This window comes from Phacochoerus africanus, chromosome 1 (genome assembly GCF_016906955.1).
Source record: "Phacochoerus africanus isolate WHEZ1 chromosome 1, ROS_Pafr_v1, whole genome shotgun sequence".
NCBI lineage: Eukaryota > Metazoa > Chordata > Mammalia > Artiodactyla > Suidae > Phacochoerus > Phacochoerus africanus.
This window is the reverse complement of record NC_062544.1, coordinates 31,478,940-31,623,118: the sequence shown is the minus strand read 5'-3', so window position 1 is coordinate 31,623,118 and position 144,179 is coordinate 31,478,940. Positions and strand designations below refer to the sequence as shown.

The 144,179-nt window shown below is 44.9% G+C and overlaps 1 protein-coding gene and 1 long non-coding RNA gene across 8 annotated transcripts; one reads left to right on the top strand and one right to left on the bottom strand.

The window, feature by feature from the left end:
• Positions 1-45,217: 45,217 nt before the first annotated feature.
• Positions 45,218-143,202, top strand: MAP1B (microtubule associated protein 1B). The gene is made up of 7 exons (XM_047793694.1): positions 45,218-45,634; positions 54,594-54,695; positions 118,354-118,436; positions 121,099-121,239; positions 127,306-133,825; positions 136,376-136,614; positions 138,686-143,202. The coding sequence occupies exons 1-7, from the start codon at positions 45,451-45,453 to the stop codon at positions 138,839-138,841; spliced, it is 7,425 nt and encodes a 2,474-aa protein (XP_047649650.1). The 5' UTR covers positions 45,218-45,450; the 3' UTR covers positions 138,842-143,202.
• Positions 121,231-136,380, bottom strand: LOC125134448 (uncharacterized). Of its 7 annotated transcripts, none has more exons than XR_007136671.1 (5): positions 135,674-136,380; positions 133,583-133,681; positions 127,150-127,219; positions 123,225-126,469; positions 121,231-123,009 (listed from the first exon to the last, which is right to left on the bottom strand). It is a non-coding gene; the product is annotated as an uncharacterized LOC125134448 (long non-coding RNA). The 7 variants fall into 7 exon arrangements; XR_007136658.1 differs by having other exon boundaries at positions 121,231-125,380; positions 125,533-126,469; XR_007136681.1 differs by having other exon boundaries at positions 121,231-125,616; positions 125,706-126,469.
• Positions 143,203-144,179: the final 977 nt, after the last annotated feature.

Here is a 144,179-nt window from a genome sequence, read left to right as displayed (position 1 = left end):
CTTTTGCCTACTCTTGTGTCCCAAGTACCTCGCACATAGCAAGCCCTCAACAGATACTTGTTGAATGACTGATCAATGGTAAAGCTCAGCTTGAACTTTCTTTCAATTATATAATCAATGGACAGTTAACATATACAAAAATTAACTCAAAATGGATCAAAAATCTAAACATAAGAGCTAAAACTATGAAACTGGGGAGTTCCCGTTGTGGCGCAGTGGAGATGAAACTGACTAGTATCCATGAGGATGCAGGTTCAATCCCAGGCCTAGCTCAGTGAGCTAAGGACCCAGTGCTGCTGTGAGCTGTGGTGTAGGTTGCAGACATGGCTCAGATTTGGCATTGCTGCGGCTGTGGTGTAGACTGGCAGCTACAGCTCTGATTCGACCCTTAGCCTGGGAACTTCCATATACTGAAGGTGTGACCCTAAAAAACAACAACAACAACAACAACAAAACCCCAACGAAACAACAAAAAAAACAAAACCCAAAAAACTATGAAGCTTTTAGGAGAAAACCTAAGTGTAAATCTTCATGACTTTGAATTTGGCAACAGAGTTGTACAATATGACATCAAAAGGACACACCACGTGGATGTTCTCCTGTGGTATAGCAAGTTAAGGATCCAGCTGTGGCATGGGTTTGATCCCTCATGGGGGACCTTCTTCACACTGCTGTTGCAAAAAAAAAAAAAAAAAGTACAAGTAACAGAAGAAAATGATAGATTGGACTTCATCAAAATTAAAAATGTTTGTGCTTCGAAGGACACTATCCAGAAAGTGAAGACAACCCACAGAATAGGGAACATATTTTCAAATTAATATCTAATAAGGGACTTACATATAGAATGTATAAAGAATATTGACAATATTTCAAAACGGGCAAAGGATCTGAACAGACCTTTGTCCCAAGAAGATAGGCAAATGGCCATGGAACACATAAAAAGATGTTCAACATCATTACCCGTGAGGGAAATGCAAATCAAAACCACAGGGAGATACTTCTTCACACCTACTAGGATGGTAGAATCAAAAAGTCAGATATAAATTGTTGGCAAAGATATGGAGAAATCAGAACTCTTTTTTTTTTCTTTTTTTTTCTTTTATCCTTTTTAGGGCCACATCCATCACATATGGAGCTTCCTAGGCTCCGGGTCAAATTAGAGCTACAGATGCCAGCCTAGGCCACAGCCACAGCAATGCAGGATCCAAGCGTCTGCAACCTACACCACAGCTCACGGCAAGGCCGGATCCTTAACCCACTGAGTGAGGCCAGGGATCGAACCCGAAACCTCATGGTTTCTAGTTGGATTTCTTTCCACAGCGCTGTGAGGGGAACGCCCAAGAAATCAGAAGCCTTATACACAGCTAGTGGCAGTGTAAAATGGGCAGCCACTTTGAAAACTAGTCTAACAGTTGCTCAAAAGGTTAAACATAGAGTTACTATTTGATCAGCAATTCCACTCCTGGATGTTTACCCAAGAGAAATGAAAACACGTGTCTACACAGAGAGTTGCATACAAATGTTCATAGTAGCAGTATCCATAATAGCCAAAAAGTGAAAATAATCCAACTGTGACTCTCCCCCACAAGGAGTTATCACACCAGTGGGGAAGACAAGTCTGTATGAAATAATAAGCAATGCCAAGTGGGCCAGAATCAGATGCTACTTGGAGAGGGAGACACATAGCCATGGAGGGAGGAAATCTTGAGAAGAGATATTTTTAAACTCCAAGTACAGAAATCACATCCTGTGACACTTGGTGATGGTACTGCTTATTTTCCAGTACCATTGTCTGATTTTTCACATGGTTTAGTGCCCAGCCAGATCAACTGTTTCATTTTTGTTTTTCCCCCAGCTGCAAGCACGGAGGCTGAAATCCAACTTGGGGTGATTGGGTTCTGTGATGAGGATGGAGCTGCACTCAAGATTAAGAGCTTCCTTTCTGAACTGACCTGTCTGTTTTAATCATGCCTGTGTCACTAAGGGCATCCTTTTTGCATCTGTAGCCTACCCTGCAGCCAGGGAGGGTCGGAGAGCATGCTAATGTTACTGTCTGGGGAAGTAACTGGAGAGTAGGAAGAGCCAGGAAGCTGGCCTTTCTTCAAGGTCACCCAGAGGGCAAGCACCTGGCTGATCAGGGATTAGCGTAGATGTTACTGCCCTGCTAAGCCCACGGGGCTAGTTTGTTTATCTATTTCTGAGCTAGGTTTATAGTCATTTAAGGGAGGAAAAAAATCGGCCTGAACCAGTCTTTATTTTAGGACTGAAATAAGTGTGTGTGTTGGGGGGTGAAGTGACGAGGGTACAGGTTACATGTCTAAGAGTTAAAAAACCATGCAAATGGTAAGGGTACCAAAAACGTGTTGTGATCCTCAACATTCCTAACCCCCTCTGACATCTCCATTCTGAGATGGGAAAGATTTCCTTAAGCCAGGCTCAATGTTCCTTTGGCAATGTGTTCTATTTAATATATCGTTTAATGTATTTGTTCATTTAGGCCATGACTCATTGCTTCTCTAAATTCTATTTTTAGCTATTGCTTCTCAGTTGGATTTTTCCACATATCAGATGTTCAGCTACGTGTCTGAAGGGACAGTGTCTGCCTTGGGGCTGAAAAACTGACCATAAAAGTTTACTATTTGTAAATTGTGAAAGGTTGTGGTCAAAATGTTTTTCATGTCCCCTAAACCTTAAGATTGAGGCACTACCCTACAGGGAGTCTAGGATGAAATGCAAATTGTTTTAAGTATATTATAAGGCACAATGCTGAGACATCCAGAGGACGATGGTGGCTACCTACCTACACGTTACTATCTAATGCTTGGACATCTGACCTCCCCCCCACACACCCACCCCAGAAAAGAATCTGGTACCGACAGGAACAGGGCAAGATCCATGAAATGTACTGCTATAGCAGAGGAGTGAGGTTGAGAGAAGCATGGCTTCGAAGGATGGAGGGTGGTTAGGAGAATAGATCCAGAGAAGGGCAGCCAGGCTCTGAGAAGACAGAGTAAGAACCTAAACAAAGAGAGAAAAATATTTTAGGACAACACAGATTATCATGGAGACCAACCAAGATGGTGGACCGTGTGGCTGCCAAGAAATGACCATTTGCTAACCTTCATTTTCCTCTGAGTTATAACTGGAATGCATATATTTATAGGTAAAAGTACAGAAAAGTTCTGGAATGATACAGACCAAACGGATGACAAATTCTAGAGAGGGAAAACTTAAATGAGAGCTGGAAGAAGTGGAATAATCATTCTCCAAATATCTCTATATTGTTAGGTTTTTTCTTTTCTTTCTTTTTTTTTCATTTTTGGCCACCTTGCGGCATATGGAGATCCCAGGCCAGGGACCAGATCCAGGCCACAGGTGCGACCTCCTCCACAGCTGCAGCAATGCCGGATCCTTGAACCCACTGTGCTGGGACTGGGGTTCAACCTGCATCCTGGCACTATAGAGATGCTGCCGATCCCTTAGCGCCATAGCAGGAACTCCTAGATTTCTTTTTAGTAATGAATATGTATTCACATATTTCTTCCATAACCAAAGAAAATAAATCAATAAAAGACAATAGGGAGAGAGTATAAGACTGTGTGTGCCCATTGTTAAAAAATAAAATTAGACTCGTGTAACAAGGAGAAGATAAAAACCATTTGTAATTCTTCCACCCAGAGATAACCTCACTAGAGGAGTATTTCTCACCCAAACCCGGAATGGTGCATTTGGAGTCCAAGCAGAAAGCCTCCACTGGTAGAGAAAAGAGGTGCCACACCAATAGGATTGGGGACAAGGGGCCACAACTGAGGGTCAAGCTGGAGTCTGAGAAGATAGAGCCATTGGAAGAAGCAAGCAGAATTTGGTCAGGCAGTACAGTTTGGGCCAGAGGTCAAAGATCAGGGGTTAGGGAGTTCCCATCTTTGACTCAGTGGAAACGAATCTGACTAGGATCCATGAGGATGCAGGTTCGATGCCTGGCCTTGCTCAGTGGGTTAAGGATCCAGCGTTGCTGTGAGCTGTGGTGTAGGTTGCAGACGCAGCTTGGATCTGGCATTGCTGTGGCTGTGGTGTAGGCCGGTGGCTTCAGCTCTGACCTGACCCCTAGCCTGGGAACCTTCATATGCCATGGGTGCAGCTGTAAAAAGACAAAAAACAAACAAACAAACAAATCAGGGGTTAGAGTAAACTGCACCAGAAAGAGGAACTTGGAGGTTTGGAGTCAGACATTCATCTTCAGTCCTGTTTCCATTCTGTGGCCCAAAATGAAAGTGTCATCAGCAAGAGTTAGAGCTGGATCTTGCCCAAATTGGCAACTGGAATGACACGCAGAGTTAACACTACCACACAAGCAGCTCACCATTGGTCTCTGGTAGACAGGGAGCTAGGAGGGAGTGTCTAAACAGAGGGGTCCGTGGCCTTATAGACCAGTTATAGATAAAGGCAGAGAAGCCCACAGTTGAAAGAAGGGGGACTTAGAAGGGTCTGGAGCAATGAGATTCTCTGGGTATTGGGGCAGCCCTTCATTGTGTGAACTGTCCATGCCCTACAGGGGCTTGGGCTACCCCTGGCCTTCTTTCACCGAAGATGCCATGGCCTGGAGATGACCAAATGCACCATGGCTTTTGCAAACAACTCTGTGGCTTTGGTACCCACCCTTGCTTGGAAAGCGCTGAGTCCGATGCCTGGCTAACAGAGCAGCAGGAAGCTGTGACATCCCAATTCTCCTGCTGCAGGGAAGCTGACCTGTGGCTTCAAAATGACTGTGTCAGGGCCACAGAGATGAGAGTAGACTGGAGGGGTTCCAAGTAACAAGAGAAGTGGGAGAAAAGCCCCAAACCATGAGGCATGGTGGGTAAAGGAGAAACATCCCCCCTCTAACCTCTGAGGGAGAGAGTTACGTGCCTTCTACCCTGAGCAGAGGCGGGAACCACTGAGACAGGCCCTGCTTTGTGCCACCAGTTATGAAACAACATCCACGTGGGTCCTCTGGCCTTCAGGACTTTAGCTTTGGATATTCATGCATTTTTTAAGGAGGATGAAGACAGCCAGTTGTTGGATCTGCTGTGAATATTTCAAGAAATGTGCTCTTAATCTCTCATAGCATTAAACACCTCTTGAGATAGAGCCTGTCACATCAATAAGACATGAAACGCCTCGAACTCAGCATCGCTCCATATTTAACCACTTGAAGGGAAAGAAAACTTTCATATTTATGGAGGATAAAGATAGTAATCAACCAATAAACCTTGGTTCTATTTTTAGGTGTTCATCTCCGGGCTTCTGGATATTGGACAACATTGCAGTGTCTGCAATGTTAAAACAAGAAGTCAGTCTCTCGTTTGAAGCGGAAAAATGCACTGTGTTTCTGGGTTTGCTCCTATCCATTTGCACAAGTTCATTGCTTGGCTGTGTGTTCACATGCAGTTTTCCCCCTTCATGCTGTCCCTACACAAAACTGCTCCAAGGACAAACATTCAGCTCAAAACACTTTTAAAAAACTGTGTGAGACAAAAACCGGTAAAGCTTAACACGACAGATTGCAAAGGCTGGTCCTTGAAAGAACCAGTAGGTCCTCCAGCCCTTGGAGGCTTCTAGTCGAATTGGAAGGGAGCCCCCACCTAGTTCCACCCCTTTGCAGAGAGACTGAGGCCAATCGGCAGGGATGTATGCGTAGCTCTTATTTTCTCCATCTTTTAGGATCTCCATCAGCTCTGGATGTAGCCCTGTGTCATCAGCTCAGGGACCAAAGGTAATAGCAGCAGCTAACATTTAATGAATGGTAATCCTGTGCTGGGCATTATACTAAATGCTTCAGAGGCATTAACTGATTTAATCATCACAACGCTTGGTGAAGTGAGCACTATGCATCTTACAGATGAGGAACCCAAGGCCCCAGTAGGGAAGTGGTAGAAAAACACACAGGGGTCTCAGGAATGCCCACCTTCCAGTAGTTTCTAGCTGTGAGCGAACAAAGGCAAGAGAACTTCCCCTTGGATTCCAGGGCAGGAGGAGGGGCCAGAGATAAATGTAGGGTCTGGATCAGGTTCTGAAGCCTCGGGCCCCCAGTGTGACCCAAGGCAGGCTGCACTGCAGTGCTTGTTATGGTTGTGGTTTAGGGGCATGTAAGCCATCCTGAGTGAGCAGCAAAGGACCTGCTCCCTTGGCCTGTGCCTCATTCCTTTGCCGTTCAGCATCTTCTCCCGGATGCTGGGCGCAGCTGGGGTTAGTGAGCTGGAACCCAAGCAGATCAATGCCACGTGTGCTCGAAGATGTTGTCAGCAGGGCACTAATGCTCACCACGGATACATCCGGATGTCAGCTGCAGTGTGGAGGTTAAATAGACTTTGTCTAATGTCAGGAGCTCCATCCTCCTGGAACACGGAACATTTTTCGGCCGCACTCACCCATAGCTTTAAAGAAGGTAAACTATGTGTTGTTTGAATATGTGTAATAATGCTTTCTATGCAGTGTTTTCGTACATAATAAAAATGCCATCTATTAGAGCTCCCTGGTAAGCCTAGCAGGTGAAGGATCTGGTGTAGTCACTGCCATGGCTCAGGTCACTGCTGTGGTGCGGGTTTGATGCCTGGCCTGGGCCAAAATAAAATGTAAAAAGTCCCGTTTATCAATATATACGTAAACATGTATGGATAACACTCACACACGTGCTGTTTTAAAAAGTGAATGCAATTTTCATTGTGCTGTAAGGTACCCCGATGCCAAACTCTTTTGCAAAGTGAAAAATGTGGTAATGTACTATTTGCTGACATGTTTTGCAACATCAGTTTTTGTGTTGTTTTTTGGTCGTCTTTTTTTTTTTTTTGGTTTTTTCTAGGGCCACACCTGTGGCATATGGAGGTTCCCAGGCTAGGGGTCTAATCAGAGCTGTAGCTGCCGGCCTACACCAGAGCCACAGCACCGCCAGATCCTTAACCTGCTGAGCAAGGCGGGGATCGAACTGTCAACCTCATGGTTCCTAGTCGGATTTGTTAACCACTGAGCCACAACGGGAACTCCAGTCATCTTTTTTCTTAAAGGAAGACCTGGCACTATTGCAATTAATGACTAAGCAAACTTAAATTCCCTTTCCAATGTTGCTGCCACCTCCCCATGCAGGAGGGCCCTTCCTGGTGGCAAGCAGAGGTAGAGGTCTGTGACTGTGACATGTATGTCAGCTTCCCTCCAAAAGCTCCTCCCTTCTCTAAATTGTGTGGAGAGGCATGGTTCTGTGCTCCAGCTTAAAATGTTCTCTAGCCCTTTAAGAGATGTGAAAAAACCAAGGAGACATGCTTAGTAAAATGGAGGAAGGAACTACTACATTTTGTCTCCTGCTACAATATTTCCAGGAATGATTCTCCTCAAAAATGGAGATATTTCACCAAATGTGGCTAACTGAGGCCAGCCATACAAAAATAATAGCTGTATAATAGGCCATGGATTCTGTCTCTGCTAAAGGACATTGCATTTGCAAGAAAATCCCTGCACAAATGCAAATGCACAGAGAGACATTTTGTCAGATGTCCAGCCACACAGATAAAATTGCCCCATGGGACATTTTTTTTTTCACCTACGTTCCTTGTAGGGAAAGAGAAATCATAAATTCCTATTCCTAAGAGCATGAAACATATGGCCAGAAAGAAAAGAAAATCCTTTCAAAGCCAACACATAATGATGGCTCCCCAACAATTTGGAAAGGTGGAATTACCTGGCTCCCCCCCTTTTAGCCAAAGTCCCTTCTAGCCAAAGTCCCCCATAAACTGGAAGAGGGGTTGTGCGGACACTGGCCCTTAGAAGGAACCCACACATCGGAACTGCTCACTGAGCTATTCAACAGAAAGTGCCGTGTAAAGCCCAAGAGCCGAGAAGCCCTGTGCGAGGCTGGGACGAGTGGGTGGAACTCAGGCCAGTGTGAGATATTTATTTATGCAGCTGTTATCTTCCTGGGGCACAGCAGACCAGAGTGGACTAGGCCCTGTTCGCCTTGTTTTATTGGCTTTCGGCTGCATTAATTTAGAACAGCTCATAAAATAAACTGCAGCACCCTTTAGGCCCCTGTCAACTGGGCATGCATATAAATATTTAGGGGCAATAACAGCGCAGACAGCGCAATAATATGCTTCTATGTGCATGTGAACGTGCTCGGTACACGGTGCCAAACTAATAATAAGACATAAGATATAATATAACTATATACTGATATAAGATATATTCTAGGTAATATGCTATAAATATAATGTATATGACATAAGAAAATGTAATAAGAAAGAAGAATAAAAAGTTACTATTCTCTATGATGCTGCTATTTACAAATGAAAAAGACAGTGACTGGCAAGAGATGATTGGGTTCGAGAATGTAAACTTGAGGTTGGACGGAATTCTGGAACAGACAGACTAGTCTTAGACAAAGAAAGACCTCCACCTGGATGATTCTGACTTAATCTGGATTGTCTGAGGTAATTCAGACAGTCTAGGGAACTCAAAACAAGGTAACCCTGTTGGAGCTGAACTGCCTGTCTTTGCAGTCCCAGCAGCCCGGAGCTCGGCGATATTTATTCCGCTCGTGTTTCTGTGCGCTGTGCTGTCTGCAGGACATCCGTCACAGCAGCCTGGGGAGAGGTGGAGGGCTCAAAACACAAAGATGTTGTGGAAGAGCTGCTTTACTTAAAATTGCTATCAAGAGGAGTTCCCGTCGTGGCGCAGTGGTTAACGAATCCGACTAGGAACCATGAGGTTGCGGGTTCAATCCCTGACCTTGCTCAGTGGGTTAACGATCCGGAGTTGCCGTGAGCTGTGGTGTAGGTTGCAGACGCGGCTCAGATCCCGCGTTGCTGTGGCTCTGGCGTAGGCCGGTGGCTACAGCTCCGATTCAACCAGCCCAAGAAAATGGCAAAAAGACAAAAAAAAAAAAATTGCTATCAAGATGTCTTAAGGACCATTAAAAAGTCCAGACAGGAATTCCCGTCGTGGCGCAGTGGAAACGAATCTAACTAGGAATCATGAGGTTGTGGGTTCGATCCCTGACCTCGCTCAGTGGGTTAAGGATCTGGCACTGCTGTGGGCTGTGGTGTAGGTCGCAGATGGGGCTTGGATCTGATGTTGCTGTGGCTCTGGTGTAGGCCAGCAGCTATAGCTCCGATTAGACCTCTAGGCAGGGAACCTCCATATGCCGCAGGTGTGGCCCTATAAAGACAATAGACAAAAAAAAAAAAAAAAAGTCCAGATAGGGAGTTCCCATTGTGGCGCAATGGGATTGGCAGCATCTCTGGAGTGCTGGGATACAGGTTCTCTTCCTAGCCCGGTACAGTGGGTTAAGGACGTAGGTTCCAAATGTGGCTCAGATCTGATCCCCAGCCCTGGAACTCCATATGCTTCGGGGCGGCCAAAAATGAAATTAAATTTAAAAATTAAAAGAAGTCCAGACAGAACCTTCCTCTTCCTGGTTCGAAGCCTGTCTCTGCGTGGACAAGGGCAAGAAGCCCATGCTCTCCCAAGGCATCGCATTGTGTCTTTACTTTTGTTAGGGGAAGAAACTGGTAGCCCATCAAACTGAGAGCAGCAGTCTCCTGCCTTCACATGCCTTTCAAGACATTATTTAACTTAAATCCATCTGTGTCCTCATTATACATGTTTTTGGTCCCTACATAGTTTCCAGGCGTGGAAGGTGACCAAAAAAAACCAAAAAATGCAATCAACATGTCACCTTTCCATGTGTGCCTCAAGGAAGGCAGCAGGTCATCTTCAAGTCACGTGGAAAGGCGATCTGTTGCTTACGTTTATGTATTTTCCCATAACTGTTTTTTAAATCAAGATGATTTATTCCTATTATTCTCATTGAGTGTAATAGATTCTTTAGCCCATCTCCACCTCCACATGACCTTGGATTTTATGTGTGATAACCATGTGGATTACCACCGCATTGGATACAAATCAAGTCTGGAATAACCTGGATGACAGCGTGGCAGCAGCTGCAGATAAACAGGGGAGCTCTGGTCGTTAGCTGGGGGGGTGACGGGGCTCGCACAGGAGTTACAGCCGGCGTGTGGGAATAGTATTCCCAGGAACCCGTGGGACAGGATGGGAGCAGCACAGCCATTCTCGTACCGACTTTTCCATTTGGTTTCCAGGCCAGCACTTGAGCAAACAAAATGTGATCCCATCTGGGATCTAACTGGGCTGCTCCCAAGACAAGGGGCCTAGAGACTTTACACTCTGCTTTTCCCCAACGTCTGCACCCTAATAATAGCTCCCCAGTTTTTGTTTTGTTTTGCTTTTGGGGGGCCACACCCTCTTCATATGGAGGTTCCCAGGCTAGGGGTCGAATCTGAGCTACATCTGCTGGCTTAAGGCCACAGCCACAGCAATGCCAGATCCGAGCCACATCTGCAACCTACACCACAGTTCGTGGCAACGCCAGATACTTAACCCACTGGGCAAGGCCAGAGATTGAACCTGCAACCTCATGGTTCCTAGTCAGGTTCTTTTCCATTGCACCACAAGGGAACTCCAATAACTCGGAGTTTTTGAGCATTGTCCCCATGCCATGCAATGTCCATGTGTTTTACAGGCATCGATGATCTTATTTCAGCTTCACAAATGCCCTGTGATGTGGCTTATTTTTATCTCTGTTTCCAAGTGAGGAGTCTGAGGTAGAGAGATGCTCAAAAAGTGGCTGGGATATAAATGGAGGCTCGATGCTTGTGTTAAGCAGAATATTGGAGCTTTTCTTTCTTTCTTTTTCAGCTTTCTTTTTGCTTCCCCAAAGCCTTTGCCTTGCTTGTCAACCCTCTCAACTTGAACTTTGGGGAGCTGGTGGTTAAATTCTCACTGAAAGAGATGACAAGCAGCTAATCCCCGTGAACTTCAGTTTCTGGGTTTATGTCAACATCTGGGGGTCAGATGTCTTCTTAGTCAGCAGCTGATGCTGGGATGTTGGGAAGAGGGAGCAGGGCTTTTTTGTTTACTGCCCAACAAAAACATTGTGTTTGAGCTCCTGAGCAGTGCTGAGATGCGCTGAAATTAGGGGACATTTAGAAGAGCCTGAGGCCTGAGGGGACCCCTTCAAAGAACTATACCTCTGAGGAGTTTTTAGATATGAGCCAAAAAATCCATTTCTGCTCACAGGCATAGACTTCTGAGCGCACCCTTTAGTTGCGGCTTCTAAGTTCCTATTTTTATCACCGTCCAGTTATTGATGAACTGAAATGTTTTTATTTTCCATTGACACAGTCATCTTCTGCTATTTATTTTAGGGAGATAAGATGTCATAAGAACAAAACGTCACCGCCACATCCACGAAATAGAATACAATTCGAAAGCTCTTTTTCATTTTTTTTAATTTTTTTATTAAAGTGTGGTTGATTGACAGTGTTGTGTCATTTCTTCTGTACAGCAGAGTGACCCAGGCATACATATATACATCCGCTTTCTTATGTTCTCTTCCGTCATGATCTGTCCCAGGAGACTGGATACAGTTCCCTGGGCTGTACAGTAGAACCTTATTGTAAAGCTCTCTGATTTACAAAACCACCAGCTCCCCAAAGTTCAAGTTGAGAGGGTTGACAAGCAAGGCAAGGGCTTTGGGGGAGCAAAAAGAAAGCAAAAAGGTCAAGGAGACCTTCTTCTTAACTAATACAGAGAGGTGCTATTTTGATTGTTCTCGGTGGGACTTTTCAATATCAAAGTTCTCAGATTAAAGAAAGAGTTCGTGGTTTGTGTCTGCTGGGTAGAGATTGACATTTTGAAACTATTCTGCTCTGGATCAGGGCTATGTGAGTTGCAGCAGTTGTGTGTCCTCCTGCCCTGTCTCCTCCAGAGGACAAAGACTTCTGCCCAGAAGGGCTGACCGGCCACACACACAGGTTCAGGCCCTGTTCACCCCTCTGCCCCTGCTGGAGGAAGTCACAGAGCAACTTCCTGAAGGCTGTTGGTCCCCCTGCCATCCCTGGGGTAGTGGAACTCTGCCAATCATGACAGCAATTCAGAAAAAGGGTTTGGGGGAGTTCCCGTTGTGGCTCAGCAGGTCAAGAACCCAGCTAATATCCATAAGGATGCAGGTTCAATCCCTGACCTTGCTCAGTGGGTTAAGGATCTGGAGTTTCCGTGAGCTGCAGTATAGGTTACAGATGTGGCTTGGATCCCATGTTCACGTTGCTGTAGCTGCGGTGTAAGCCAGCAGCTCCGATTTGACCCCTAGCCTGGGAACGTCCATATGCAGCAGGTGCGGCCCTAAAAAGAAAAAAAAAAAAAAAAGGTGATGCGGGTATTAACTAGGCTTCTCTTGCTGGTACCTTAGAGCAGCTGCCTGAGAATCCTGCCCTCACCATCGTCCCCTCTCCCGGGAAAACTGAATGAATGAGGCAAAGGTCCTCTTCAAGGGTCAAGATACCACCTGCCCCAATTTCTCTTCCTGATAATTTTGCTGTCAGGGAGAAACCTCTCAAAGATCATATCTGCAAGGAGAAATCAAGGTGGAACACTGTCCTATGGTCTGTTTTTCTAAGTAAAGGCACAGAAAACATAGGGAAGCATCTAACTTTGAAGACCAGAGACAAGATTTGAATTTTTGCATAAGAAATGTACATTCCATAGGTGATGCTTAGTTATACTTTCATGTTGAATTTAATCTTTGAATATGTAATATTCACCTGGGTCAAAATTCAAAAATGTCTACAGCAAAACGTTGTTCTCTGTGCCTTAGCCATTGGGTTTGCTCCTCTTGTGTATTTTTCCAGAAATATTCTTTGTGTATACAGTCATCCCACAGTATCCTTGGGGATTGGTTCTGGAACCCCCAAGAATACTAAAATCCATGGATGCTCACGTATTTATACAAAATGGCATAGTGTTTGCATGTAACCTACACACGTCATCCTGTACACTTTAAATTGTCTCTAGGCTGTTTAAATACCTAATATAGTGTAAATGCTATATAAATAGTTGCCTGTGCGAGGCAGATTCAAGCTTTGGTTTTTGGAAATTTCTGAAATTTTTTTCAAGTGTTTTCAATCTGTTGTTCACTGATTCTACAGAAGCAGGAAGCCACAATACAGAGGACCAAATGTACAAGGAAAATATGTAAATACATAGTTACTCCCCTCCCCCCAATAATAGCCTATTATATTCAGCACATTGGGTTTTTTCATTTCACAGTGTATTTTAGAGATCTTTCAATATCAGTACATAAAGAGCCTTCTCTTGTTTGTGGCCACATAGTATTCCACTAAGTGAATGTACCATTTTTTTTATACTGTCCCTTAATGTTGGCCAAATAATTTCTTATGATGTGGCCATTAAAATCTGGACTAGTCACTGAGAGCATTGACAATCTGCCTACTTGCAGTTATTTTAGAATGAGATAACTTCTCATCATACAGCCGTTTGAAGACAGTCCTTTTGAATAGTGTCAGCTGAGGATTCCTGAGAACTTGGACTCCTGAATCCTCCACAGCACTCCATAAGGCGCTGGGTGGTTGCTAAGAAGGACTCACTCACTTTTACTACATTGAAAAAAAATGAATGTGAACTATTAATAAGTAATATTTGATAATAACTTAGATAAGGGTCCATGTGTGCTTAAACGAGAATTATCCTAACATTTGCTTTTAAAGCACTATAGACACTGTATTAAAATAGAAAACACTTGACATCTGCTCTGTTCTGCCATTGCACTTAACTGGGGTAACACTCCCCATGCCTTATGGCGTGCATTTCAAATGCAGCAGAAAAGGATTAATTGACTTCTAATTTGGAGCTTTAAATATTCAAACTGAAGCTATCGTGATTAACTTTAAGCAACATTTGAACTATATTTAATTATAGTCTTCAAGTCCCTGTTCCCCATTTTTGGAGCTACATTATTTATGTCCCTGCCACAATCATGTCTGTTTTTGATGGATCTCAGGACCACGCTCCATCAGCCATATTGCGAGAACAAAGGCTCTCGGAACATGTGCTGGAGGGAAAAAAGACAATGTGACTGTGGGAACTGACAGCAGGTGGGATCACTTATCTTCCCGAAAGTCAGTATGGAAGCCTGAAATAAATTACCAGGATGAAACGTTGGGTTGGGTCCTAAGTGAGAACAGGGTGAGTGGTGGTCCTCCCAGGATTCACTCTTAGGAGCCCGAGAAGTAACTGAATTGTGCAAAGGCCCGTAGGAGACTCAGCTAAGAGCCCACAGGGCCTGGCTGCCAGGGTTCCTTTATGGATGAGAGCTGAGGCCAGGCACCCGACTTCCTCTCATTGGAGTTCCCGCGTTAGGCACCCCCTTAGTACCCAGTGCGTGCCTACCGAACCAAGCTCTCCTCAGAGTCCTCACCGTGGGCCTGAGTCCGTAAAGGAGTTCATGGATATTTACCCTGTATTGTCAAGTGGGGAACCAAACCAACCAGCTAACCAACCAGAGCACGAAGAGGGGGATTTACTGACAAGCTAATGAAGCTTCAACATCAGGACCCCCTCATGTACACGGTCCCTTCCAAGGCCCTGTACTTATGTTTGTATCTGTCATTTTGACATGTTTTCTTAAAAAAAGACCTCAAATTTTATAAGCTTCAGATCCACAAAGTCTGTATCCTCTCTAGGTAAAAAATAGCATGTAAACATGATTCCATTTTCAAAATGAAAATTTCTTATTTCCATTCCTTTTTTTTTTTTTTGGCTGCAGTATGCAGTGGCTTGATGTGGGATTTTAGTTCACAGACTAGGGATGAACCTGGGTCGCCATGGTGAAAGCACCAAATTCTAACCACTGGACACCAGGGAATTCCCTCAGTTCCATCCTTAATGGAAAATTCTATTCAAAAGCAGATTAATGAATATATATGCAACACACACACAAACCTACCCACAGGTTAGAGGGGGTATATATCAAAAATGTTCAAAACACTTTGCTCTGGAAGTGACTATTTATTTGCTATTTTCTATTTTATTAGAATGATCAAGTGAATTAGTGCCAAGTTACAGCTTACATTTTCCCCCATGTAAAGAAGCATTCCTTTGAATTCACTAACCTTTCTCTAAAACTTTACGTCCAGTCAATCAATATCATATTTCTCTTTATCCAGAACTAGCAATGAAATTGCCTTTTCAAGTTCTTTGTAATCATAATTAACTTGGGCAAGTGAAATGAAAGCATATGAGTGAAATGGACTCCCTCTGGGTTAAAATCATCACAATTATGGAAGGATGCATGTCGCTATTTGGCAGGTTTTTGCAGGAAGTTGATAAAAGCGTCAAGAGCTTCTATTTTCCAGAGTTCCCGGCACAGTGGTTAACGAATCCGACTAGGAACCATGAGGTTGCAGGTTCAATCCCTGGCCTTGCTCAGTGGGTTGAGGATCTTGCGTTGCCGTGAGTTGTGGTATGGGTTGCAGATGGGGCTCGGATCTGGTGTTGCTGTGGCCCTGGTGTAGGCCGGTGGTTGCAGCTCTGACTAGACCCCTAGCCTGGGAACCTCCATATGCCACAGGAACGGCCCTAGAAAAAAAAACAAAAAAAAAGAGCTTCTATTTTCCTCCCCCCTTGGTTCTGACCCTAAGCCCCTCACCCACACAGTCACATCTGTCTGCAACGTCAAATATCTTGAGCCATGCCAGCTCACCTCTCTCACCATCACCTGGTAAAGAACTTGAAATCTGAAGCTCCAGGGTTACAGAGGGGACAGCTGGCTTTCAGGTCTTTGTGCGCAAACTGCAGAACAGCAGAGGCCACGCCCCCTGAGTTCCAGCCTCCATTAGAATGTCTGAGAATTAGAATCTTAAAATAACTTTGTCGTCAAAAACTGGTGACAAGTCATGTCAGGCTTTGCTCTTTTTCTCTCTCCTATACCCTTACTCTCAGCCCCATCTTTAGAGTTTTTCACCTGTCCCCACCTCCTGGGCAACGGAGAGCCAGCAAACGGAAGAGGGGAGGAGGCAGTGACATTAACATTGCGCTGGGGTCTCTACTGTTGTCCTGCCGTACACTCGGTGACCCTTAAAGAAGACACAGGGGAAAAGGCCACACTGTGAGTTGGGGCTGTGATCTTGGCGGGTTTGACTAGGAGAGAAAAAGAGGCAGAGCCGAGCATTAGGAGCTGACCTGGGGACCACAGCATATGTCTATAGAATTTCAATAATTTAATTTGCTCACTCATTCGGTTTTTCAGGGGTTCAACAAACCTGCTATGTTCTTACTATGTGCCAGGAACTGGTTTATCTATTGCAGATACAGACAAAGGGGGATGAAACCGATAATAACATTGCACTGGGATATTTACAATACAGTGAGATCATTTCCTGGTCTCATTTATAGTGTCCTCGTAACTTTTCTTAAAATAGGCAGACACAGAAACATATACTCCAAAATACAGCTAGCAGTCTTCTACCTTTCTTCTTTTCATTATTCAAGTATATTTTATTTACAATGTTGTGCCAATTTCTGCTGTACAGCAAGGTGATCCAGTCATACTGAGGTAGACATCCTTATTCTCACATCATCCCCCATCATGTTCTAAACCAAGAGATTGGACCCAGTTCTCTGGGCGGTACAGTAGGACCTCATTGCCCATCCATTCTCAATGGAATGGTTTGAATCGACTTACTCCAAACCCCCAGTCCATCCCCCTCCCTCCCCCACCCCCCTTGGCAACCACAAGTCTATTCTCTGTGAGTCTGTTTCTTTTGTGTATATAGATTCGCTTGTGCCATATTTTAGATTCCACATATAAGTGATATACGGTATTTGCCTTTCTCCTTTTGACTTACTTCACTTAGTATGAGAATCTCTAGTTCCATCCATGTTGCTGCAAATGGCATTATTTTCTTTTTTTTTTTTATAGCTGAGTAGTATTTCATTGTGTATATGTACCACATCCTCTTAATCCATTCTTCTGTTGATGGACCTTTAGTTGTTTCCAGGTCTTGGCTATTGTGAATGGTGTTGCTATGAACATAAGGGTGCATGTATCTTTTTGAATTGTAGTTTTGTCTGGATGTATGCCCAGAAGTGGGATTGCTGGGTCATATGGTAGTTCTATATTTCGTTTTCTGAGGAACCTGCCTACTGTTTTCCTTAGTGGTTGTACCAATTTACATTCCCACCAACAGTGTAGGAGAGTTTCCTTTTCTCCATACTGTCTCCAGCATTTATTATTTGTAGACTTACTAATCATGGCCATTCTGACTGGTTTGAAGTGATACCTCACTGCAGTTTTGATTCACATTTCTCTAACAGTTAATGATATTGAACTTTTTTTCATGTGCCTGCTGGCCATCCATATGTCTTCTTTGGTGAAATGTCTGTTTAGGTCTTCCGTCCATTTTTTCAAATGGGTTGTTTTTTGAGGGGTTGAGTTGAATGAGTTGTTTGTATATTTTGAAGATTAAGTCCTTGTTGATTGCATTATTTGCAACTATTTTCTCCCATTCCGTAAGTTGTCCTTTTGTTATTTTATGTTTTCCTTTGCCATGCAAAAGCTTGTTAGTTTGATTAGGTCCATTTGTTTATTTTTGTTTTTATTTCTATTGCTTTGGGAGACTGACCTAAGAAAACATTTGTATGGTTTATGTCAGAGAATGTTTTGCCTATGTTCTCTTCTAGGACTTTTATGGTGTCCTGACTTATGTTGAAGGCTTTAAGTTGTTTTGAATTTATTTTTGTGCATGGTGTGAGGGTGTGTTCTAGTTTCATTGATTTACATGTAGCTGTCTAATTTTCCCAGTACTACTTGCTGAATCTTCTATCTTTCAAATAAAATTCAATTACAATTAAACTCTATGCCTCAAAAACATTAATGTGGCTGGAAACCCCATAAATTTAAACTCAATTTAGTGCCCCATAGAGGTACCAGCCCCCAGTGGAAGATGAGAGAAGGCATAGCACTAGTCCAAGAAATGAGGGGTTTTCTGGGAAAGAAAACTCTTAGAGCAGTGATAGGCACAGAGTAAAGCAATACATGTCAGCTATCGTCATTGTCTTTGGCCTCGACATTATTTTATGCAAGAGAGACAGAAAATGCAAAGGTTTGGAGGGAGGAGAGACACATGGCAAGTTCAAAGAGTTTAAAGGAACTTGGATCAGCATAAGCATGGTGAGATATTGGGCTGGAGAGACAAAAGTAGGGCACAGGCTACGGGGAGCCACTGATGGGTTCTTAGTGTCCTCTACCTTCCCCCCAAATTAGTCTCTCATTATGATTCCCCTAGACTTCTGCCCAAATGAAATATTACTTGACATCTGTGCTTCCTCTTTACCTATTTTGCCATATCCTGGTCATAGCTATCACAGCCTCCCATCATCCCGAAAACATGGCTCTCCTACTTAAAAACCTTCCGTGGCTGCCCATTTTCCATGGAATCCAGCCACTTGTCTCAAAGTGGCCCATAAGCATCGCTGGGCCAGGGCTGCTGCTAACCTATCCAGGGTTCTCTTTCACTTTCCCCTGCAAGACCTCTGTATCCAGCCCATGCAGTCTCTTGCTTCCAAATGCCCCTGTGCCTTCAACACCCTCCCTTCTCAATCTTTTGAAATCTATGTGCCTTTTAAAGCTCTTCTCAATGCTGCCTCCTCTGTGAAGTCTTGTCTTAGACTCCCAATAGGTTGTGTCTTCTTCTGTCTCTGAACACCTACTTTGTATTTCTTCTGAGGTCTTTCATTACCCTGTGCGCCAGTCAGTTTCTTGGCACAAGATCATAAGCTCTCTGAAGTTCTTCCTTTTATGAAGAACCTTTTGGGAGGCGTGTTCTGTGGAATACATATTAGCAAACACAATGGGAATGGATGGAACCAGGCATCCCCACCCCTCTGGTCAGCTTTGCTCTCTGAGGGAGGGAGCCTGTGGGTCCTCCAGAGGGTCAGGCAGAAGATGAGTGGCCAGAGCAGACTGGAGGCTACAGCCACACTCCAGCCCCCCAAGCTGGTCAGTGAGCCCAAGGAAAGGGCCAGTCCAAGATGTTTTCCAGTCATTGAGGTAGGTTGGAAATAAGATAAGTGAAAAAAGATTTGTGGAAAGCAAATCAAATTATTGCCTCTCATTTCCTTTTTTTCTTCCTTCCTTCCACTAAAAAGTATCACTGCCAGGTGGTTAAAAGCACTTGGCCCAAGGCCTCACTGCTTACCTAGATGCTCCAGTTTGTCTTCCTTCCCTACTCAATTACTGTTATCAACTTTCCAATTTTTGTAAACTCAGCACACTGAATAGTGAGGATAATAAAACCAGTGAACTCCTGGAGTTCCTGTCGTGGCGCAGTGGTTAACGACTCTGACTAGGAACCATGAGGTTGCAGGTTCGATCCTTGGCCTTGCTCAGTGGGTTGAGGATCCGGCGTTGCCGTGAGCTGTGGTGTAGGTTGCAGAAGCGGCTTGGATCCTGAGTTGCTGTGGCTGTGGTGTAGGCTGGCGGCTACAGCTCCAATTAGACCCCTAGCCTGGGAACCTCCATATGCCGTGGGTGCAGCCCTAGAAAAGGCAAAAAGACAAAAAAACAAAACAAGCAAACAAAAAGCAGTGAACTCCTTTGCCACGTACACAGACTATTTCTATAAAAATATCAAATGTATTATTAGCTCAGATTTAATCATCTTTTCTCATGTCTTATAAATTTATCCTAATGACCCATCAGCTTTCCAGTGGGGGCTTTACTTATTCGGTGTTAGATTTTTTATTTCTCTGGACTTCATTAGAGTCTGTATATTTATAGCTTCTAACATTTCTGCATTGAGTAATTTCCCCAGTGAATATGTATCTGGAATTCCACAAATCAGACAAGCATGAAGCCCCTAGCAGAAGCATTGACTATCTCCGGCCATCCCAGACCACTGCATCTAAAAAAGCTTCCTGTCAACTCTTAATTCCCAGGGTTGTCAGAAGATTCAATAAGGCAACTATTCAAGTATAGGAGTTTTTTTGTTTTTGTCTTTTTTTTTTTTTTTTTTTTTTTGCTATTTCTTGGGCCGCTCCCGCGGCATATGGAGGTTCCCAGGCTAGGGGTCTAATCGGAGCTGTAGCCACCGGCCTACGCCAGAGCCACAGCAATGTGGGATCCAAGCTGCGTCTGCAACCTACACCACAGCTCACGGCAACGCCGGATCGTTAACCCACTGAGCAAGGGCAGGGACCGAACCCGCAACCTCATGGTTCCTAGTCGGATTCGTTAACCACTGCGCCACGGCGGGAACTCCTGATTCTTTTTAATAGAAAAATCAGTCTTTAAAATTGCCACATATTCATTCTGCCAACACTTATTGAGAGCCTCCTATGGGCCAGACTGTCTGTCATCTCCACAGATACCAACTCAATCAGCCAGACAGTGAAGCTTATACACTAACAGGGCCAACAGGTTTTTATATAGTGTTTTAGATTGTTTTCAGGAACATAGAGAAATTAGCAATAGGTAAGGTTATTTTGGTTTTTTTTTTTAATGGAAGTATCGTTGATTTACAATGTTGTGTTAGTTTCAGGTGTACAGCAAAGGAATTTCATTATACATGCATATATACCTGGGGTTTTTTCAGATTCTTTCCTCTTATAGGTTGTTACAAAACATTGAGTATATTTTGCTATGCTTTTCAGTAGGTCCTTGTTGGTTATCTATTTTATATATAGTTGTGTTTATCTGTTAATCCCAAATGCCTAATTTATCCCCCCCCGACCTAGGTAAGTTTATTTTAGATAGAATAAATAGGCTCAAACAGAGGACATTTTCTAAAAATTGAGTTTGATTTAAAATGCAAATAAACCCTTGAGGCATAAGATACGTTTTGCTTTTCTTTGGGGTTCAAACTGTCCCTGAGAAATAGAAAATCCTTTGGACTGGATCCCTGTGCTATTTAATAGCTTGCCAAGAAAGTAAAAGCAAACACTGAAGGTCAGAAACGGGGTATACGCAAACAAGTTAATAGAGAAATTATATCCATGTATTGTATATGAATGTAATAAACTATTTTTTAGTTGCTTTAGCATGTGAATTTTTTATCTAGTGCCCTCCCTTTGTTCTAATAACACATCCAGGATACCACATTATATTATTTATTTGGCATGTCCCCATAGGCTGCTATTGGCTGTTAACAGTTTCTTAGACTTTTCGTTTGTTTGTTTTTTATGACCTTGACAGTGTTGAGGAGCATTGGTCAAATAAGTTTTAGAATGCTCTTCTAGTAGGAAAAAAAAAAGAAAGAAAGAAATGGGGATATAAAAAAATGCAGCATGCATAAGTCAGGGTTATCTCCAGGAAAAAAATCAGCAATGACCATGTGTGCTGGGTTTAATGAAAGAGCCCAACATAGAACCCATAAGAAATCTAAGATGGCATGAAATTTATCAAACAGGTCAGGCTTTACTGAACTGTGACCAACACAGAAACCTGGAGATGTGTACTTTGCTTACTCTTGCTGCAGCTAACTGGGATACACAGTCTAGACATAACTTCTAGACTGAGTGATGGGAAACCCTAAAGCTACACTTATACCTCCAAGATGACCCCATCATCAAGGTGTAGAAGAGACTCAAGTCCCTTCAGGCACTGTACTCAGCCCAGTGAAAATGAGATGAGAAATAAGCCCTACAGTCTAAGGCTTGCGCAAGGTGCTGAGGTGATAACAAGAGATGCTCTCAGCATCCCCTGTAACTACAGTTGGTCCCTGCTGAGTACCTACTCCGTGTCTGACACTGTGTTGAGAACGTTTTTGTTTTTATAATGTCATTCAATACTCATTTGAAATAAGTACTGTTAGTCACCCCCATTTTATTTATTTATTTATTTATTTTTGTCTTTTTGCCTTTTCTTGGGCCTCTCCTGCGGCACATGGAGGTTCCCAGGCTAGGGGTCTAATCAGAGCTGTAGCCACCGGTCTATGCCAGAGCCACAGCAACGCAGGATCCAAGCCCCATCTGCGACCTACACCACAGCTCACGGCAACGCTGGATCCTTAACCCACTGAGCAAGGCCAGGGATCAAACCCGCATCCTCATGGTTCCTAGTCGGATTCATCAACCACTGAGCCACGACGAGAACTCTAATCACCCCACTTTTTAAGAAAAGGCACAGAAAGGTTAATCAACTTGTCCATGACTGTTTCAGTTGCAGAATCCAAGACCAAGAATGAACTCAGAGCTTCTGTTTGTCATCTCTGACCTACAGAGTGTTGGTTGTTCCCTTCCAATGACTACATCTTCCGCCTTGGGCACAAAAGAGACTTCTTGCAACATTTACCCTGCTGTTCACTCTCTACCGATATGAACTTTTCTGTGATTAGGTTGTCAGTGTGGTTGAAAGACGATGTGAAATAAAATGAATCAACTCTCCCTCCCAAAGGGGAGCTAGAGCTGGGTAAGTGTGGGGTCAGGGTGAGTGTTACCAGAAGCCAGATAAAATAAGGATAAAAGCATGGGCAGAGGCAGAAGCTCTCAGAAAAGGGGTGATCAGGAATCAACAATGCAGCAATGTTTGATGGGCACGACCAGTTGACGCAACTCCCAGTGTACCAGGGCCAAAGGGAGATTCAGACGGGAGAGTGACACAGGCTGACTTCAGCATCACAGGCTCACAGGGAATGTTGAGAACGGAAGTCATTCCAGAAAGTGTGCTCTGGGCTCAAAGTCAGGAAGAAAGGGGTACAAAGGGACTTCAGGGATTTCCCCCTGGATACAAAAGTTGCAGAAGGAGAGAGGACTGAGCATGACCAGTGCCCATGAAGTGCAATAGCCAGGATGGAGATGGGCAGCCCAGCCTTCCTGAGGCAACCGAACCTGACAGCCTCTCTATGGGCCTGGCACCTCTGCCAGTTCCATTGCCTGATTCAGCAAGAGCAGAGACCCTACACATAACTAGTGTCACCGGGAGGAGCTAGGATTGAGGTAAAAGGGCAGAAAATTCTGTCTTCTTTCAAGAAGACAACTCAGAATTGCCTGCAGTAGCCAGATCACCCCCAAAGCCCAAGCTCGGGAGTCCCAGAGTGTTTGCACAGTGAGTGCAGGGCAGTGAAGTGGAGGGAAATGAACACAAGGAACTGAAATGCCCATTTTGAGTTTTTTAAAAAAAGGTTTTGTAATTTACTCAGTGTCTATAGAAAAACCTCTCCCTGGAGTTCCCATTGTGGCTCCGCGGGTTCAGGACGTTTTCTCTATGCAGATGCAGGTTCAATTCCTGGCCTCATTCAGTGGGTTAAGGATCTGGCATTGCCGCAAGCTGCTGCATTGGTTGCAGACATGGCTCAGATCCCACATGGCTGTGGCTGTGGCTCAGATTCAACCCCTAGCCTGGGAACTTCCATATGCCGCAGGTACAGTGCCTCCCTTCAAAAAAGAGATAAAAGAAAAAAAGAAAGAAAAACACCTTCCTGAGAAAGCTTGAGAAAGCAGAGAGGAGCACCGAGGGAGGTGGCAATGCAAAAGGTGGTTCCTCCAGCTTCCTTAAGCTCATTCTCCTTGTCATGTACAACCCCAGGACAGCCCCACCTGGGGAAGCCAGACGGGCTGCGGGGGCTGCCAGGTGTCCTGCTTGAACCCGATGTTAACGCCACATGCATGGGTCATTGACTGAAGAGCTGGAAGTCACCTGGCCTGGGATTAGAAATAACCAGATGTACAGTGATCTTTCCTCTTGGTTGGGGTTCCAGTTGCTGAGAAGGCCAGATTAACACCAAAGGAGCCGGTTCAAGGTGAGAGACCAGACACCCAGGCCTCCCCTCAGCCCTCCCCTGGGTCAGCAGGCATGGAAACCACTGTCCTGGGATCTTTTCTGTTCTAGATTCCCCAAGGGGCAGCTGGGCTGACACGTAACATGTGCTTACACATCTGTTCCGTAAGCCTCACAAACTTGGCATAAGTTCTATGCATGTAGTAAGAGTTCAATAAAAATTAAGATGCAATGACTATTAAAAATTGAGCTTTTGGCCTTGAACCTGTAGACACTCCTATGCTTTCTTGATTTGGGTTTCAGAACCCTGGATGCCTCATATTTGTACACTGAGAGTTTGCATCTGTTTCTGCTTCACAGGGGGCCAGGCAGGATGGTGCCCCTAGACTTTATCTTGGTCCAGGAAAAACTGCCTCTTTATTACTCTTTCACAGTAAAAAAAAAATCTTTTTGTTGAGTCAACCTGGAATGCTGAGGCTCAACTAACAGGTGCTATGTTAAATTACATTAAAGTCAAGGTTTGAGCATTTCATACCAGCTAATGGCCTCCCACCTCTTGGAAATGTGATTGGCTTTTAGGTTAAGGTGAACCTAGGAGGAATCTATCCATGTTAGACATATCCTGGTTTTTCCAGTGTTTACCATACATTTCCACTCCCATGCTGTTTGATTTTTAGTGAATGGCTGTATTTTCCTATGCCCAGTGGAAGTGCATTGATGCCAATGGGCTATCTGGCAGAGAAGCCAGCAGCTTTAGAGTAGTATGTGATTTTCTCAAAGAAGAGGAGCCCAGGTTCAAGCCCACTATACAGTGGGTTTCCACCATGAAGCATATTGCTTAGGAAGGGAAGGCCATGTTTGAGCTTTAGGTCTCATATTTAGGAGACTCCTCTGATATAATAGACACATTCCCCCCCAAAAAATAATTTCACAGTTTGATGACCTGGTAAATCCCAGTATTTGAGGCCGGAAAATGGGCAGGAAAGCCTTTGAGAACCCATATTTCAGCTGATTTTAAGAATTGGTTCCCGCCTTCAAGAGCATCAGCACTTGGTGAATTCCACACTCAGAGACCCTTGATTGGCTTTAGACAGTCCTGCTCTCCCAGGTGCAGCCTTGCCGGGAGGAGAGGAGAAGATGGGTGGGTTCTTATCCAGCTGATTGCTTGCAATTGGTTGCCTAAAAGTTATAGGCCACGTCTCCAGAGCTTTGGAAATACAATGGCAAGCAAGATTTAAAATTTTAATGCCATGTTCCTATCATCATCAATGTCGGAAGAAGAATGTAATTCACCAGGATAGGTCTAGAACCCTTCCTCTGTGGACCCCGGCATTGGCTGATGCTGTGTGTGCTACTCTCCCAGCTCCTCCACTTCTAGGTTGCGTCAGGTTCCCTGCAGACTGCACAGCAAAGAGCTCCACAACCCTCTCCACCGTCCCACAGACCTCAAAGCCCAAGGAAAATGGAAATCGATGCCCTCACGAGTGATAGGGTATCCCTCCCAGGAGAAAAGCAAAGACTAGGGCCCAGCTGCCTTTTATTCTTTGTTGGACTGGCTAATTCCAGCCTTAACTCCTAACTTTTCTCCACATTCAGACCTAAAACCTGGGCAATTCCCATTTCTTGCAAAATACCCTGGGGTTACCACTGCAAAGGATGATGCATGACAGGAAAGTTTCTTTCCCTATTTCTGGACATGATAAGTAGATGTGAGAAGTGATGTCATCACTGACCATGAAAATGCAGTTAAATAAATTTATTTTATCTAAACAGTGTGTTGCTGTTTGCTGTCCATACATTTAGAACTCACAGTGTTCTGCAAGCACATTCTTGAGGCTTGTTAGATCTTAGAACAACAATCACCTCTTTGAAAAAAAAATTTTTTTTATGCTTTTTTAGGGCTGCACCTGCGGCACGTGGAATTTCCCAGCCAATGGGTTAAATCGGAGCTATAGCTGCTAGCCTACCCCATAGTCACAGCAACACTGGATCTGAGCTGCATCTGCGACCTACATCACAGCTCACAGCAACACTGGATCCTTAACCCACTGAGCAAGGCCAGGGATCGAACCCATATCTTCATGGATACTAGTTGGATTCATTTCCACTGTGCCACAACAGAAAGTGCTACAAATATTTTTAAAAACAGAATTAAATTTGGTAAAGTCACAGGATACAAAAATAGTACACAGAAATTGATTGCATTTCTATATAATAACAATGAAAGATGGGAAGGAGAAATTAGGGAAACAATCCCATTTACCATTGCATCAAAAACAATATAATACCTTAGGAATAAACCTACCTAAAGAGACAAAAGACCTGTACTCTGAAAACTATAAGACACTGAGGAAAGAAAGCAAAGAAGACACAAATAGATGGAAAAATATACCATGCTCTTAGGTTGGAAGAATCAATATAGTTAAAATGACAATACTACCTAAGGCAATCTACAGATTCAGTGCAATCCCTATCAAATTACCAATGACATTCTTTACAGAACTAGAATAAAATATTTTAAAATTTGTATGGAAACAAAAGACCTCAAATATTGAAAAGAAATAATGGAACTGAAGGAATCAGACTCCCTGAATTCAGACTCTACTACAAAGCTACAGTTATCAAGACAGTATGGTACTGGCACAAAAAGAGAAATATAGATCAATGGAACAGGATAGAAAGCCCAGAAATAAACCCAAACACCTGTAGTCAATTAATCTATGACAAAGGAGGCAAGAACATACAGTGAAGGAAATAGAGTCTCTTCAATAAGTGGTGCTGGGAAAACTGACAGCTGCATGTAAAAGAATGAAATTAGAACACTAACACCAGACACAAAAATAAACTCAAAATGGATTAAAAGCCTAAACATAAGGCCAGACACTATAAAATTCCTAGAGGAAAACATAGGCAGAACACTCTTTGACATAAATTATAGCAACGTCTTGTTTGATCCACCACCTAGAATCAAGACACAAATAAACCAATGGGACCTAATTAAACTCAAAAGCTTCTGCATAGCAAAGGAAACCATTAAAAAAACAAAAAGACAACCCATGGAATGGGAGAAGATTTTTGCAAATGACTCAGCTGACAAAGGTTTAATCTCCAAAATATACAAACAACTCATACAACAACAAAAAACAACCCAATTGAAAAATGGGCAGAAGATCTAAATAGACATTTCACCAAAGAAGATATCCAGATGGCCAGAAGGCATGTGAAAAAATGTTCCATATCACTAATTACTAGAGAAATTCAAATCAAAACTACCATGAGGTACCACCTCATACCAGTTAGAGTGGCCATCATTAACAAGTCAACAAATAACAAATGCTGGAGAGGATGTGGAGAAGAGGGAACCCTCATACACTGTTGGTGGGAATGTAAATTGGTACAACTACTATGGAAAACAGTATGGAAATAGCTCAGAAAACTAAATATAGAACTACCATATGACCCAGCAATCCCACTCTTGGGCATATATCCAGAGAAAAACTTGATTGAAAAAGATACACGCACCTGTATGTTCATCGAAGCTCTGTTCACAAAAGCCACGACATGGAAACAACCTAATTGTCCATCGATGGATGAATGGATTAGGAAAATGAGGTACATATATATAATGGAATACTACTCAGCCATAAAAAGAACAAATAATGTCTTTTGCAGCAACATGGATGGAACTAGAGACTCTCCTACTGAGTGAAGTAAGTCAGAAAAGAGCAAGACACTATATGATATCACTTATCTGTCGAGTCTAAAATATGGCACAGGGAGTTCCCTTCGTGGTGCAGTGGTTAACGAATCCGACTAGGAACCATGAGGTTGCAGGTTTGATCCCTGCCCTTGCTCAGTGGGTTAATGATCCAGCGTTGCCGTGAGCTGTGGTGTAGGTCGCAGACGCAGCTCGGATCCTGCATTGCTGTGGCTCTGGTATGGGCTGGCAGCTACAGCTCCTATTGGACCCCTAGCCTGGGAACCTCCATATGCTGCGGGAGTGGCCCAAGAAATGGCAAAAAGACAAAAAATAAATAAATAAATAAGGCACAAATGATCTTTCTATAAAACAGAAAAGCTCATGGACATGTAGGACAAACTTGTGCTTGCCAGGGGAGACGGGGAGAGAGTGGGATGGATTGGGAATCTGGGGTTAGGAGATGGAAACTCTTGCATTTGGAGTGGATGGGCAATGAGATCCTCCTGAATAGCACAGGGAACTATATATCTAATCACTTGTCATGGAACATGATGGAAGATAATGTGAGAAAAAGAATGTCAATATATATATGACTGGGTCACTTTGCTGTACAACAGAAATTGATAGAACATTGTAAATCAATCATAATAAAAAATTTAAAAATGAACAAATAAATAAATAGTATTTATGTGTTTGCCAATCTACAAAATGCTAATGTAAATGACAGTTCATATTTGCTTACTTTTTAGTTTTCACTAGAAATTAAGCTTTTTCAGTGTTCAGAATTCTAATAATTGAAACTGCTAAAATTAATAGAAAAACATCTTCATAGGCAATGAAGACACAGTGTAAAGAATGGAGTTGCATTTTGTTAAGGGAAAATAAAGTCATTTTTTTCCTTAAATGTGATTATTTCTAAATGGGAAAGAAAATAAGAGACAAGCTACTATGGATATTGAAAGAAAGTTTGTGAAGGTTGTGAAAAAATCTTTTGAAAGAAATTCTATGTGTGATTAGGACTGGCTAAGATTTGAATAAACTGGAGTAAATGTATTTTACTATTCAAGTTAAGGAGGTGCAAAACTAGAACTTTATTTTCTCTCTTTAAGAGGACACATTTTTTTTCTCAAAATATTGATCCTCTTTTGATAACAGATCACAGATCACACAAGTTTATTACCTGTAAGTAATTTGTTGTAACTTTCTGTATCTTGCCTTTGGAATCTTTTTTCCAGAAAAATTTGGCTAACAACTTTCCCAGTTCTTTTTTTTTTTTCAATTAAAATATAGTTGATTTACAATGTTCCTTCAATTTCTGCTGTACAGCTAAGTGACTTAGCCACACATAGATTTTTATTATGATTTTGGTTAGGTGAATAAGTATTGTTTTACTGTGACCCGTGATCCTACTTGACCACATGTTTTTTGTTTTTTGTTTTTTGTTTTTTTTTTTGTTTTTTTTTTTGTATTTCCTCTTTGATTCCTTCAGTGATATATTGGTTGTTTAAAAGCATATTTTTAAACTTCAAAAAATTTTAAAAGTAAAAACAGAATTAACACAAAGCATTGATATCAGTTTTGAAAGTGGTATTTTAAAATGATTTTAAAGTGCTGTTAATTTGTAACCACCTTACAAAACAATAGGACCAGATATAAAGTAATACAGTGCAAGCTGAGTTCACAAGTTTGAAAGTAAATGTTTAAAGATGAAGGAATAATATTCAAATTCTACTTAAGTAGAATCATCTGATACTCCTATTGTAGCTCCTCTTCTCCTAGTAATTTGAATTTGTTTTCATTATGGCAATTTGAAGGGGTCTCAAAATAAGATCTACCTTCATCTCTGTAATAATAGACATATGGTTTTATTTACCTTAAATTATAAATCAGTGTACTGTGGATACTTTTATTCAATCCCACTTATAGCAAAACTTCATCTCTACAAAACTCCACTATCCTGAAATCTCAGGGAGATGGGGGTTTGGCTCAAGACGAGGAAAAATAAAAATCAAAAGAGGCCTCTGGTTAACCAGACAAACTCTTGGAAAATCTATGTACTAAAAGTTCACACACTTGATGCAAGTGGCAACTCAGAATCTGTTTTGGCTTAGTCGACTTATTCCTCTAAACTTGCAAATTAAAAGCCACATCAAAAATGAGGGAGTAAGAACTATTTCTTCAAGGTTATTACATAATTGTCATCAGTCGGTGGTGACTGTCATTTCATCACCCATAAAGGAGGCGAGAGAACAAAGAACGGAGAACCAGCAAGTAAAATCCCATCTACAAAGTAGATATTTGGTAGTTTATTTCAGGGACAGTATCCCCAAAGCCATCACTGTGTTTCAGCTCATGTTTGCAATGATAAACCTGAGTCATCAAGGACAGATAAGTTAGGTCCAGAACACTCTGTGTACAAGGGGAGAGAAATGTTTAGCCAAAAAGATAATTAAGCTGTTTTGAGTTATTCATTCATTCAGCAAATTTTTACATAAATATTTATTTAAGTGTCAAGCACTGTGCCAGGGAGGTCTTGGGGACCCAGAGATACTGAAATAGCAGTTCTTGCTCTCAGGAAACTCACATTCCAAGTCTGAAGCAGCCAAGTGTGGTCAGGGAACACCAAGGGGTCCATAAGATCCTTCCAGTCTATGTTCAAGGTCAAAGCTATTTTATTAATAATACATACTAAGATGGCATTTGCTTTTTTTCCCACTGTTTTGGCATTAGCACTTATAGGGAGAAAGTAATGCTGGGTAAAACTGCTGGTTCCTTCACACGAATCAAGGGAGTGGCACCAAACATACTCGTCATCATTTTATTATTCACTTTCATGCACAGACAAAAACAAAAACTATGACTTTCACTGCAGAAAGTCCTTGACAGCAGGAAAAATGATTAATTTTTATTCACCCTAAAATACCTTACCTTATTTCAACCTAAAGTATACATTTTTAAAAATTTGGTGTCGGAGTTCCCGTCGTGGCACAGTGGTTAACGAATCCGACTAGGAACCATGAGATTGCGGGTTCGATCCCTGCCCTTGCTCAGTGGGTTAATGATCCGGCCTTGCCGTGAGCTGTGGTGTAGGTCGCAGACGCAGCTCGGATCCTGCGTTGCTGTGGCTCTGGCTCTGATGTGTGGATGGAGGTGGGGAAGAGTGCCCAGCTGGTGGGCCAGTGGACAAGTGGAGAGGGACAAGGACGAGGAGGGCTTGACAGTGACATTCCGCCCCTGGAGAGAGGAGCCTCTACCATGTAGGGCATTATATGGCCTTACCATTCACCCTCCTTTTGACTAGCAAGAGACACAAGGCATGGCCAGACACCACAAGGACTGCAGGTCCCGTGGGCCCTCACTTAGTCTCGTCCTTCCAGCAGCTCGATTAGACCCCTAGCCTGGGAACCAAGAAATGGCAAAAAGACAAAAATAAATAAATAAATAAAATAAAAATTTGGTGTAATGACATGCAAAGTATGCATGAATCACCTCTGCTTTATGATGGTTGTCTACAGGAACAACACTTGTGTGTTTGCTTGAGTTGCAAGCTGAACACCTTTTTGTGGGGGCGGGGGGGGGGCACTTGCAGCATACAGAGGTTCCCATGCTAGGGGTCAAATCGTAGCTGTGGAAGCCAGCCTATGCCAGAGCCACAGCAATGCAGGATCCAAGCTGCGTCTGAGGCCTACACCACAGCTCACGGCAACACCGGATCCTTAACCCACTGAGCAAGGCCAGGGATCGAACCCGCAACTTTATGGTTCCTAGTCGGATTCGTTTCCACTGCACCATGTCGGGAACTCCTGAATACCTTTTTAATGGAGCACAATTTTCACTTGAAAGAATAATTGACATACAAACCGTGTTCCAGCTTGGGTATTTGGCAGATGTTTTGTCAAAAATAAGAAAAGTGAGCCTGTCACTTCAAGAAAAACAACCTATGGTATTTGTCTGAGCTTTCAAATGAAACTTTGAGTTTTGGAAAACTAGAACTTGCAGCTTCCTGATAATGAAAGACTTCTCTGATGAGAATGTCATTAACAATTTTTAATATTATATTATAGAGTGAAATCATCAAATTAGGATGATGAGTAAAATCCAGTGAACAAATCTTTCCCCAATTACCAAAATGTAATGTTACAAAATCATGTATCGATAAAAAAAAACATTTGTTCAAAGTGAAAAATAGACCAAATGGGCTGTATTTTTTTTCTGACGTTGCCTTCTTTGTTATTGCTGTTGTTGTTAATTTTATTGGAGTATAGTTGACGTATAATGTTGGATTCATTTCAGATATACAGCAAAGTGAATCAGTTATACATACACATTTATCCATTCTTTTTTTCCCATAGAGGTTATTACAAACTAGTGAGTAGCTTTTCCTGGGCTATAGAGGATGTTCTTATTAATCATCTATTTTATAAAGTAGTGTGTATACGTTATTCCCACCTCCCAATTCCTCCCTCCCTTCAACAGTTTCCCCTATGGTAATCATAAGATCGGTTTTGAAATCTGTGAGTTTGTTTCTGTTTTATAAATAAGTTTTTGTATCATTTTTATTAGATTCCACATACAGGTGACAACATATAATACTTGTCTTGTCCAAGTTATTTCACACAGAATCTCTAGATCCACCCATGTTGCTGCAAATGGTATTATTTCATTCCTTTTTATGGTTAATATTCCATTGTATATATGTACCACACCTTCTTTATTCATTCCTCTGTTGATGGACATTTAGGTTGTTTCCATGTCTTGGCTATTGTAAATAGTGCTGTAATGAACACTGAGGTGCATGTATCTTTTTGAATTATGGTTTTCTCCAGATAGATGCCCAGGAGTGGGATTGATTGGATCATATGGTAGTTCTATATTTAGTTTTTTAAGGAACCTCCATACTGTTCTCCATAGTGGTTGCACCACCAAATGGACTTGAATGTAAGAAAATACAGGAGTTCCCGTCATGGCTCAGTGGTTAATGAATCCGACTAGGAACCACGAGGTTGTGGGTTCGATCCCTGGCCTCACTCAGTGGGTTAAGGATCCGGCATTGCCGTGAGCTGTGGTGTGGGTTGCAGACGCAGCTCAGATCTGGAGTTGCTGTGGCTGTGGTGTAGGCTGGTGGTTACAGCTCTGATTAGACCCCTAGCCGGAAAATCTTCATATACCACAGGTGCAGCCCTAGAAAAAGACCAAAAAAAAACAAAAAAACAAGAAAATACAGAACATTTACTGATTTGCTTTCAGGTTATACATTGAAAAGAAACTTCAAGAATCTACCATTTGTAAAGTTTTAGCATATTATCGAAGAAGAACATCCATAATTACCTGTAAAGTTTATTAAAATATCCCTCCCTTTTCTAACTATTTATATGAAACTGGATTTTCCTCATATAAGTCAATCCAAAACAATTTATTTGCAACACAGGGAATGCAAAGGCAGGTAAGAGAGTCCATTGCAAAAACATAAAGCAGGGAGTTCCCGTCGTGGCGCAGTGGTTAACGAATCCGACTAGGAACCATGAGGTTGCGGGTTCGATCCCTGCCCTTGCTCAGTGGGTTAAGGATCTGGCGTTGCCGTGAACTGTGGTGTAGGCCGCAGACGCGGCTCGGATCCCGCATTGCTGTGGCTCTGGTGTAGGCTGGTGGCTACAGCTCTGATTGGACCCCTAGCCTGGGAACCTCCATATGCCGCGGGAGTGGCCCAAAGAAATAGCAAAAAGACAAAAAAAAAAAAAAAAACATAAAGCAATGCCATTTTTCTCTGAAATTTTTGTTTTGAAAAGTAGAATTATTTCCATAAAAATATGTATTCTGAGATGTTAACATGTAATAAGTTTATTATTATTTTTAAATATCCCTCTTTAAATTTCTAATACTGCATATCAATAGTGCTTATCCACATTTACAAAAGCTCTTCTGGGTCCCTAATAATTTTTTTCTTTTTTTGGCTGCACCAGCACCCCAGATCTGGGGCAGAGATCAAACTCAAACTCATGCCACAGCAGTGACAATGCCAGATCTTTAACCTTGGCTGCACCTTAAGAGAACTTCTTTAAAAATTTTTAAGAGTACAAAAGATCCCAAGCCTAAAAACTTTGAGAACAACTTCTTCTAGGAAGAAGACAGACCTATAAGTCACTAATTCTAACCCATTACTATAAAGACTTTGATAAGATGATGCACAGGATAACATGGGAGGATAGGGGATCTAGCCCCACCTTGGGGAGTCAGGGGAGTCTTCCTGGAGGAAGCTATCTCTATGCTAGGAATTAATGGATGAGAAGTTAGCATAATAAGAGGGCTAAGATGTTCAAGATAGGAGGCGCTTATGCAAAGGTGCAGAGGAGAGAGAGTATGGCTCATTCATGAAATAAAAGTTATTTGGTATAGCCAGAGAATAGTTTGGGAGAACCAGGATTGTTCTGATTTATTATCATTTCAATAAAGTGAGCATATATGTGCAGTGAAGTGTTGCAAATGGACTCTCTCAAGTATACAGAATACTAATAAAGGAAGGAAAGCTGGAAATGGTATCTTGTGTGTGTAAATACTTACAGAAGTCTTAAAAGAACCCACTTTAGTAAGTTGGCACAAATATTTAATTAGAAGTTGTAATCTACTTTCCATGATATCTCTAAACTTAAGCCAAAGTTTAGACTACCTTTGAGACATTTTTTTTTCATGTTTAAAAGAATGAGCTATTTCAAAATTCTATTTTGAATTTGAACTATTACATGTCTAAGTTTAAATCCTTATATTCTTGGAGTTCCTGCCATGGCTCAGTGGTTAACGAACCCGACTAGCATCCGTGAGGATGCCAGTTTATCCCTGGCCTCACGCAGTAGGTTAAGGATCTGGCATTGCCGTGAGCTGTGGTGTAGGTCCCAGACAAGGCTTGGATCCCGCGTTGCTGTGGCTGTGGTGTAGGCCGGTGGCTACAGCTCCTATTGGACCCCTAGTCTGGGAACCTCCGTATGCTGCGGGTGTGGCCCTAAAAGACAAAAAGACAAAAAAAAATTCGTATATTCTTTGTAAATATTTCACCCAGATCAGCAACAGTTATGAGTTTGGGTCATATCCAACAGTGATTTCCTCTAAAAGTACCGTGTTGATTTCTCCACATCTTGGCTTCTTTTGTTGTATTTGCCATATGGTCATGGTTTCCTGTCTTTACATTCTATTCTCTTTTAATAATGTCTTCCCACTGCACCAAAGAAAACCTTTCAATCAGATGCACTGGAAAAGTGAGGTGTTGGCAGAGACCAAGGCAGGCATGTGTCCTAAAGACCAGGGCAAGTAACCAACAACTCTATGGGGTCTGTCCATACTCAAAGCCCCCGGTCTATCCCATGGGTATTCATGAGCTGGAACAGAGCTTCTGAGAGTGATTTTTCTTTTTGGTAGGAGTTCAGAAGAAGCAGAAAGAAATAGTTCTGGCTCAGAGGTTAGGTTCAATATAACTGGTATCTTGGAACAGAGAGCCACCCACAATCTCGTCACTGCAGTCTTCGGGTGGCAGGTTGCTGTTATGTGTTATAGAATTGGGATTCACTCTCAGGAAAGTGCAGTGGCTGAGACTCTATTGCTACACTTCACAAACCTTATCCGAAGGGCTCTATTTAAGTTTGAAATATCTATAGGACACTCCAGGGAATATTTTGCCAGGAATCATTTCTGTCAATTTATATTTGTAAGTCTGCACACACATTGCTTTATCAGTATATCTTCTGCATTATGTTGCATGTTGTTTTGTTTATCTGTCTATGTCTTTTGTGGCTCCTGAGAACTCTGAAAGGACAAAATAATACAACCATGGGTCTTTTGTAGTGTGACATTGTTTACAATATATTATACTTTAAGGTATTATCAAAAAAGCAGAGTTCCCTTGTGGTGTGGTGGGTTAAGGATCCAGCATTGTCACTGCAGTGGCTCAGGTTGCTGCTGTGGCTTGGGTTTAATCCCTGACTCAGGAACTTCCACATGCCATGGGCATAGCCAAAAAAAGCAGCAAAAATATGTCAAATCAGTAAAACTAAGTAATTTAAAGCTCAGATCAACTCTGGAACTAAGGATACCACCTATATCTCCCAAAATATAAAAAAAAATACACTAGACTTTAGGAGTTCCCGTTGTGGCACAGTGAAAATGAATCCAATTAGTAACCATGAGGTTTTGGGTTCAATCCTGGGCCTTGCTCAATGGGTTAAGGATCTGGCGTTGCCGTGAGCCATGGCGTAGGTTACAGACATGGCTCAGATCCTGCACTGCTGTGGCTGTGGCGTAGGCTAGCTGCTGTAGCTCCAATTTGACCGGTAGCCTGGGAACCTCCATAGACCTCAGGTACGACCCTAAAAAAGGCACACACACACACACAAATACATTAGACATTTACACATACTGTATCCCCAGCAACTAGGACTGTACCTGATACCCAGTGTGTATATGGTAATTGCTGAATCAGTAAATGAATGGATGACTGAACTCTAAGATATAGAAATGATAGATGTGCATAGTTTACAAATGAAGAAACTGAGATACAATGACTTAAAGTAGCTTGTTAGTAAAAGGTGGGATTGCGCTTGGGGGTCGGGCAGCCTGACTACAAACTCACTTGATGAAACTCTATGCCCCACTTGAACAGAATGTTAGTGAAGTTTGGGGAGCTCTTTGTATTCAGGTAATGTGACACTGTTCCATCAGATGTGATGATTGAATATTTAAGAATTATTTTTTTTTAGGATGTCACATTCACAAATATTGGTCTACCTTCCTCACTGTCAGTAATCACTTATTGGGTTCATCTCACTGGCGACCATGAAGGGAGTGGTGGATTAAAATCTCAGGGGACACCGCATGTGGCTTAAAGATGAGCACAATGGCCTCCAGGTAAAAATGACCTAAGTAGCCCCCTCTTGCATACGTTGCTGCTGTGTGCTCCTCTCTCATGCTGCTGTCATGATTAAGGTAAGATGCTTTTCTGGATCAAATCAGAACCTCCTTATACAACCACCCTTTGGTTTGGTTCGTTTTTTTGGTAATCCTGATGAGGAATGTATTTTGAAGTTCCACGTGCTTAAAAGGCAGTCGATTTTTATATTTGCCACAGGAGGGCACACACTTTAAAAGGCTGAGGAATGACAGTACAGTCATGTTGCCTCCAGGTTATAATACTACCTGTTAGTGACGGTCCTAATGACCTCCCTGCGCCAGGTCCATAGTCTGAAACATAGAAGCATGGGAATTGAGAGGGACAATGTTTCTGAAGCCTTCTATAAACTGTGGAGGTGGAAGACAGAATGCTGGGAGTTCCCTTTGTGGCTCAGTGGTTAATGAACCCGACGAGGATCCATGAGGATGTGGGTTCGATCCCTGTCCTCGCTCAGTGGATTAAGGATCCTGCATTGCTGTGAGCTGAGGTGTAGGTCGCAGACGTGGCACGGATCTGGCATTGCTATGGCTGCGGGATAGGCCAGCAGCTGTGGCTCTGATTTGACCCCTAGCCTGGGAACTTCTATGTGCTGCACCCATGGCCCTAAAAAGCGAAAAACAAAAAAACTGTGAAGGTGGGACCAGGGCCCGGCTACAGGGGGGCTATTCTGAGTCTGGGCAGCATCCCATGCCCCTTTAGTTCTGGTGGCTTATCCACACTCTTCACTGCCAGTTGAATATTTCTTCTGTCATGTCTGCTAGTGGCCAGTTTCTTACTCCCTGGTGTGAATGGAAAAATGGTGGTTCAAGGGCATTCAAGATGCCATCTCATTCCCCACTGAATCTGTGCCACTTCACAGTCCTTTTAGTGTATTTTGTCCAGTGAGTCTTCCTTTCTTATCCTCTAAAGAGTATTTTAAAAGCCATTCCTGGAGTTCCAGCTGCGGCCCAGTGGTAATGAACCCGACTAGAATCCATGATGACACAGGTTCAATCCCTGGCCTTGCTCAGTGGATTAAAGATCCAGTGTCACCGTGAGCTGCATGTAAGTCACAGATGCGGTGTGAATCTCGTGTTTCTATGGCTGTGGTATAGACCGGCAGCTGCAGCTCCAATTTGACTCCTATCTGGGGAACTTCCATATGCCATGGGTGCAGCCCGAAAAAGAAAAAGAAAAAAAAAACCAGCCATTTTCCCCTTTCTGAGGTTTTCCATATCTCTTAAGTCCTCTGGAAAGTAAGCTCTATGAGGGTAAGGACCAAGCTTTTCTCGTCATCACATCTTCAGGAACTCCAACAGTATCTGATGCATGGTAGATGCTTATTAAAGACATACCAACTGAATGAACACATGAGCGACCTGATAAAGGACTGTCTCTTTGGGCGCTGATATCACAACTGGGAAAACTTCATTTGCCTCTGGTTGTCTGTGTATGATTTCCCTTTCTTCCTATCACTTTTAAAAACTTTTCACATATACACACAGAAGGAATCCGTCTTAGAAGTAACTCATCCACATGCAACCATGGAATTCTAAACAGAACCATGCTCCTTTCAGAAATGGCAAAACTGGAATACCATCTAATGGGAAATTGGATACTTGCTGACCATGGGATTTGAGAGAAATGGCCCTTGGTTTTCTAAAGGGCAATTGTGATCGTATCGCTATTTTAAATCCCAGTGGTTTTTAGATGTTCTTGCCCAGCTCCAACCTATTTAGAGAGTGAATACCATGTACCCTGACTGTGCTCTTTGGGAAGCACCAAGATGAGAGATGCTGAGTCAGGCAGCTTTAGAAGCAGTCCCAGTCCTTCGTTCCCAGCCCCATTCTCCCCAAAACCCAGCCCATCATATGGGGTGGGACTGAGGCAGAGCCACCCAGAAGGCCAGGCTACATGGGAGCATCCCAGAAGGCATGACACAACGAATTGTGTGTCCCAAAGTGACTGAGCCACCTGTGTTAACAAATTACCACAAATTTAGTGGCTTAGATACATCATCTTACAGTTCTAGGGGTCGGAAGTCCTAAAATCAAGGTGTCAGCAGAGGTTCATTCCTTCTGGAGGTTCAAGAGCAGAATCCACTTCCCTTCCTTTTCCAGCTTCTAGAGGCCACTGACGTTCCTTGGCTTGTGGTCCTGTTCTCTCAGATCTTTGAGCTCAGCAGGGTACCTTCAAATCTCAGGCTCTGTCTGTCTCTGTCCCTCTCACACTTTCACTGCATCACATCTCTCTTCCACCCTCAAGTCTCCTGCTCTAACTCTTGTCCCTCTTGTTTCCCTCTTATAAAGACCTTTGCGATTATACTGGGCCCACTCAGATAATTTAGGACAATCTTCCTATCTCAAAATTCTAAAGTTAATCACATCTGCAGAGTCAGTTTTGCCAGCCTGTGGAGCAACAGCTTCACACATTCCAGGGATGCAGACATGAAGGTTTGGGGGGCACCACTCTGCCTAAGACCCCACCCCACCTGCTTTCTTCCCAACAGCCTCAGAAAGTGCCCTTCACGTCCTCCCCTCCCGCAAGGCAGAGCTCCCCTCCCCCAAAGCAGAGCACACTCAGGTGGCTGGAGGTCTCCTGTCACTTCCTCCTTTCCCTGGTCCTCCCATTTGAATGCCACCTACTTCTCCCTCCAGGTTCCTTAGGGCAACCCTGACGCTCTCAGGGCGTTCCTTTCTGCTGCCTTCTACCATATCTGTGCCAGGCATGTGTTACTCTCCTGACCATCCTGAGCCAGGAGCCAGCCCTCCTAGATAGCAGGTGCTCAGCCCTGGCCGCAAGTGCTCGGCAGAGGACACATGAGCCACTTCTTCCTGGGCCAAGGAGCATCCAGATGCCCCCCCCGCCCCACAGTTCAGGGACAGAGCCCCTCAACCCCTCCCCAAAGCATCTCTGCCAGCCCAGCGAGAGCTGGCTTCCCTGACCAGGAGCTGGTTGATTCTACAATCAAACCTGTTTAGCCCATATCATCCCTGGGGAGGGGGGCGTGGCCTGTGGCCCAGGAAGGGAGTTTGCAATTACGTCTGCCTCTTCCCACCTTGCGCAAGCCAGCTTGTTATTGCTTTGCTGTTTGCTGTGACTGTGGCGGTTTGTCTGCAGTGCCAGCTGAGGAGTTTGGTCTCCAAGCAGCCCTGGCTATTTCCACTATAATTCCCTTCCCCTCAGGATGCCATCCTCTACATGTGTTGGTATGACTCACTTGGCACTTGTACTTGGTAAGAGCCTGAGCTTGATGAAAAGGCACTGGCCGAGAATTTCTGTCTCATTTTCCACCACTCCCTAGGTAGGCCTTGCCTCAGCACTGGCAGAATCTCACCTCCCCAGCCATCAGGAAATGCAGAAGTAAGAGCTGTTTAATTGCCAGGCACCAGGTGAAGCTTGGGACTGGGGCTGAAGTGGATTAAAGGGCAGGGTGGGTAAGAGAATAAAACCAGAAAATCAGAGTTTCTGCTCCGCACATTCAAACCAATTGGGGAAAAAATATAGGTGATCAAGTCCTTACAAAAATCTGCAAAATCTTCTCTCAGCAAAAGTGCTGTGGAGCTGAAGAAAAATGAGTGGATCCATATCTCCCAGTCTTCATCTGGATAAATCCAAAACGTTAAGAATAAAGCCTTAAAAGTACACACACACACACACACACACACACACACACACACACAAAACCCAAAACCTCTGGGAGAAATTTTCTTATATAATCTCAGAATGGCAAAGGCCTTTTTAACATAGGACTGACTCATAAACCATAAATGAAAAAATTAATTTGCATAAAAAATATTCCCCGTGGCAAAATCTATAATAGAGTCAAAAAACACATGCCAAACTGAGAAAAGATATTTGTAAATTATATTACAGAAAAAAGCAGTTTCCTAATATATAAAAATACATACAAATCAATAAGAAAACACTAATTATCTCGTAGAAAAATGGCAAAAGATATAAGCAGACAGCTCATAAAAGATGAAATGTAAATGATCCTTAAACATGAAAAGATAGTCCATCTCACTTATGATAAAATTTTTAAATCAATTCATAAAAGCTGAGAACAAAATGTAACAAAGGAACCTAATTATGTGTTTAGTGGCATAATATAGAAAAAGGAATTAATTAACTTTAAAACTGCATCCCTGTGAAATATGGCTAATGACAAAGAAAATTGCAAGAGAAAAAAATTCCTAAATTGCTTTCAATAGTCCTATTGATATCAGTAGCATTTTTGTTGTTATCTGAGAGTATTGAGTATGGGTTATAAAATAAAACCCCCCAAATGTCCATTTTGGTGTTTCTGGCAACTGGGAATTTTGGTTCTTTAGTATGGTACATTCTAAGAACAAAAATAATTGCAAAATATTCAACTGCTTTTAGTATTCATTGTTGGCAAAAGTATTGTATTTTGACCTGAGACTACCATGAGTTTAATTTGTATATATTTTCAGACAAAGAAAATAAGAAATTATCTGCTTTTCTAATTCTATCACCCTTGGTGTCATTGAGAACCGTAATTCTTGGCATAAAACAAGGGAAATACGGATGTAAAATTGAAGATGAAGCACAATCTCCCTCGCTGCAGATGTGTGGGTTCAATCCCCAGCCTGGCACAATGGGTTGAAGGATCTGGCATGGCTGCAGCTGTGGTGGATATCACAGTTGTGGCTCAGGCACATCCCTGGCCTGGGAACTTCCACATGCCATGGGTGTGGCCATTGCAAAAATAAAAAACCACCAAAACTCTGTAGTCCGATTCTGAGTGGGTAATATCAGTATGAATTTGTAATATTTCATCCTGAAAAAAATTTTATTTTATACTCCTGTCCCCTATCTAGAAACAATGACTGAGATAGTAGCAACAAGTTATTTCTAGTATTTAGATTATGGTCTCTAAACACCATTTCCCTCTTAAGGAATTAGCATTCCTCAGAGAAATGGCTAATTCCAGGTCTGAGGCCAGGTATATACAAGGTAAGCTGGGAATATATTATCATATCACAGCCCAAAGATGAAAAAATCAAAATATCAATTGAATAATGACTTCAAGTTATATCCTTAATGATACAAAGAATTATTAATCACCTTTGGAGAATGTTACAGAATTCATTATTTTCAAAACTGATAAATAAAGAGAAAGACTCATGTGTTTTCTTCTTCTCTTCCTGCATAAAGTGTACCGAGGCTACCAAGTGAGGGGGTGATACTTCTCCTAACAGAAGTCTTCCAGCTGTCAAATGAAGAAAGAATAATTAAATTAGAACATTATTATTTTCCAACCTTTAATAAAATAAAGGATCTAGGTACTGATCATCAATGGCTGCCAAAAGCTCAAGACAAAGTCAACCAGTCTTTATGTGCTTCCCGATGGAAGAACACATAATTGCAAGAAAAATAATTGCAAAAAAAAAAAATCAAACCTGAATCTCATTAGGCTCTTATACCTCACTATCAATATACAGATAATTCAGGAGATGGAAGAACAAAAACAGGACTGCAATCAGCAAAATTCAGGTTGTGAAATTTTGCAGAACAAATGTTCCTACTATTCAATAAGAAGTTTTCAAGGCAAAAAGAGTAAGAACACATAGATTAAGAGATTTAAGACTTATCTAGCAATTGAAATATATGGATCTCATTCGGATTTTGATTTAAACAAACAAACATAATTTGATTAGGGATAATGAATACATGGGAGCTTTCTTATACTATTCTACTTTTATATATGTTTGAATTTTTCCATAGTAAAATGTTAAGTAATCATGATAGCAGAAGCAACCCCTAGGATGCTATTTTAAGCATTTTATATATTTAAACTATCCCCCTATCTGTGAGGTGGGCACAGATCTCTAATATGCAAATGAAGAAACCAAGGCATAGAGTGGTTAAGCATCTTGTCCAAGGTCACACAGTTAATAAACTATGGTGCTGAGACTCAAAAGCAGGCAGTCTGACTCCACAACCCAGTTTCTAACCTGTACATTGCTGCCACTCATGATGACGCTATCTTGGACCAGGGTGGGAATACTGGAAAGAAGTGGATGCACTGAAGAGATACTTAGAATATAAGACTGACCCAGACTCCATGCTAAGTTGTACACTGGAACAAGAGTCAGAAAAGAGTCCAAGATGCCTGCGAAGTTTCTGGCTTGATCACAGGATAGATGGTGATATTGTTCACTGAAACAGGAAAAGTGAAAGAGGATTGAATTTGGAAGGCAAAGATGATCTGAGTTTGGAGCATGCTGAGCCCGAGGTGCTTTTGGGACATCCAGGTTATGTCAAGTGGCATCAGGTAACACAGGCACTCTTATATGTCAGTTTTCCCCTTCCTCCTTAGGACTATACTTTTTTTTTCTTGAGATGGGGGTGGGAGCAACTACTTTTCTAGTTTGTCGCTTCACGTTTGATTCTTGTTTCAGAAGTATTGGTCATTGTGCCCAATTTGATGTCACCTACACATTTTGTAAGGATATTTTTACTCCATCATCCAAGAAACTGGGACAATACAGGTCTATTCATCAACCATATCCCAGTCACAGTATTAGGTATTTTGTGTTACATCATTTACTCTCTCCTATAAAGTTACACAGTTATATATTCTTCTGCTCAGGACACAGATGAAGGAACTGAAGAAAGAATGTCACTTGCCCAAAGCTACAAAGCTGTACAGTAGCATTTAGCATCTCTAGTCTGTGTTTTTCCACTATGTCCCTTTTCCAAAGTGTGGATGATGACTTAGGTGCTTCATGGCCATGGCTTTTAATTGCACTGATTCACACCACACAGTAAGAAAGCTCTCCTGTTGTTATTTTCATCCAACCTTCTGTTAAGACAATGGAGAACAACCCATTTGCTAGTTTGTCTTCAGTACCTCTCTAACGCTTGCTAATCTGTGTCTTCTATTTAGGCTACATCTCAGGCTACACCTTTGCTCAGAGTCTTGAGCAGATGACAGCAGTGTATGGCAGGAATTTTATCACAATATCTTTTTTTTTTTTTGAAAGACATTTTAAAATTAAATTAAATTAATTTTTTTGCTTCTTAGGGCCACATCCACGGCATGTGGAGGTTCCCAGGTTAGGGGTCTAATCTGAGCTACAGCTGCTGGCCCACACTGCAGCCACAGCAACTCAGGATTCGAGCCGCATCTGTGACCTACACCACAGCTCACAGCCACGCTGGATTCTTAACCCACTGAGTGAGGCCAGGGATCGAACCTGCAATGTCATGGTTCCTAGTCAGATTCATTTCCGCTGTGCCATGATGGGAACTCCATTATCACAGTATCTTATTTTCATTATGTTTATTTTTAAGGATATCTTCTATTCATAGTAATATTATGTTTCCATCTATACAGCAAGAAAGAATTTCATTTAAAATAAATTTAAGTAAAAGAAATACAGCTAATGAAGACTATTATGTAAACAAAAGTAATGGTGGTTCAGAGAAATGGAAGACACTCACTAGCTGACATCGATTCCAATGGCTGGGACTGGAAAACCTAGCTCCTCACCACATCTCTGCACCCCCCTGGACGGGCTTTGGTGCTGGCCTCAACCTCTCTAACCACAATCAGATGCTGTCTCGTGACCAAGATATGCTATTATCATCTCACTTGAAAACTTTTTGTCACTGGTCACTGGCGAATGCAGCTCACCAATAGCTTGCCACTGACCCTAAGGGCTGTGGGCGAGGTGGTATCTTTAGTCTCCATTGATCAGACTGGCATAGAGGATGCAGCCAGAACCATGTCAGGGTTTCAGGAAGGAACAATCCATGGGATTGAACATTACCAATAAGTCAGGATGGTTAGCAGCTAAGGCAGTGGGCTGTTTTGGAAATCTTAGCATATGCAGGTTTTTTGGTTGTTGTTTTTTTAAACTAATACACATTCTAGTATTAAAACTCTATTGACTACTCTAGTTTCCATCCATTCCTCTTTCCTAAGCCTCTTATCCCCCAGTCTTTCATGATGGCACCATGTTTGCACATTTTGTTCCTTCTTCACCACCACCACCACCCCCCTCCTAGGATAGAAGCTATATTCAGTATACTCATTATGTTTGAGAAATCATTGTAGATGGGCTGCCTTTAAACATTTTTTATGAGTTCTTCTAAACACAAAGGCAATAAAAATTCCCAATGCTACATGTTTTTTAAAAGACATCATTGTCACATAAAATAATTTTGTTTGTGTGTTCCCCAAGGAACTGAAAAGTACATTATAGTCACTATAATCCTGCTGGGTAGAGACAGCATTTTATCTTTATTCTTTGTTATGCCCGATACTATCTGTTTGGCATATTATTAAGAAAAGAAATCTGTATCTGGAATAATGCGTCTGCATTTCTTCTCATTTCCCACAAGCACCACAAAGCCAGTACTTTTTCATCAGTGGATCTTGCAGAGGAAGGTCCAAAGCCTGAACCACGGTAAGCTTAGGTTGTGCATTTTTGATGTAGTCTTTAAGTGGAGGTGGTAAATACTGGTAAATATGTCTTCCTAAAAACACAACATCAAAGAAAAGATAGGTTCCATCTTCCTGGGTAGGGTACCCTCAGCCCCACGACTGCAGTGCTATCATAGCTCTTGAGAACCTAGGTTCATCGGAGATGGGACACAAGGCAAAGGCCTGACTTGGGCATCCTCGGACAGGGTAAACATCCCCACTCTGAAAATAGAAATCCATCCCATTCTCCTGCATAAGCGGGGTAACGGTTTGAAGCCGGCAGTGGGTGTGTTGGAGGGGTAGGTTGGGAGTGTTTTCCCCCTTAGAGCCCCCCCAGCCCCTTGACTCGTGGCTCTGCTCGGACCATTGTCCGCACACCTCGTCCCTCCAGCTTCCGGGCCGCGGGCGAGATGATTTGCTGCAGATGACATCAGCCTTGGGCCAACGGCTGGGAGAGCGGAGGCAGCCACCCCGTGAGGATGTGCCGGGTGGTCCTTTCCTCCTCCTCTTCCTCCTCCTCCCCAGCTCCCTGCCTAGTCTCCATATAAAAGAGCCGCCGCCTCCCCGCCCTCTCTCACTCCCCGCTCCTCTCCGCCGCACGCTCCAGGAGAGGGCGGAGGGGGAGGCGGCGCGCAGCGCCAGGAGGAGGGGAGACGCAGGGGGCGGAGCAGAGACAGCACCTTCGGAGATAATCCTTTCTCCTGCCGCAGAGGAGAGGAGCGGCCCGAGCCGGTTACTTCGCCGAGGCGTAGCCGGCCGGCAGGATGGCGACCGTGGTGGTGGAAGCCGCCGAGCCTGAGCCGTCCGGCAGCATCGCCAACCCGGCGGCGACCACCTCGCCCAGCCTGTCGCATCGCTTCCTCGACAGCAAGTTCTACCTGCTGGTGGTCGTCGGCGAGATCGTGACCGAAGAGCACCTGCGACGCGCCATCGGCAACATTGAGCTCGGTAAGAGGCCCTGCACCCCCAGGGGACGCGCTCGGGGAGACGCGCAAAGGCTACCCCACCTAGGGCGCAACGGCCACTTTCCTTCTCTGGCACGTCCCGCACCCCCGCTTCTTCCCGCACTCGGTCCAGACTCTTTCTGGGCTCATTTGGGAGAATAATGCGAATTTCTTGATTTGAGACCCAGTGGCAGAGTCTTTCCTAACCTTGAGGGATCTGTCATCAGGCTGGGTCTGCAGATCCCAGCTGGCTACAGCCTCTCCCGCTAAATGAAATGCAGGTGTCAGAGGGGGCAGAGGCCACAATAAAGCCGCAACCGCAGGAAACCAAAGGTGGTGGTGGTGGGGGGGGTACTGATGCAACCACTCCTTTCAGCACCCCACCCCCACCCCCGCAACACGCTGGGATTGCCCCTTGCCGGCAGACCTGAGGCTGAAGTGCCATGCGCCAGGGGCCGCGTGGGAATCATTCTCACCACAGCCACCTCAGCCCTGGAGAAATGCTTTTTCTGGCTTAAGACCTCCCCATCTTTTCTTTCCTTGGAATGACGAGGCTAGTCCCAGGGCCACGCCCGCCCCCCCCCCCCCCCGCCCGCCCTGGGACGCGGAGATTTAGCACCGCCGGTGCCTCGCTCCCAGACGGCGTCCGCCTCGCTACCGGCCGTAGGGCCTTGGTTGCAGCTTTCGGAAAGGACAATGGGGCCCCCGAATTGCGGGGTGGGACTGCTGCTTTTAAAAGTCTCAGCTTGAGGCGTGATGGCTTGGGAGGTACAGGCGGGAGGGTGGGGGCTGGCGGGTTGAGCCGGGCGTCTCTCCCGGTGCGCGCACTGCGAGCGCGCTCTGCAGAGGCCGAATAGCGGTTCGCCAGAAACCCTGGGCGGGGCCGTGAGGGTCGGGCGGGCGCAGCCTCGGGCGCGCGGACCGACCCGCTCCGCAGCCCCACCCGGCCTGCCGCAGTGCCTCCGCCCTCCGCACCTGCCCCCCGCACTGCGGCGCCCCCATTGGGCGCGGCCGGCCGGGGCTCGGGGGTACGCGTCCCCTCCTCTCCCTCAGCCCGGCTTTGTTGCACTCGAAGTCCCCGACTGGGCAACTCTGCCCACTGCCTTTGCCTTTACCCCCAGCTCCCCAGACCGCCCCTCGCCCTGACCGAGGTCGCCTGCTCCCGCCTTAGCCCCAGCCCGCGCTCTATTCTCTCGGGGTGGTTGGTGCTGAAGCGGTTCTGCCCCGAGACACCGGCTGGTGGGCGTGGTGCAGTCCGCACTGCGGTCTCTACGGCAGCCCGAGGCGGACAAAGGGCGTTCACGCAGCACTCCTTCTCCGCTCCTGTCCACCCCCACCCCCCGCATAAAGGACGAGAGAAAAACCTTGTTTTAAATGGAAAAAACAAAACAAAACAAAAAAACGCTGGTTATTTGCCTCTGCACTGGGAAATGGTCTACTGTCCCCAGAACAAAAGGCTGCAGGGTGGGGACTGGAGTTGCAGACCTGGTTCTTTTGTTTAACTTTAAAGCACTGATTTTCCCTTTCAGCTAAAAAAAGAAAGAAAAAGAAAAAAAAAAGAAAAAGAAAAAAGAAAAAAATAATGTGAGCAGAAAGCAGTCGTGTTATTTTATTCGAAAAGAATTCAACAATAAGATATGTCAATAGTGAAATGCCTCACTTGAGCATCTCAATAACCCTTCATTTTCAAACAATAGCCCTTTAATCTGATCTGGACTAATTTAGCTTATTTGCATATTTTCTCCTTGGAAAATATCACCGGTTCTGACTTTGGGTGTGGCTCCTGTATGAATCCATGACTTTGGACTTTTTAAAAATGTTATTTGTCAGCCTGTTTGCTGGGCACTAATCAGGAGGTCTCTTTCTGTCTATAAAATGTTCATAACCACCTGATGTGATGAGGCGAGAGGGACCATCATCCCCATTTTGGAGATGGGGGCCTGCTCAAGGTCACACCACTCATAAGTGACAGAAGTGTCAGCACTGCAGCATCCGTGGTTTTCTGGCCCTGTCATAATGTTAGTGCAGGACAGACTAACGTCAGAGGGAGATCAAACAGCAGTTTTCATATCTTGCTTTTATACAAAGGCAATAGTCATCCACTTGTGGGCAGAGTCCCATACAGGGAGGTGGTTCAGTAATCACCTTCCATGTAATTTTCTTCCTGCTTTGTTACTCTGCTGATCATCCTCTTAGCGCCCCATTTCTCAGGGGGTTTATTCAAGCTGCTTCTGTTTGAGCATAAACTAGATGCATCTGAGTACTGCTGTGAAGCTCTGTCTACTCTTCTTTGCACTATTAGCACTTAGTGATAAAGTTCAGATTTATCTTCCTGACATTTTTTTAAAAAAACATTTCATTGATATGAAGAGAGGAAAAGACCACATCATAAACGAGGAGCTTGGTGGATTTTCAGTAAACGATGTACTTGTGTGATCTGGATCAAGAAACAGATGTGAATGGAATCCCAGTAGTCCCCTCCTGTTTCCTTTTCAGTCCGCATGGCTTCCTGATTTTTAGGTCCCCAATTTAGTCAGGTTTTCACAGGGAATTCTGAAAGGGCGGTATTGATCCCATTAAGAATCAACCAAGTGAGTGAGCAGAGCCATTTGCTTTCGCACAGTAACAGATGCTGCTTTTCCTCTGGAGAACACTCTCTTGGGTCCTGGGGTCTTGGATGCAGCTCCAGCTGCAGGGCCTCCCAGTGCTAAGGGAAAATACTGCTCCCCTAGCTTTTTCGACAGTCTAAGATGACTTAGCAGCAAGACAGTTTGGCTGTTTCCTGGATCCTGACACGGGCTGCTGCCTCAGCTTTCAGGTCCCAGCTGGGCCTCCTCCAGAGGTCACTCCGATACCACGGCTGTAGTTGCTGGTGCCTGTGGACCCTGTTGTGTGAAGCAAGATGGAGATGCCCCAGGGGGTTCAGCTCTGATTGTGCCCTGCAGGCTGGGAAAGCAGTTCATCATCTGTTCCTCTGGTTTTCTCTTTCGCCTCCCGTCTTAACCAAGGCTCTGTGGGTTTGCAGACCCCGGTGACTTGGATTTTTGCCATTTGATGACTTAAAGCTCTTTGGGAAGCCTAGAAAATAAATCTTTAGGAAGATGGTGGTGATGCAGTAAATCCGCAGGCCTGAAACAGCCCAGCATGGATGCTTAGTAAATGCTTCTTGAAGCCAAGTGTTATGGAACCAAACTCGGGGTCTGCTCACCCATGCGCTGTAAAGCCAATCTACTGACACCAGGTTGTGGTGAAGGAAAGTGCAGCTTTGTTGTAAGGCACCAGGACAAGGAGAAGGGGTGGCTCCTGCTCACATCCCCCCAGCTCCCAAAAGGGTTCTAGCAAAGCATTTTTAAAGGCCAGATGAGGGAGGACGCCTCAGGATGTGTGATCAGCTCAGTGCAATTCTCTGATTGATGGATGATGAATTAACAAGGCAGTGTCATATGGGTTAACATTATCTATGCCTTGTCACCAGATAGTCTGGGGCCAGGTGCTAATGATCGTCCATCCATAGGGAGGTTAATTTCCTCCATTTGGTGGTGGTTTTAGCATCTGAAAAACAACTCAGGAAATACACATCAGATACTAATAGCTAGGGGGCTAAAGCAGGCGATATGGGGAGGGGGTCTGTCCTGGGAAGGCCCCATAGGGTTCTGGTCAGTTACACAAGGAAGTGAGAGCATGACTTGTTCCTTCAGCTGGATTCAAAATGCATAATACAGGGTTTGGTCATTTCTTCTCAAGTTTGAAACAATAGTCTTTCCTCGGACTTATTCAGTTAGTTATGCAGGACTTCATGCCAAGGCATTGTCACTCTACCAACTACCACTCCTTGGCACCTCCCTTGTCCCCTTGCTAATTAGTCCCCAATGTGGATTTAATAGTCATTCCCCATTTTCAGGCAAGTCTCCACCTCCCCTGTTTATTTTAGGACATAGACCACATAGGTCCATGCCCTGCAAAACTAATTCTAGAGCCTTGCGAAGAGTTTTCATTGCTTCATGGTATTTTTTTTTTTTTTTTTAAGGAACTAAAACATGTAGGGAATACTAAATGTCAGTTTGGTGTTTGCAATTACTGTTAAAGAATGTAACTTTCCTCTAGTTAACATTGGGAATCAGCAGGATTTGTTCATAAAAAAGCTGGATGTATGTAACATCTACTGCCCTGGATTTTTTAGATGTAAGTTTAGCTAATTGTTGCTTTCTGATGTCATTTTATTGAATGCTTTCAGTCTCAGATGGTTAAGAGAATTAAGAACCTGGCAAAGATTTGGGCTTCAGTGTCCATTTTATCCCAGTAGGAAAACAACAACACAGTGAGAATTAAAAGAAATGTTGGGGAATCTTATGTATTATATTCTTCTGTATTCTTCACAATCAAAAGGCAGATGGATTTCTGCTTACACAGCTTTTAATTGGCATTATCTACTAAGGATACTATAATCCATGCTGAAATACAAGCCAGTCTCCAAATTTAAGGTCATTAAATTGATGAGTCACTGTTAATCTTCTCTAAAGGCTTACTTTTGAAATAAGTTCTAACTTTTAGGCTAATAAATAAATTACTATAAATCACTTCTTTAATGTGAGATGCTATCAAGACCTAAATTATTCATCAGTGCTTTGAAACGATGAATTCTATGTAAGACACTGTCTGCATTACACATAACATATAAATTATAAACATAAATTTGTTGGCTTAAAACATAAGGAATGAAAAAGCGAATCGAAGGGAAAAAAATAGGAAAACTTTTCTCTAAGAAAGAGAACCTTATTGAATTTAGCATGTCTTCTTTATGATTCTAATCTGACTTCAGATCACTTTTTAGTATAGTTTTGCAAAAAGAATCTTTATGGCTATAGGTTAATAATTTTGAGACTTGGGCAAAAAATATTCAGAAGCCTGTTTCTTAGAGGCAGCCACTCATGGAAGAAGCTCGTGGAAAAAAATCAATTTGTCAGAGGCCTGAACCAGTCTACCATTTTAACACACAATGCATAGTCATTTTGTTCTGCTTTCTTCAGTCTGTTGTTTCTTTTGGGATATAAATTTTAGCCTTTAAATGGGAGGGATTTTTTTAGATTTTTGCTTTTATTAAATAATCCTGCAAAATGCTTGTTGCGTAAGATGAGTAAGCTTGGTGAGATCGCACCTGTATAAAGTAAAGGGATCTGGCCCTTCCTCACTGTTCATCCTGAGTTGTCTGTGATGACCCCCCTCTTCACACACACCACACACACACACACACACACACACACACGGAGAGAGAACACAACACACCTTTCTCTCTCTCTCTCTCTTTTTTTTTTTTTTGCTTTTTAGGGCTGAACCCCAGGCATGTGGAGAGTCCCAGGCTAGGGGTCAAATCAGAGCTACAGCTGCCGGCCTCCGCCAGAGCCACAGCAACAGAGAATCTGAGCCACGTCTGCGACCTACACCACAGCTCACGGCAATGCCAGATTTTTAACCCACTGAGCCAGGCCAGGGATTGAACCCCCAACTTTGTGGTTACTAGTCTGATTTGTTTCCCCTGGGCCACAAGGGCAGTTCCTTCTCCTTTTTTTAATCTGTAAATGTTATGTGCACTTTGGCCCTGGCTTTGTGCCCTGCTTTCCCTAGAATCGGAGAAGGGAGAAGGACAGATACTTTGTAACCTCTGGTCATCAGGCTGTAGACAGTGATGGTACCCACTCTTAGTCCTGGAAGAGAGCCTCAGATTGGGTCTCCAGATGCTTAGCCTTAGGCCATCCACCCAGGAGTGGCCAGTGCTCTCTGACCCCTGGTCTAAAAAACGGAGCTTGATCTCTTCCAACCCGTGGAGTTGTTCTGCCCCCACCTGGGTTAGCCAGTAAGGGTGTGGACTTGATAAGTGCTGGAGAAGCAAAGCCCCAGAGGAAAGCGTGACCTGGAGCCCCCTGAGGGCACTGCCAGCAAAAGGGCCAGGAATTTCTGTGGCTTTTTCTCCTCCCCACCCGAGACCAGGACATCCTGCTTCTGAAAGCCTCCTCAGAACCGCTTTACCAGCACCCCACCATCCCTTCCAGTCCCCAGCTCAGCGAGGGGGAATGTGAGAAGGGTCAAAGAAGGAATTTTTTTGTCCTCTGAGCTTTAGAGGGCCTGCTGCTGGCTTCCTCTTAGGCCCAAAACGGAGATACATAAACCAACTCAATGCAGCCTGACCAGTTCACTTCATTGAGAAGTGCTGTTTCCTTTCACTAACATTATCCAGTAGAAGGTACCAAGTAATTACCCAGTATTTTCTCTCTAAAATTGGGATAGATATTGGCTTGGTTCCAGAGTTTTCCTTTCCAACGAAAATAACCAGTAAATCCATTGTAACCTTTATTTTATAAGTGGTAGCAGTGATTATGCATTGTTAAGACGTAATTTGGCTGGAAATTGCTCCCTTGAAAAGGGAACCCTAAATTTTTCTTTTCTTTGGAGGTATCAAATGGGAAATATGATTTTTATCAGCAGTTCGCTAATGTAACTTAAAACTTACGAAATGGGTTTTCTACTGTTTCATGCATTTTCCATCACTAAATTACAAATCAGAGAACCAGGAGTTTGACATAAAAGGCAAATGTTTAATTGCATGTGTCATGACAAGTTAATTGAAGCCAAGGGAAGATTGGCAAACAACAATCTAAGAACAAGTCTGCCTGTTACCCTAGATGAAGTCATTCAAATCATGTAGCAGTTTGGACATAACTGATAACAAAGGCAGAAAAATTGTACACATTTAATTTCAATACACATGTCTCATTATTAACTTATTGACCCAGTTTGACAAGTGGGAAGACAAAGTGGAGCTCAGACCTGGAGCACAGAGAATCCAGTCAGCAATTTCCAATTAAGCAGCTCAGGCAGGAGCTCAATGATTTTCCACACTAGACGAGTATATAGTGTACATACATGGAAGTAAAATATTCTAATGAATTCAGACCTCTCGACCTGTCAAGCTTTCCATGAAACAAAAAGAACCATTTATCATTTCTGCATGAAAAGGATCCACAAAATCCCAACATGCCTTTCTTGTTAAAATTTAAATACTCCATTAGCACAAATGCAAACTGAGGCTATTAATGTTTCCAGGGAGACCCATAAAATTCTCCCTTATAATTTAGCCTCTCTTTCAGATTGTTAACTCCTTCACACCTGAATTCTTTCCATGGATTGTATGAGAAAGTTAGTGAGTGTGCCTCTGTTAGAAAATATTTGTCATAGTTGAAAGGGTGTTTAGTATATAATCTGAAGATAGTTTAGTTGTGTAGTCAACCAGTTTCCAGAATCTTTCTTATTTGTGTGTGTGTATCTACCTTGGTTCTTTGCAAGACAGGAAAACTGAACAAGACAACATGAATGGAAGTAAATGCAGATAGGCTTTAAGGATTTCAGAAGCGTGGTTAAATAACACACGGCCATTTATATTCCCAAGTCTGTATGCAGGACTGATGACCAGCAGAAATGATTAAGTGACCAAGTGTTTATTTAGCAACAGTTCACCTTAGACATTCTCAAGTCCCTGCCCTTCGTAGGTATGCAATAAATAATTGCTGTTGCAGAGGTTTGTTTCTGGCAATTGAGCATGCTCCATGCAGAGGTTCAATCAAGGATTCTACCTACATCGTGGCCCCTACAATGAGGCGTCTCTCTGGGAAGGTATAAGAACACATAAAAAACAAACATGACATCCAGAGTTCTGTGGTTCCCCAGTTTTGCCTAGTTTGCACCCCTGGTCTCTTGTCCTCTGGCCTCCCCTCTAGCCGTCCCCTTTGGAAGGGTGGGAGAGGGGCGGAAGGAAGAGACTAGGAAGTTAGGGCGTCAACACTCCTTAGCCTCGGGTTCCCCTCACCCCAGCTTCCAGCCTTGTGATTGGAAGCCTGAGCTTTTGGGAGAAGAGACAGTTCATGTAGAAGTTTATAAAGTATTAAACTCTGTAGAAGTTTACACAGTATTGAAAAGTTGCCACATTTCTTTGCCTTTGGATAAGAAAATTCAGGACAACTAACAATGGTGAATGAAAGAGCTGTCTGCCAGGCTAGTCAGGTAAAAATAAGTGAAAGGACAGACAGGCCATGTTTTTAAGATTGACATCTAGCCTTTTGTGCAAAGATCACACAATTTTTTTTTTTTTTTTAAGGGCTGTGCTTGCAGCACATGGAGGTTCCCAGGCTAGGGGTCGAATGGAGCTACAGCTGCCGGCCTACACCACAGCCGCAGCAACAAGGGATCCGTGCTGCGTCTGTGACCTACACCACAGCTCATGGCAACGCCAGATCCTAAACCCACTGAGCCAGGCCAGGTATCAAACGCGCAACGTCATGGTTCCTAGTCGGATTTGTTTCCGCTGCGCCACGACAGGAACTCCAGATTACACAAATTTTGATTGATATCCAGGGGTTGAGAAATCAAGATCAGAAATGGGAGGGGTAAACAAAAGTAACCAGGTATGCACACAAAATGCACATACTCACTGCAAAAACATCCTTTAAAAGGAGAGACCTGGTCCTGAATGCCAGCCCCGCATCTCTGCTTCCCCACCTTCATGCTATGTTTTCTCCCACCTACAAGTGGACCGTGGAAAAGCTAGCGATTGTCTGGTAGCCTCCTAACCTTCATGGAACTCACCACCTTCTTGTCCTTTCTACTCCCTCCCTGGAGTAAAGCCTGTCATTTTCCTAATAACTGTTTTCCTTTGCTCTTCCGAGAGGGCTGCATTTACATTTTATGAGGGTCAGGAGTTCAGTCCACACTGCTAGTTATCCTTCCCTGTGGCCTGGGGGACAGCCTCCCCAGCCCTCCCAGTTTGTGGGCATCCACTGCTGGTCACCAAGCTCTTCAGAAAAGGAGATTCCACATCCTTCCTGAAAGCCTGAGGAATGCTGCAGTGATATCTTCCAAACCACTTTGAAATGACTCACCCGAGGTCTGTTGTCTGTCTTCCTTTGCTTCCTTAGGAATCCGATCATGGGACACAAACCTGATTGAATGCAACCTGGATCAAGAACTGAAACTTTTTGTATCCAGACACTCTGCCAGATTCTCCCCTGAAGTTCCAGGTGAGGCCTTTGGTTCACTATTTGTCAATCTAGAATTCAAAAGGAGGAGAAACAGGCCATGGGAAAGCGTTGCCTGGGGCATCTAAGAGACTTCCTCGTCTTGCTCAAGGAGTCTTTGTGTTATGATCAGTTAGGTTAGCGAGAAGCCACATTTTAAGAAAGTCAACTAAGTTGTCATTATGTGGGTTTCTGTTTTGAAGAGTCTTAGATGTTTTTAAGTTCGGGGGTAAATTTAAATTACTATTTTTTTTAATATTTATCTCACTATATACTCTGAACTTAAGGGATTGCAAATTATTTAAATGTTAATTTTACTCAAACGAAGCTCTGAATACAAATTGGATGCCCCCAGAATCCCATAACTCCTCTTTCCTCCCAAGAAAGTGAAATATGTGCATTTCTGCATTTTCGCTCTCAATGAAATACACGTCATCATTTCATCATTGCATCACCACCCACTTTTCTTAGTGTGGGGAAAAGAGTCTGAAATTCCAAACTGCTATTGAAATAGCCTTTCTTTCAGAGATGAACAAGAATACTACAGAGTAATTAAAGGTAAGGACACACAAATTTGTCATCTGCTAACTAGCCACTTTCACTAGAATGTGTTCAGCCTGTGCCTCTAGGCTTAGGGGTGTAGACAGACTCTCCCTCATGTGAGCTCAGTGGCCCATAGGTCTTCCACTCAGTCACGTTTGAGGATTCAGAGCAGAGTTACTGGCTCATAAAGACTCTAAACCTGGGATGTATTTCTCCAAAGCTCTATTATTGATCGATCCATGGTAAAGCTGTCAAGAGAGAAAATGTTTTGCATTTTCTCTCTTGACTATCATGTAAGCTTTATGTAAAATCGAGAATACTCTTTTCTACCTACAAGATGTTGTTGTATGATTGCAAGTTTTTTGGCATTGTTATAAGATCAGAAATGGAATTCAGCCCTTTTGACTGATTACATCCTATTCTTTGAGCTTTGTGCATACTAAGACTTGAAACCACTTATAGAATGTCCTGCCCTCATGCATCACGCTTGGCTGTGGCGATAGATCTGTGAGATGGGGACCATTCTTCCCTTTCAGTTTGATATTCCAGTAAAATCCCATACGTTTCAGTTATGAAATACATTGTAGCTTTCAAGCATGAAATTGAGTAAATGTGTTAAGGAAAACTTAGCAAGAACTGGTTCGTTAAAAGTTAAACTTATGGCAAAACCATATGAAAATCAGCTCTTATGTAACTTGGCATTGAGACAAAAAGAGAGTGATCCGGAGACTGTCAGACAGCGTGTGATCTGCTGAAATAAAGGTATAGTATATGGTTGTTTCTCTTGTTGTTGTGTTGTATTTTTATGTCTTGTACATTTCTATAACTTTTAAAATCTGTTCATAAAAAGACAAATACGTACCCTTTATTCCTTTCTCTGGGGGTTGCTATGGCATTCTTACTATGATTGTTAAAAATTTTTTTTTTGGTAAACAAATTCTGTGATTTCCATTGTGTTCACACACTGGATTGACTTTATAGAATGACAGCTGTGCAAAATGAAAGGCTGCAAGATTGCTGAAAGTGAACCATTTTTGCATGAAAGACCTGGCATTACTCTTGGGGACCAGAAAGATCAGGTTCCCCCCAACCTCTCCTTTAGCCTAATATACCCCATTCTTCCTCCTTTTCCTGCTGTCACCTAGAGTTAGGATTGGTTTCCTACCTAGTTATAGCAGTGCTATGCTAGGCTCTGTGTCCAGAGACTGGCCTCTGCACACACAGCACCCTCCCATTCTTGTCAACTCCAGGAAGATATATGAGCCTCCCTCCCCAGCCTAAGAGGTTCTCCCCTCTGAGAACCAAGCATCTAGAAGGTAGCCATGGGCAGGAGGCCTCTGTATGGGGAGTGTTCAGGGTGGGGTGGGGGTTTCTAACCAAGACCACAACAGTCGATAAAGTACACATCAGATTCAGTTCAGGTAAGTAGTGTGTTTTAGAGAGAGATGTCACGGTAGAGGACAAAGAGGCAGAATTGGGATGAGCGGAGATCATAGGACGATCACTGGATTGGACCCAAGGAAGCCTTTAGCTTTTCCTGAACAAACCATAGGGTTTTAGGGAGCAATATGAGATCTGTTTCCAAGTGCATCCAAGTCTGGTGGTCTCTTCTCTACTCATTGATACTCTGTAGACGCTATGTACCTCAGGCCCCTCAATAGAGTCAGCTGAACCTCTGCATGTAGAGTTTCAAGAGTCTAAGTTAACTTAGAGGCAAGGAACAAGAGGAAGGTTGAATTGTCTAAAAAACAAAACTGTTCCTTCAGCCAATTGAAGAATACCTAAATAGCACCTACAGTGTGCCAGGCACTAGGGGGTGTGGGATGGTGAACACACAGTGATGAACAAAAAAGCGCAGTCTGTACTTTGCTTCCTCTTATCCTGTGAGACGAGCAGGCATTCAACAGTCACATATAGCCCAGCAGAAACTTCTAGCCCCCTGCGTCTCATCCAAACAGTTTTTGTTTTGTGTAGGCCAGCAGAGTTATAGTAATATAGTCATTGTCCTCTCTGACACAAGTATAATAGCATCAGAATCTGCAGAGATTGCTTCTAGGACCCCTGCGGATGCTAAATGCCATGAATGCTCAAGGCCCTTATATGAAACGGCGTGACATTTGCACATGCGCATCCTCTCATACACTTTAAATCATCTCTAAATTACTTGTAATACCTAATGCAATGTATCATATGTAAAAGTTATGTAAGTAGTTGCCAGCATGTGGCAGATTCACGTTTTGCTTTTTGGAACTCTCTGGAATTAAAACAATATGTATTTTCAATCCTTGGTTGGTTGAGTCTGCAGATGTGGAACACACAGATGTGGAAGGCCGACTGTAGATTAGGAACTAGGGTTGCTCTTACACCTGTTTTACATTCCTGTTATACCTGTGTTGCTCTTTTTAAGAATCGGAGATGCCTTATAAAAGACTGGTGATGGCCTCTAATGCAGCTAATAGATCGTGCAGGCAGCACCACCTGATTTGTTCCCTTGTACTAGCTTGTGTCTTATACTAGCTTTTCAATAGGGTTTTGAGATTCATTGGTCTATTCTGCAAGATTGCAGAAGGGGGTCGTCTAAGACCCCTCAGAATGGTGTCGTCATCGTGAACAAGTGGGCTTTGAGCAGGAAGCTGGAATATGTTCCTTTTTCTGCAAAAGGTGGGGGTCGTATACTATGATTAATGAAGGGGTGGGTTCTCTAGTCCCGCAGAATGTGAGCTCTGGGATTGCCAAGGCCTGTCCGACTCTGGCATACTCTAATCCTTGAAATGGTCAGTTATCTAGGGCCATCTTACTATCTCAAACCTGTTGCAGCCTTGACTGCCTAAAGACCCTTTAGCAGACATCTGCTATGTACCCAGGGCAGGTCTCTGCTAATAGGCCCTGATGTAACACCACTCCTCGCCACAGCTAAGCTGGGCTCAAGCAGACAAGTGCTCTTGAGAGAAAAGGGTAGGTTCTCTTTCATGGATACTCCCCAGTCTTTTACTCAAGTAGAAGTTAAATAGCTGAGTTTCAAAATAAAGCAATAGTCTTGCGGTTCCTTATATGGACAAATTCAACTACTATTTTAACATTTTTTGTTTCTATATTACAGGATTTTTTTTTGAACCTTAATCATATTGGATGAAAATTTTTAAATAAATCTTACCACGAGAGTAGAGCTAGGTTTCCCATGCCAGATGGAATATGTTTCACTCGCCATTCCTGTTTACTTCCTTCTCTAACTTAACTTCAGGTAACAATAGAGAGGATGGTGTCCTAGGGGTTATAGAAAGTGTCCCATGATTGTCTGTGTTTGACACACATCATTTCAAAGCAACAAACAAATACAAACCATTCCCTGGACGAGGGACACCAGAATATTAATTTGTCTTCTTTCTTTCATCATTTTGCTACTTCTGCATATTAAAATAATTAAACATTTTTGTTAACCCAGATCCTCACCAGCAACATAGCATAAAGCAGATTCTGGACCCCAGCTCTAAACATTATTTGCTGTAGGATCTCAGACAAGTTACTTAACCATTCTGTGTCTCAGTTTTTATTGCTTGTAAAATAGAGATGACCCTTTCACCCTCTATTTTTCATGAGGATCAAATGAATTAATTTGTGTGAAGATCTTGGAACAGTGCTTGTCACATGGTAAAACAATAAATGTAAGCTAGTGTAACATTGTCTCCCTTGTTGAATATTTATCTGACTTGTATGTTTGGTGATGATTATTATCTAGGAGAAATAGTGGCTTTAGATATTGGCTGGCTTCCTTTTTGTATAGATTAACAATTTTATACTAAAGGTGTTTCTCAGAGATAAAAATTGCCTTCAGCATTATCTGAAGGCACATAGTTGCCCATAGTGTCAGGGCAGCAATATGCTAGGACTTTCCATGACTGAGTTTAGCAAGGTCCTTTGGGAGAGTTCCTGTTGTGGCTCAGTGGGTTACCAACCCGACTAGTATCCATGAGGATGTGGGTTAAGGGTCCTGCATTGCCATGTGAGCTGTGGTGTAGGTTGCAGATGTGGCTCGGATCCTGCATTACTGTGGCTTCAGCATATGCTGGCAGTTACAGCTCCAATTAGACCCCTAGCCTGGGAACTTCCATATGCCGCAAGTGGGACCATAAAAAGCAAAAAAAAAAAAAAGGATCCTTTGGCTGTGAGACCAAAATGGAGGTGATGCATTAGGTGCTGGCATAGCAGGACCTTAGGGCAGGGTTGAAGACCATTAGCAAAATGGTCCTGATGCTGCCTAGGTAAGGAAGGATGCTGATGTGAGCAAGGGTGCTGGCCTGCTCTCTCACCTGTAATCAATCCATGGATGTGGGAAACATCTTCTCTCCCTTCTGCCACTGGGTTCGCTCTTCTGTTCTCTCCAAACAAGTGACTATAGACTTTACCAGTTTTAAGAAGTTGAGATTTCCCATGGTTTATTTTCTTGGTCAGCTGAATGAATAGTGAGACCCTGGCATATTGACATTTTGCCACTGGTTTTGTAACTCCTAGATGGCATTCCCAAAGAGCTTCCTACAGTGTGATTGATTTTGTAATGTGAATATGGGTGGTTCCCCTGAAGAGTCCACGCCTTTCCTCTAGAAGGTAAAGAAACCACAGATTTGAGCTGAGTGACTGCTAAAAATATCCTGCCTCCAGATTGGTTTTTGATGGGGAATTAAAACCACACCCTTTGAATTTAAGTCATGCGAATCCTCTCCTCCCTTTGACATTAATGAGGCAAGGATTTACAACATTTGCCCGTAGAATCATAGGAAAATACTCAAATGCTCTTAGAAAAGGTCTAAGAATGTTTGTAGTCACCTTCTTTCTCTGTCTAGACTTGTATGTTTAGTCTGTCTTTGTACAGAATTATAGCTTAATTGTATGAGCCTAGAATGCATCAGCCACTCTACGACAGGGAGAAATGAATGTGTTTTCAGCCCTGCTCCCAACCTTTAAACAATAAAACACACACATATACCTTCGCTCAGTTGGAGAGGCTGACTTAACCCTCTGGGACCCTGTGGTTTCCGAGGGAAAGCAAACACTTTCTCCTCCTGTTTGCTCTCTCGTGCGGGCATACACATGGGTATAGGCACCTGCCCGCATGCCTGTTGGGCTCAGCTTTTCTCATTGCATCATCCTTCGAAGTTATGGCAGGAATCCTGGCCTTGGAAGAAAAGGGCAAATAAAGACCCTTATTTTTTTTTTGCTGTAACCAGACCTCTGTTGAACATCCATTGAGGTCAATGCCGCCAGCCTGAGAAGGGGACTCCCATTTTAATGCAAATTGCCCTCCTTTCTCCTCTCGCCCCCTGCCCTCAGCCTTCCCCGCCCCTCCTGCTCCTTGCTCCCCGTCCCAGTGCCCCCATTCACAAACTGCCTGCCCCCACCCCCATTTCTTGGAAACGGTTGGAGGCCCAGTGTTTCCGAGAAGAAGAAGGTCCATACTTTTGTAGTGTGTGCAATACAAGGCGTTCATTCCTGTGAAGGTCACTATTTGCTCAGCGTTGAAAGGTAGTGATTCTTTACATCCGTAGATCCTCCCCGCTCATGTGATTTTTTTTTCCCCCCTATCTGGTGCAGATGCGGCCAGAGGAATAAAATGGTGGTTCATTGCCATGTGCAGGCACCCACGTTCCCCAGGGTTGTTAATAATGGCTCATTCAGACAACCCTAGAAATACCTATTCATCTCACTTTTTTTTTTTTTTTTAGAGCCAAAAAGGATGTTTTACCCTGCTGGCCCTAATGGCTCTCAAGCGGTTCTTAATGGGCACTGTGGAACCACCCAAAGTAGGCAAGCATAGGCAAGAAAGAAGGTAGCAGAAGATTGGTTGCCCGGGCCCAGTAGCCATTCTGGGGATTGTCAATAGCCCCGCCATTAAATCCAGCTAAGCGCATCCCAGAACAGCTGCTAAAACCGCCCTCTGAGGACAACATCTTAACGCTGCATGTCCATGCTTTTGTCTTTATTTCCAGAGACCAAAGAGGGCCCATGGTTTTTGCTAGATTTGTTGTGGTGGTGGGTGTTTGTTGTTTTTAAAGCACACCAACCACAATCAGCGAGTCCAGTCTATTTTTTTACTTCCTGCTTTTGGGTTTTCTCTGTAGCCTATTTTTTTTTTTTTGTTCAGCATCTATGGAATCATTCTGGGAATAATGGCGGAAGATGAGGAATAAGGCTATAAACGAGTAGACTTCTCTTTAAAACAGGTCATATTTTTGAGTGTTTATTAAGTAAGCAAGGAATTGTTAAGGAATTCATGGAAGAATTAGGGATCCCCACTGCTTATAATTTAGTTGGGGAAATAAGTCATTTGCAGCTTTAAGAACCACTAACAAAAGAGTGTTTCCTTAATTTAAAAACTGTATGTGTGTCAGAGAGACAGAAACACACAAGGATGGGGGGAGGTTGATTTAAATTCTTGAAGAAGGCAGGGGTGAGAATAGAGGTCTTAACAAGTATTCTGTTTTGATTGTTCAACCATAGATTTAGTCACAGTGACAAAGGTTACCCAGGTACCAGCACCCCCACCCTAGCCACAACCCAGGACTAATTAAACGCTACCCAGGCAACGATCAAGTATCTCCAAACATCATACTCCAGGGCTTACGCCTTTTGTTTTCTTGGCTGCAGTCTAAGGGTAATTTCTATTGCATGTGAAGTCAGATTTCCTTGGTCCTAGAGAAATGTGAGAAAGAAGTGCCCCTGGGGAATCGCACTTAAAAATGAACCGCAGGGACTGGAGAAATTAACATAAACCCAAGACGAAAATAATGTTTTCATCCAGTGTTCCAACCCCTTTGAAAGATGGGCCTATGGTCAGGAATGGTGAGGTGAACGTTTACAGAAAATGCAACATGAGAGCCTACGTATGATTTAAAAATAAAATTATCTGATGAAAAGTGAGCACTGCAGCCTGGGAAAGGTGGCGTTCTGTGGGATGTGTCTCCTTTTGTGCAGTTAGAGCATCGCTCATTTTTAAAGACACAGACTGAATTGCCTCTAAAAAATGCCTTGTGGAGTTAATTGCCTGAAGGGTGGAGATAAAATAGGAGCATCCTGAGGGCTGCCTTGATTTGGAAAGTCCCCTAAACCTGCCCTGGGCTGGCCCTTTCTTCCTTAGACTGCTTTTCATTGGATGAGGCACAGTGGAGCATTTTGGACCACATTCCTAGATCCCCTGTTTGCATCTGATATGGAGAGTCTGGGGAAGGGACAGCTGCTCCCCTGAGGGGGCCCTGCATTTTGGTGGCCCTTGCCCCTAGGATGCTGCTCCATGTAGATGATTTTTTGTTTCTTGACATGTCAGTCCGTGGAGATGCCACAAGGTATGAATCAAATGTATCGAGATAGCTTGAGAGCAACAAAACTAAAGGTAGAATAAATTGTGCCTCTCAGGCTGACGACACTCTTTAGTTCCTCAGCCATTTCGAGCGGTGTTCTGCCTTCAAAATTCTCCTCTGGAAGTTTAGACCCATGTGAGGGACCAGGGAAACAGGCAGGAAAACTGCTTGATGAATTGCCTCCCCTTTTAATGCTTCTGTGCATGAAGAGAGGGAGAGGGAGGGGTACCTTATCATATTTAATCCATTGGAAGGGAGATCATCTTTCCACCTTATATGGTGTATCTTTTTAGAAGGTGCCCTATGCAACTGCACGTGAGTTCCATCCCTGGCTTGGGAATGCTGCAGGGCGGCCAGAAGAAAAAAAGCACAATAGAAGGTGCCCTCGTATCAGCCAGTCTGTCATTAAATATTTTTGTGGTCGTTCCTGTAGCAAGATGTGGGTTCTAGTCCCCAGCTCTGCAGGCTTGGTAAGAACATGTGTAAGTTAAGCCTGTCCCTGGGAGTTGTTTCAATGGAGTATGGAAATAAGGTAACTAACAGAACAAATCAGTATCTAATGATGCGTCAAATGAGAAATGGGAACTTTTTTAGGAGAATGCTTCTGTAAATTCTTTTTGTCAAGCTCTTTTCAAAAATATACATGCAGGAGTTCTCTGGTGGCGCAGCAGGTTAAAGATCTGGTATTGTCGCTGCTGAGGTGTGAGTTCAGTCCCTGGCCTGGAAATTTCCATATACTGTGGTCACAGCCCCAAAAATGTACCTTAAAAAATACATATACATGCATTAAAATCTACACTAAAATCATATTCTCTATACAAATTGAGGCACAAATACAACGGAACCAAGGCTCTGGGTTCTCTTTGTGGTCAAGAAATTTGGAATGCACACTGAATTCATTATTCTCTAGTTTGAAGCTGCACTTTAAATCAAGCCCTTTAATTGAATTATGAAAGATCGAATTGATATTTTGCACCCCCCCCCAAGAAAAGCCTGTGCGAGCAAAACTGCAGAACTGATGTCAAGGCTTGATTTCAAGATTGTCTTCATCTTTGAGGGCTGGAAAACTCTCCATTGGCAGACTCTGAAGACACTTGGGAGAGATTGTGAAAGTGAGCAGTCTTATGGCAATAAATCTGAGGTAGTTGGTTCACTGCCCCAGGCTAGAGTGGACACTGTGGAAAGCGCTGATGCAGCTGTTCCTGTATGGGGAGCCTGGAAGTGGGGTCTGCTGTGAGCTGCTTCCCAGGACTCGCCCCACCTCAACCCGCTCCCCTCCCTCCAGAGAGTCCTCAGAGCCTGACTTAGTCAGCAGCTCTGGGCCACACCTGAAATTACTGTCACCCACAGAGCCCCCTAAAAAGGTGGCTGTGAGGCCCTTCCTTTTCTTGCAAAACAGGGGCTAGACGTGGGTATCTGAAGCTTGGTCCTGCCAGCCTATACTTTCTTTTTTTTTTTTTGCCATTTCTTGGATCGCTGTCATGGTACATGGAGGTTCGCAGGCTAGGGGTCGAATCAGAGCTGTAGCCATCGGCCTACCCACAGCAACGCCAGATTGGAGCCGCGCCTGTGACCTACACCACAGCTCATGGCAACCCCGGATCCTTAACCCACTGAGTGAGGCCTGGGATCAAACCCGAAACCTCATGGTTCTTAGTTGGATTCGTTAACCACTGAGTCACAACGGGAACTCCTATACTTCTGTAAAACATTAATAGACAGTCAGCAGGAAAGAATTCCATGGTGAAATAAGTCTGGGCACTGAGGCATACTAGATCTTACTTTTTGAGAAGCCATAAAGTATGTACCTGCATGTAAGTGAACTTATTATTTGATTTTGTATAATCATAAATATTCTTCACCTCTTTGGCCTGTCACTTCCACCACCACTCTCCCCCAGGGATCTAGATTTCTCTAGAACGCAGTTTGGGAAAGGATGGACTAAATGATCTCTGAATCCCTTCCCGAGATTCATGAATTTTTACAAAATGGCCTCATCTCCGAAATGCAGATGGAAACTTGTTCTATTCGCTGTTTAGCTTAAAATGGTTTTTCAAACAGGTTTGCAAATGTCAGTGAAAGAATTTAGTTTAGAAAATCTGCCTGTCCCATCTGCTAGGATTATTAATTTTCGGGGAAGATGCACAGCTTTGTGACACTCAGGCTGATTTTCCAATTTGGGAATTCTTGGCCCTTGGCTTTTCCCATCTGTCTTTACCTTGCAGACAGACCAAACAAGACAAAACTTAATTGTGTTTGCACAATGCCAAACACCTGCATGGAAAATATTTCAAAAGTCAAATTCATGAGTGTTTTGTCCACATAATGCCGGATAGGAAATAGCTGCATTTTTCCCCATTAAAATTAGAATTTCCATATTAATGTTTGGTGCTGCCTTGAGCCTCAGATTAGTTACGTATTCACAGATCTTTGGAAGGAGGCTGAAGATTGAACCTCCGGAGTTCTGGGGATCATCTGCAGTTTGAGTGTGTTAAACATGCCAGGGACCTCGTTTGTTCTGGATAATTGAGAATGGCCTGCATTTTAACAAGCATGATCAGCTGTGCGTATCTTGTCATGTGAACCCATCAATTAGCACAACTCAATTTAACAAGTCGGTACACGCAGATATGAACACCCTTGGGGAAGCAGTGCTGAAATCAAATTATCACTGACAGTTTACAGCTTGCATGCAGGTAATCATGACCAGAAAGCCATGATTGTCCAGAAGGAAAAGTGATTTTTATGGTAATACATCACGTGATTGACTCTTGGTCTCTAATACCTTTGAGGTAACAATTTCAGTTTGTCCTAGCCTTCCTTTGATCCTGTTTGCAAAAATCATTAAATTCATTCCCTCTGATCTATGTGAAACATTATTTTTGCAGCAAACCTTACAGAGTGTTCTAAAGCCCAAATGAAATAATCTTTGTACACAAAACATTGTTGAAAATATCTCTATGGATGAGAAGAATGGTGATCTGGTTAATCAAATATTCTAGGTAAGAGAGAGTTGCCAATATTTAAACTATTCATAGAAAACATGCACTTAGAAAGCTGTTTCTCTTTTTTCCTCCCAGTTAGAGTCATATTTTCAAAGGGAGTTTTTAATTGAACTTTGGGGGCAAATATGAGTGTTTTATTGCAGCACAGGCCAAGACAGATGCTTTCACACAAGAGAACGCACCTCGCTTGCCACCTACTTGAAACCCAAAGTCAGAACAATGTCAGGGAGTCTTCCTTGGATGATTCAGGAGGAAAGTTCCCTGGGCTTCAGGCCCTCGTTACCATCACTGGTGGCAACTGCACTAGCTACATGGGGGTGTGCTGTTAGAAGTGAGTTCTTATTACTGAAATATTAGTGAGCAAACCAGTCATGATTGTATTTCATAGAGAACAGTGACTATCCCTGGCTGTCTTACTGCTTTGGAAAAAGAATCACTAGTTCTAAATACTGCAAAGGAATTCAGAACTGCTGTAGAGGAAGAAGGGAGGTGTGGAGAAAGAGAAGATGGCCGTCTTCTAGGAAGCTTAAAAATATGTGAGTTTTCAGGACTTTCTGTTGTGGCTCAGTGGTAGTGAACCCAACTAGTATCCATGAGGATATGGGTTCGATCCCTGGACTCACTCAGTGGGTTAAGGATCCGGTGTTGCTGTGAGCTGTGGTGTAGGTCTCAGACATGGCTTGGATCAGGCAATGCTATGGCTGTGGCTAGGCCAGCAGCTGCAGCTCTGATTCGACCTCTAGCCTGGGAATTTCCATATGCCACAGGTGTGGCCCTACAAAGCAAAAAAAAAAAAAAAAAAAATGTGTTTGCAAGATATGCTTTAGCCTGTTACATTTTCGTTGTCCTGTTATATACACAACCAGTACACCGCACTCCTAAGTCCTACCTATTTTTCTTCTTGGCTTCCTATGTCTCTGGCATATGCAAAAATGATTTTTTAAAAATAGATGACTATCTCCCTCCTAATGGGCTAGTAAATACAAAAATTCAACCAAGTGGTAAAGGAAATGAGAAGTGAGATTATTATTAAAGGCTCATCGCCTGTGCTTTAAGGTTGGCCAGAATAGTTTTAGATCTTAGGAATGGATAGGTTGTATGGCTGAAATTGTGTCAGCATTTACCTGCACATATGTAATTGTATATGTGTGTGAATGACTTTACTTTTACATTGTTTCAAAAATATCTTTTCCTTTTAAAGAAGCGTTAGGACAGCCAAGTAAATATCTGTTGGGAAAAAGCCATTTCTGTTTCTCTTTTCTTCTTCCCCCTTTTCCTAATAAGTCCTTCTCCACTCTCCAATCAGAGCCTTCTTTTCTACAAATAATGTTGGTTCGGGTTATTTTAAAACATCTGACAAGATTGTTGTCTGCTTTTTAAAGAAGCGTTACATTATGTATTCATTATGCATATGATTATACTGTGTCTTATTTTCATTCTATTGTTTTATACATAGATCAGAGACTCTTCGGAGCCTTTGGAATAACATGCCAGCATACAAATATAAATGAAATAATTTGGCAAATTGACTCACTCTGGGGCGTCTAGAAATATGATTCCATCATCAGTTAGAAATGCCGGTTGTTGGACTCTCTTAGCAAATGGATTTTCTATGCTTGGTAAGCAGACTCCTCAAAAATATGAAACTAGTTGCTAAAAAAACAAACAAATAAACAAGCTCCAACTTACAACTTAAAAAAAAGGAAAAGAAAAAAACCGAACCAACAAGACAAAAAAACCTCTTTTGAATGAGAAAAATGGAGACCAAAGACCTTGAATCAAGTAATCACAGGGCTAGAGTTTTAGTCTTTCAGAATTCTTAACTTTTCAGAAGTGGCTTTTCCCCAATTGCAATTGAATGATAAGAGAAAAGGAATACAATTATGTTATAACCTTAGAACTAAGGAGGTCATAGGCTAATGTCCCTTGATAAAGAACCATAGAGCAGTGCCTGGCACATAATACCGGCTTAGGATGTAATGACAGTGAAGAAGAGGTGTCGTGGCTTTGAGAAACTACAATTAGCTCTTAGATTTGAAAACTGAGCTGCATAAGAACTCTGAAAATTTGCAGTGATTATTTATATTGCAAACAATTTCTTTATTACAGACTTCCTTTAAATATTGAGGTGTGGTAAAATGTTTATTTACAAACTATCAATTACTTCAGATCTGGTAACCCAGGCGCTCTGCTTAAGAGCCGGTGCCTTAACAACAACAACAAAAGCCAGTGCCTTGAGAAGTGATAGGCAGAGCGCTTGGAGGGTGGAGGTGAGGAGTTGAAAATGTATTCCAATCCCAGTTTTATTGCTAAATAGATTGTGCTGTTGTGCGCAAATTACTTAGCATTTAGAAACTTCAGCTTCAGTATCTCTAAGATTCCTTTAATGTTCAGTACTCCATGATATAATACCAACCCAGAGTGAAAAAAAGTCATGTATTTTAAAAACATGGTTTGCATGCAAAGATGATGTGCATAGCTAACGTCTAAAGCCAAGATGAGCTGGTTGTATTAAAGTTCTTTGGAATTCTTGGGAGCAATAACTGGCGTGGCTGAATAGTGAGTGAAAACATATACTCTCAAATCTATTCACTTCAGAAATGCATGTTGCTTGTCTTATGGGGTCTGGTACTGTGTCAAATACTGAGGTCAATAGTAGTAAGTGAAATAAACAAATCCACAGGCCCTACATGGTCTCCCGTGGAGCTCTCAGTCAAGGTAAGGAGGCAGATATTAATCAAGTAGTCATATAAATATGTATCGCAATCCGTACTAAGTACCAGGGAAGAGAAAATGCTACTGTATAAGGACATAGAAGAGGAAATTGACCTATAAGGGGAAAGTGAGAGAACTATAGAGTGAGATTTGTGACAAATCCTTTTTATTTTATATGAAAATGTTGGACACTGTATTTCTGTTTTTCTTTTAATGCAGCATTGGCAGTTCAGCCTAGTTTTACAAGTTCGAGTCCATTGATATTTCTGGACTTTCAAGGGATCAATGTGAGGTTATAATAGTACGTTTCTTAGGAAATAGTAACAATTAAATAGACATGAATTTAAAATATTTCTGTATGGAGTTCCTGTCGTGGCACAGCGGAAATGAATCCAACCAGGAACCATGAGATTGTGGGTTTGATCCCTGGCTGCGCTCAGTGGGTTAAGGATCTGGTGTTGCCGTGAGCTCCGGTGTAGGTCACAGACACAGCTCGGATCCTGAGTTGTTGTGGCCGTGGCGTAGGCTGGCAGCTGCAGTTCCAATTTCACCCCTACCCTGGGAACCTCCATATGCCGTGGGTGCGGCCCTAAAGAAAAAAACAAATATTAAAAAAAAATTAAAATATTTCTATGAAGATATCACATCCTTGTAAGGATTCAATTATTTTGCTCTCAGTTAAGAGTGAAAATAAAAGGGAACTATCTGAATAGTCATTGGTCTTTTAAAGGCGTTGATTTCATTACAGATTTGCTGGGCTGCAAAAACCCCAGTGAGAGGGAAGTGAAGCAACCAAAATTTTTCTGAATCAGAATTTGAAGGCTTGAATTGCAACATGATTAGGGCTCCTGAGTCCTTCTGGGACATCCTCCTTATACATGGTGCTTAGAGGTTCGCTCAGGTCCTACTTCCCAGCATCTTCCCTGTGCTTTCTTTAAGGGATGCTCACCTGGTAATTGCAGAGCTCAGGTTGGGCGTCTCTTACTGATGAGGTTTTTGGGGCTTTTTTCTCAGATCAGTTATAAGCAGCTTTCTTACATCACATCTTTGATCATTTGTCATTTACCTTCTAGTTTAAATGTCCTCTTCTCCTCTTCCATACCAGTTGATACCTCTGGGTTCTGTTCGACGATGTATCTAAAAATCTCAACTTGTGCATGTAAAAATGCTTTTTCTTTAATCTGGAGGATATGACTATAGCAAATAACTCATGTGTTATTTGAAACCGGTGTCCCTTATTGGAAAAAAATAAAACTGGACTTTACCATGAAGTCTGTATAGAACAGGCTTTCTTGTTCTCTGTGGGAATTTATATGAAGGTGTTAATTGCAGGCAGGTTGATTTTCTCAGTCATCTGTTCACTTCTAATCTTGGCTACTCTTCTGATGCTATCTGAAGTTAAAATATATTGTAAAGAAATGTCGAGATAGAAGTACTTTTCATTTTTTTCCTGAAATGCTTTTGAATCCTTTGCTCTGCAGATTTTGGTCTTTTTTCAGGTGTAAAGTACTTTTCCATATATCCTTGTTCTTGTCTCTGTTCCTATTATTCGAATATCAGCCCTAAGAATATGTATACTTCTGGGGAGTTCCCATCCTGGCTCAGCAGAAACGAATGTGACTAGTATCCATGTGGATGTGAGTTTGATCACTGGTCTCGCCCATTGGGTTAAGGATCCAGTGTTGCCATGAGCTGTGGTGCAGGATGCAGCTTGGATCTGGCGTTGCTGTGGCTGTGGTATAGGCTGGCAGCTGTAGCTCTGATTCGACCTCTAGCCTGCGAACTTTCACATGCCTTGGGTGTGGCTCTAAAACCAAAAAAAAAAAAAAAAAGCACACTTTCTGCTGTGGCACAGTGGGTTAAGAAAGAATCCAACTGCAGTGGCTCAGGTTGGAAGCACGGGTTCTTCCGTGCTTGGTGCAGTGGGTAAAAGCATCCAGTGTTGCTGCAGCTATGGTGCAGCTGTGATGTAGGTTGCAGCTGCAGCTTGGATAAAATCCCTGGCCCTGGAACTTCCATATGCCTCTGGTGTAGCCATGAAAAAAAAAAAAAAAAAAGAATATGTCTAATTCTTATAATAGAACTTGCTTTCATACTTGTCCTCGGTCTCATCATTTTCTCTTTGATCTTTTTTCCATGTGTTCTAGAACACCTCACATTTGCCTTGTACATCACGGTCAGTATGCTGCAGGGTTTGTTCTGCCCTTTATCGCCAATTTAAATTCTGCTCTTGCCTTTTTCTTTCCCGAATTCTCTTGTTCATCCCACTGGCTTCTTTTTCAGTCTCTACCCATAATTCAGCCCCCTTTATTTTTATTGTTTTCTGTCATCTCCCAGAGACCATGTCTGCCGTCTCTTGTACTGAGTGTCATTTTCTACAGTTTTATTTTGTTCCCTCTAGAAAGTCATAAGTAGAGATAGCGTTTTCCACTAAGCCTCAAGGCAATGCTCATTATTTCTTGTGCTGCAGAGTCTTTTCAGAGGTTCCATTTTTTTTCTATTTGTTTTTTCCTTCTTCTACAGAGAGAAAGGTCTGTCCAGGCACAGCATTAGCTAACAGAGGGTTGTAGAGCCTCATCAGCGATCCTCACTGCCCACATGGGTGCTGACAGTTTGACCCTTTCATAACTAGAGCCTGGAAGTCAAGTTCAGGTGTACAATCCCACCCTGCGTCCATGGTCCAGCAGGCATTCATGTGCTGGGGGATGCAGTCCTGGGAGGCAATGGTGAGTCTTCCCTGTCAGAGCTTCTGCTCTGATGGAGAAGTGATGGGACCTGCAGTTCTGCTTTGTACAAATAAGGTGGAAGATAGACCAGGCGCCAGCAGGGCTCCCCGCTGGGTTCTTTTTCTCTCTCTGCTTCTGCTTGCAGGTGCTTTTCCTGAGAAACCATTCAGCTTAGGTTGTAATGCAGTAATGCAGGATGGCAGGTCCCCCCCCCCCCCCGCCCGGTCTCTGCTGGGTTCTGAAGGTGAGGAGCTGGAGGAGGGGTAGGGATGGATGCACACAGAGGTGTCAGTGGCCCTTCAGTGAAGGACCAAGACCTCTTTTTCTGGTCGTTGCATCCTAGACATAGGGGCAGACATTGAAAGAGTGCATCAAAACCGTTCCAACCTTCTTGAGTCCAGAAAAATAGCGAAGGGCAGGGCTCAGGAACTGGTGTGTCCAAGTTCAGATAGAGACACCACATTATGCTCAACTTCTTGTGCCCTGATTTCCTCATCTTTAAGCCTACCTTCTAGAGGGTTTATGTTCTTCATCTATAAATCTATGTTAGTATAGAGGATACGTGAAAATCCCCTGACCTTAGGGGAAGTAAAGCATTGAAAGGGTGGCTGAAACATTCTAATGCTCTGTAAGCATCAGCTATTGTTCATGTACATCCTGTCTTTCCGGGATGGAGCATATGTTCCAGAGTGTCCAAAAAATGTGTATTTCAGTTCCCTTTGGTACAGTTTTTCCACCCTCTGATGAGGCCCTCTACCTTTCAGCACATGGGCATCTCTTTAAATCGTCATGGTCAGTTTTTCTGATGTTATGTATTTTCTTGAATGTTTCAAAAATTCATAAATTTGGAAAAGGATATATTAGGCACTTCTGTTCTGATGCCACCATAACCCACCAGCCTGACTAATTTCAACTCAAAGTGATAATGAAATGATATAATCGTCATTGGTGAAAACCTGTAATTCTGATGGAATGTTCTGCCATTGTGGCATCATGGACATCCATCAAAATCATATTTTTAAGAGAGAATTAAGGAGTTCCCATCATGACTCAGTGGAAACAAATCTGACTAGTATCCATGAGGATGCGAGTTCGATCCCTGGCCTCGCCCAGTGGGTTAAGGTTCTGGTGTTGCCGTGAGCTGTGGTGTAGATCGCAGATGGGGCTCGGATCTGGCATTGCTGTGGCTGTGATGTAGGCTGGCAGCTACAGCTCTGTTTCAATCCCTAGCCTGGGAACCTCCATATGCTGCAGGTGTAGCCCTAAAAAGACAAAAAAAAAAAAAAAGAGAGAGATAGAATTATATATGTCATTTGTACAAAACAAATTCTCTGGTAAACTTGATTGGGTTTGTGCTAAATAGTATACCATTCTTTTACTAAATGAAGTGCAAATATTTTGTACTATAAACCAATAGTTTACCAAATATGTTCTCTTCTTAAAAAGAGATTTTTAGATAAAAGTGCTTTAAGAAAAAAAGAAAATCATTGTTAATGATTAATGCTTTTAACCTGCTCTTCAAGGAAATTAATTAGAAATGGTAGCAGGAAAAGCTGATTCATCTTGATGTAATGTTCAAATGACCTGTATCATTTGCCCTTCTATAAAATCTATAGAATTATTCAAGCATAATTTGTTCAGGCTCATGGTTTCTTTATAACATTATCCATTGTCTGTACTTGAATTTCCCTGGGGCTGAATATTTGTATCTCTCTTTATCTAGTCAGAGCTTTACACATTTCAAAAGTTTTTATAAATCCCTCTCTTCTTTATGATGTTGTGGAAAAATCCCTTCCCACAACTTCTTGTTTCTGCCAAATGCAGCGCCATATTCATTCTTTTTGCCACTCTCTGAAAACCTTGTGAATTACAACCTTCTTTGTTACCTTTCATTTCTGCCTGTTGGTGAGTGAGGGTTCTATGTGTGTACATGTCTTTTGTGACACTGCAGTTTGACTTGGTTGAATGAGAACAATGCAGTTTTATTTAAATGGTCACTTGGGGACATGAAGTTTGCATCAGAAATTCAAGCCTGAGTCCATGGCCAAGGTAGTGCTTTGATTTCTGCTCCTTTTAGGATTGTCCCAGCAAGACTCCCCCGCTGCTTTTGTGGGTCGCATTGTATTCCCAGAGGGAAGGGCTTGCCTGCAGCTCGAAGCCACCTCCCTCACTCTGCATATTAAGCCTGTAATTAGAGCAGACATTACATTTGTCCCCAGCTTCTGCAGATGATGTCATTGCCCGTCAAACAGGGGATTAGCACGAAGAGAGAAATTGTACTGACGTTTTCATTTTCATGAAGAAGCATTTGGTTTTGCTTCATTTTGTTAACAGGAACTGTTGTCTTCATAGGAGATATTTTTAAAAAGAAAAAAAAAAAAAAAAAGGAAACAAAACAAAACCAAACAAAAAAACCAAGAAAAACTTGAGGACGGAGAAAGCAGATAGGGGCTGACGGCCTGAATGGAAGCGTGCTCGGAGGCCCAACTCTATCAATTAGTGAAAGAGCCCGGGACACAAAGCATGCCTGGGAAATCTGCTCCTTTTCTTACAAAAGCAGAATATCATTCTTCTCAAAGCCCACAATGGCCAGAGCTTGGCTGCAAAAAAATGTTCCTGAAAAAAGGGAAAGCAAAGACTGGCCACGGCCGAAAGGATGCGCAGGCAGCTGGTCCCATACGTAGACCTCTGAAATGTTTCCCTTTTTCACAATGGCACTGATCGAGTATGTCTTAAAGTCTCATTCCTTCCATCTTAGGGGAAAACTTAGTTCCCTTCCTGTAAGGGGGAAAAAAAATCAATCAGGGAGAGAGAGGCCTGCTGTCAAGGATGCTTTCGTCCCAGAGCTGAGCCCATGGAAGCACATAATTTAAATCAGTCACTTCCAGAGCCTCCAACAAAAATAAACGTAGGGAGAAAATCAGGATCCGACTTGGGAAGGAGAGGCCTGTCCTTTGGAGCAGTCTACCAACAACTCTGTGTCCGGAAGGCTGGGTTCCAGTGCCAGCTCCTGGCTTTTACTTACCTGTGTGACCTTGGGCATCTGAATTGCTCTGAGCCTCAGTTTGTTCATCTGTACGGTGGGGTTAACTAGCAGCAGTGCCTTGGCCTCGTAGGGGGAGGTCCCTGGTACCTCCGGGCTGTTTGTCATCTCCCAAAATGACTTCCTGTTGGAACATAGTTCTGAGTGACCATATCATTCCCGTGAGCAAAGGAGGCTGCCTCCTCTTTTCCTCTGTTTCACCCAGTTCTCGCAGTGTCTTTGCAGACACAGACCTAGGTCCTGGCCAGTCTAGACTCCCTCCCAGGAGGGTGGGCGTGGGAGCTGTGAGACTGAAGAGAGATGGAGGGTCCCTGGATTCAATAGGCTCTGGAATTCCAGTCCTTTTGAATTTTGCCAAAGTGTTGGAAGAATTTTGCAATGTTCCCACAGATTTTTCTTGGGACGTTTTCAAACCCTTATAATGTTGCTCAGTTCTCTATATTTGGACACCAGAATTTTCTTAGCATCTAGTTTCTTTGGAACAGAGTCTTCCTGTGAGGGAGGCTGAATCCAGCCCAAATCAGGCCCTCTTGCCGAGTGATAATTTTCCATCTACGTTGCCCTGAGGCCTTTCCATTTTCATTTTGTCTTGCTTTGAAAGGCAGCTGGTAAGCTCTTTCTCTTTTCTCTTCTGACTTCTCAGGTTCAGTGACCTAGCTGATTGTTGCTTGTAGAAATAAGATTCAGGAGTCCATCGTGGCACAGAGAAAACAAATCTGACTAGGAACCATGACTTTGCAGGTTCATTCCCTGGCCTCGCTCAGTGGGTTAAGTATCTGGTGTGGCCATGAGCTGTGGTGTAGGTTGCAGATGTGGCTTGGATCTGGCGTGGCTGTGGCTGTGACTGTGGCCTGTAGCTGTAGCTCTCCCGGTGGAACCCTAGCCCGGGAGCCTCTGTGTGCTGTGGGTGTGGCCCTAAAAAGCAAAAAAAAAAAAAAAAAGATTCACAACCACACATGATTTTGAGGTGTAGCTCAGCTGCATGGCTTGATTTGACCCAAGTCCTCAGTTGCAATTCTGCAAGGTCAGTGTGTTTGGTTGTCCGGTTGGACTGAAACCGGGATGTGCCATGCTCTGCATGAGTGTTCCAGAAAGGACCAGACCCTCCGAATCACCTGTCCTGCTGCCCTTGTGTAGAATGAGGAGAAGGAAGGACTTATCTGCAGTATAAAGCGCTGGTCACTGCACTTGACACACCGGGGTACATGTGCCCTCTCCAGGTTTCCTCTGAGTTTCTCTCCCGAATTTATGGAGCTTTGCCACTGTGTCCTCTGCTGCACCTCCAGCACTCCTTGGGTTATCTGAAATACACAATGGGTCTCTTACCACCAGTTATCTGATTGTAAATGGAGTTCATAGGAGACCTGTTACAAATAGGAAATTGGTAATTGCTTTTGGAAGCTGAAAGTACTCCCTGAAGATGGAGCGATGACCTTGTCCTGGTGGCTGGTGGGGCCAGTGGGTCATCTTCCCATTGCCTCGTTGGGTCCTCTCCAAGCTCTCAGCTTGGCGCTGTCATCTTAGGCTTGTCCTCATCTGTGGGTTTGGTTCTCTAGGCTAATTTCATACCCGGTTTCCACCCCCTCCCCAGCGCCCGCCTCCCCAGACCTCACAGCTGAGATAGATGGTAGGAAAAGGAAAATATTCTCATCTGCCCTGAATCAGCCCTGGCCTCATGGTCTGTTCGCTCTACTTAATTACTGGCCACCCACTCCCCTCCTTTCCAATTAGAGTATGTTCTTGAGTTGTTTGGCATCCTCCCCTGATGAGAAACTGCAGACGTTTCAATTTTGTCCACTGCGTCAAAGTCAGCCTACAAGGAAAATCTTGTCTAGAGTTTACTACTAAGGTGAGTGAATAATAGGCGAATTGTTTTTTGTAAAAACAGTATAAAATCAATTTTATTAAAAATGTATGAACACAGTTTCGAGTATTTTACAAGCCGTCATTACATGTTGTAGAGATACTCAGATTTCTGCATCTTCTTCCACCCAAAGGACCGAGCACCTGCCTGTTACTGAAGGCTGTGTTTATGGAATAACCACGTCGGTGGGGCTTTTCCAGGGGTAGGTGTTTTTGTTCACATCAGCACTCTCAAGGGCTGAGTGATGGTAACTCACAGGTCCACAAAGTCAGGTCAGTTCATTCATTAGGATGCTTTTTACAAAGCACCTTTTCCATTTGTCTTCCTAGGGATGTCAGGCTTTGATGACAGCTCCTGTAGCTTGGCTCTTAACTTCCATGGATATGAGTAAAAAATCAATGACTTGTTGGCCCCGTTGCCATAGTAGTTGATCGTCCTGGCAGCCTGTTTCTGGAGAACCTGGGAGTGGACTATATTTTACATCAGTCTGCTTGGGACATACAGGGGTACTGTAACTGTGGCTTCAGGAAAGCCACACACTAAACCGTATCTTCCAGTTGAATTATGTGAAAACCTTCTGATTTTTAACTGGTAAGACCCATCATTATCCCAAACTAAGTGGCAGCATCTTTCCTTAATTTGCCTGCCCAAATCAAACCTATATTGATTTTAAATGATCTGTAACTAGACCATATCATTGTGTCAAAGAAAACTCTTGTTTGAAGGTATTTCTTTCTCAAAATGTTTTATCTCCCTTGGCCGCACTCACATCATGTGGAAGTTCCTGGGCCAGGGATTGAACCCAAGCCACCACTACAGCCTGTGTCACAGGTGCGGCAATACCAGATCCTTGACCCACTGTGCCACAAAGGAACTTCCTAAAAATGCTTTTGGAAAAAAAAAATAATAAAAAAATAAAGTCACCTCTCTCCATTCATCTGATTGTCAAGTTTCAGTTTTTAATGATCATGGTTCCTTAATGCTATAATGGAAAAAATAAAAATCATTATATACAAAACAAAAATATGGCGCATATACCTCTGTCTAAAATTGGCACCAGAGACGGCTTTGCGATGATTCAGAACTAAACTTTGCTTTCTCTTAATAATATCTTATATGAGTCACAGCTCTTTTTTGTCCATTTAAGTGAGGTAACCTTAAAAATATTTAAATGTGAACCAAGATTATTAGTCATAGGATCCCTGTGTCTGAAATGTCATAAATAGCTCCAGTCAACTATTTGTCTTTCGTTTCTAACACTTTGATATAACCAGCATGGAAAAAGTATTAACTCTGCATCCTGTCTTGGAAACGTGAAGAAGTGCCCTCTGTTTTGTTTTGTTTTTTACCAGCAGGTGGCATGAGTTATTGCCATGCTGGTGACAGTGTAAAAGAACCAAAGAATCTTGTTATTTTAAATTGTTTTATAATTAAAAGTGATTCCCAAGGTATTTGCTCCAAACATAAGTCAAAAGTTTCGTATCTGTATTATATAAAGAGCTTTTACAAATGAATAAGAAAACCTTACCATTTCCATAGAGAAAGGGGTAGATATGAACATTCATTTTACACGTATGTACACAGACCCACACAGAGCAGGGGGTGGGGGATCAGGAAAAAAGTGAGAGTTACAAAATAGTCAATACCATAAAATAATAATACAAAAAACAAAAACCTCTCTATAGTTAGGAAATTCAAATGACTGCAATGAAGTACAAATTTTTACGTAGGAATTATAAGCTTTAGACTAGATAGGCAGCCTTATATTCTGCTCCTTGGTTATAAATGACCTTCCTAGAATGGAATTTCTTAATATATATCGGGAGTCTTAAAGATGATCACACCCTTTACTCAGTAATTCCCTACAGGGAATTTTATTCTATGGAAATCAGCAGAGATAGGCACACACATACAGAAAAAGCTGTATAAAAAGACGTGTACTGCCACGTTATTTATATTTGTGAAAAACTGGAGGAAAAAAAAAACCCCAAACCTCTCAATAATAATGAGAATGAATTATGAATTGATAATGAATAATGATTCATCAATAGGGTGCAACATTTGGCCCATATATATATAAAGCATATATTTAAAGAATCTTTACTGATATGTAATGTTAAGTGAAAAAGGGCAGGATATATGAAAGTATTTTCCAGTTTGATAACCATTTTGTACTGAAAGAATTTCTTGTATATTCATTGACAAAACACATCCACGTTTTAATATGGGTTATCACTGAGTAATAGGTCGCCAAGTTGCTTTAATTTGCTTCTTGATCTTTTTCTGTGTATTTTACATTTTACTCAGTGAGCACGTGCTCTTTTACAGTCAGGGAGCACTCTAAGTAAGTATTTTCAGAAATGGTAAGCCTGGCATTGGAGACATGAATCCCTATTGCTTTTGTGATTCTCATGGAAATGAGATTCAATAGGAAGTTATATGTCTGGGGAACATAGAGCTCATTTGAGCCAGAGGTTGGAAGGCTCTTATGAACGCTAACCTCAGAAACCTCAAACTAGTGTGTAGTAGAATAATGACATGGCACAAAAAGCCACAGATGTCAGTTCGAGTTAAGCAGGTTAGAGGAAATACACAACACAGCCAATAGAGGAAAAACTCACTCATCTCTTATCTCCAGCTCTGGGGACCTCTCAGGTCAGTCTGTGTCTCCATATTTAGTCTGTATCAAGGCTCATTGCCCTGGGGCTGAGGACTGGAGGCCTGGGTCCTCCTGGCTGCTCTGCTAATACATTTTATACTTGACCTTGGGCAAGTCACGGGGCTTACTGAACTCTGGCTTTTCTCTCAGTGTTTGATGTTTGTTCTTTTTGCAGTTCAGCACTCTGATTCATTTTTGAACCCCATAAGGTGAGGGGTGACTCTCTTGTGGTGTCTGCCCAATGCTGAGGCGGATCAAGGCCCCTTGGGCGTCATACCCTTGGATCCAATCCATCTGACATAATCCTGGTCCTGTCATTTTTGAATATTAAGTGGTGGTGACATAAATCCTTGAGAAGGACTGCAGTTGAGGGGAAGAAAGGCGTTTCATTCTACCTCAGAGATCACAGAATGAAAGTAGAGATACGTCACAGAATTATGAACAAAACTTGGTATACTTTAATTTTATATTTTTTTCCTATATAAAAATACAAGTTTGAGGAGTTCCTGTTGTGGCTCAGCAGTAACAAACCCAACTAGTATCTATGAGGATACAGGTTCGATCCCTGGCCTTGCTCAGTGGGTTAAGGATCCCGCGTTGCTATGGCTGTGGTGTAGGCCAGCAGCTGTATCTCCGAATGGACCCTTAGCCTGGTGACCTCCATATGCTGTGGGTGCGGCCCTGAGAAGCTAAATAAATAAATAAAATACAAGTTTGCAGTTATTAGCAACTTTTCATCCCATCAGTGGTAGAGGTAGTTTTAGAATTTAAGACTTTAGGGGCATCAGATCTGCCTCCTGTAGTAAGTATACTGGTACATAAAGAGGGCCCAGTTCAGGAGATTTTTATTGTTTAATCCAGATGAACTTATATTCAGAGAGCTGTTATGTAGGAATATTTTATAGACTTCTTTTACTTTAATGACAGTATGAAAGATACCTGGTGACCCATGCATACATATAAAATTGAGGCATAATTCTTCCAAGACAGGACCTGTCCATCCTATCTGCAGTGCATTAGGATATTTTCTATCTTACTCTGTTAAAAAACAGTGGGAGTGTTTTTGTGGCACAGCGGGTTAAGGATCTGACATTGTCACTGAAGCAGCTTTGGTTGCTGCTGTGGCGCAGGTTCCATCTCTGGCCCAGGAACTTCCACATGCTGTGGACATGGCTAAAAAAACGAAAAGAAAAATACTGGTTGCGAATTCCTAAGGTGATCTCTTGCCACCCTAAAGCATTGCAAACTTCATTTCGAAGAACACTGGCACAGAGCTTTTTTTGAAGAGTACCTAGAATGGAGAGAAAAACTATTAAATATCCTTGAGAACTATTATTAAATATCCCTTACAGATGTCTTGGCAGAGACATAGGAAAGGAAAAGAGATCCTTTCTGTATTAAGCTCCTTGTGATAGAAACAAGGACACAAATAACAGGAAAAACATGTTAACGAGGAGGTTTGCACATATCCAGTAATTTCAGGTGAGGAGGATGCATTTGAAAAGAGGTAAAACTATGCAAGTGGATGAAATCACCCTTTACTTTAGACAACTTGGAAAAAGAAAAGGGCCAAGATCTGAGTGGGCCGGGTTTTGTTTCGAGTGTGCATCTGGTTCCTTTTGCTTTTCTGTCCCAATCCCAGTCTCAGTGTGTGGGTCCTTGTGGTTGAAAGGATGACCACACAGGGAGGTCCCCCTGTGGTGCCATGGGTTAACGACCCGGCGTTGTCTCTGGTGGTGTGGGTTCTATCCCTGGGCCGGCGCCTGGTTAAGGATCTGGTGTTGCCCCAGCTGTGGCGTAGGTCGAAGCTGCAACTCAGAGTCAATAGATTTCTGTTCTAGGAACTTCGGTATTCTGTAGGCGTGGCCGAAAAAAGACAAAAGGGAGGCCCGTATAGTAAACCAGCTCTAGGCAGCAACTCCTGGGGGTGGGGGGAGTGCACTGTCTAATCTGCCCACCTTCTGGACCACTCAGCTGTTGCGGACGCCCACAACATCATGTGCTTCTTCTGGCGTCTCCTGGCGCATCACCTAGGCCAGTGCAGGGAGGGGCGCCCTGCACCCGAGGCTCCACTCCCACCCTGTGTCTCCCCGGTGTGTTCCTGCACTTCGCCTTTCTCCTGCCCTCTAGCTTTTTCCCTTGTCTCCTCCCATCTTTTGTCTCTTCCCCTCTTTTCTGCCTTTGATTTGCTAGGGACCATGACACACCTCAGAGCATGGCCAGCAAGCTGAACACTTGTCACCCAGTGCTCCAGAATTTAAGGGGTTGGAGGTCCTTGAACAGGTCTTGATAGCCACGTCTTTAATCTTTTTTGGCAGGTTTTTCATAGTCTCCGATGCCCAGTTAGAAATAGATGAAAAGACCTGAATTGAGAGCCTTTGTGTGAGCCGTTTACCGGCAGGTCAGCCCTGTCTGCAGGCCACAGAGGTCTCTTAAAATCATTAATGCATCAAGCAGGGACTGGTAGCCAGAGCGACCTTTCCCATTCGTGGCCAGCCCGGAGCTTAGAAAACTTCAGTTCTTTTCCTAAGAGAGCCACCCTCTCAGGCCCATATTGCATGACTCAGAAAGCTTGAAAGTGCCGTAGAATGACTTTCTCCATTGAGCCCAAGAAACATTGTGTAGAATCAGTCTGTCTGAAACTCCTTATATGGAGAGGTTTTGAGACTATTTTATGTTTGGTTTGTAAGAGGATCACGGCTTTAAAAAAGAAAGAGAGAAAAGAAAGGAAAGCCTAAGGCAAGGCAATGATATCATATTACCAAGAGGCTTGGTTAAAAAAGAAAAAGAAAAAAATACCCTTTCCAATCCTTTCCACCCTAATACTGGATTACTGTGGAGGCAACAGCAAATCCATCATTTGCACTGGATCTGGCCGACCTGCCCCTGCATCTTGAAGGCTTTGGACCAAGGAAGCCCTCCCTGATGAGACACTGTCTGCCCCTGTTTCCCAGCGCTGGCAGCTGCCGAGAGGCTGCGAGGCTGTAAAGTCCTGCCACGTGTTTCTGCAAATGGGCGGTTTTTATTATTTCTGGAACGCAGCCCCCAGCCCTAAATCTTAAAATGCTGACAGGGCAAAAGCAAAGGAGACGTGTGGGACCTTAACCAGCAAACAATTCGCTGACCTTCTCCACCTTGGCTCCGCGCCCAGAGGAGTGAGTGACAGCAGTGGGGGTCCAGCCTAGGGGCTGGGCCACCTTCCCGGTGTCTACTGTGGACCCCCAGCCCTCCTACCTCCCATAAACTGACTGGGGGCCTAGGGCCAATCGGAGCTCCTAAAGCCTAGAAGAGGAGTGATTGATTAAGAGCCCTGTGTGGGGTGGGGGTCAGGGCACTGCTTATGATGCAGTTGAGAGATTGTGATGCCCAGGCTTGCCGGCTTGTGGGCGGGGGCCTGCTCCCTGTGGGTGGGGCCTGCTCCCTGTGGGTGGGGCCTGCTCCCTGTGGGTGGGGCCTGCTCCCTGTGGGTGGGGCCTACCCACCTGTGGGTGGGGCCTGCCTTTTCTCATTCTCCTGCTTTCTTTAGCCAAGGAGGCTTCAGGGAAACCTCTCACTGTCCTTTAACACAGGGATAACCTAGAACCTCTGATGGGCGGCCAGAGTAACTAAACATCCTCTAAGCCAGGGTATTTATTTTCTGGGTTTTGTGCGAAATCAGTGGTGAAAAGTTTGTCTAGATGTCCATATATTTGAGTTTTAACAAAGCATTTTTCTGTTCTTTTTAAGGTGTGTGTGTGCGCTCACGCACAATATAGTTTGACCAGGATTCTCAGACAAGAAAAGGTGAACTCTCAGTCCCAGAATTTAGTAACAGAAGAATACAGCGCCTTGTTGAGATGCTGTATATGAAGAGAAGGTTCAGTGCAATCCAAGGGGCAAACAAATACGTTTCCTTTTTAGGGCTCCACGGCAAGGCAGTGCTGGGAGGCCTTGTTTGCACACCCTGCACAGAGTCTAGGGGGAACGCTCTTTGGCATCTTCCTTCTCTTTTGTTCTTTTGCATCTGTAGTAGGTTCGAAATCCAGCAACTAAGCCTATTAGGCCTCGTATCTAGGGGAGGAAAAAAAGAGAGAAGAAGCTTGATCCTGTGCGATCAACTTTGAGCCATTTCCCTTGCATAAAGTTCTTGGGCGTTTAGGGCTTTGACTTTGTGGGATTTATTTTGGAGCTCTTTTCTTTTCTTTTCCACTGAATTCTAGCCTGCGTGTCTTAGAGTGGAGACTGCTGGATAGAGACCTTCTGGACACAGGACACGTGATGCTTGAATCTTGCAGACTGTTTTGGGGGGTGCCAGGGGAGAAATGAGCCAAGGAACGCCCCTGAGAGATAGTCTAGGCCCCAACTAGGAATGGTCGAGAAGCGGCTGTGTTGGAGGGGCCCTGGAATGCAGTCCTTCTTATGGCTGAAACACAGAGCCCTCTTTTCTCTTGACCACCTGAGTCGCCGGAGACTGTTGGCACTTGTGCGTGGTTTCAGAGGAGGCCCCATCGCTGCCTGTCTCTAGACTGCCTGTGAATTACCCTCCCTGTCAGTGCTGATCACGTTCTGTACAGCTGTGGGGGACGCTGTCTGGGACAGACTCCCTCCTAAGCTCCGTTTATTAATATTTTTTGAGAGCCACCTTTGTGCAGATTTTACCCCTTGGACTGTTGAAGGCGAGGGCCTTGGCCTCTAAAGAAAATGATAGCAAGCCCAGTGGAAAATGGTCATCTACACAGCATGAGATGATGGAAAGATCTTCCTGGGAATTTGGGAGCCCTTGCCACCGACCTTTTCATTTCTCTTCCGAAAGAAAATACTGAACCTCAGAGGAACACAAAGAAAGAGAATGATGTTAAACACAGAATGATTTTATTCTTTGGCAGCAGCCCACGTACTTAAAAGAAAAAAATCCTATTTCCATTGTTGTGCACCTGTCATTGCTCTGAATGAGCTCTTTTTCTCTCTTGACGGATGGTGGTCTTAAAAGCTTGCTGTCTTTCATTAGCAAAGTGAAATGGGGTGCCAGTGCGAATGCTTTGTCATTCTGATGGAGTAGAATGCGTGAATCGGTATAATTATTCAGTGTTTGCATAATCAGCAAGATTTTGAAGGGGAATGTTGCCCAACTCAGAAGTGGCCTCATTTCACCTACAGTATTCCATTCAGATGCCAAGCATCTCCCTCAAGAAGCCGTGAAGTGTTGGTGGATGATTCCTTAAGGTAGGAGGCAGTGATGGTGGGACAGGGAGTTGGCCTTAATCACTGGCTAATTTTGATAAAACCCAGTGGGCCCTTAGCGGGTCTTGCTCTGTTTCTCAGGTGTATTCATCCCTACTGTTTTAGACATTTGCCATTTGTTGGTTATGCATGAGTATGATGTATTGTTCTGCATAGGTCCAGTAAGGGGTGACCAGCCACACCTATTAAATTCCATTTGCGAGTGAAGTTAGACACAGAAATGTGGGCAGTTTGCTGGTAATTCTGACAGAAAAGCAGAAGATGATTAAAGAGCTAGGCTACATCAGGGACTCATTAGGAGCGATTTGGAAAAAAGCCGTGGACATTAAATATACACTTTTATTTTTTAAGTCAATTGTAGCAATAATCTGTGTGTGTGTAAAAGACAGATACTAGAAGAATACATTTTTGGGGCCGCACCTTTGCATGTGGAAGTTCCTGGGCCAGGGATGGAACCCCTGCCCCTGCAGTAACCAGAGCCACTGCAGTGACAACGTCAGATCCATAACCCACTGAGCCACAAGGGGAACTCCTGTACGCTCTTTTTTTGAAGGAGAAAGTCTCATTTACAAGGAAGGAACTTGTTCGGCTGAGCTGTTTGAGAAACTCTTGTAGTACTAGTTGGTAAGAAGGAGACTGGATTTTTCATTAACTCATTTAAATCAATGTATTTCAGCCCTGCATGACACCAGAACCAAAAATATGAACAGTGCCCCAGGGCTGGATCTCACAGTCACCCAGCTCATCTAATTTAGACTAGATTGCTTTTTTCATTAAATCTGAAAATAATTTCAGGCAGGCCACCTTTCTAAGGGATTTCTGCGATGAATCATCCTCTAAGGAAGAATCTTTGCCTTTTTCAGACAGAGCTAGTGGCTTTGAGTCTGCGTATGTTCCCCTTTTCTCTATGAAGCCAGTCTGCCTTGCTCCTCATTCCTTTTTTTTTTTTTTTTAGGGCGGTGGCATATGGAGGTTCCCAGGCCAGGAGTCAAATTGGAGCTGTAGCCGCCAGCCTACGCCACGGCAACACGGGATCCGAGCCGCGTCTGCAACCTACACCACAGCTCACGGCAACGCCAGATCCTTAACCCACTGAGCGAGGCCAGGGATCAAACCAGCATTCTCCTGGATCTTAACCACTAAGCCAAGAAGGGAACTCCCTCTTTTTTTTTTAAATTGAAGTATAGTTGATTTACAATATAGTGAGAGTTTCAGGTGTACATCAAAGTGATTTGATTATATGTGTGTATATATATATATATATATATATATATATTCTTTTTCAGTCTTTTCCATTATAGGTTATTATGAGGTAGCAAATATAGTTCCCAGTATTATACAGTAAGTCCTTGTTGCTTATTTTTTATGTGGTAGTGTGTCTCTGTTAATCCATGCTCCTAATTTATCCCTCCCTAGTCCTCGTTCTTGATGAGAGTTAGTAATAATAATAGCTCACATTTGCTGAATGCTCGCCTTGTCCCAAGGACTGTTCCAAGCACTTTACCTGTATTAACTGTGGTACTCCCACAACCTCCCAAGGGGGAGGCACTGTTATTATCCCCATTTAACCATGAGGAAATGGAGGCACAGAGTTGTTAAGTAGCCTGCTCAAGGTCGCTCAGCCTGTGAGGAAGGGAACCGGGGCTCAGACTCTGGCCGTCTGGCACCAGGGCCCACTCCCTGCTCAATGTGAAACCCTTCAAATACCCGTGGAAGGTGCTCTCTAGGTAGGGAAGCTCCGTAGCCCAGGCAGATGCTCTGATCTGTGGTATACCTTGTAGATGAGGCTCGGATCTGACGTGGCTGTGGCTGTGGCGTAGGCCAGCAGTTGCAGCTCCAATTTGACCCCTAGCCTGGAGACTTTCATATGCCTCGGGTCTGGCCCTGAAAAAGCAAAAAAAAAGAAAAGGGAAGCGGGGAGATGCCTGGGAGGGAAAAGCAGGCTCTGTCCCTGGAAGCCCATAGTCCAGGGTGAAGCCCACAGAGGACACCCTGCTGGGTGATGAAGGGGCCAGTGTTCCCGTGTCCTCCCAGGACCGCCATCCTCTCCTGCCACTGCAGATCAGCCGTGGTGTGGGGGTGGCCAGCTGGGAGGGGAGGACTTGGGAGAGATGTCCAGGGAGAAAACCGGTGACTAGCAGCTAGACGGGGATTGGTGGCTGTTGCTGGGAGACCCTGCTGGCTGTGGAGTGGACCAGGGAGGATCCAGTTTGCCTGTCTGCACAGACAGTCTTATAGATGAGAAACAAAGCTTTCTCACAGGACCCACGGGAAAAGTTAACATGTGCTGGAAAAGGAGTCTCTGCGAAGTGGAGTTCAGCACAGTGGTTTCCAAAACGTCTCTTGGGTACAGAGGAGGGAAAATCACCCAAGTTAGGGAAACGGCACAGTTCCCTAAATATAGCAACAATTTCTTATAAGAACATGACCTGGTTGATAGCAAATGATCTGTATTAATTATAAATAAATTTTGTGGTAGTTAGGAGAGGTGTGACAATTTTAAAATAGGAACCAGGAGTTCCTGTTGTGGCGCAGTGGCAGTAAATCCAAAGAGTATTCATGAGTAGGTGGGTTCCATCCCTGGCCACACTAAGTGGGTCTGGTATCCGGTGTTGTCATGAGCTGTGGTGTAAGTTGCAGACTCGGCTCGCATCCTGCATTGCTGTGATTGTGCTGCAGGCCAGCAGCTGTAGCTCCAATGCAACCCCTAGCCTGGGAAATTCCTATGCAATCCCTAGCCAGGGTGAGGCCCTAAAAAAGCAAGTCAAATAAAATAAAACGAAATAAAATAGGAACTAGTTCGTAAAATACATAATTCCTAAAATACTTCTTTTGCAGTGCTTCCCTGGAACCAAAGAACATACCCAGCTTAGTTAAGCCACTTGTGAAGCTCTACTCTGTGGAATCTTTCATTTCACCCTGAGGCTGCATGGGGCCCCTTAAAGCCCTCTCTCCTTCCAGTCCCCTGGGGAATCAGAGGACACCCTCTCAGCCCCTCTGATCATAGAGACCAGTGGGGACGTGCAAAAGAAGGGCACACACCTAGGGAGGTCTTGTTAGTAGCCCTCTAAGGAATTGGCTACCCATCCTTAATGCTATCCTGCTAGTTTTGAATAGTCTTCTTTTCAAATTCACTGCATAAAGGCCAGAATAGTTAAACTCCCATCAGAATGACTTGGCAAGGGGATGCCTGTCCTGAATCTACAGATGCCTGAAGCATCTCATCCCAGGGCTGATGCCTCGGAGCCTCCAAGGGTGGGGTCCAGGAATCTGCATTGTGAATGAGCTCACCAGCTGATGCCAGTGCTCAGCAGACTCTGGGAACCCCGGGTGCAGGACGTGGGGTTCACTCAGCGCACACATAGGAGACGTTGAGATAGAAAAGGCAACAGGAGAGAAGAGGGGGTGTTTATAGCATTTGGGGAAAGGCTCCTGGTCCGCCGTACTCATTAAAATAAGCCCGGGCATGAGTTTGGACTGTGTTCCAAAGGAGCATCTCATGTACAAAGCTGCAGCCCGGGTGGTGCCGCGATCGGACGGTCAGGAGATGACAGTGTGTCTGTCTTGTCCTTTGTCCGGTGGTCTCCAAACTGGCGCATTTACAGTGTCCAGGCTGGTCTCAAGTTTTGTTTCCACCTGGCTGAGAACTACTGCTCAAGCTTCAGGACCCGGCCTTCCCTGACCCCCAGATGACCTCCCGCTCTCCTAACACACATCCTCACAGCACTCCGAGTCCTGCGATTGTGTGTGTGATAACCTGTCCAACATCTTAACTTGAATCAGGGCCGAGACTGGGTTGGATTTTCCACTCTATCTACCAGCATCCAGACGATGCCTGGCACATAGTAGATGCTCATGAAATATGTTTTGAATGAATATGCTGGTGTTTAAATTCCACCACCATATCCTATTCTTTCTAGACTTCAGAAAGCAGTATCGTCTTAAGCGTCTCAAGACCCATGAGGTCCTAAGCATCACTGTTCCTTCACATTAACAAGGAAGAAATTTCCTATTTCTAACCAAATGACTCATCCCCTCTTGGGAAAATGTACCAGAAGGCATGCTGAGACTTAGGACAGGTGGCAAGCAAAATCATTTTCTCTTTTTTCAAAATAGACATTTATTTCACTGTGTCCTTTCAACATAAATCTGATGAACGCTACTTGAATTTGGCAAGAAGTGTTTGCTAATTAGTTGCCTTCGTTGAAAAGATTGTTAGCTCATTAGTAAGATTCTGGTCCAGCTTCTGAAGATTGAAGAACTTGGATTTTCCCAAATATATTGTTGAAAGTCTCCCAGGATGCCTTCTGGACAGAATTTGTCTGCTCAGTGGGGATACCTCTGTTCTCTTCTGTCACTTCTTCTGAACTTTTCTTCAGAGCAATGGAGATAACCGGGTTGGAACAGAAAATGGGGGGCGGGGGAATGGGGGTTCCCCACTGTGGCACAACAGGATTGGTGGCATCTCTGCAGCACCAGGACGCAAGTTTGATTCCCTGCCTGGCACAGTGGGTTAAAAGATCTGGCAATGCTGCAGCTGCGATATAGGTTGAAACTGCAGCTCGGATCTGATCCCCGGCCCGGCTCGGGGGAACTCATTATGCCTGGGGGGAGGCCAAAAAAAAAAAAAAGAAAAGAAAAAGGAAATGGAGTTGGGGTAGGGGCAGGAGGTGGGGAGCAAAAGGGAGGTTTTCTCTTCCAGCTCCACATGTGCCCCGAAGCCAGAAGGGAGGAAGTGGGACAAATGCAATTCAAAAATAAGACTTTAAATTCATTCCGCACCGCCACCTTTTCTGTGTATGTTTGTGTTTTTTCCCTGAATATCGATGTAGCCAGTTGAGTGCACCATAGAGAAGGAAACTTTGGCAGGATTAAGTTTATTTTAGGGTGTGTGTGTGTGTGTGTGGATAGATCATGTGGGGTCCCATTTTCCCCAGTAGGAGCTGGGCCTAAGTCATTTCTGCATCTTTTACATACAAAGGTCTTCATCCATTTCTTAAAATTAGGCTGATATTTGTTCCCACTTAGATTTTTTACAAAAATGAGTATGTGGAGTTCCCGTTATGGCGCAGCAGAAATGAATCCAGCTAGGAATCATGAGGTTGCAGGTTTAATCCCTGGCCTCGCTTAGTGGGTTAAGGATCCTGCGATGCTGTGAGCAGTGGTGCAAGTCTCAGACGCGGCTCAGATCTGGCGTTGTTGAGGCTGTGGTGTAGGCTGGCAACTGTAGCTCAAATTTGACCTGGGAATCTCCATATGCCGCAGGTGCGGCCCTAAAAAGCAAAAAAAAAAAACAAAAACAAAAACAAAAAAACACCCAAAAATGAGTATGTTGACTTAATGTGCAAACCAAGCAGTCTGCTCATTTAAAACACCATCATAGTTTTTAGGTCTTGATGTCTACTGCTTTTACTTTATTCCCTAATTACTGGTTCAGTATCTATTTCAGATTGTTTTCTCATATTACTCTGAGCACTTAATTTACATGCTCTTTCCTCATGGCCTGAGATTTTCTCTGGTGGTCACTGGCATTTTATTCTAGGCATCATTAACTGGCCGCAAAGCCAAAACGGACCCAAACATTCTAGAACAACCCGTTCTGCTTAATTTACAAGTGAGGACTAACTTAAACCCAGAGAGAACTGAATACAAGACTGATTTCTTTCTTCAAGCCACCATCCCTGTTGTATTCACCCACAACTTTGATGCACCCTGATGGGGCACCCAGTGGGTATCTGGTTCGGTGAGCTGTATAGCTTCTGCCCCGTGGAGCTGGTGCTTGCAAAGCTTTGGGTTCATGTCAGGAAGTCTCTTATGAAGGACCATTAAGTGAAGAAAGCAGGACCACAAAACTGCGTTTCCAATATGCCCTCAACTATATAAAAAATGTTCATGTAGAAATGAAATATAATGAAAGGTGAACAATAAGGATTGTGTCTGGGGAAGGTGAGCATAGGTGAAAGCCTAGCTGCTGCTTTATTTGGCGCATCCAGAGTGTCTGCACTGGTCATGCGTTTGCTTTGCGATTTGTTTAAGGTTTAGAAAACCCACCTCTGTGAGACTGAGAGGGTCGTGCTTTTGCTGCTGGTGTAGGCAGGCTCCCAACCCTGCAGTGCGGGGCTGGCCTGACCCAAGGGTCCTGGTTCTGACCCTCCTTGGTTGTCACAACTCCTCCCCTTGTTTCTCAGGTAGGCAATAACCACTGTGTCTGGACGGAGCGTGTTTTTCATCACATTTGACATTTCTTTTATTTCTTTTTTTCTTTTTTAAATTTTTATAATGATTTTTATTTTTTAATTTTTTTTGGTAATTTTATTTTTTGACATTTCATTTATTTTTGAATAATTTTAGATTTCCAGAAAAATCGTAGATGTACAGAATTTTGAATAATTTGGGATTTATGCAAAGATAGTACAGAAAGTTCCTCTAGACCCCTCATGCGCTTCTTCGAATGTTAACAGGTTCTGTAACCGTGGCTCCTTTCCCAAAACTAAGGAATTAACATGGGTAGAATGCTATTCAAGAAACCACAGATTTCCATTTTTTCCACTAATGTCCTTTTACTATTCTAGGAGTCAGTGCAGAATTCCACAGTGAGTTTGGAGGGTGGTTGTTTTTATTTTTTATTTTTCAAGTTAAAAAAAAGTGGGAGTGGGGATTGTGCTTGAGGTATGTGCAAATTCCTGGGCCAGGGACTGAACCTCAGCCACAGCGATGACAATGCTGGATTGTTCTACCAGGGAACTCTTAAGGGTAGTTCTTTTTATTTTTTTATTTATTTTTGGTCTTATTTTTTAGGGCCACGCCCGCAGCATATGGAGGTTCCCAGGCTAGGGGTCCAATTGGAGCTGTAGCCCCCTGGTCTATGCCAGATCCGAGCCTTGTCCGCAACCTACACCATAGCTCACGGCAACACCGGATCCTTAACCCACTGAACGAGGCCGGGGATCGAACCTGTGTCCTCATGGATTTGAGTCAGATTCGTTTCTGCTGAGCCTTGACGAGAACTCCGGAGAGTTTTTTTTTTAAAGGTACAGATTAGAACAGCATTCTGGCAGGTGTGTACATAGATTATCCCATCTGGTGTAGATTTTCCTATCTGCTTTATATACATAAAAGCCAGATTTTTTTTTTCCCCCTAGGGATGGAAAGCCATCAGCAGTCAGCCTTTCACTTCTCAAAGTGAGAGCTTGTTTTTTCTATAAAACCCAGGGATCCAATCCTAGTCTCCCCCCTTCCCACCCTGAGTCTTACGTTGACCACTGGCAGGTCCGTGAGGGGAAAAGAGCAGCACACAAGACAGCTTTTGGAAACTCCTATGTTATTTTGTGCTAGCACTTCTTGTAAATAAATTAGGTTCTTTCAAAAAAATATAGCTTTTGTTGAAAAATACCATTTCACGTGAGAGTGGTGAAAAGCCAGGCCTCTGAAACCTGTGTGGCCCCGGGCGTCACTGTAATGGAAAGTAGCAACATGGTTCCACCAGAAGAGCCACAAGGAAAACCAGGTTGTCTGAAGTCTGAGAAGAAAGCCCATCCAGGATCCCAGGAGTGAGTTTAAGAAAAAAAAAAAGTCAGTCAGGAAATTGCACGGTGGCTGTGTCTCGCGTCTGGCTCTCTGAATTCTGACCAGACAGTGTAGACCAGCATTTGCTCAGTTACCTTGGATTTGCCGAGTCTTTTTGCACAGATTTGTCTTCTTCCCGAGCCATGGACACACGCGAGGCCACAGGTCCTCTTTGCTCTGTTACTTGGCCACAGGCTGCGCTGCTCACCGTGTCCCGGGAGGGAGGGGCAGGCAGTGGGGGTGCCAGACCCGCACCCGCATCCCGCTGGAAGCTGTTTCACAAATACGCAGGAACCACACTTGACTTGACACGCATCCCTCACTGAAATTTAATCATGCGAAGGTAGGAGGCCTTTGAATTGGTTCAAGTCAGGAAATATTTTCCTAGAAGCAATAGTGGTTTGCCATTTCTGTGGGTACCGGTCTCCCATTATAATCTCACTGGAAAGTGAAGTGAAGACAAGCGGAATTGAGGCCTTAGACTTGGTGGTGTGGTGACTGATAGGGACGGGGACCGCAGGCAACGGGGTGGTGGTGGGTAAGTGAGACAGGCAGTCAGGAATATAAACCCGGGAAGATGTTCATTTCCCGAGTTCCCTGCTCTTGGTCCTCAAACAAGAAGAGAGAGGACATCCCTCCATTTAGAGACTTTGACTCTGCAGGTTGACTTTGACTAGCAAATGAGGATGGAAAGGCCCCGAACATCTCCAGCTCTCAGCTGTGACCCCCGAGGGGCGTGTCCTGCACAGATTCCCTCCCAAAGCTTGTGCTGTTGATTTTGCAATGTCCATTTAAAAGAAATCGCTTCTGGAGTTCCCATCGTGGCTCAGCAATAACAACCCAACCGTATCCATGGGGACACAGGTTCGATCCCTGGCCTCACTTCGTGGGTTAAGGATTCGACGTTGCCATGAGCTGCAGTGTAGGTTGAAGACATGGCTTGGATCCCGAGTTGTTGTGGCTGTGGCGTGGGTTGGCAGCTACAGCTCCAATTCGACCCCTCGCCTGGGAACTTCCATTGGCTGTGGGTGCGGCCCTAAAAAGGCAAAAAAAAAAAATAAAAAATAAGAAAATAAATAAATAAAAGAAAGAAAAAAAAAGAAAAATCTCTTCCTTAGATGACATTCAATACACAAATGCTGACTAAAACCTGTAGGTTGAAATGACAGGAAGTAGTTCTTGATTAAAACACCCTGCAGCTCTCCCATATATTGAACAATAGCAAAACCAAAACAAAGTGGATTGGGGTAGAATCATTATTACTTTGCTTATATTTCCACTGGGGGATTCATTGTCCTGATGACCTGTTTCCTCTTCCTCACCCTGGAGCATCTGTCACAGTGGACAGGAGGCTCTTGTGTTCCCTAGAAACGGGGTGTACATGACATGTTCTCATGAGCAGAGGGGACAGGATTTTGGCCAAGGAACGGCAGTGGCCCCGCTCAGGGCCCCGTGTAACGCCACACAGACTAAGTGACTCCACTCCAAGTGTGTGTTAGGCTGACATATTTTTGGACCAGTTGAAGGTTTTTGGTCCCATTCCAGTTTGCCGTTAACAACTTCATCTATTTGTAAACAGACATGGAGGTAGTGCCTCAACAACACGAAAGGAGATTTGACAACTTGTAGGTAATTTGGCCGCTACAGATGGCCACGGGCAGGCGAAAGTCAGAGGGACGTGGGGGAACAGAGAGCCCCGTGGTTTCAGCTGTGCCCAGCATCCCTCCTGTCCAGCGGAGCTCATGAACTTTGTCAGCCAGGGTCTTAGGAATAAATGAACACAGGGAAAGGGTGCAAGGGGCACAGGCCTCCAGGCTGGCAACTGTAGCGCCCCCTGTGGCTGGGCTTGGGGAACCGGGACTCTGCTTCGTTCCCTGGGGCCTCTGCTCCCCAGGGCCATGGGTTCTGGGATCCCAGCAGGACTGGACTCTCTCACTGCTTCCCTTTGTGTGCTCTCAACAGACAGCCCAGCAGTGCCTGTCGATCTCTGCCCATCGCGAGAGCATCTTCTAACCCAGGAATCTCTTATCTGTGGAAGCTTTGCCTTGGTACCTCCCAGCACGCTGCACATTCCTGAATGTCATCAGGGTGCACCAAAGCCTAGATTATTCTAGACTCCAGATAGATAGAGATAAATAGATAAACTATTTTTCTAAAGAGAATACAAATGGGCTGGGGAGTCTGATGAATTAGAGATCAACCCACAGCCTTACCCACTATGTCCCTTCCCTGGCCTGGGACTTGATTATATACTGGCATATATTATTTTTTAAACATTTGAGGAGTTCCCGTTGTGGCTCAGTGGTTAACAAATCCGACTAGGAACCATGAGGTGGCAGGTTTGATCCCTGGCCTTGCTCAGTGGGTTAAGGATCCGGCATTGCTGTGAGCTGTGGTGTGGGTCACAGATGCAGCTCGGATCCCGCATTGCTGTGGCTCTAGCATAGGCTGGTGGCTACAGCTCCGATTTGACCCCTAGCCTGGGAACCTACATGTGCCGTGGGAGTGGCCCAAGAAATGGCAAAAAGACACACACACAAAAACCAAAAAAACATTTGATGTGCAATAATCCAGCCTCACTGAGTAGAATGTTAACCTCCTCAAGAGTGTTAATCCCACGTTTTGTACATCTCGCTCCCCCCAGAATGTAGCAAAGAGCCAGCTTGGAGAAGGGCTTATATTCTAGACCGAGGAGCTTGGATTTTATCCTGAGGGCACTGGGGAGCCATTGATGGTGCTGGAGCTGCAGACTGGCCTACAAAAGCAGTGACTGAGACTATGATTTAGTGAGAGTGTCATGGCTCAAAAACAGAGGTTGTAGTTTTGCGTATTCTTGTCCTTGTAAGTTTTAGTAGTTATGCTAACAACAAAAAAAATATGTTACGGATTAAATGAAAATCTCTCTGTAATGAGGACAGAGTGTTCAAGTCTGCACAGGTTAACGTTTCTCATCAGGGGATTGCACAGCCATAGTTCCAGGCTCTCACATCCATACGCAGGGTCTCCACTCCGTGTTCCCAGCATCAGCAAACTCAGCAGAGCAGTGATGTTCTCTGCTCCATGGTGATGGGTTTTTTCTAAAAGCATATATATTCTTTTTCTCTTACTGTATGGCTGATTTGCAGTGTTTCAAGTGTATAGCAAAGTGATTCAGTTATACATACTCTTTTTTCAGCTTCTTTTCCATTTCAGTTATTACAAGATACTCAATAGAGTTTCCTGTGATGTACAGTAGGTCCTTGTTGTTTATCTGTTTTATATAGAATAGTGTGTATCTGTTAATCCCAGACTCCAAATGTATCCCTTCCCTTGCCCCTTTGGTAGCTGTAAGTTTGTTTTCCTGTGGGGGCTGATTTTACAACAAGCCCTAAATCACTTCATTTCCTGAGTTTCTACCCTCACTTTTGAGCAGCCTTTCCACAGACCATTCAACAGAAAGAGTACCTGGGGAATTGAAGGGTTTGCATTTGAACACACATGCAGCTCCTCAGGCTCCCACCTCTCCCTCCAACCCCTTCTCTGGATTTTACTCCCTCCGCTTCCAAAGCACTGATTTTTCTTTATGGCGTTTGTGTGCCATCCTGCTTGCTACGCCAGCCTGCGGGAAGGGCGAAAGTGCCAGCCTGGGAGGTGCGGACCTTGCTGGCGACACCTGCCCATCCTGGCTCCTCAGCCTCACTCTCTTCTATATGCACTTTCTTAAGCCCCCTGTGGGGCTACACGTTCAGTTTTGGAGACAACACAGAAATCTGTCTGGCTGAATGAACATTTCCCGATGGACCCAGAAGACGATAGAGGAAGGCAGGAAATTTAAGTAATCGCATCTTCTTAAAAACAAAAAGCAGCCTTACCATGGACGGTAGTAGCATGGCCCCACAGTAAAAGCCAGTATGAGCTCATTGAGTGGTCAGAGCATCAAATGTGATAGAGATGCTTAAGCACAGGAGAAAGGTGAGCTGCCGACTCCTGATCCTGGAGAGGATGGTTACCCATGAGGGATGCGAGTGGTAGTTCACATTCGTGTGGCGCTTTCCACCACGGTGCTCACGTTACTGCGTTTAAGTCTTGGAACACCCCTGTAGCTAAGAATTGTCATTGTTCCCATTTTGTGTACCAGGAAACCAGGACGCAGTAGATCTAATAAGGACTTTATGGTTCTTCTGGCTCCAGTGTCTGTGGCCATGCATTTCCTTGCACACGGGGGTTGGGGGGGGGGAACGGTGTTTTCTCTGACATCACAGGGGTGCAGAGCAAGACCAAAGAAGCTGAGTGCCTCTGGAGTGTCCGAGTGGAAAAGGACTCTCCCGAGCAGCCAGGACAACCTCCCTCCCCCCCTGCACCCATGGCACAGATGAGGAGAGGGAGGCCAGGGAGACCGTATGAGTCAGAGCGGAGAAGCAGCAGCATCTCACGGAGCAGACCTTCCACCATCCCAGCTCCTCATCATTTCCCTGTAGGCTTATTTATACGGGCAGTGGATTGTGAGCTGCCCACACCCACCTGAACTGGCCAGGGGCCCAGGGACCAGCGACCGGTCAGTGCTTACTTAGTAAGTGTGTGTTGAACAGATGTATGAATGATGGACTGACTTCGGTTGTAGCCGTATGCAAATCAGCACATTGCTTTTACATCTGTCTTGACCTAGTTTTCCTACCCAAAGACGTGATTTTTCACTCTGCATTGAGAGGATGGTGTTTATAAAAATCTCGAGACAATCAACTGAGAGGCCCTGTACCAGCATCTAGGGCCATCAGTGATATTACTGAGTTGCTTTTCTATGGTTCTGTGGGGTTAATCAAAGGCCTTCATTATCCTTGTTTTAAACACAAATCTCCAATTTATTATTTAGTTTCTTTTATGAACTTATTTGAAAGGCAGATAGTAGCAAAACACAGGTCAACAGCTGCAGTCGTACGTCAGAGACAGTGGGAGGCAAGGGACAGGCTGGAGATGGGATCTCAGGGACCGTTGGCTATGGGCTCCCACGCCCTCCAAGGGGACTGACTGGGTGGGACAGCTTTTTTTTTTTTTTTTTTTGTCTTTTTGCCATTTCTTGGGCTGCTCCCGCGGCATATGGAAGTTCCCAGGCTAGGAGTCGAATCAGAGCCATAGCCGCCGGCCTACACCACAGCCACAGCAACACGGGATCCGAGCCTTGTCTGCAACCTACACCACAGCTCACAGCAATGCCAGATCTTTTAACCCACTGAGCAAGGCCAGGGATCGAACCCACAACCTCATGGTTCCTAATCAGATTTGCTAACCACTGAGCCACAATGGGAACTTTAGGACAGCTTTGATTACAGGGAAGGAGGGCGGGTCAGGGACAAGTGAGCAGCAAGACCTAAAATGAAGTATGCATCTTCTTCCCTAAAAGTGGGAAAGATGACTAGACAACCCATACCTGCCACGTAAGATTCATGGCCATCCTGATGAGGGGATGAAGCAAAGGCTGGAGAAGCAAAGGCCGAGGCTTCCAGTAATTGCCCTAGACTGTGGGAAATGACCGTGTTAAAGGAAATAACACCTGCAGAGCACTTTGAACAATGCCTTGCACGTAGAAAGCACCTGCGCAGTGCTAGCTCTTATTACATTTTCATCTGATTTTTATTATAGTCCTTGTAATCTGATGTTCTAGTGAGGGAGAGTGGGAAACTCCAGAATGATGCCAAACAAAAGGAACCTTAAATCTTGTCCTGATTTCACCCAGCTATTTAGGTGACTGAGGCAACTGGAGAGAAGAAAAAGAGGTATTTGGAAAATGCGACCCGGTTCCCTTCCTGATGGACACACAGGGAATTGTCACATGGCCGAATAGGGTCGCTTTCAATGGTGTTTTAGTTGTGTGACTTTCAGGATGATCTCCTCATCATTGTTCAGGTCTTGCATCTGTGCCATGGGTGCAGGTGGGGAGGGAGGCTGTCCTGGCTGCTCGGGAGAGTCCCTTTCCGCTTGGACACTCCAGAGGCACTCGAGGTCTTTGGTCTTGCTCTGCACCCCTGTGATGTCAGAGAAAACACTGTCCCCCACTTGGGCAGAGAAATGGCCACAGACATTGGAACCAGAAGAACCACAAAGTCCTTATTAGATCTACTGCATCCTGGTTTCCTGGTACACAAAATGGGAACAATGACAATTCTTAGCTACAGGGGCGTTCCAAGATTTAAAAGAGGTAACATAATTCGGAGAGGGTCACTGATGCAACAATTAGTAAAGCAATGACAGCTTGGGATTTGGGTGACTTCCTAATGAGATCTAAAACTTGACTCAGTGGAAATGAAAAAGGAAGTGGCAGGTCAGGTTAGGGTGGACAACACTCCGTGCTGTTTCTCTTCTAAGACTCTCAGGGCAAAGCAGTTTGGGAACGAGTGCTGATGGGTGAAAGATACTGAACAGAGACAATCAGAGCATCTTTGAGAGGCAGGGAATTTGGGCTCTGGGGGTTATGTGTTTTGATATTGAAAGGGTTCATTTATGCAGGAAGGTAGGGATTTGGGCAACGTACCCGATTCTAATTATTACATTAATGATAGCTTCACCCAGTTAGTGAGCACCCACATGCTAGGCTCCCAAGGAACAGGACGTCATTTAGTCCTCACTTCAGCCCTATGAGGTGTGGGTCCTGTTTTCCCATTTAATGATGAGGAACCTGAGGGTCAGAGAGATGTAGTCATTTCCCCAAGGTCATAGCTGAATCCTTCAGAGCAAGTTGCAACACTGGGATTTGAACTCAGGTCTACTTTCTCCACAGCTTCTTTCAGTCTCTATAGAGAGAAGGGGACTTACCCAATCAGGACTGGAGAAAAAGGGAGCTCCTGTTGTGGTTCAGCAGAAACGAACCCTACTAGTATCCATGAGGACACAGGTTTGATCCCTGACCTCACTCAGTGGGTTAAGGATCCAGCATTGCCATGAGCAGTGGTGTGGGTTGCAGATGTGGCTCGGATCTGGTGTTGCTGTGGCTGTGGTGTAGGCTGGAAGCTACAGCTCCGATTTGACCCCAAGCCTGGGAACTTCCATATGCTGTGGGTGTGGCCCTAAAAAGACACACACGTACACACAAAAGAAGCCTAGAGAAAAAAAATCTGTCTCCAAAAAAAGGCTGTAGAGAGAGAGGTGATCTTTCATTGAAGAAGGATGTTTAGGAATTAGAATGCTGGATTACCACTCCATTTTGCCTGTATTTGCACTTATTTCTTAAGAATCCTTCAAAGCAGCGACAACTCTCTGAGTCTTTGGAAGGAGCAAAAATATCCAGGTTCTGGAAGCTGCGGAGTAGGCAGATAGGATATATTAACACAGGGAAGAGGGTTGCTGGGTGCTAATTTCCTAAGGGCTGGTAGCTTGGGCCCTGTATGTGAAATTATTTGTTTTAAGTTGACATATTGTGCTTATGTTGTTGATAAACACCATTAGACCAGTGGTTTAGCTTATGCCCTGGAGGAAGAAGTGCCTTCTAGATTCTCTTAATGTTCACTAAAAGTTGGCATTGATGGATTGCAGGGGAGCCTGGTAGTCAGTGAAGGATGCAAATGAAGAAAGGAACGTGTACGAAGATTCAGCGGGGATTTCAGGGGCCTTAAGGAACTAGAGTCTCACACCAAGTTCCTATCTGAGTCCAAGTCCGATCTTAAGGAGAATAGTGTTTCACGAACAGTGCGAGATCCAGGCCTTATTCGTGGTTGTGGGCCACATGCAGCCTCTGTCCACCCGAAATCATGCTTTTTCACCCTGTTGAGGATGGGGCTTCATCAGAATCATGCCCGATTCGCTCTTTTTCTGCTTCCTCGTCTTTGTATGGTTTCTTCTCCAGCCAAAATGTGAGGACCATTTTCGTTTTTGTTGGCAGAGGGCAAAAAATGTGTGTTTGAACAGAGCCTGGGGAGGTTTCAATCCATTCTTAAATCTTCCTGGTATTTTTGTTTTTACTTTGAGCACAAAGGAGATGGGGGAAGCAGCAGGGAGAGGTCTGTGCTTTAGGGACAGGGGCTGGGGGGGGGTTGGGGGGGAGGGCTGGATCTCAACCTGCCCCAAGCAGAACGACTTCCTGCAGCCATTTCCCAGCTGTTTTTGAAAAGACTCTGAAAGGAGCACAACATCTTTAATCAAGAGCAATAGTATTAAGCCTTTTCCTTTTACTACAAGTTATACTTTTCTTTGCGCCTCTATTTATTTTGCCGGGCTGGAAATAACGGCAGTTATTTCAGCAGCCTTGACTATTGTCTGGGAATTGGATGTGGGCTGGGAATAGACTGGCTGATTACACTGTTTAGAAATAACCTTTTTTTTTTTTTTTTGGCAATCTGTTCAGGTGACAAAGGTTCATAACTGTCCCTATGGCTGATAGTTCTGTAGTGCTTTCTTTCATATCCATTCCATAGCCTCGTAATGCACTCGTGTTCTTATAGAATATATTACTTTCAGGCTGTTTTGGAGAAACTAGCCCTGCTGCATGAGGTATGTATATAGGCAACATCAGGAAGTTCCTTGTGGTGCAGTGGCGTTGTCATTGCACGCATTCAGTCCCTGGCCCGGGGACAGGCATGGCCACACACACACAAAAAATAATAGAATAAAATAAATACAGGTCACATCAGACAGACTTGTAGGAAATCGCTTAATTAGTACTAGTACCAGTGTGACAGTAAAGAGATGGATGAATGGGAACGCTTCTCTCTCTGAGACTTTTTTCAACTAAAAGGCCTCTTGGGAGTTCCCTTCGTGGCTCAGCAGTTAACGAACCTGACGAGGATCCATAAGGAAGCGGGTTCGATCCCTGGCCTCGCTCAGTCAGTAGGTCACAGACACGACTCGAATCTGGCATTGCTGGGACTGCAGTGTAGGCCAGCAGCTATAGCTCTGATTCAACCCCTAGCCTGGGAACCTTCATATGCCACAGGTGTGGCCCTAAAAAGCAAAAAATAAAAAATAAAAGGCCTCTTGCCCCTTAACAGCCGGGAGTCTGGCAGATGGACTGACGGGGAAAGTTGTGGGGGTGCTGTTCCTGACTTCTCTGCCCTTCTTCCCCACCCTTGGGGATTTCTGCACCCTCACCTCTCACTTGGCTCTGTTGATGGTAAAAAAAAAAAAAAAAAGGTGTTGAAAGAACCAAAATTGACAGCAGTTCAGAAACCTCATTGGGCCTTCAGGTCTATGTCACTCCCTACAAGGTGGAAGGTACTGGACTGACCCTGTGGTTCGTAAGACCTCACATTCTGTGACCCCGGGTGTGGCATGTCACGGCCACACCGGTGTGATTGACAGGATGAGTGTCTGAGCTGGGGAGAAAGGGAAAAAAGCCAAAAACAGAGGCAGAAGGTTTTTTTTTTTTTAAATTTCCTGTGAAATTCATTTTGTCAATGTGAGAATCTGAAGACCTTTGCATTTCCCCTGACATCTTTTCAAAGGGACTGACTTGAAAAATCTTTGATGTGAGGGTCACGACATGATGCGGACAGCATCTTCTGTTTCTCCTCCTTTATCTCACTCCTTGGAGGAGTCTCAAGAAAAGGAAAACCTTTTATTTTTTATTTTTTTGTCTTTTGAATTTTCAGGGCCACACCTGCGGCATATGGAGGTTCCCAGGCTAGGGGTCCCATTGGAGCTACAGCTGCCAGCCTACACCACAGCCACAGCAACGCCAGATCCCAACCTCATCTGCGACTCACACCACTGCTCATGGCAATGCCTGATCCTTAACCCACTGAGCGAGGCCAGGGATCAAACCCACAACCTCATGGTTCCTAGTCGGACTCATTTCCGCTGTGCCACAATGGAAACTCCAACCTTCTTTTAAAAAAGGAAGTTTGTAATTAAAAAATGAAATAGTCTTTATAAACAGCTTACCACCTTACTCTCTGCAGTTACATGCCTTACTTTATGGCCAGGATTATGCCATATTTCTAGAGAAATATAAGGATCATCACATAATTTCCCCTCCTGAGATGCTCTCGCTTCAGTGGAGCCCAGAGGCTTTGGTTCACTTGCATCGTGAGGGACCCGACACAGTAAGGACTTGGTCAATGCTTAATCATTATCATGAAAATACACTTCCCGCTTCACTCAGAGACCTTTCCATTTTATGAATACACACGAGGGGATGTGAATTACAGCACAGTGAGTGCTGCTCAGGGGTGATGATGCCACCCGGCTTGAAGCCTTCCAGTGCGGGCGTGAGGGTTTCCGTTCTCTCCATTCTTTGGAGTTTGCCGAGAGGGGTCTCCAAAGGTGGGAAAAGAGGAGCCTGAGGAGAGGAGACCTCCCGGGCATTCTGTGATAGGGGTCCCCGGCTCCCCTGGATGTCATTTTATAAATAAGGCAGTTGTGTTTTCTAGTCTCTTATTGTTCTCAAAGAAGAGAGGCTGTGGGACCAAGAGTTTTAGCCTAAGTGGATGAGGTCCCATGTTTTTGCCTTCGCTGGTAACCTAAGAACTGAGCTCAAGTTGCTTCTCTTGCAGCTCTTCTTTGGCTTCGGATAAGGAATCTGAGCAATATCTAGATGAGAATCAGACACCGTTTATGTCACTTGAGATGCTATCACGCAGTGGAATGCTCCCGTTTGCTGCGGGGTGGAGGGAGTGCAGGAGGGAGGCACCTGGATCCCAGAGCCATGGGCTCCCGGGCCCCTGTGGGAGCATCCTCAGCCTCTGCAGTGGTCCTCCAAGGAGGGGAAGAAGCTTGGCTGCCGGGATACCCAGGTTTGACTCTGGGCTCTCCGATTATCTTGCCGTGTGACTCTGGACAAGTCACTTCGCCTTTCTGAACCTTAATGTGTATATCTGTAAGACAGGGGTTTGGAATGGACCCATCCAAATTCACATTTCTACAAACCTGGGTTACTGGCCATAGGCTTTCTAATCGGACCGGATCTCCCCAACCCTGATGGCTTCTTTCCAGGGCTTGGAGCTCCTGGCTGTACGCCTTCTTGCTTTTTTCCCGTCCATCTTTTAGCTCCCATCTAGATGCTGTCTTAATCCGGAAGTCTTCCTAAATCCCCCACTTACTCCCTTGGGTGCTTCCCCTCCTCTGCCAGAGTGAGCCTGGAAACCAGAGTCATCCGGCACTTTTTTTTTTTTTTTTTTTGGCCACACCCGCAGCATGCAGAAGTTCCAGGGCCAGGGATGGAACCCGAGCCACAGCAGTGACAGTGCCAGCCACCCTGCTCCTTTTGCTGACCATCGCACCATAGTCCTAGGGCCATGCTCATGGTCGGCACCCTGTTGGGATTGGGTGGATTGAATAACCTCTGATCATGAAATAAAACCCACCTTTGCCTAGTCACCTGTTCCTGCTCTCCAGTTGGCTTCCAGCTCCTTCCAGACTTCTGTTACTCTTTGCTCTCCTGGCTTCCTCCTGGCTGGAGGTTTTCTTTCATTCCAGGGTGCTGATTCTTTCTTTTCCTATGTTCTAACTTGTGGAGAGCCCCTTAGATCATCTCACGTTTCAAATCCTAGAGACAGCTATCTTGATAAGTTCCGAGAACTTTCTCAGAGGAGTTGCTTGTATGTGGTTATAAATCGCTGAAACTTAGGATTTAAAGGGTCCCTAGGGAAGCTTTTAGGGAGGTCAGCCCCGCACCCAGCCCTGGAGCAGATCTTCGTCTGCCCAGTGGTCAGAATTGTCACCCAGGGCTTTTAAGTCACAAATTTCAGTGACTCAAGAGATTCTGATATACTGGGTCTAGAAGGGGTCCCGCCACATGGAACTTTCACAACAAGCACCTTGTGTGTTTCTGATGGTCAGCCAGGACCAGGAACCACTATTCTAGAACTGCTGACAGGTTTCATCTCCTAGTTTCTTATCTGTCTCTATAGTCGGGAGCCTCACTACTCCTAAGATAACCAACCCTATTTGGTCATTCTTCGGAAATGTGTCTTGACTCTGCAATGCTTGAAATGATCAGTTAGTAGGATCTGAAACCCCTATTTGTAAGTAAAATATAGTCATTAATTGAAGGGCTAGATTAAGTCAGGTACCTATTTTTAACAACTTCTTGGGTATTTATGAATAGGTAGAATGATAGCTTGTGTGGGATACCTTTTATGCAGCTATTTAAAAACATCTGACTATAATATAACTTGTAGTCTAAATCGATCTTTATTTCTTTCTGCTTCATTTGCAAAGCCTCTTTTTAATGATTCTACATCCATTATTCGATCAATAGTACTGCACTTATTTCAAAACCTTGAACTATAATTTCCACTGAGGAGGCTTTTTTTTTTGCACAGTCATCTCCACTGATGAATAATAAATAAATGCCAAGCGTCCATCTGAAAGAAAGCACCGGATTCCATCCTGAATCCTGATTCTTGATATCAGAGTGGGCCTCTGCACTGACCACATGGCAGCTCAGTGTGGCGTTTAGGAGGAGTGAACCCCAGCTGCCCTGGGGCTGGGCCCCTCAGGGAAGACTCCCCCAGGGTGGCTCCCCCAAGGTGGCACTGTGTCTCCAGGACCTGAAGGAACACAGGGTGCAGCCAAGTAAATAGGAGACGCTTATTCTAGACAAAGGGAACAACATGTGTCAAAACCTAGAAAGATTGGGGAGAAGAGTTGAAACCCTCTAGCTATGGTTTGCATCACTGTGATGTAAAAATTGCATAATTTATGAGGTCCCACCCAGCCCTTGAAGGCTGAGAGCACTTTTCTCAGTATTTCCTCCCAGAGTCATAGCATCGGTGGCTCATACAGAGCCCCCCCACACCCCTGTCCCATCAGCGCTGCTGTTTTGTGATCCAGAGCCCAAGGGGGAGGGGCAGCCTAGGGACCCATTTCCAGCATCTGAGAGAAGAGAACTGGCCCTGGAACTGGTGGAGTGCATTCCAAGGTCCTTGTATGATGGGCACCTATGTGTGAAAAGCATGTGATTTTGGCCCAGCGTGTTCCAGGTGGTGGGCTAGTTCTCCTCTCCTGCTGGGCCAGGGCCCAGTGATAACAGAGCAGTGTTCACTCCCTAGAAACCGCTTCCAAGCACCCCGGGGTATCTCCCTCATTCTCCACCCCATCCCACCCCCACCGCCACCCCCCTGTTCTCTGGGGTGACTGCCTTTAGCTCCTTCATTTGCAGCCAGCAAGGCCTCGTGATTTCGTGAGGCCTTGGAACACCAACAGTGCCGTGACTTGTCTCTGGAACTGTTCTCTGATAACATGGAAGAGAAGTGCAAGCCCCAGGCAGCAGTGGCTGGCCAGCTTCCAGAGTCAAAAACTGAATTAGAAACTCATTAAATACTTCGAGCCACCAAGGCTGGCTGGGCTGTGCAGCGGCTGGGGAGGCTGGAAGTGGAGGAGGGGGAAGAGGCGGGCATCTCTAGTTGGCAAATGGCAGGGCAGGCCGTCCGGGAAACAAGACAAAACAGGGCCGGCTTGTCTGTCACACAGACGTGTTGTGAGTATGCTCGGCTGGTGCAGCCACATAATGTATGCTAATTGCTATATTTCCTTGGGTTTTTTTCTTCCACGGGAAATGCTCAGTGGGAAAGCTTTGAAACCAAAGGGTCCAGGCAGAAATGCCAAAATGGAGACATTCCCCCTAAAAGAGGAGGAACAAAGGGAATGGGGGGTCTGAATTTATAAACATGGTCCAGCATTCTGCTCCATCAGCACCTCCCCCTTCCATGCAACCTTGTGGAGACTAAGCGAGCCCAAGTGTCTGATTTCCTATGTATGATGCTTGGCAGCATCTCTCCTAATAGTCTGAACATTGTTCATTGGATGTTTTTAAACAATGGGAAGAATATAAAGTTAGCAAGCTGCAATGGCAGAATAGTTATCGTCACTTCCATTAAATGTTAAGGAGAAAGGGTGAGCTTGGGTCTCCCTCTGACTTTTCTGGCCAGAGAGGCAGACCTCCCCGTAGATCTTAAGACTCAGTGGCAAACTGAGGAGGCTGTGAAACTGAACCTACTTAAATAATTATCCATTAATAGGAAAGACTCTATCAGTATTTTTTTTTTTACATGTCAAACCATGTATCTCTAGTGTTCCATTAGATACCCTTGGGTGACTGTCATTTTTTAAATCAAATAAAAACAGACCAGTGTATTAAAGTAATGGTTTCTCTAATGAAGCTTATCAAAGTGCACAGACATTTTCTATGGGAAAAATGAGCTAGGGAAGAGAAATATATTTTCTTCATCATTGATATCAAAACCCCAAGGGTTAAAGTATTGGTAAGTGGACCTATTTTTTAGCCCCCAAACCCTTAATTTTTTATGATTAAAAAATGTAATTGATTCTTTAAAGCAATTTTGTAGATATGCTACATTGAAGGCATTTAATAATGAATTTGATTGGCAATCTAGATATTTTCCAGAACAGTATAGAAAACACATTAGGAGTTCCTCCTGTGGTGCAGCGGGATAAGGATCCAGGGTTGTCTCTGCTGAGGTGCGTGTTTGATCCATGGCCTGAGCAATTTCAGGTGTCACGGGTGTAGCCAAAAAAAAAAAAAAAAAAGAAAAGAAAAAAGAAAAAGACACAGTAAAGCATCAGCTTATATCTTTTAAGAATTGTAAGAAAAAAGTGACATAAATTTAAGCTTCTTTTTCAGATGTTTTTAAATTCCTATAAAGATTTTTGTCCCAGGATTAAACACTGAGTTACTCGCACAAAAAAATCCAGGGACTTAGTGAAGTACCAGTGTGGGGAGGCCTCCATTTACACACAGAAATCCTCTTCTGGCCCATTTCCCCCCACGTCCTGGTTGTGTGAGGGCAGATTCCTTTTGCGAAGCCTGAAGTTGTAAGAGAAAGGGCATCCTTTTCATCTGGGGCTGGTATTTGGGTCCGATTTCAGTTAGGAAGCTGCTTCCAGAACCACATCCAGAGCCTGATCCAGAAGAGTTTTCTCTGAAAAAGGGAAGATAACCAGCGGGTCCTGGTACCTCTTCATGGAAAAAAGGTCAGGTTTGTAGTTCCCAGGGTGGCACAATAGGATCGGTAGTGTCTCTGTAGCACCAGGATGCAGATTGAATCCCTGGCACAGTGGGTTAAAGGATCTGGTGTTGTGGCAGCTGTGATGTTGTAAGGTTGCCAGTGTGGCTCAGATCTGATTCCTTGGCCCTGGAACTCCATATGCTGCGGGGCATCCAAAAAAGAAGAAGGAAAAAATAAAGTCAGGCTTTAAAGTATTGTGTTGGATTTGTCTAGAGGCAGGGGGAATATCGGTCCCTTTTCTTCATTATGTTTGCAGCATGACTCTCTGAGTGTCGTAACCCCACTGCTACTTGGCTCTTTCTGTAGGGTAACCTTGTACTGAGGATTCCAAAACCCAGACTGGGGAAGAGCCAGGAACCTCCTCATGCACTTGTCACCTGGCCCCAACACACCAGGCCCTGACCTTCGCACCGGACTCTGACCTAGGCTCCAGCTTCACAGTTGGGAGTGTAGCAGAGTGTTTTGGTCTCTTTTAGAAAGGACTCCCAAGTGTCAAAAATCCTGCTCAGGACCCGCATCACAATTTCCTTGGTTTTAGAGTCCTTTGTCCTTGAAGGAGGTAGAACATGGGTAGATTCATCTCTCGTTGCACTGCTGACCCTCAAGAAAGCAGAGCAGGAACTGCCCACCCCACTGCCCCCGCCTGGCCAGCTCATGCTGTTCCACTGAGACCTTGCTTGAGCTAAGGCAGGCCCAGGAGTTTGCAGCTCCTGCCTTTCCAACCCTTAACTTTGAATCCTTGCATTTTCCTGAGATCTGAGTTTAAATCGAGTTAGTGATACCTGCTGCAACCTTAATGTGTCTCACCTTTCTGGCTTCTCCAATGACAGCCTCTACTGCAAAAGAAGTGGTTCAGGGTTGCTTTCTGGAGCAGAATCTGTTCTTTCTTGCCATTATACTCAGAGCTCCAGCAGAGGATGCTCTGGGAGCCTGATTTTGTCCATTCTTCTCCAGAGCCGGCTTACCTGTTGGCATTTTTTAGTGGGACAAGACATACTCCTAACTTAACACTATTTTTTTTTGTGTGTGTGTGAAAGAACAGAGAGTAAGACCTTCTAAGAACTTTGCTTAGCAGACATATAGAAATTGCATTTGGTCCATCTAATACAGTCAACTAGTAGGGCATAATACAAGGTAGGAATGTAGGAAATGATTTTGTACATGCTGATGTTCTTATGAGAACCTGTGATGTCTCACTGAAATGAAAATCTGGAGATTTTCTTAAGAGCAAGTTTTCCCAGCCCCTAGTTTACCTACCTTCCTCTTTGAACTTGTCTAAACAGGAATTTCAGTCTTCCTTAGAAGATGGTCAAGAGAATAGAATTTGCTTGTTGGGCTCACTTCTGCATCACAGGGCTTGGACTTTGTTTTCAGGAGACCTGCCTCTCTTGGTTCGGAATACATTTATCAATGCCTCAGAAATGCCCCTCAGCCAGATTTGAGGGAAGCGTGTCAAAAACAAATCTCTGCTAAGTAAATGTTAATTATACGGCCCTGGATGTATTCCTCATTTCCTACATGAAATTTTCCTAAGTCTGCAGATGTAGCCATTTAGTGACAGTCTCCCAAAGAAGCTCAGGGGTGGTGTGGGCACGTGCAATGAATGGCGTCTCATTGACAGTGACCCTGTGAGGACCTTTCAGTTGAATATAAAATCAAGATGAAATCTTGCTAATGATGCTCGGTTTTAATTATTTAAGGAATCATAAGAGGTGGCTGAGTGACCAGAGGTCAAATTCAGCGCACGTGTGAAATATCCACACATACACACCTCCTGACACGCTTCTCCCGCTGTGGCCTGTTGGACCCACACAGAGAGAGCAGACCGGATAATGGAGGGGCTGGGGAGAGTTACCTCCCCCCCCTCTACTCAAAATAAGAAAAGGAGCAGGAGTTCCCCTTACGGCTCAGCAGGTTAGGAACCCAACATAGTGTCCGTGAGGATGCGGGTTCAATCCCTGGCCTCGCTCAGTGGGATCCAGCATTGTTGCAAGCTGCAGTGTGGGTCGCAGATGCAGCTTGGATCTGGTGTGGTACAGGCTGGCAGCTGTTAGCTGTGATGCGACCCCAGCCTGGGAAATATGCCAGTGGTGTGGCGCTAAAAAGACAAAAACATTTAAAAAAGAAAAGAAAGGGAGTAAACAAAGGAGGAAAACACATGAGCCAAGATGTTGGTCTTCTGGGGCCATTTGTCAGAACAAGGGATTGAGGTGCAGCAGAGACCATGAAAGACTGGCTATGAGCTGCGAGTTTAAAGAAGAGATCTTTCCAAATGGAAAGGGTGAGCTCCAGAGTCGGTCAGATGTGAGTGGAGCTTCTGACTGAGAGAAGCTGAGGACCAGGCTGAAAGTGCAACTTGGCGATGAGGTTTAGCAGTCAGGGCACGGGACTGAGGGCAAAGAACCGGAAAGCAAAGAGGAATCAGGCTCTGGCCCCAGTGTGCCGAGAATCATCCTTCAGCCCAGGAGAGGGAAGACCCAGGTCCAGTCTGGAGTGCGTGTGCTCTCCTGGGCAGCCTGAGCCCTGAGCCCAGATGGACAACACGCGTGTGGAAGGAGGAAATGCACAGCCGGCTCCTCCTCCCCCTTCCGAATGGGGCAGCGCGTGAGCAAACAGAACTAACACAGACACCAAAACCACAGCTCCCTTGGGGTGGGCTAAAGCCTTCTGACAAATGCTTTCAAAGATGACCAGGGTCACTCATGGCAGCCTGGGCTAAGAGTCTGGGCTCTGGACACTAACCACCCCTGTTTCCATCCTTCATTAATACTCCTTTGGGCTCTTGCTTAATTGCCCTGGGCCCCATATTTCTCATCTACAAAATGGGAATAATGATTTCCTCATAGGGTTGATGTGCAGATTAAGTTTGATAACTTCATAGAAACAACTTAGGTCAGCGTCTGACCCAGGGCAGATATCCAGTATATCTTGGCCGCTTTTTTTTTTAATTCATTCCTTTAGCAAATATTTAGTGAGTTCCTGCTGCGTATCAGACTCCACTTGTGACTTACGTTTCCCAAATTAGGCGCTGTCAGAACTCCAAGTGTCCCCACTAAACTCTTCCCTTCAGGGGAGGGAAAGCATCCCATTCGTGTTTTAATCTCAGCCCTAGTTGATGGAGGTAGCGCTCATTTGCCCACATTGAATTTCAGAAAAGTGTATTCTCTAAGTCATTCACTTCATCTTAAGAAACAGGGCATAGAACACCCCTTATCAAGGCAAGAAAAGATCAGTAAGATTGAAAAAAACATTCTCGCACACCTAATCTGGTCTCAAGAAAGTGACGTCTAATTGTCGAATCATAGGAAAGTGTCATTTTTGAGTTAAGTAGTGGTGTTGGCAATCGTATGGTTTAGGCTGATACGCGGTAGGTAGGGTCCCTGCACACGGTAGGTACCCTCGTGAAGGTTTAGATGTAGGAACACAGAGGAGAGTGTTTTGCAAATGGTAAAGTGCTAGACAGATGTTGATCTGTTTTTAATGGAGTTGGCTCCCTTGACAGGTTACTACATTGCCCTTCACTAGGTGTGCCTCTTTTTTTTTTTTTTTTTTGTCTTTTTGCTATTTCTTTAGGCTGCTCCCGCAGCATATGGAGGTTCCCAGGCTAGGGGTCTAATCGGAGCTGTAGACACCGGCCTACACCAGAGCCACAGCAATGCGGGATCCGAGCCGAATCTGCGGCCTACACCACAGCTCACGGCAACGCCGGATCCTTAACCCACTGAGCAAGGGCAGGGACCAAACCTGCAACCTCATGGTTCCTAGTCGGATTTGTTAACCACTGCGCCACGACAGGAACTCCCCCTCTGTGCATTTTGAAGAAACAGCCTTCAGGTTGTCTTATCACCTTCAGCTTGTGTCACCAGTAAAACAATAGAGAAAAAGAAAAAGGAAGCAAGCATCTGTCTTCCCCTCTCTTCCACTTCTGATCCTTGAGAGCCTAGATTCTCATCCCTCTGCCTTGAGGCTTTTAAGAAAGTGGAAACAAGGGGAAGAAGAGAACTTAGGAGAATGGAATCAGACAGGAAAAAAACCCAGAGTGAGAATTTAGAAAGAGGGTGCCCTGAGAACCCTGCAAAAAGGGTCAGACCTCCTGTCCCCGGCATCCCGTTTCCCCACAAGCTGTACTCCTAAGTGAGCAGCAGAAACAGGATGGGATGGAAATACTAAAGGGGACTCCCTGTGCCCCCAGGAGTGGGGGTGACTGCCTGCCACCTGAAGACTTGGTCTGCCTGCGTCTGTGTGTCCTGAGCATGTTTGGGACAAGGGGGGCACCTTGGAAGTCTGGGCTCTTTGGTTGTTTGCTTATCTGGGCATCTGAAGGTCAGGAAAACAGATGGGAGAGGACCCAAGAGAAGGATGGGGTGGAAGGACTAGCTTGCAGTTGCATGAAAAACCAAACCAAACTACAAAAAACAAAAACAGTCCAGTCTAGGAAATGTAGAGGAAAAAAATAGGTATAGATTCGAATTCTGTAATAACTATATTCTCTGTAACACAAAAGGTACTTTAAAAAATTCCCAAGTGATGATCAACTTATTTAAATTAAAAAAAATTATCTATGGTCTCCTGAACTTGTTTATAATGGAATTTGAGTTCTTGTTCACTGAGAGAAATAAACACTGACCATTTGGAGAGTGACCTGACATGCAGGAACATACATCAGAGTTAAAACAAATGCAGAAACAAACACACAAAAATATATCCAGCAGAAAAGAAATGCCATTTCCAGGAATGTCAGGGGAAAGGTGGGAGAGAACTGGGCTCTGATTGTTCAGCAGAAACAAAGAGAGAATTGGCCTCTGGTGGGTGAGGGAGGCCAGCGTGCAGCGGAGGGCTCAGGGACTGGCCGAGCGGGCATTGGCTGACCAGCGGCTGACCCAGGCTGCATGTGTACCTCTTACAAAGGAGAACCCTGGCATCGCAACTTGCCAACCTTTATTTTGGACCGGGTGGATCAGGAAGAGATTGAGAAAAGAATAGTGTCACTGCCTTGGCCCCGAGTGGCCACATGGCGTGTGATATGGGTCCAAGTCCTGCTCTCCTGTAGAGTCTGTGAGCTCTGGGGCAAGTCATTAGACCTCAGATACGTGGTCCTTGGAGAAGGGAGAAGAATATTTGCTCCCATCATTTCATAAGAAAGTTATGAGGATTAAAGAAGGCCCCAGCACTCAAAGGATAAAATGCTTTGGCAGAGCTCCAGTCTTGGCTCAGTGGGAGCAAACCGACTAGTGTCCATGAGGACTTGGCTTCCATCCTTGGCCTTGATCAGTGGGTTCAGGATTCGGAGTTGTCATGAGCTGTGGTGCAGGTCCCAGATGCGGCTCGGATCCTGCTTTGCTGGGGCTGTAGCATAGGCCGTAAGCTGCAGCTCTGATTCTCCTAGCCTTGGAACATCCATGTGCCCCCAGGTGTGGCCCTAAAAAGACTAAATAAATAAATAAAATGCTTTGGCAACTTGCAGAAGGATTTATCGCTATGTTGCGGTGATGGGCTGTCCGATGATCAAAGAGTCTGTTGCTCTCAGGTCCATGTTATCTGCCTCCTATTTAGGTGTTTTTTTTTTTTTGCTCCAGATGGAATAGTGCAAAGCACACGGAAGGTGCTCCCACACCTTTGGTATGAGAACCAGCTTGCAGAGCTGGGTTGTGCTTCTGCCGTCTTTCCCGCTCTGTTCTTTGGCTCTGGGACACCGACCTAGAAAGGGTCCTATTCCCAGCCCCAGGGTGACAGCCCCAAGAGCTGATAAAGATTGATTTTGATATGCTAGGGCCTCTGTGATAGGAGTGCTACTTGCCTGGGGAGGGGAGGGGGGTCCGTGTCGCCTCCCTGGCGGCTGGCGCTCCTGTTCCCCACTGAAGCTCTTGGCCTTTGGGGATCGTGGAATCAGGAGAGACCAAGCCTCCTGGCACCTTTGACTTTTCAGGGCAGGGAAGAGGGGCTGGGTTGTCTGTCCTGCGCCGTGGTCACTTTCTCCCTCGGGTCTGAGGTGATCTTATTCCAGGGGGGCTTCTGTTAGGTGGGCTCCTGGGCCCTCCTGCAGGGGGCCCCTGGGAGAGACATCTGCTTCTTTGGCCTCGCAGAAGTGGTGTGAATGTGTGGCCCACGTCCGCCCCCTTTCCTGTCTCAGTTTTTGTGCTGAGCAGTGATGAGGTAGGAGCCAGGAGCTTGGGGAGGACCGGCGGAGCTCTTGGGAACAGGCCCCTGCTGCTGGTGCAGCCCCCTGGCGTGTTCCTCCGTCCCCCCACTCCGAGAAGGCAGCCCGGACACGTCTCCCCACCAGGCTGGGGCCGGGGCCCCTGCGCGCTCCGTGCTCTGGCCTCAGTCGGGGCGTGGAGGGACTTCTGTGGGTGCTGGAAGAAAGGAAGATGCACCGGAGAACCTGGCAGATGCAGGCGTCCCGCTCCCTCCACACTGCTCCCTTCTCTTCAAGCATCTCCCATCTTTAGCACATTTGCTTTCCATCATTACGTGGATTCCTGCAGAAGGGAGGCCCGGGCGTCATTCCTAATAACTAGCTGTTCTCAGAAGCTGCTGGAAGACCTGTTTGTAATTAATATTTAGTTTCCGCGGAGTACCAGTCACTGTTTGCTTGCATCCGCTTTGCTAAATCTTACCCCGGGGAGTGCTTTTTGCACGTGGGGGCTGGAGGTGAGAGGGCTCCACTCCGGTGAAGAGGAGGAGTAGGAGAACGCTCATTGCTTTCGTTTTCTCTTACTTTCTTCCCTCTTTCCCTTCTCCCCTCAGGACTTTAACCTCAGGACAGTCTGTGTTTATGGCCTTTTCTTGATCGACCAAACCTGACTTCTGGCTCACTAACCCCAGCTCTTCCTTATCCCACGTATTTCCCTTTCTGACGAGAAGCCTCCCTAATCCTAAAAAGTCTGCTTCTTCACACTGGACTTTTTTTCTACTGCTGAATCATTACATTAAAGTCCTTTTCCAAAAAAAGTCCACTCTGGTTTTCACCAGGGCCGGGGGCCAGAGGACTTTTGGGTGAAGACAGGGCAGGGGCGGGAGCTGGCGGAGCAAAGGGTGGGGCTGGCGGGCAGAGGGCTCTTCTCCCGCACGGAGCTCCCGGCCTTGACTCTCTGTCCCGGTTACGGGTCCATCCCTTTCAGTGATCCCGGGCCCTCCTCATCTAACCCCTTCTTTACTGAATGGGTTTGGAAGGTGCCTTTATTCTTCAGTATCCATTTCTAGATTATGCTTGCAAGTGTTCATTTTCCAGGAAAAGAAAATAGTAGGGATAAGGTTCTGGGTTGTGATCATTAATGGAAACGGAAATTACATGTTCATCCTCAGGATGTGCAGTTATCGTCCTCTTAAGGACAATTCAGATGCGTTCATTACTGGTTAGTATTTTCATCAAGGGCTTCTGCAGCCTGGGCCCAGCATGCCTTCCTGTGTGCTCGGCTGTTTCATGAAGCCCTGCCGGCTTGGGCGGAGACCATTGCTGGTATTGTTCTAGCCCCAGCAGAGATGCTGCAGCCTCCTAGGCCTGAGTTCTGGGGCCAACGTGTGAGGTGTGTGGAGGGGAGAAGGGCCAGCTGTGTGCAGGCGAGAAGGCTCTGAGTTTTAGGGGCCTTGGTGGTAGCTGTGCCTCAACTGTGGGTGTCCTTCAGCGTGGTTGGCCCCTTCTGAAACTGGGAGGGAGCCTGTGTGTGTGTGTTTAGGTGAATATTTAACTCTGAGAAGATACCCCATAGGCATCCTAAATAGAAAATAACATTGTCCTTTCAGAGATTTCAGAGTCACCTGGATAGAGTAAAGCATAAACCACAAAAACAGCCCAACCTTCAGCGACACATAGATTGAATTAATCTGTCAGATTTTCAGTAATTAAAAAAAGGCCCAACAATAACTGAAAAATACAGGCTTAGTTGAGTTCTAAGCATAGCCTTTGGGAGCACACAGACAAAAGTCTCATTGTGTGCGAGGGCTGTGGTGCTTCAGAGGGTCCCCGGGCCTTCCTCTTTTGATTCCAAGGTGGAGCAGACCCCCTTTTGTCACATGAGAGCCCCCTGCCCCCGCCCTCCCTGCCGCCCAGAATCAAGCCTTCACAGTTACCGAGATCGTTGTGGGGAAGCCCTCAAAGCCGATTTCTTATCAAAGCAGTAAGTGACGAGGTCAGCCCATCTCAAGCACTCACCTTTGCCTCCCCCTGACCAGTGCTGAGCAGACAGCTATTCGTGTAGGCTGCCTCCTGGCTTCCCTGTGAGCTGTTTCTGGAGAATGCAGGCTATAGTGCTAAAGGGAGAGGCCGCAACCGCGTTGTCTTTCTTTCCTGGGAACTTCTTTTCTGAAGCAACTGAATGAGACCTTTGCAGGCGAGGGTGGTGGCCTCCCCTTCAGAATGCCTGGCCCGTTTCCCAGTGTGAAACATTCCCCAAATATGCAACTTCATGAGCGTCCCAGCAGCCTGAGCCCAGAGCCGCCTGCCGCCAGGAGAACTGGCATCCCACTGGCGTTCTGGGGGTGGGGGCGCGGCGTGCAGGCCCTTCTTGCAGGCACTGGGTTTGCCAGATGCCAGGAAGGCCTGGCCCTTGGTTACGTAGCCCTTCATCGTTGTCCGGGGCGAGAATCTGGCCAGCAGTCGGCCGTGACAAGAGCTTGAAGCTTCTCTCTCTCTCTCTCTCTCTCTTTAAATCCCCTCCTTCATTCAAATCCGATCCTATAAAAAGGCTTTTGTCGAAGGCGCAGCCATGGCATCTCTGTGCATGTCTGTGTCACTGCTGTCGGTATTTCCAAAGATGGACAGAAAAAACATCCTTGGTTGAATTCCTGAGCCAGCAGCAGGTTCAAAAATTGGCTTGGAAGGAGTGGTAACCAGCGGCTGTCACATGGCATTTGTTTTTGTTTGCAAGTGATGAAGCCAAAGAGGACAGGAACTTCTTGAGGATGGTAAGAACCCCCTTTCAGGGGCCTCGGTAGCTGAGTCCTCGCTGCAGGTCTGCAGGGGGAAGGGGGGCGCTGGAGACGAAAGCGCAGGCTGCTCTGGGCTCTTGCGCTTGGAGGTGTTGGACCTGTGCAGTTAGCAGGGCCTGGGCCTGTGTACATCACTTAGGAAAGGAAGGAGCCCTGGGGAGGGGCTGATTCTGTGTTCCTCTGTCTATAGACTATGGCCATCGCCAGTCTTGCCTGGGGCTTTGTGTGCTGAAAACAGTCACAGCAAAAGCACAGTCAAGAAGAGCATCATTCATTTCTCCCTCGTTGTAACTGTTTGCTTCATTTTGTTTCAACTTAGTGACTTTGAAGCTCCTGATGTCATTATTTCAAGGAGGCCAGTGATGAGGACTGAGAAAAGGGATGGTTTTCTTTGTTTTGCTGATTATTGTTCTCTCATTTGCTTATTCAGTCTGATGTTCTTTTGCTTTAGCTTGAAATGCATATGCTTGTCAAAAAGCAAAAACAACCAAGCCAAAAAGCCACATCCAGTAAATTACAGGCTTGAGCATTCAGAATAAATGAATGTTCTTTCCCATGGTTTAGCTGAATTATTTTCCTTGAGCCTCAGTCGTTTGCCTCTTCAAACTGTGTGACATTGTTCTGTTTTGGAGTTTCTTTGTTTTTAGGCATTTGGAGTTTTAAAACATCACACACTTTCTCTTAATTTTACCGTCTTTTATGTGGGTGTTCTGCCACTTTTGCTTTTTTCTTTTTTTTTTTTCTTCCCCTTCTTTTTGCCAATATTTTCCCCCTGATGCTTGCTGGCTTCTTGCTTCTTTTAAGCACATCTCTGATCCTATTCCCTTGGATTGTCCTGAGCTCTCCCTTGGCATTTGATGATGGTGCTGTGTCTGTTTTTCCAAATGCTCATCCGTAGAGCAGTGAAGCAGAGGACTCAAGAGCCTGGGTCAAGTCTTGACCACTTCCTAGTTGTGTGACTTGGGGCCAGCTAGTTTGCTTCTGTAGGCTTCACTGTCCTCAACAGGAAAAGGGGACAATCGTGGTACCTATGTCCCAGAGCTCTTCTGGAGATTAAATGAATTAGTACTTGTGAGGGGCTTGGGACACTGCCTGATACCATGACTGTTTAGTTTGGGCTTCTTCCATTTCGAATGTGGGGTTTTCTGGTAAATATTAGCTCTTGGCAAAGATAAGACAATGGAGGAGAGTGGGCTTGTCGGTGCCATAGTTGTAAGTATTTCAGCATGTTCTGTTTCTGTAGTACTTCTGGTCCTTGATAACAGAATGGAAAAAAGCCCTAACTAAGCTGTTTTCTTTTTATCTTAACCTCTTTGTTGAGATTCAATTTACATACCATACAGTGTACCCATTTGGGGTGTGCTATTCAATGGCTTTTGATATATTGCATTATTAATTTTTAAAATTTCTGGTAAAATATATATATAAACATAAACCTTGCCATATTAACCATCATTCAGTGGCATTATTACCCACAGTGTTGTGCAGCATCATTGCTGTTTCTAAAACTGTCTCACACCCCAAAGAGAAACTCAGCACCCGTTAAGCAGTGACTCCTCATTCCCTCTCCCCCATCCTTTGGTCCTCTCTCATCTGCTCTCTGCATCTGCCTCTTCTAGATAGTTCATGTAAGTGGAATCACGCAGTATTTGCTCTTTAGTGTCTGGCTTCATTCACATAGTGTTTTCAAGGTCCAGTCATATTCATGCCTGCATCAAAACTTCATTTTTATGGCTCAATCCTATGCCATTGCATGAGTTTTCCATGTTTTGTTTATCCGACATGTGGGTTGTCGTCACCTTCTGGCTATTGTGAACAAAGCTGGAGGGGACATTGGCCAACAAGTATCTTTTCAAGTTCCCCGCTTTCAACCCACCTAACCGTGGAATTGCTAGGCCATATAGAAATTCTGTTTTAGCCTCATTTCTTTGGCCCAACTCATAGCATGCAGCTGTTCCCTCGGGAGGGATCGAACTCGAGCCACACTGAATCCTTAATGGCTAAGACACTAGGGAACGCCTGTTTCAGCTTTTGGAAGAACTGTTTTCCCGGAAAGCATTTGCTTTTTGGTCGTCCTCTCTTACATTCTCTCCTTGGGGGTATGTCTCCGTCGGGTCCTATTGCATTTCCTCCTGTCACCACATTCTTGTTGTCCTTCCTTGTCTACCCCCCCAACCACGTGCCTCCCGCCCTCGGGTCCGAGGGCCACCCTTCCACACCTTCCCTCACCCATTGGCAGGGCTTACCTCACCCACTCCGGCCCACACCCGCCTCCCTCATTGCTTTCACCTCATTGTCCGAGGAGGGAGAGGATTGGAGAAGGACATGCCCGGGCCTCAGTCCACTTCGGCTGGAGGTGGTTTCAGCCACTTGATGATGCCATGAAAACCTTTCGGGTGTGAGGAGCCAGGGACGTGGAGCCGAAAGCCTCGCAGCATCTCAGCCCTCCTCAGGCCCCTTCATTCTCACAGCTCCTCGCTCCCACCGTCTCCATCCACTCTGCGTGTCTTTACAAGCAATTTGGCCATCCTGTCCAGAGGGAGAGTTGTTCTCCTCTCTGCATTTGCTCACGGCTTCTGTCCTTTTCTTTGAGCAGTGAATGAATGAACGACTGCCCCAAAGGGCTGTGAGCCTGTCTCAGACAGCCATTCTGGTGGTTGGGCTAATTGTGAGCTGGGGTTTCCTGATGTCATTCATTTCACAATAAGGCTCCTAATTAATCTCGGTGCCGTTCTCACCAGAAGAAAGGCTGATAGGGAGAAGCATCCCCAATTACCATGAGAAAGGAAATGTCAAGAGCCCGTTGAGTTTTCCTGGCATCCACCCCGCCTCCAATGAAAACCGCCCTTAATGCCGAGGCAGCCTGGCGATCAAGCCCGACAGCTAAAGGGTGTGAGAGCCGGCGGAGCGGGGACCACACGGCCCGCTCGGAGCAGCCTGCTGGGGCCGCACACTCTTGTTTCAGCAGCACCGATTGTGTTTCCCAGGACAGTGGGGAGAATCCTGGTGCCCTGGGCGGCGCTGCCCCTGCTGGCCTGAAGCAGGGAGGGGCGGCTTTAATCCGGAGAAGCTAAAGGTCTCCTCTTTTGTCTGTGTTTTTGTGCCTGCAGGACAAAAGATCCTTCATCACCGAAGTGACGTTTTAGAGACGGTGGTCCTGATCAACCCCTCAGATGAAGCAGTCAGCACCGAGGTAAAGCATGTGGCCCTGCGGCCTCGGGCAGAGCCTCACTCAGGGATGGAGACCCCGCCGATTGGAGGCAGAGGGACAGGGGAGGGAGGAGGTCTGGGTCCAGGGATGCGGCTGGTTCTCGGCATCAGTACCACCCGAGTCTGCCCCTCTCCATAAGGACAGGGTGGAAGATGCTGTGGTATCCCGTTGTATTCTGTGGAGGCGAGGGGTCTGGAGTGTTGGGTGTGCATGGAGGTGTGCCGCTGGGGTGCAGTCTGGCTGGGATGGAGCCGGGGAAGCAGATGGCACGCCCTCAGGCTGAGAGACAACACAACCTGAATTGGAGAGAAATGGCTTCCCAGACGCAAGCCCCCCTCAGGGCATCCTTGCCGCCCCGTTATCACTGTTGAAAGACAGGACGCACAGTGAGATCAGGAGCGTGGCCTCTGCTGCCAGACTGCTTGGGTTCTGCCACTGATTAGCTGGTGGCCATGGGCAGGTGATTTACTGTCTCGGTTTCCACCTCTGTGAGATGGAGGTCATAACAGTGCTTATGTTTAGTGTTGTGTCCGGAACTGTCGAGTGCTTGGAACAGAGCATGGCAGGCAGCGACTGAAACGTCAATTTTGGCTGTTCTTCTTATTAATATTTTTACAGCAGCATGTGAAATTGCTGCCAGAGAGAGTCATTGGGCATTTCAGGGCCCGCTGTAAGATAGAGGGAAGGCTGACGTGAAGAATCCCTTGTCGCTCAGGCCAGGAGAACTGGTGCATCTCCGTTTCCCACTGTTTTTATTGTAGTTCAGTACCTTTGAGACTGAGTTGCCTCTTGGATGTTAGAATCGCCACAGGCCCAGGGGCCTCCCCTATCCACAGCATCTCTTCTGCCCAGGCCAACCATTTCTGTGAGTGTAGCTTGTTTTTAAAAATTGAGATATAGTTCACACACCATAAAATCCATCCTTTTAAATTATGCGCATCATTGGTTTTTAGTTTATTCACACTATTGAGCAGCTAGCATGACTGTCTAATTCCTGAACATGTCTATCACCCCCCCCAGGCTCCCCCCATTATCAGCCACCCTCCACCCACTCCCCCGATCACTGGCAACCATTAATCTCCTTTTTGCCTCTATGGATTTATTCTGAATATTTCCAATAATGAAATCATATATGTGGCCTTGTTTCACTGGCTTATTTCACTAGACATGATGTTTTCAAGAGTCATCCCCATTGCAGCCTGTGTCAGCACTTCATCCTTTTAATGGCAGAATGGTATTCTACTGTGTGACTACACCACTTTTTAAAATCCATTCATGGACACTTGGGTTGCTTCCACTTTTTGGCTGTCGTTGTGAAGTTTGTTTTGATCCCACTTTGTCTGCTCTAGATCAGCAGGACCTCTTTGACCATCCATGAAGGCAGGAGGTTGAGGCAAGTGATGGGCTAGCGATCTTTCTGTGGCTCAGAGTCAGGGAATAAATACAACTCGAAAAACACTAGCGGATGAATGTATGCACAGGCAGGTCTCCTGAAACAGCTGTGAGAAACCGAGAAGGAAAAACTAAGGAATTTCTTGGAGGTCCTGTTGTGGCTCAGCGGGTCAGGAACCCAGCTGGTATCCATGAGGACTCAGGTTCGATCCCTGACCTCTCTGCTCAGTGGGTTAAGGACCCAGCATTGCCATGAGCTATGGTGTAGGTCACAGACTCGGCTCGGATCTGGCGTTGCTGTGGTGTAAGCCGGCAGCTGTAGCTCTGATTGGACCCTTAGCCTGGGAACTTCCATATGCCATGGGTGCAGCCCTAAAAAGCAAAAAAAAAAAAAAAAAAGTGGGGGGTAATTTCTTTAGGGAACCTGAGTTTGCCTGTGGAGCGGATGGGGCTGGATTACTTCAGCACCTGTGTGTTTCCTTGATGAGGCTCTGGGGTTCTTGGGGGCAGTGGGTCGCTGCCTGTGTACTCTTTACCCCTCCCTTAGTGCCTATAATGATGCCTGGCAGTCCGTTTGTGCTGAACTGAGTGGGGCTCAGAACCAATACCTTGGTGCTTGGAGTTGGTGTTTCTGCTGAGAGCCAGGCTGGCTCCTTGCCACTTAAAGAACAGAGAGTTCTTTGGTGCAAACCAGTTACAGTTCTATGTAAAAGATTTCCAGTCAGGGCAGCCTTTTGTTGATGTTCAAGTTCAACGTTAGGCACCTTGCAGATGCTGAGACTGCTTTGGGAGCTGGGTGTTTGGTGTATGGCTTGGAAGGACAGGGGCTGACCTGGGACCCTAGCTGGAACTCTGTTTTCTACGGCAGCAGTTGGGGGGCCTGGCCTGTACTTGGTGAGTCAGCTTGTGAGATATTCATGTCTCATAGACCGCGTGCTGCCAGCAGACACAGCTGTGCAACAAACCATTGCCAGCTGTGGAGACTGCTTTGGAAAAGACAAGGAAACTTAAGGGAGAAAGTCAACTCCCGCTACCGTCCTGGTTGAAGCCAGACTTGGAAAATGGCATGCATGGGTGGCCGATGACCTCAGCCACTGGCTCTGTCCAGCGCCCCAGGGGAAATCTGAAGGCCAGGGAGTGCATGATTCTTGTCGGTAAGAAATTTCAAGCGCTCCGGGGCCAGCCCGGTCCTCCTGAAGGTGGGGTGTCGGAGCCCCCATGGCTCATGGCTGCTGCCTGTGCTTTGTTTCAGGTGCGCTTAATGATCACGGACGCCGCCCGACACAAGCTGCTCGTGTTGACGGGGCAGTGCTTTGAAAATACCGGAGAGCTCATTCTCCAATCCGGCTCTTTCTCGTTCCAGAACTTCATAGAGATTTTCACCGATCAAGAGGTAGGCTCCCGTCTGGGTGTATCGAGATTTACAGTTGCTTGGTCATTGTTGTCGCCTCAGGCTGCACTTTGAAAGCACTTACGGGAGCTAGAAGGAGGGGAGGGGATGTCACACGCCTTTGAAATAAGCAAAACCCGGTGATCCGGTGTCCTGCAGTGCTGTGGCTCATCACCAAAGGAATTTAGAGCACGCATCTATAATTAATTGGAGCCATTCTGAGTGTTGCCTGAGATACAGATGGAGGGGGGTTGGAAACGTCAGCATTTTACAGATGGCAGAGATGATGGAGAAATTTGAAATGACAGAGTCCAAGAGAAAATGCACATTTCCTGTTTTCTGACAGAACATTCCCAAGATCTCCTGGATTTTTAGGTAGCAATGAACTGCCCTGATCTCCCTCAGTACATGTACTTCCCTTTCCTGATCTACTAATTATGTCTGATTTCTCGTATTTTGAATGCCTGGTCCCAATGTTTGAACTCGGACTGCCTGCACAGCCCAAGAAAGGGAGGCTCGTGGGAGAACGGGGTGCATGCATGGGACACGTCCATGCCTCAAGAAAAAGATGGTTAAGGGTGGTTGAAGCCTGATGGTTACTATTTCTAATGTGTGTCTTAGTCAAGGGTGATACATGTGAAATATTGAAAAAAGCCTCTAAGAAGTGAGTGGTATTTGGTAAAATGAGAGCGAAGATTTTAATTTGGTTACTTCTGCTTCAGAATATGTCTGGTTGGGACACCTCTCTTTCCAAAATTACACACCTCTTTCTCCTAGTTAGAACATCGATTCAGGGCTGTCACACAGCAGCGTGGGGCCTGCCCTCGCTGACAGCAGATTTCTCCACTGAGAGCTTGAAGGATGTACTGATGGGGAGTTACCACATCTATTTAAAACCAGCTTCCTGAGAACTTCCTGAGACGGCCGCCTCTTAGTCTCATGGGTGTTGGGAAGGGCCATCTGTTTTCCTGCATTTAATCTTCCTCGGCCCTGCGCCTCAGAGAGAGGTCTCTGTGCACTTTCCATCCCTGGCAAGATCTGCAAATAGGCTGCCCAGCCTCATTAGGCTCACCTGGGGGCCTTTTCAAAAACCCTGGTCAGATGACATCAGCATGTTTCTAGTTTCCACTCACTGGGCGGGGGGGAGTAAAAAGGAACGTTTTATTTGGCGTCGGAAACCCCAGCTTTCCGAAGGTGTGATGTCATCTGGGCCCCAAGGCAGACAGCCCAGGCGCCCCATGGCAGGAAAGACCCAGGGCTCCCTTGCAGCTGGCACCGTGCTGACTACCCTCTCTTCCTGCGAGGCTGCTGGAGTTCGGGCCGCCTGTCTCATATCCATTGCACCTACACGTAGGAAGGTCCGGGAAAACCTGGTTCAAGTGCATTGAGAGTCCCCAGCTAGAGCTCTCGCCCTCACTCCACCTGCTGCCCCGAGAAGGGCATGTGATCACTGTCACGTCAGAATCGTTTGCAAGGTCGTGTCTGCATGTTCATGCTGTCCCCGGGACAGTGGAACATTGTAGGGGAGCTGGAGGTCACCCCACTATTGGCACCTTGCGCCGGGCAAGGGAGAGCTGCAGAGGCCTGGCCACAGCCCCATGGCTCAGGATGTGGGTGGGTGGTGAACTGGCTTGTTCTAGGCGGGGCTTAGCCCTAAGCCCTCACTGACTTCGGTGCACGCGGTGCCTCTCCTGCCTCCTGGGCACTTCCGAAGCTGGTTTCTTGTGGTTGGTTTCTGTCCCCATGTCATTGCTTTGTCTTTTTTGAAGTTAACTAGAGCAGAGGACATATGGAAAGAAAAGGGTTTGTCTTGCTGGAAGTTTAAATACAGAGGTATCACCATCCACCCATCTGGACCTCAAATAATGGCTCTCTGGCTTCAAATAAGGCGTGGTGATGCTTAAATCACTTTACTAGAACTGTGGCACACGGAATGTGCATAGATCAGAATTTACCCCTAAATATAGAAGAAAAGGAAACATCCTTACCTGGAGAATGGCGTTCTGTGCAGGGTTCTAATCACCGGGCAGGTTTGGAAGGGCACACATTTTTCATTCTTCGAGGCAGGGGTCAGTAAGCCAGCAGCTCTGTCATAGTCTCCTCTACTGGCTCCATAACCCCCACCCCAATACTTTGGGGAAAGTAAATCTCAACGCACATTAAAGGATCTCTAGAGTTTTCCCTTACAGACTAGACCAGGGGTGCCAAGGGTGGTGGGGGAGACAAGAGAAGGGGAGACCTAGGGTCAGTTCTACCCTCTCTTCCCCTTGTCCCGACCACAGCACCTGGACCTTTTTCACACTGTGGACTTTGAGGAAAGGATGCCACAGCCAAAGTATGGGAACCCCTGGATTCGGCCAGTGGTTACCAGTCATCGAGCGCTATCGTAGCCTATTGGTGCCTTAGAAAAAGGTTTTGAGTAGAGAATGACTCAGTAACTAAGGGATCTTCCAGGCCATTTGGTGTCTACGTTTGTTCCTTTTATTTAGTCCTTGACACATACTAGTCACACCAGAGAAACCAGAAGCACAATTTGGCAAAAATAAGAATGACACATTGTTTAACAAGAACAGCTAAAAGTAAATGGCTGAGAAATTATTAGTGCATTTTGAGCTTCAGCTTTTGGGAGTTTTAGTCTTTGGAGGTGAACTGCAAAACCAGGACCTACAGCTAGAACAGTCCTCTGGCTCCCCCTCCCTCCCTGAAATCTGAGGATGGTGAAATCACCATCTCCTGGGGACATTTCTCAGTCTCTTTGTTAGAAAGTTTTTCCTTGTCTCATCCTATCTTCAAGGAACTAATGTGATCCCTTTTCCACCTGACAGTGTCTTAGACACCCTTTCACCAGCGCGGCCAGTTTTTTTTCCCCTCCCAGATTAAACATTTTCGGTTCTACCCACTGGTCCTCAGAAAACAAGATATTAAAAATTCCTTACTTTCTATGGTCACCGTCCTTCAATCCTGTTCCACTGGCAGAAGGAGGGGTGGGATAAGGTGAGAACCATATGGTCTTGGCCATATCTCCGTGCCTTGGAATTATCAGTCAGTTAGATGTGGGAGTCCAGAGCCCGGGGAGCTGAGAGCAGGCTGGAAATACTAATGTGGAAGCCATCAGCACGTTAGAAAATAGATGAAGTAATCTAGAGGGAGAAATGTGTTAGAAGAGAAAGGGGCCCAGGTCTAGCATTTAGAGGTTAACGCCAAGGAGAAGAAGCCAGCAATTTCAACTTGGTTTTGGTCCAGTTTCTCTAAAATGTTATGACTCACACTGGACAGCATACTCCAGGGGTCACTGACCAGGTTAGGACTGTGAGTCAGTGACTTCTGTAGTTTTCAGTATAATCTTCTATTCACTAAGTCTGAGTAACTTTGGACCATTACTATCTACAATTAAATGTCAGTGAGGAGAGGGGGTGCAGGCTCTAAGGAGCTCTGTAATTAACCTAGTTTGAGGGGTTCCCTTCAAGAAAAACAAAATTATGAATAGACAATTAAGTACAGGACTTTGGGAGGGAACCAGGTCACTGAGGAGCCTTGAAATGTAAGCTTCTTCAGCTTTGCGATAAATCCACTTGACCATCAACTGAAATCCCGGAGTCTTTCCCATGGATATTGTTGATAAGCCACATCGTCCAATCCTGCCTTCCCAGCTGGCTTATGGGACCTTGCACTTACCCCTTTAGAATGCCTCCTGTTAGAGCTGATGTAGCCATCATCATCCTGGTTTCAAAAGCTTTCCCAAACGTCTTACTTCTGCCATTCCGCTTTTGCTAGGCCTCTTGTTTTCATGCCCTCCACAGATGGGATAAGCATGCCTTCACCACTTCCATTCAAGTCTCCTCGACAGGACGTAAATGAGCCCATCGCAGACCCCCTCCAGGTGGACATGAAGCAGCAGGATTTATATGGCTGGCTACAGATCCACCTAGTTCCACTCTCACCCTGTTCAGAGATCCTGTTAACCATCTTGCTAAAACCCAGAGCTCCACTGTCTGTTGTATTTCCTCATTAGCCACGCAAGTAATCCAATCAAAACGGAAATGTGGTTAGTAGGCTATGGTTGAGAAATTCAAATCTTATTTCATTAATATTATCTGCCGTAAAGTCATTTATTTCCTATATCTTCCTTCCTCTTCCAGTATGCCTGCATTTAATTAGAAACGGTGATTAACAAAAAGGCTATCTTTGCCCCAAGCAATATTTCTTGCAGTCTGGTCTCCCATCCCTCTTTGTAAGAAGAAGGGGAGCGTAGCAGTCAGCGTGCTTGAGAAGTATTAACAGGCTCTGCTCACTTACCTAGTGTCCACTTCAGAAGGGCAGCACGTTGAAATGGCCAAGTTCAGAGCAATTCCGCAAACATCCATGGTGCTTGATGATGTCCTGGGGAGACAGAGATGACAATGACGCGGAGATGGAGATGTGATACTTCCTCTTCAGGGACTTTCAGTATAATGGGCTCTCCTAACTACCATTTACGGATGATGGTTTCCAAACTCTTTGACGGGGAAGCCTCAGTTTCCAAGTCCAAGCACCACCCACAGTTTCCTTGTGGAAACTGCTCCTGTTGCTCCCACTGTTGGAGCCTCCTTGTTGCTCTCATCTGTTCCTTGAATAAGCATGGATTGAACAGGCTCTCGTGAGACCGGCCTTTGCCCTTGAGGCCCTCGGCCACACAGGTCTGGAAGCAGGCTCTGGGGTGAGGTCGGGCTTTGTTTCTGCTGCGCTGCTCCAAGGCCATCGAAGGTGTTCCTCCTCCCTCCGCCCCCGACCCTTTCCGTCCGCCTCCTTCGTGATGGGCGCTCTCCAGGCGGCAGCGGTGTTCTTGTCTCACGCACATCACCCTGTTGCTTCCCCAGACAACTGGACTGTCCTTCTCTGAAGAGAAACCTGTTCAGCAGGCAGGGCTGACTTTCCTTTCTGCTTTCCCTTGTACATACGTCATAGTTTTCCACTCACCAGCCTCTTTGCTGGTTTTCAGTGCCCTCGACGTCCTCAGAATCCAGCACAGCCTTGTTTCTTTGGAGTCATTTCCTTCATGTCATAGAAACTCTCTGGGTAGAGGTGAAAAGACGGGAAGGAAAGCAGGGAGGGTTTCCTCAAATTTGTTTACCTTCTCCTTGATCTCGGTGATCACCTTCTTCACATAAAAAGAGCGAGTGGCTGACTATCCCCGACACACAGATTTGAGCACACAACCCTCAGGGTGGAGAAGCATAGACTGTCTCACCTCGGGCTGAAACATGAGCAAAAGGGGGACACATCTGGCTACTTGCTCACGTAATTACCCACTTGCCGTAATCATCATGGTTTCAAAATGTTTGTATTTGCAGGGAACCTGCTGGATGAACCACTCATGTTTTAAAGTAGTGTGAACTGATTGATACCAGACCCAGTAATTTTTTTTGTAGTAAAGTGCAATCTATGACTTCCTGTTTTCAAGAGGCAAAAAACAAAAAACAAACAAAAACCCCAAACCACCAAACTTTTTTCTTCTCTACCTACCAAATTCTAAAAATTGACAAACATGTGCACTGCATCTAAATTCCTTTAATATGTCATCAGGCCTTTTTGCCAAGCCCCGTGGAATAAAAGAAAACATTTTATATCAGTGGTGAAATGACTCATCTAGCCTTCCCCTGTGGTGGTAGCTGATTACTTTTTAAAGGGCATTTTCGCATGGCAGGTACCCAGGGGTGGTATTCAAAGTATTTCATAACCGCACAGGCGCTGATCATCCAGGTGGTCGATGGGTCTTAGAACTGGAGCACAGTTCTGAAGATCCCCTGCTGGGCACGAACAGATGGTGGCCAGGTCTCCGGGGGGGAGGTGCCTGGGGTGGGGTGGACCAGGGGCGGGGGGAGTTGAGGCCGAAGGGAATGGGAGGAGTGGTCAGGACAGCGCCTATTCACTTACCGGTGTGGAACTATTGCCCGGCCAGCAGCTCTGACACTTGGCCTGTGAGCATCCAATGGTCCTGTAATACCTAGTAATAGATGGAGAGGATGGATCAGTGATGACAGTTATTTAAACCTTTTCTTTCTTTGTTTCTTCTTATTTTTTACATCCCAGATCGGGGAATTACTGAGTACCACCCATCCTGCCAACAAAGCCAGCTTAACCCTGTTCTGTCCCGAAGAAGGGGACTGGAAGAACTCCAATCTTGACAGACACAACCTCCAAGACTTCATCAATATCAAACTCAACTCCGCTTCGATATTGCCAGAAATGGAAGGACTTTCTGAGTTTACCGAGTATCTCTCGGAATCCGTGGAGGTCCCATCTCCCTTTGATATCCTAGAACCTCCCACATCAGGGGGATTTCTAAAGCTCTCCAAGCCCTGCTGTTACATTTTTCCAGGAGGGAGGGGAGATTCTGCATTGTTTGCAGTGAATGGATTCAATATGCTCATCAACGGAGGATCAGAAAGAAAATCCTGCTTCTGGAAGCTCATCCGACACTTGGACCGAGTGGACTCCATCCTGCTCACCCACATTGGGGATGACAATTTGCCTGGCATAAACAGCATGCTCCAGCGGAAGATTGCAGAGCTCGAGGAAGAACAGTCCCAGGGCTCCACCACAAATAGTGACTGGATGAAAAACCTCATCTCCCCCGACCTGGGAGTTGTATTTCTCAATGTACCTGAAAATCTGAAAAACCCAGAGCCCAACATCAAGATGAAGAGAAGCATAGAAGAAGCTTGCTTCACTCTGCAGTACCTAAACAAATTGTCCATGAAGCCAGAACCTCTGTTCAGAAGTGTAGGCAATACCATTGACCCTGTCATTCTTTTCCAGAAAATGGGAGTTGGTAAACTAGAGATGTATGTGCTTAACCCAGTCAAGAGCAGCAAGGAAATGCAATATTTTATGCAGCAGTGGACTGGCACCAACAAAGACAAGGCTGAACTAATCCTTCCTAACGGTCAGGAAATAGATATTCCAATTTCCTACTTAACTTCAGTCTCATCCTTGATCGTGTGGCATCCAGCAAACCCTGCAGAGAAAATCATCCGCGTCCTGTTTCCTGGCAACAGCACCCAATACAATATCCTGGAAGGACTGGAAAAGCTCAAGCATTTGGACTTCCTGAAACAGCCACTGGCCACGCAGAAGGACCTAACTGGCCAGGTGGCCACCCCTGCTGTGAAACAAGTGAAACTGAAACAGAGGGCTGACAGCCGGGAGAGTCTGAAGCCAGCGGCGAAACCCCTTCCCAGCAAAGCCGTGCGAAAGGAGTCAAAAGAAGAAACCCCTGAAGTCACAAAAGCTGCTCAGGTGGAAAAGCCACCTAAAGTCGAAAGCAAAGAAAAAGTAACAGTGAAAAAAGACAAACCAGTGAAAACTGAGACCAAACCTCCCGTGACAGAAAAGGAGGTGCCCAGCAAAGAAGAGCTGCCTCTGGCCAAAGCCGAGGGGGCTGAAAAACAAGGTGCAGACGTCAAACCCAAAGTCGCCAAGGAGAAGACAGTGAAAAAGGAAACCAAGGCAAAACCAGAAGAAAAGAAGGAGGAGAAGGAAAAGGAAAAGCCAAAGAAAGAAGTGGCTAAAAAGGAGGACAAAACACCCATCAAGAAGGAGGAAAAACCAAAAAAGGAAGAGGTGAAAAAGGAAGTCAAAAAAGACATCAAGAAGGAGGAGAAAAAAGAAGTCAAAAAAGAGGTTAAGAAGGAAACCCCACTGAAGGAAGCCAAGAAGGAAGTTAAGAAGGAAGAAAAGAAGGAAATTAAAAAGGAGGAAAAGGAACCCAAAAAAGAAATCAAGAAGCTTCCCAAAGACACAAAGAAATCCACGACTCCTGTATCCGAAGCAAAAAAACCAGCTGCATTAAAACCAAAAGTACCCAAGAAGGAAGAGCCTGTCAAGAAAGAATCTGTTGCTGCTGCCGGGAAGCCAAAGGAGAAGGGGAAGATTAAAGTCATTAAGAAGGAAGGCAGGACCGCAGAGGCTGCCGCTGCCGCCGCCCTGGGCACCGTGGCCACCGCAGCGGCCGTGGCGGCTGGGATGGCACCCACTGGCCCCGCCAAAGAACTCGAAGCCGAGAGGTCCCTTATGTCCTCCCCCGAGGACCTGACCAAGGACTTTGAAGAGCTGAAGGCCGAAGAGGTCGACGTAGCAAAAGACGTGAAGCCTCAGCTGGAGCTGATCGAAGATGAAGAGAAACTGAAGGAAACCGAACCCGGCGAAGCCTATGTCATCCAGAAAGAGACCGAAGTCATCAAGGGTCCCGCCGAGTCCCCCGATGAGGGAATCACCACCACGGAGGGGGAGGGCGAATGCGAGCAAACCCCCGAGGAGCTGGAGGCCGTCGAGAAGCAGGGGGTGGAGGACACTGAAAAATTTGAAGACGAAGGAGCGGGTTTTGAGGAGTCTTCCGAGACCGGAGACTATGAAGAGAAGGCGGAGACAGAGGAGGCTGAGGAGCCGGAGGAGGACGGCGAGGAGAGTGTGTGCACACGCACATCCAAGCACAGCCCCGTGGAGGAGGAGGAGGAGAGCGCGAAGGCTGAGGCCGACGTGCACATCAAGGAGAAGAGGGAGTCCGTCGCCAGCGGTGACGACCGGGCAGAGGAAGACATGGACGAGGCCCTGGAGAAGGGAGATGCTGAGCAGTCGGAGGAGGAGGGCGAGGAGGAGGAGGACAAAGCTGAGGATGCCAGGGAGGAAGACTATGAGCCCGAAAAGGCTGAGGCCGAAGACTACGTGATGGCCGTGGTCGATAAGGCTGCAGGGGCTGGTGGTGCCGAGGACCAGTATGGATTCCTCACCACAGCCGCCAAGCAGGTGGGAGCCCAGTCTCCTGTCCGAGAACCTGCATCTTCAATTCATGACGAGACCTTACCTGGTGGCTCGGAGAGTGAGGCCACCGCTTCTGATGAGGAGAACCGGGAAGACCAGCCCGAAGAATTCACTGCCACCTCCGGCTACACTCAGTCCACCATTGAGATCTCCAGCGAGCCCACCCCCATGGATGAGATGTCCACTCCTCGAGACGTGATGAGTGATGAGACCAACAACGAGGAGACAGAGTCCCCGTCTCAGGAATTTGTAAACATCACCAAATACGAGTCTTCACTGTATTCTCAGGAATACGCCAAACCTGCCGTGACATCACTCAACGGACTGTCTGAAGGGTCAAAAACAGATGCCACTGATGGAAGGGATTACAATGCCTCAGCCTCCACCATCTCACCACCCTCATCCATGGAGGAAGACAAATTTAGCAGATCTGCTCTGCGTGATGCCTACTGCTCTGAAGACAAAGACGTGCGAGCCAGTGCCACATTGGAGGTCAAAGACACCGTCTCTGCAGTTTCCGATGAAAAACTTAGTCCATCCAAGAGCCCGTCCCTGAGTCCATCTCCGCCATCACCCATAGAAAAGACCCCTCTGGGTGAACGCAGTGTGAACTTTTCTCTGACACCCAATGAGATTAAAGTCTCAGCAGAGGCGGAAGTAGCCCCAGTGTCTCCCGAGGTGACCCAAGAAGTAGTTGAAGAACATTGTGCCAGTCCTGAGGATAAGACCCTGGAAGTGGTGTCTCCATCTCAGTCTGTGACTGGCAGTGCTGGCCACACACCTTACTACCAGTCTCCCACTGAAGAGAAATCTGGTCACCTTCCCACAGAAGCCATTGAAAAACCAGCGGCAGTCCCAGTCAGCTTTGAATTCAGTGATGCCAAAGATGAGAGTGATAGGGCTTCCATAAGCCCCATGGATGAACCTGTGCCTGACTCAGAGTCTCCTATTGAGAAAGTTTTGTCTCCTTTACGGAGCCCACCGCTAATTGGATCTGAGTCTGCATATGAAAGTTTTCTAAGTGCCGACGACAAGGCTCCTGGTAGATACACAGAAAGCCCCTTTGAGGGAAAGAATGGAAAACAAGGCTCTCCAGACCAAATAAGTCCAGTTTCCGACACGACTTCCACTGGTCTTTTCCAAGATAAAGAGGAAGGGAAAAGCACAGACTTTATACCAATAAAGGAAGATTTTGATCAAGAAAAGAAAACTGACGATGTTGAGGAGCTGAGTTCTCAATCAGGACTGGCTCTGGATGAAAGGAAGTTAGGAGATGTTTCTCCTACACAGATAGATGTCAGTCAGTTTGGATCTTTTAAGGAAGACACTAAGATGTCCATTTCTGAAGGCACTGTCTCAGACAAGTCAGCTACCCCTGTTGATGAGGGCGTGGCGGAAGACACATACTCTCATATGGAGGGGGTGGCCTCGGTCTCCACAGCTTCTGTGGCTACGAGCTCATTTCCAGAGCCAACAACAGATGACGTGTCCCCCTCGCTGCATGCGGAGGTCGGTTCCCCACATTCCACCGAAGTAGACGACTCCCTTTCAGTGTCTGTCGTGCAAACGCCCACCACTTTCCAGGAAACAGAAATGTCTCCATCTAAAGAGGAATGCCCCAGACCAATGTCAATTTCTCCGCCAGACTTCTCCCCTAAAACAGCCAAGTCCAGGACACCAGTTCAGGATCACCGATCTGAACAGTCCTCCATGTCTATTGAGTTTGGCCAGGAATCCCCTGAGCATTCTCTTGCTATGGACTTCAGCCGACAGTCTCCAGATCACCCTACAGTAGGTGCAGGTATGCTTCACATCACTGAAAATGGGCCAACGGAGGTGGACTATAGTCCTTCTGACATGCAGGACTCCAGTCTATCACATAAGATCCCACCAACGGAAGAGCCGTCCTACACCCAAGATAATGATCTTTCTGAGCTCATCTCCGTATCCCAGGTGGAGGCTTCCCCATCCACCTCTTCCGCACACACCCCTTCTCAGATAGCTTCTCCTCTCCAAGAAGATACTCTATCCGATGTTGTTCCTCCCCGAGATATATCCTTATATGCCTCCCTCACCTCTGAAAAAGTGCAAAGTCTGGAAGGAGAGAAGCTCTCACCGAAATCCGACATCTCTCCACTCACGCCGAGGGAGTCCTCTCCTTTATATTCCCCGAGTTTTTCAGATTCTACCTCTGCAGTCAAGGAGAGCATTGCCGCTTGCCACGCTGCCTCTCCTCCACCGACGGATGCAGCATCCGCAGAGCCCTATGGCTTCCGTGCCTCGATGTTATTTGATACGATGCCACACCATCTAGCCTTGAGTAGAGATTTGGCCACATCGGTCATGGAGAAGGACAGTGGTGGGAAGACACCCGGCGACTTCAGCTATGCCTATCAGAAGCCGGAGATGACAACCAGGTCCCCAGACGAAGAGAGTTACGACTATGAGTCTTATGAGAAAACTACCCGGGGCGCAGATGTGAGCGGCTACTACTATGAGAAGACAGAGAGCCCCGCCAAATCCCCATGTGACAGCGGCTACTCCTATGAGGCCATTGAGAAAACCACCAAGACTCCTGAAGAGGGGGGCTATGCCTACGAAATTACTGAAAAGGCCACACGGAGCCCCGAAGAGCCTGGGTACTCGTATGAGATAAGTGAGAAGACAGCAAGAACCCCTGAACTGAGTGGTTACAGCTACGAAAAGACTGAGAGGTCTAGAAGGCTCCTGGATGACATCAGCAATGGATATGATGACTCTGAAGAGGGTGGCCAGACACTTGGGGATTCCAGCTATTCTTATGAGACCACTGAGAAAGCTGCCAGTTTCCCTGAGTCTGAGAGTTACTCCTTCGAGACCTCGACAGCCACTACACGAACCCCTGACACCTCTGCATACTGTTACGAGACTGCAGAGAAGATGGCTAGAACCCCCCAGGCATCTACCTATTCCTACGAGACCTCAGACCCGTGCTACACCGCAGAAAAGAGGTCCCCCTCTGAGGCTCGCCAGGATGTTGACTTGTGCCTCGTGTCTTCCTGTGAGTACAAGCATCCCAAGACAGAGCTTTCGCCCTCCTTCATTAACCCCAATCCTCTCGAGTGGTTTGCCAGTGAAGAGCCAGCTGAAGACTCAGAGAAGCCCCTGACTCAAACAGGGGGAGCCCCCCCACCTCCTGGAGGAAAGCCCCAGGGCCGACAGTGTGATGAAACCCCTCCCACCTCAGTCAGCGAGTCCGCCCCGTCTCAGACCGACTCTGACGTGCCCCCGGAGACCGAAGAGTGCCCCTCCATCACAGCAGATGCAAATATCGACTCTGAAGATGAATCTGAAACCATCCCCACAGACAAAACCGTCACGTACAAACACATGGATCCACCTCCGGCTCCCATGCAGGACCGTAGCCCTTCCCCACGCCACCCTGATGTGTCCATGATGGACCCAGAGGCCTTGGCCATTGAGCAGAACCTGGGCAAAGCTCTGAAGAAAGATCTCAAAGAGAAGACCAAAACCAAAAAGCCAGGGACAAAGACCAAGTCGTCTTCACCTGTCAAGAAGGCCGATGGGAAGTCCAAGCCTTCTGCAGCTTCACCGAAGCCAGGGGCCTTGAAAGAATCCTCAGATAAGGTGTCCAGAGTGGCTTCTCCTAAGAAGAAAGAATCTGTGGAAAAAGCAACAAAAACTACCACCACCCCTGAGGTCAAAGCTACACGTGGGGAAGAGAAAGACAAGGAGACCAAGAATGCCGCCAACGCCTCCACATCTAAATCGGTAAAGACGGCAACCGCAGGTAGGTGGAAGGTGCTGGCATCCTGCTACAGGACATAATGAGTCTGCTTTTAGCTGCAGTCTCTGGGCTTTCATTTGACTTTGAACTAGGGACCCGAGAGAGCACACTTGGTGTGCTCCCTTCCCGTCACGGTTTTCTTCTGCCAGCAGGTATAGCTCTCAGGCCAGTGTAGCCCCTGGGCCTGGGGATGGCTCGGCATATGGCCCACGGCAGCTGTGATTCTCCAGCTGTGACCCCTGGGCTTGCTCCCTTTTGCAACACAGCAACTATAGCCTTGTTCTACATCTTCAGAATCAAGCATCTGTGTTTCAGGCTCCTCTACAAGATTCCAGAGGCATTGGCTTTTGCCATACTGGCCCCAGAATCAAGCTGAGGTGCCAAAGGCCTAGGGAGAATCAGAGTTCCAAGACATGCCTGGAATAACTAGTGTGGGTCCAAGATTTAGGTTCCATTTTTTTAAAAAATGAAAATATTTAAAAGTTACAACGTCTTGGAAATTGAAGAGTATACACTTTTTAATTAGGAAAAAATCACCAGGCTGGAGATACATCCTCATTAAAAATAATGCTCTGTTTTATCAACCAGCAAATTCACTTGACTAGTGGGTACCCAGTACAAGTCGAGAGAAAGGCATGAAACCCAACTAAAATTTGCTACCAAACTTGCCACACATACACTTTAGCTCACACAACTGATTTAAAAAAAATTTTTTGTCATTTAAAGAGATGACAAATTTTGAGGCCAAGTTAGTTAGTTTGAATTTACTTTGAAGATGCTTTCCCAATAGACTGCTAAGAAGACAAAATCACACTATTAATTAACTTTAAAACAAACCTTGGTCGACTTCTGCCATTTCCCTCAGTGTGGACCTCTATGGGCAATGTTCGTTTGGTGATGATGGGAGTGATTTAATGTGCAAGGGGTAACTGCTGACATTTTTAATTATTAGAAGGAAGGTAAGTCACAAGCAGAATTCTCTGGAGACTTATACACGGCTATGTTGAGGGCTTCCAGTTTAGGTTCATTAAAACGCTGGTTAATCTAGTCATAAACTGAGTGAGTTTATCCAAATGTCAGCGTGGCTGATTCTCACCACTCTCTTACTCTCCTGAAAATAAAACTAGTCCGTTGATGGAATTCATTGCTGGTTTCAACTCTGGGATGATAGTCTCCCAGAGACTGTCCTACATCTCATGGAGAAAGGCAAGAAGATTAAATATATGGATCCAGCTAGTATTTTAAATGGCTTTACAGTGGTCTCAAAACAGATACACACCACCTGTTAGCTGGGGTGCTTTTAAAAAATGGTGGCTTGGAGTTCCCGTTGTGGCGCAGTGGTTAACGAATCCAACTAGGAACCATGAGGTTGTGGGTTTGATCCCTGGCCTCACTCAGTGGGTTAAGGATCTGGTGTTGCCGTGAACTGTGATGTAGGTCGCAGACGTGGCTTGGATCCCACGTTGCTGTGGCTGTGGTGTAGGCCAGTGGCTACAGCTCTGATTAGACTCCCTAGCCTGGGAACCTCCATGTGCTGAGGGTGTGGCCATAGAAAAGACCAAAAAAAAAAAAAAAGGTGGTTCCCGGCTCCATGGAGCCAGACTCTGGGCGTGGGGCCTGGGCATTGGTATTAGGCATGCTGTGTGATTCTGATCATGTGGCCAGGACGAAGAACCACTGCCTTAGAGTGCTCATTCTATTAATGTCTCAAAAAGCTTAAACCTTCCAATTAGAAAATGTCAAAAGCCAGCTCACCAGACAAGGTGCCAAAACACGGGGTTAATCTGAATCTTTACTTTGCCCAGTTATTCTGATTTAGACTGGGCATTTTGGCTGCCACAGGCCCCTTACCTCAGTTTGGTATGTCCTGTTTGGCTGGAGAAAGCCTAATCTTTCTGAACCTTCCTCTTGCCAAAGTTTGGTATCCGGTGTTGTCTACGGAGAGACGTTTCACATTTTTAAGTACGACCTAAGGAGAGAATACAGCATTTCATCAGATTATGAATGAGGTTGAGGTGCTGAGGGCCTTGGAAATCCTATGATGTTAAGATCAGACCACTGGCTAGGTCGAACGTTAGGGTATCACAATCAGCTCTGGGCAACATTGCTTTCAAATGAGATCTAACAGAGATTCCTAAGATTGCTCGACTATGGTTTACCAAATGCAGGTGCTTTCTTTGGCTCTTTAAAATCTGGTTCATAGACTACTTTTCAAATCCCACTGGGCATTAGTAGCTCTTTTGGGAGGAGTGTTACCATCTAGTTCCATCTCAGGCAAGACCCTGAAACCCTTCTTACTTCCTAGTGGGTTGTCTGCAAAGGGAGACATCCCATCCTTCATTTCTCCTGTTGAGATGGAAAATAATCAGGTAATATTTTCTCAGCTTGCCAGTGTCACATGCCCTCTGCATGAGAAGGAAGTGCCCGGCACCCCGCCTCTACATAGCCTAGAGGACCTTCTTGGGAGGAAGGAGGGGAGGTGTACTGGACAGATGGGTCTCTTTGCATTCCTGTGACCCTGGCTTTTTTTCTCATTTTGTTTCTTTCCTGAAGGACCTGGAACCACCAAGACGTCCAAGCCCTCAGCAGTGCCTCCCGGTCCCCCTGTGTACTTGGACCTGTGCTATATTCCCAACCACAGCAATAGTAAGAACGTCGATGTTGAATTTTTCAAGAGAGTGAGGTCGTCCTACTACGTGGTGAGTGGGAATGACCCGGCTGCTGAGGAGCCCAGCCGGGCTGTCCTGGACGCCTTGTTGGAAGGGAAGGCTCAGTGGGGCAGCAACATGCAGGTAAGAGCTCCAGGACAGTGTCTGCACGGCACACGGAGCTGTGTCCAGAGGCAGAGGGTAGGAGGCCCGTTCAGTGAGACTTAGGACTGTGGATCACAGGAGGTAGATCTGCCACTCGTGAAATAGCCTGAGGACAGAATGAGGTAACACACAAAAGATGGTCTGAACGTATTCTTGTTAGCACCAACCACCATGGACTTGGCGGAAAGCCACATTACCTCCCTAAAGCGTAATTCATTTCTCTGCAAAGTGGGCCCAAGACTACTTACCCTTCACCCTAATCTACCAAGAATATTAACCAGAGTAACCAAGTGGTAGGTAATATTCCCATGTAAGAGTGGATAAGTTAGCGTCTTTACTCCTTTGTCCTTCGCAAGGAGGCCAAAGCTAGGAATGTGGCCATTTAGAAAATAAGCTGTCCATGTGAGATTCTTCTGCAGGGGGGCCACTGCTGAAAAAAGTGGTCCCCAGTAGGGCATGCCAGCTCCCAAGCATCCTAACTGGCCACAAACCACTCTTACTTTAGCTGTGATTTCTGCTTATCTAAGTTTTATTATGGTTTATGTATAGTCATCTAGTAAACTGTGCATAGCATTAAATGGAAATACTTATTTCATCATATGAAACCTAATGAGAAGCACCCAGTGACCTCTTCCTGAATACTAGATGGAATTTTTGCTGTTCAAGCCCGTATCTATCCACCTACCCCTCCCACTCCATGTCCCCAGTCACACACACAAATTAAAGGCACAAATCTTGGGAGTTCCTGTTGTGGCTCAGCGGGTTAAGAACTTGACTGGTATCCATAAGGATATGGGTTCAACCCCTGACCTCGCCTGTGGGTTAAGGATCTGGTATTGCCACAAGCTGCAGTGTAGGTCATGGATGTGGCTGTGATGTAGGCCAGCAGCTGCCGCTCTGATTTGACTCCTAGCCTGGGAACCTCCATATGCTTTGGTGTGGCCCTTTAAAAAAAAGAAAAAGAAAGATACAAATCTTTGTTCTCAGGATGAAATTAGTTACAAGCAATCAGAGTTTCAATAATAACTAAAGCACCTTGGATTAAATATGCAATATCTTTAATGTAAAACTGACCACTTGTGTTAAAGGAAATACTTCTTTTAACACTAAGGAATTGAAAAACCAGTGACTATACAGATTGCCAAAAGACACATGAAAAGATGCTCAACACCGCTAATTATTAGAGAAATGCAAATCAAAATACAGTGAGGTATCACCTCACACTAGTCAGAATGACATGGAAGCAACCTAAATGTCCATCAACAGAGGACTGGGTAAAAGAGATGTGGTACGTACGCACAAAGGAGTATTACTCAATCATAAAAAAAGAATGATGTCATGCCATTTGCGGCAAGATGAATGGACCTAGAAATATCAAACTAAATGATTGTAAGACAGGACAAATGTCATATAGGATCACTATTATGTGGAAGCTAACAAAACATGATACAAAAGAACTTAAAAGATTCAAAGATTTCAAAACCAAATTCATGCTTACCAAAGGGGAAATGTGGGGCAGGAGGGATAAATTAGGGGGTTGTGACTGACATTTAATACACAGTACTGCACCTAAAATAGAGAGGAAACAAGACCTGTTGTCTAGCACAGGGCAGTCTACTCAATACTGTGTAAAAACCTAAATGGGAAAAGAATCTGAAAAAAGAATGGATATATATATATATAACTGATTTACTTTGCTGTATACTTCAAACTAACACAACTTTCTAAGTCAACTATACTCAGATAGAATTTATTTAAATAAAAAAACCCAGTGACTAATTAATACGGATGAACTAATTGACAAATCATGAGTTGCTTTTGATTCCAGTCTTTAGTTCCCCCAGAAAAACTAATTTTTTTACAGCTTTATTCTGGTGCCTAGAAAGTAGAAATTGAAACGTCCTTTGAATTTCTTAAGGACAGTAGAAGAGTTTCCTCTTTCCCCTTCTTTTTTTCCAGTGGTCTAATTAATACCTTATTGTTGTCCTGTTTTTTCTTTCATCTGACTTCTGGTTCTGTGCTTAAGCAGCTGTTTTCTCACCCCCTGCAGGTGACCCTGATCCCGACTCATGACTCGGAAGTGATGAGGGAATGGTATCAGGAGACCCATGAGAAACAGCAGGACCTCAACATCATGGTTTTAGCAAGCAGCAGCACCGTGGTTATGCAAGATGAATCCTTTCCTGCATGTAAGATCGAACTGTAACCACCAAGGCCAGCCACACCACAGGATTTGAACTTTGTTTCCAGAAATTCTTCAATTTGAAACCACCTTTTCTAAAACAGTCAATTCATCTAAATAAGTCACTGAACTGTTACCTGCCAAACGCTATACTGTGTCATGGTGATACAAGTCACTACCATTTCTCAGTTTTTGCTGAATGCTAAGGGAAGTAACAGTATTCCCACACTAGGGTTCAAGTTACTGCAAAATTACCTACCCCAGTTCATCTCTGCTGGACATTTGGAAACCATGCACTAGCAAACCCAACTGACTTCTGCTAGGTAGAGGCATTTGTCTTAGAGAGAGAGAGGAAGAGAGAGAGCGCGTGCGCACAAAAGAGAGGGGACGCAGGACAGAGAAAGAGAGAGAGAATGAGAAAGAAAAAGGAATGCGAGAGAAAGAGACGTAATGGTAGAGAGTGCTGGTGAGCTACCCAGAGAGAGCGAGAGAGCGGGGTGGGGTCAGGAGGAGAAGATAACCAACAGTTAGGTCTGCATTTTCTGTCTGTACTCTGGAGTCGGCATAGGCCACGTTTGCAACTTGTGTCAGCTTGAGTCATCAGAGAGGGTCTTAATGGTCGAAAACCAGTTGGCTGGAAGAAAACAGAACAGAACTTGTTAAGAGGGCATGTGAGATTTTTTCACGCCTTAATTAAGCTCCTTCAGTTTAAAGGCCGCACACTGACATAGCGTAGCAAGTGTAGACTGGGCACGCAAGCGTTTGAACCCCATTCAGAACTCTCAGACTCTTCAGACACACAAGTAGATTGATCTAAGGCATGCTCCCAGCATCTGTGCACCCAGTTAGTCCACTCGGAGTCCATTAACCTGCATGCGGAGACACCCAAGTCCACCCCAATTAACAAGCAAATACCAAAGCAGTTGGGAGTACAAAGGGTAGACAATTTGCCTTAGAAAGTGACTTGAATGTACAAAGATACTTGATGCACTTATTTTTTAATGTGAGACAGCAAGTTTATAAAACATCCGTGTAGGATTATAGATACTCCAGTTAAAGGAGCATGTGTGTGCGAGTGGGAGGGGTACTAGGAGCTGACCTGATTGGTGCAACAGTTTGATGCTGAGCACTGCATGTTAAATACCACCTCAGGCCCCTCAGCCAAACAGGTTGAGCCTTTCGTAGCTTCTTTACTACTGCAAGTTCAAGATGGAAATGGCTTCTGTGATCAGAACTGGGAAAACAGTAAATCTTAACGGTGGAAGAGCTTCTCAGCAAGTGTACAGTATTTACCTTCCTTTGTCTTACATTGGCGCTTTTTTTTTTAATTTTCCATTAATTTCAGCATAATTATGGGAACAAGTGTACAGAAGAATTTTTTTTTTTTTTTTAGATATGTGAGAACTTTTCATAGATGAACTTTTTAACAAATGTTTTCATTTACAGGAAAATGCAAAGAAAATTTTCAAGTGACCGCCTTTTTTTTTTAAGTGTTTCATAAGACAAAAAAATGAATAATGTTTTTTGAAGTTCTAGTGAGAGTGAAGTCTGATATTGCAGTAATAATATTTATCAAAAACCCATCACTACCAGGAATAGTGATACCTCCCACCCCTTAATTTCCATAACAGAAATCTGAGCATGTGCTATTTGAGAGTTGGGGGGAGAATGGCTACTTTTCCAGGCTTTTGCAAGCATAGCACCCACTGGTTTCCTACATACTTCTTTCAAGATCTTCAACCATGAGGTAAAAGAGCCAAGACAAGTTCAAAGAACCTTAGCGAAAATTTGCTTTGGGATTTTCTTTTCTGGAAAAAAAAATAATAATAATAAAGGAAAAATACACTGAAAGCAAGTGAATTCCCAACTCGTACGATTCATCACGTAGAGTTCAAAGATCATTTCCATCATTTTCATCATCCAACTATGAACCTGGGAAGCCAGATCATGATTAAAACTGACACCAAGATTCGAGTTGCAGATCCATGCACCCAGTGTTCAGATGTGGCAAACTTCTCAGTGACAGCTGTGCTGGGCTCTGTCGCGTTGCGTCTCCTGCAGACTCTAAGATCTACGGAGTAGTCAACAATCACCTCGTATTATTTCCTATGTTAGTTATTTATTTCAGAATTAACATTTTCGTTTATTTTTGTCTGATAAGTGTGTGTTTTGCACTGCTAACTACGATGAGGGTTTAAACAATGCTTCTTCCAGGTCCCTTCACTGAGGATCTAATGCAGTCTACTTAATGCTGTGAATTACATTTTTCAAATGTTTAATTTTTTAAAAAAGTTAATATTCTATTTTTTTTTAGGCTTCTCTAGAAATGCAGCTTTATTTATTGCCCTGTTTCTTTGAAATCCTTAAGACCACCACATTGATTAAGGGTACAAAAAAAGGAGCACATGATGGAAAACTCATTGTGACAAAAATGGATTTCAGTGAGTATAAAGTCATCTACTTCAAACATATCTTATGAGACAACCTAAGATACTCCAGATAATTATTGAATGATTAGTTGTTAAGTTGGTTCACATAATGCATTCATTGGAAGAGAAACAGATTTCCAGCCTTCTTGCCAAATCCAGACCTCTGGTTGATTTTTCTTTGATAGAAGATGGAATTATTTTCTAATTTCCCAAATTAAATTTATTTAGCATGTACATTATTTTAAGAAAAAACCAAACATTTGAGGAGAATTATAGCCAGAATTCAATTATAACCATTCTATTCCCACTCCTTTTTTAATTTTTTCTCTTGTCTTTTTTTTTGCTCTGGAATTTAATGGAAAAAAAAGATATACAAAAGCTGTCACTGGTCAGCTGGCTCTTTTTCCTATGAAATACTTCAGTACCTTTCTCCATCCATTGTTCTCAGCGATGACCACGGAGCCTGAATATAACAGGAAAACCAACATTTACATAACAGGTTGCTCCTGTCCTTCCACACACCTTTCCTACCTGTGTGACTAACCTAATTTTGCTAGTTCCATAAATACACAATTAGTTTAGTAAACAAGCCATCGCAGTGTACCATGTACAGTTCATGGTGAGAGCTAAAGATGGACACAGACTTCTAGGAGCTTTATTCATGCTGATTACTTAATCCAATTGTATAGATTGAATATTTGAATATTGAGTGGAAGGAATTTACACTCTGTTTAAGTGATGGGATTCCATCAAGATAGCACTCATGATCATGACCTTTTTGGTAGTATTCTTAAACAAAATTCTACAGACTAAATGTTAGAGATGATCCTGCATTTTCAATTTTAACTAATTCTATCCCCTTTCTTAAAACCCAACCCCTGTGCATGCTTTCTCAGTCTTGTGGTGGGACTGGATACAATGACTGACCCTCCCCCACTCTTGCCCCCTGCCCCCACCCTTAAATGCCATTTTCCATGGAGTTCAAAAAAAAAATTTTTTTTCCCCTTTACCTTACATATCATAGTGAATGGTTTCCCCAGTGTATATGAATGTTTTAAGTGTCTCCAATAGCTTATACAGTTTAGGGGCTTTCCGATACCCATTTAATAAGATTTAATCATTTGCTAATGGAAATTTTACCACTTTCCATTTTTCCCTCTGTCACCAAATTTCAGCTCTTAGGAGCTGCTCTACAATTCTGAAATTGCTTTTCTTGCCTCTCTTTAGTCACTTGTCACAGGAGGTTCCTGCTCAGTAATGATATTGTGAGTTAGATTAATAACTTTTTTTGCACTTCGGATTTAGAAAAAAAGATCCTGTTTCCATTTGAAAGGAACTGTATGTAAGCTTTTATCTTTTAACCAACTGAACAACACACCAAAAGCAGCCTAGGGATGAGCATTTCCTTGAGAGCAATTAGGTTATTCACCTGGTATAAAAAAAAAACCTATTTACTATGAAAAAAAAAATCTGTGACTTTATTGATTTAAAAGACAGCATCAAAAACTGAAACGGAAGGGAAAAAAAATAGCTTCTCTGCACTCATTTGGAGCTCCCCAAAAAGGAGCCATCGTGATGGAGCATCAAGACTGGGCTGCCCTTCAGAGAACATACTGCAGCGCTGGAGTCCTGCTTACCGCGCTGCCCGCAGCCCTTCTCCTTCCGGCCTGGAAGGAAGTCCTCTTGAGCCTCCCTGAGAAGCACCTCCCACTCCTCTCTCTTGTTCTGAATGGTGTTTGTGTCAGTCTGCAGCTGTGTATGGTATTATGTCTTATAATCCTGCATCACTTCTATCCAGTCATATCTAATGTAGAAAATTAGTTTCCAGTGAAAGTAATATGTAGTGCTTTTATGATATTTGTGTGCAATATCCCCTCTTCCATTGAGGATATTTGATGTAAAAGAAAAAAAAAAACACCTCAGTTCCACAATAAAAATACAAAAGTGGCAAAAGTTGTGTGTGCTGTGCTGTTTTTCACTGTGTTACTGAGTTGGGTGCATTGGGAGCTGGGGTTTCCCTCTCACAGAGGCGGGGGTTGGGGGGGGAACTTAATTCAAAGGGGAGATTGTATGCTTTTCAGAGTGGGCTCTCTGGCTTCTGGGAAGCTGCTGAGAAGGCCCTGCTATTTCTACAGCTGGTGTCTTGTTAGCCAAGCCCTAGAAAACCCTGGGGTCTAAAAAACGAAACTGGAAGATCAGAGAAAGAGACAGTTGAAATTATTGCTTAAAAAGAAAACAAAGATAGAGCAGTGTAGCTGAAGGAGGCTATTGGGAGGGTTTCCTACTAAATCACAATATAAACAAAAGCAAGGTTTTAATCCTAGCTCTGCCACACTCAGCTGTGTGACCTCTGTCTAATCAGTTCCTTTTCTGATTAGACAGTAAAGGAACTGGATGGGCCCTCCCAAGGCTGACTTTCTGGGGCTCTACGAAGCCATTGTACTCCAAAACCTTATCTCCTTCTTGGTTTCTTGCTCAGTTACAGAATAAAATTCTATATAACTAACAAAATATGTTGTGGATTTGATTCACACCTAGGAACTAAAAGTTGTTTAGGAAAAGTGATATAAGTTTAAAAATGGAGAATTCCCTAAAGTCACTCAGTGATTATTGTACCTTTATACCAAGCAGTGGGTAAGCCTGTGGAAATTTAAAGGTGAGCAAAACACAAGTGCTGCTCTAACTGAACGTGGTGGCGGGAGCACCCAAAATCCGAGAGTGAGTTTAGGTGAAAGTAGGAAAAGCACCAGAAGTGATGAATAAACTGAGACCTGGTGTGTGTGCTTTAGACAAAGCAAATCCCAGGCAGAGGCAACAGGTGGCATGCAGGCTCAGGGGATGCTGGGAAGCCCAGACTGCCCAGAATGGCAGAGGATACAGTGGGAGGCCTGGTACCTCAGTTCCCTCCACAGAAGATGAGCCCAGAGTGCTCA

Coding starts and splice junctions, on each gene's coding strand:
- MAP1B (XM_047793694.1), top strand. CDS start 45,451: ATGGCGACCGTGGTGGTGGAAGCCGCCGAGCCTGAGCCGTCCGGCAGC. Junction 54,696..118,353: donor ATTCTCCCCTGAAGTTCCAG/GTGAGGCCTTTG, acceptor TTGTGCCTGCAG/GACAAAAGATCCTTCATCAC. Junction 118,437..121,098: donor ATGAAGCAGTCAGCACCGAG/GTAAAGCATGTG, acceptor GCTTTGTTTCAG/GTGCGCTTAATGATCACGGA.